Source organism: Rhinolophus sinicus, linkage group LG05 (genome assembly GCF_036562045.2).
Source record: "Rhinolophus sinicus isolate RSC01 linkage group LG05, ASM3656204v1, whole genome shotgun sequence".
Classification (NCBI taxonomy): domain Eukaryota; kingdom Metazoa; phylum Chordata; class Mammalia; order Chiroptera; family Rhinolophidae; genus Rhinolophus; species Rhinolophus sinicus.
In genome coordinates, this window is record NC_133755.1 from 10568279 (window position 1) to 10682500 (window position 114222).

A 114222-nucleotide genomic window follows, 5' to 3' on the forward strand; every position below is an offset into this window, starting at 1 on the left:
GGGAATTTCAACTTGCACTGTGTGAGGATGGATTACAAAATAGGTTCTTGGAATGCATATTACATATCCAACCTCTTAAACCAGACTAGTATAAATGGCCTCAAATTTTATTCAACCCCACTGTTGACCCCATAGAAAACATCTAGACCAGAGTCTTACTCCTTACCACCCCGTATAAGAAAAAAAGAAGTAAGAAATAATACAAACCGTAACTATTTAGCTTAGCCAAAGGGCCTGAAATAGAAAAAAACAGGTCCAACTTTAGTTCAACAGAACAAAATAGATAAATACTTACTAGAAATTACAAACTGAACTGATGGCTATGCATATCTACTTGCCTTTTACAAGTAGGTTTGAGAGAAATTCCTAGTATCCAAGTGAACAGTGAGAGTATCTAAACGAAAGACACTCAACTCTGTTGGAAAATTCTAGACCAAATAGTGTTCTCTCCAAGTAAGGATAAACAATATGGTACCTATGCATTGAAAATGCAAAGCCAGGAAAGAGAGCATTACTCTAGAAACTCATGAAAAAAATAATTTTCTAAAACTGATATTCTATAAAAAACAGAAGGAAATTTTAGAAGACAGCTATTTTGCATCTTCAGAGAAGATAAAAGAAGAAATGGCCTCTGTGGAACTAAACAGGGAGATAACAAAATGAAATGAACTCAGAAATGTTAAAGCTGAAAGAGAAAACATATAAATGTGTTACCAGAATTAAAATCTGCACTGGACATAAAAGAACAAAATTAACACTATAGAAAACCAAACCAGTGTTAAGGAAATCAAAATTTAGACCCTCTGCAGAATACAAAGGAAATGATCAAAGCTAAATTTGAAGGAAAAGTTTGCATACTAAATTTACTGGCACATGGACAAACTGATACAACTCTCCATGTCAAGTCCAAATTTCCAGGAGCAAATCGGCCTCACTAGGCTCTGGTGTCCAATCAAGCGACAAATATTAGCCAGGGATATATTTCTTTAAACTGATAGAGAGGTGAGGGAGCTGTTGGTTTGTGGGCTAGGCATACTCCTCCAAACGTATCTACTTCAGACACCATATATGACAACAAAAAATTAGATAGATAGATGGATGAATGGATGGACAGATGGACAGATAGATAGATAGATAGATAGATAGATAGATAGATAGATAGATAGATAGATAGATATAAGTATGTATATGCATATAGATAAATTAATCATCATCAGTTTAATTAAATATTACTTTCTAAAACAACTCAACCAACATGCATATATTTGAAAAATTTATTACTGTTTTATTTATTAACTATGGAACATATGCCATTTTAGCTGCACATATGGACCCTTGAAAATCATTATTTTATCCCACAAATACTTTTTTGAAGACAATATCCTAAGTGTTGCTTGAAAAATACTAAAATGAATAAAACAGTTACTACTTTCCAGGAATTTGTGAGCAAATAAATAATGAGAATAACAAGTGCACAATAAACTTCCAAACTTAAATGATTTCTAAATTTCCACCGTTCTTGTCCCTTCTTTCTATATCTCTCCCTTGCCAATCATGCCTAGTCTCATAGCCTCAGCTACTATCTGTATATGAATAACTACCAATTCTATAGTTCTAGTGCACCAAAGTTCCAGACCTACAAGTTCTTGATGTCTGCTGGACTCTTCCACCTGGATGCCCATAGCCTTTCAAATGCAAGAAATGTGTCCACAAGTTAAGCTCATCATCTTTCCCTCCTTTCCTCTAAACTTGAACTTCTGTTTCTAGTAAAACTAAGACTATTGTCCCAAAGAGCCAGTTCCAGATTATGTTTGACTTTACCTTCTTCTACATACACAATCAAATACCAAATTCTGTTCAATGGACTCTAACACTATCAAATTCATACTCTCCATTTCTACTGCTATCTTTCTGGTTCAAGTTCTTATTACTTCTGATGTGATTGTAAAAATTTCCTTCCAACTCTCTTTACTTCCATGTATGCCATTTTCAGTCCCTTAGTGGTTTAAAAAAAAAATGGTAGTGAAAACTTATCTTCAAATAAAATCACACATGGAAATTCTATTTATGTAAAACACACAAAGTTGAAGTTGTTCTCATTATGTGATCTTTTAATGGTTGTATTGTAATTGTTTCTTTCATTAAAATCCAAAATATACCAAATATGTCTGAAATAATAAAGCAAACTGCATCTCAATCATCAAGTATCAGTGGATTGTCTGAGAAATGCTACTATGGAAAATTAACCAATAAAAACATTTCAGTCTTCATTATATGTGAAGCAAGGTAAACAAAAGTGGATTCTTTGATGGCTGTAAGACTGGAGGCAAAATTTAAAAATAAGAAACGCTTTAGTAAGCATACAATTTTCAGTTTTAGTGTAGAAATTTCCATGACTAGATTCTAGTACTCTAATAATAACTAACCTCCTTCCTAGATTATAATTTACTAGTGCATGTTCTATCATGACAAGCAAGAACCTGAAACTAAGGAAGATGGAAACTAGTGGAGTGTTTTGTCAGTATCAGAGAGTAGTTACCAAAAAAATAGAATTAGGTTGCATCCAGCTCCACATTATAGCCACATGACTTCTAGAAAGCATTATAATTTGGCCTTTCTAAGCAGTTAATAATCTGATCTATAAAATAAGGATAATGATATCTGTTTGGGGTTCAAATAATACAAGGATTATGAAGTAATTTAATACCTATAAGTACAAAGTATTTTATTATAGTTCTATGCTTACCATATATGCTCGATGTCCAGAAACACAAAGAAGAACAATAGAATAAAAGACATTGAAAATCTATTAGTTTATGAGAGTCTTTTAAATATGTTGAATGTGGGTTATTTGTGTGATAGTAATTCCACTTGCATGATAGTAATTCACTAAGGTAGAAGACATGCACGAATGTTACAAAATTTCTTTATATCAGAGTTTCTGGCTCTAAATTCAATAAAAGCCCATACATTAGTCAAAACAGAACAAGAGTTTTGTTCTTACACCAATGTACTACATTCATTTTGCATTTTGAAATAAAAAGTAGACAACATAAAGCCTTCACTTAATAATTAGTAGACAGATTGCCATCACATAGTATCTTATGTTTAAATAGAGCTTCACAGTTTGTAAAGTAGTCCCATACATACTATCTTAGTTAACCTTTACACGGCAAACTGTCTGCTATATGCTAAAAAGAGAAAGATTCTTCTGCTAGGAGGTAATACTTCAGCTGAACTTGAACGATTGGTAGAAATTATCCAGGCAATGAAAACAAGTTTCCGAAGAAGAGAGAAGAAGCATATGCAAAAGTATAGACAAGTAAAAATACAACCCAACTGTATAGTGAAGCATAGAATACTAAAAAAAAATATGGCAGGAGACAGTGCTGGAAGGGTATTCAAGACTCAGAAAAGAAAGGGTTTTGTATGCTGTGCTAAGGAATTGTTATTTTTTAAAGTGAGAAGCTACTTAATGGTTTTATTCAAGGGAGTGATGTGATTTTATTTGTTTTTGTAATAGTTATGAGAATGGAAAAAGAACAAGTCCACAAGGGAGATGATGAAAAGCTGAACTAATACAGTGGCAGTGAGGGATAGATTTGAAAGACATTCAGAAAACAAAATTCGTAAGATTTCAGTAATGAGTTGATGGAGAATGAGAAAGATGTAGGAGCTGAAGGTGATATGTAAGGTTCTGATTTAGAGGACTGGTTTGACAGTGGGCACGTTCAAAGTGCTAGGGAGCACAGGCAGCTCAGTGGAGGCTGAGGGGCAGGGGAGATAATCATTTTGTTGAATCTGAAGTAGCTGTAAGAAATTCACATGACGCTTTCCTGTAGGCAGATATAAATAAAGTGGAGAGTAAGAGAAATGTCTGGATTAAGATCATCAATGGTCTTGAACATTCCCTCTTTAGGATGGTAAAATGAGCTTAAAGGAGAAATATAGTAAGAACAACAAAAAGATCCCTCTTCTGTGTCTTTTCTCCTTCAGGCACTAGATGAAAATGCAGGAATGCTGGAAAAGGTAGACTTTTATCTGAGCCTGTTTCCTCCCCACCCTTTCCCACCCTGCCCTAAAATAGATGCTCTGCGGTTAAGGCAGGGAAGTAGCAGTTTGCTACATGGTGGAAGATTCTGAACATACATGACTTAGGGTTTGAAGTTTTCTCAGGAGGAAAAGGGAGACCCTTGAAGAAAAATAAGATGATCACAGTATTCACCACATTTATCTTGCATAGATATATTAGGTGGATTAAAAGAAGTAGCAATTTACACAAGGAAAATCATAGTATTAATTGGAATGGGGTGAAGAAGAAGTTGAGGCTAAATGAACGAGGCATCTGGAAATATCACTAATATATATACATTGCGTCAATTTCCTCTGCATATGCAAATAGGATCGTATACTGCTTGGCATGAAGTAGGCTTGTGTCCACTGTTAAATACTACCATAGTTTACTTGAGATTTTTTTTTTTTTTAAAGTCCACCCTTTTAGAGACTGTGGTACAGGTACTAAACCTACATTCTGATAGAAATCAAAGATTATCAATAGTCACTCTTTCTTTTCTTGAACCTCCTTAGGATGGTACAATGAACTTTAAAGGAGAATTATGATAACACTTAAAATTGAGGAAGCCCACTGTCTCTTTCCTCTTTCAGGCAGTAGGTGAAAATATAAATCCAAATATGAATATCTTTTGGTAAAAGATGTGAGTTTTGTTTTTGTTGGTTGTCTCAGAGGGAGTGTAAAATTCATTATCTTTACTTTCTCTTAAATTTTATGCTAAGGTTCTCTCTGTTGAGTTTGAGAGTCTCATTAAAAATTCAAAGGAATTATATTAAGAAAAATAGAAATTGAAGGGAGAAACAAGTTAGTAAGATCTGCTTTAGACAAGACGGACTTTTGAAGACTCTTGGGGATTAGATGGTCTTTAAAGCATAGACGTTCCAGAATATGAATCCATAATTATATTTGCAATGGCTATTCACAACTGAAAAGGACTATAGCCAAGCATAGAGGACTACCTAAAAAGTCACTGAAGAAACGAAATCGGGGATTTCTGGTGAGGATGGCAGAGTAGGTAAATGCTGCGCTTACCTTCTCGCACAACATCAAAATTACAACTAACCTACAAAACAACCACCATTGAGAATCGCCTGAAGTCTAGCAGAACAAAAGCCCAACAACTATGGACATGCAGAAGAAGCCACCTTGAGATTGGTAGGAGGAGAGGAGGGGCAGAGACGCAGAGCAGGCTGGTCTCACACCTGCACGTGACCATTAAAAATTGGGAGGGATATCTTGGCTACACTCGTTCCCCCCCCCACCCCATGGGGGAGTGAGGGGACCCAGCACCACACCAAACTCCCCAGCCCAGGGTTCCAGAGCCAGGGAGAGAAGTCCCCAAAACTTCTGGCTGTGAAAACCAGCAGAGATTGTGGTTGAGTGAGACGGAGGGTGGCTGCAGTCCCAGGCATCCTCTTAAAGAGCCTCTGCATGAACTTACCTGCTGTCAGACTCACTGGCTCTGAACTCCAGTGCTGGGACAGCAGCTCCAAGGTGAAAGGCAGTAACTGAGTTATCTGGCTGCAGGGCAAGGGCGGGACGGGCAGCTTTCTCTCAGATGGAGGAGCGGGCGGAAGACATTATTTCTTTGTTGAGTCTTCCCCCTTCCCAGCATACACAAGCAGGCAGCCACCCAATCTCAGTCTCCATCAACCTGGCTAACACTGCTCATTGGCCCTGTTTTCCTAAGAGCCCGCCCCACCCAATATCCGGGCCCACCCAAGCTGCTTTCAGTGACTTTTCCATATAAATGGCTTGTCTTGGATCATGCTGCAGACTATCCTAAAATTTCTCAAAGGTTCACAAAACCCAAACAAGCAGCGTGTTCCATACCTCTGGCTGAGTAGCCCTAAGCCCAGCAGTAGTGGCAGCGAGCCTTCGTTCACAGTTTGGCCTCTCAAGCACCTGCAAGCACAGCACAGGTGGTGGCCATCTGTGGACTGCTTTGTGGCTCGTACCAGGTGGTCCCTGGTAGGGCCCAGGCTGTGGCTGAAATTGGCCTGCAGTGGGCCCCCTCCCAGGTGGCCAGGTCAGCTTCAAAATGAGCTGGAGCATCACCCAGCTGCCTCCAAAGATGACACACCCAAAGAGCAGACTGAGCTGGCACCAGAACCCTGCTACTCCATAGGGTCAGCCCCTCCATAACGGCTCCTTCACTATAGTAATGGCCAGTCCTCACAACCTCACAATGAGCCTCAGGGTCAATACTTCTCATTGATGTGCAAACAGCAACTAAAGTTCAACTATAACAGGAGGATACACCCACACAAGGGACACACCTGGAACACTGAGCTCTGGTGACCAGGGAGACTGCACCACTGAACCCCACAGCACATCTACTACATAAGGCCATTCTACCAAGACCAGGGAACATAGCAGCCCTGCCTAATACAAAGAAACAAACACTGGGAGGCATCCAAAATTGGGAGACAAAGAAACATGTCCCAAATAAAAGAATAAAACAAAGCTCCAGAAAAAGAACTATTTATCAAAAAAAACAAAACAAAACAAAACAAAAAAAAACCCAAAACACTACCTCGAGGGGACGTGTTCATCCATATGTTCATTGCAGCATTATTTATAATAGCGAAGACATGAGGTCAACCTGGGTGTCCCAGAATGGATAAATGGATAAAGAGGTAGAGCATATATACAATGGAATATTACTCAGCCATTAAAAACAATGAAATCTTGCCATCTGTGACAACATGGATGGAGGGTATTGTGCTGAGTGTAGTGAGACAGCAAAAGACCAATGTCACATAATTTCACTTGTAAGTGAATCTAAAAAACAAAATAAACAAATGAAACAAAAACAAATTCATACATACAGAGAACATTTTAATGGTTGTGAGATGGGAGGGGGGTTGTGGGTGGGTGAAGAAGGGGAAGAGATTAAGAAGTACAAATTGGTTGTTACACAGTGGTCATGGGGATGTAGGGTACAGCATAAGCAATATAGTTGTAATAACTATGTTTGATGTCAGAAGGGTACTAGATTTATCAGGGTGATAGATGGGAGGGGGGTTGGGAGCAGGGTGGAAAAGGTGAAGGGATTAAGAAACACAAACTGGAAGTTACAAAGTAGTCAATGGGATGTAAAGTATAGGAAATATAATTAATAATAAGGTAATAACTATGTATAGTGCCAGGTGGGTACTGGAGTAGTCAGGGGGATCACTTCTTAAATTATATAAATGTCTAACCACCATGCTGCACACCTGAAATTAACATAAAATAATATTGAATGTCAAGTGTAGTTGAAAAATTTAAAAGGGGAAATAAAGGTTCAAAGTTCCAGGTATAAAACAAATAATGGGGATGTAATGTACAGCACAGGGAATATAGTCAATAATATTGTGATAGCATGGTACGGTGTCAGTTGGTTGCTGGACTTATCATGGTGATCACTTCTTTAGGTATATAAATGTTGACTAACTATGGTGTACACGTGAAACTAATATATTGTATGTTAGCTATCTTTTAATAAAGATCTTTAAAATAAATAAAACAAAAAAGAAATAGGGTCATATATGGTCCAATTTTACTATCATTATTTTATGTTGTTACTAAGAATAGTGGTAAAAATTTCCAGCTTAAAATCACTGCTATGAATCTATAGGTTAGGCCCAAACGTAGATGAGAGAATGGAAGACTGCAGACAGACCACTTTCATTTGCTATAACCATTTCTGAGACTCCAAGAAGTTTCCAGGAAACTCAAAGCTTTGACGATAATTCATTCAGCAGGGACTCAAGAAACTTTTATGGTGGATTGTTCAAACTTTAAGGGAAATTGGTGACACAGCTAAGAGTGATTTTTCAAACCGAATTTAGATTCAATCATGGATTACAGAGGAAAATCAGGAGTGGACTGGAAGAAATGATCAACCCAGTCCACTGAAACTGTGAATCCCTCTTCTGTATAGCGAGACATGAAATGCTCCCTCTAATTGCATGGGAAACTCCTTCATGATCTTGCATCTTTCCACTTATTTTTGAAAAACACATAAAAGGAGTACATCATTATACAATGAAACACTTTATGTGTCAGAAAAACTACTGTAAGGTCTTATTCTAGGCATAACTTCCTATTTGACTTTAAGAAATTATTTTGTTGGTCTATCCATATATTTTAAAAATAGGATAAAAATCAGGATAAACATAATCACCTTACATAACACATCTCTGTAAGGATTAATACCCTTTTTAAAATAAGGGCGCTTTACTCATTCAGGAAAATTGCTGTCATTATTCTTTATGAATTTAAATGAGTATAAATCCATTTTTCCAATCCTGTCTCTTTTCATTTTAATGTTCACTTTCTAACACATATGTTTTTCTTCCAATTTCCTAAATGACACCATGCCTTAAGTTCCACCCTTCTTGGATCATATATTTTATACACAGCATGTCTACCTAATAACTAACATTACCATCCGCTCACAGGACCACAAGCTTAGACCTGTTATACTGCTGGCATTTTGCATTTCTCCAGTCATTCTGTTTTCAACTTGGCCATGCCACAATTAAAGTGGATGGAAATATTAAAAGAAGTTGAGTATGCCCCAAAAGCCGTTCTTGGTTTTATTTTGTTTTGTTTGTTTGAATTTGGGAAGGAGTGAGGTAGTAGAAGTAAGGATACTTCAGAAAAGAATATAATCAGCAACTGAGGAAAGAAAAAACCAGCTCCTCAGTTGTTTCTGGGCAAGTGAGGATTCCACCAGGCACTCCAGAAAAAAAACAAACAACTTCCTCCCTATAGCGCCTTCTTCCCTCCCTTCCCCACGCCTCCTCGACTTACCCCCTCCCCCCAAGAAATCTCCAGAGTGTAAAAGCTGACACTGCAGGGGGTCTGCAGTGTTGGGGACCTGGCCTCAAGTGACAGGACAACGGCTATGGCTGGTGGCAGTCTTCTCTCAACACGGTGCAGCCTTCTAGTCCCTTTACCGCAGGGCGCGTAGGAGCGCAGGGCAGCGCACCTCTGGTCTTCCGGGATCAACCGCGACAGATGCAAATACCTGACTAAAGAAAGAAAGACAGATCTCCCCTGTTTTCCAGTGTCCCCACCACATTCCTCTCTTCAAATTCATTCTACCCTCCTAAAGACGGGAATTACTTTATGTAATTTGAAAGATAACATTCCTTTGGTATGTTATCTATGACATTCCTGTGACTTCCGCGGCACATAAAACTCGACCGAAGGGCATATCAAAGAAAAAAATTTTTTAACAAAATATTAGTGCCTAAAAAGATAAGCCTACATAATAGCTGGAGAGTAAGAGTTAAGATTAAGATAGCACATTAAAGACGTCAAACAACTCTTCAGTGCAAATAACTAAAATCAAAACAAAAAAAAACCTGCGTGCCCAGTTAGACAAAGCTTCTTTACCAAGAAGCACATCCATCTAAATCAAATCTCCCTTACAACACATCATGGTTTAAAATGATCAGTGTCCATATTTTCCTAAACACGAGTTCAAAGGAAGTTATCTAAAATCGAACACTGCAGCGAAAGAAACCTTCAGGGCGCAATAAATAGATACAGCTCTCCAAGCAGAGAAATGGCATCATGACCCCTTAGGTTGATGCAGATTGCCGCGCGAAGACTGCTAACCAGCGAGAAACCCGAGAGCCCACCGCAAAATACTTTAATAGGGCAAATCGACAAAAGACGGGAAATTACTTTTAAAGCTTTGGAGGCTGTCTCCGTGGCCAACCAAAGCGACTTAAATCAGAACTGACTTTTGCCCCGACCCCATGCGGAGAAATAGAAAGAATTGGCGGGGCGAGCCCCGCTGCGCACTGCGCACTGCGGCCGGAAAGCGCAGGGCTGGCGTCCTGCACGCTCAAAACATGCTTGGCTGCGGCAGCGCGCCGGGGCCGCGCTCCCTGCCTGCTCCGCGCGACTCCGCACTCCGGGTTTCCGCGGCCACCAGCTCCGGACGGGAGAGCCCGGCCCGGAGGGGAACCTCGGCGAGCTGTGTCCCGGGAGTCCCGAGAGCGCTCTCCCCCTCCGCGCAACCTTCCCGGGGCTTCTGGCCCAAGGAAACGCGTTCCTGGGCTGGCCAGGTTGGCTTTGAGCGCGAAGCTGCGGATTAGGCGTCACCGCCCAAGGCCTTCACTTAGCTCGAGCTTTTGATTGCCACAGATTCATGCAGCCCAGTTTCCCCCGGTCTTTGCCTCAAGTTCTGGGAAGCTGGACACCCCCGCTTGCAACTAGGAGCAGCTCTCCCTTGGCAGCGGAGATTTGTCATTGTAGAGCCCTTCTGCCACGGGAGATGCTCTAGTCTTGATGTGCTCAGCACAAAAAGGTTAATCTGCAGTTTTCCTGGTGATGAGGTGTGTGAAGGGTCTTGGCAAATTGTAAAGCTCTCTTAAGGAGAACACTGATCTTCACTGCCCTCCCAGAACTTCCCTTTCTTGGAAATAATATTCCCACCTGAAAATACACCTCGGGGGGCGGGGGGGTTGTTCACTGTGGGACCTCCAAAGCATAGAACAGTGCCGGACAGTCAGTAGGTAGGTGCTCAATGAGTAATTGTTGAATGAATGAAAATACAAACATACGCACTTGAATAAACTGATCTGGTTGGGGACATTTGTGGATTCCCCTTGCTTTTTTGGTAGGGAAGAGACCAAACATTTACTGGGCACTACTCTTTGCCAAGTCTTCTAGGCTTTGGCAGGCCAGTGGGGAGGCTGGGAGGACTGGCAAATGTATGCCTCCTTCAAGGATACAAAAGGGGGTTTTATAAAATCTCTTAGTTCAAGCCCTAGACCCCAGATTCCAAGGATGGTTCATTCCCTCGCCCTCCACTGTCCTCTCCTCTATATCCCACTCAAAGCTTATTCAATCGGCATTTAGGTGCATACAGAACGCGCTTATTAACGTGTGTTGATGGTTGGCATGATCTGCCTAAGGTCGCACAGGGCAAGAATCCTAGGATCCAGCTCCTTTAAATACACATTTCTCCAATGCTTTTCTGGGCCAGGACCATCCTGGGCACTGAGGTACTACAGGCCGGCCCTCAGTACTCCCAACATAGATCCCCGGATGAAATGGCCCAAGCAAAGTGCCCCCCATCAGGGTTCCTTCACAGGGCTTCCGTAGACAGGCTCATAGCTTGCCAGGAATGCTTCCTTCTGAACAAGGGGTTTCTGCAGTTTTCTCCTTCACCTTACAGCCTGACAAAAGGTGGGCCAGGGACCCATTGGGCTGATTGAGGCGGGAAAAGCAGGCTCCACGTGTCCCTGGCCTCAGGCTTCACCACCAAACTCAGTAACCGTAGGGCTTGGTGAGCCCAAGTCGCCCTCCCTCGCGCCTGTCCAGGTGCGGCAGCTCAGGCAGCCAGAATCCCTTTTTCTATCTACTTTCCTTTCGAGTTTCAGCTAAAATCTGGAGACATGGAATCCACCCGCGGAAACTACAAGCTCCTTCAACTGAGCATGCGCCAATGCCGGGCTGCTTTTGGTCACTGGCTCCGGAGCTCTCCAGGCTGGGGCTGCAGAGCTGGAAGAGGCGGGGAAGACGAACCGGGAGGGGGTGCCTGGCGAGCAGCGGCTCGCGCGCCTGCGCATCCAGCTCCAGCGACCCCAGGTTTTCTATGGGATTCCCAATCTGCAGCAGAGACTTACCCAAGCGTGTTGCCGCCGCGGCTGGGCTTGGAAGGCGCGACCCAAGAGGAATTTAAGCAGCCTAGAGCTCCAGAGGGGGGGAAAAAAAAAAAAGCGCGAGAGGACCACGCACAGAGACGGCTTAACCGTTTGTCCGAATTTATATATATACATATATAAAGAACTGTTGAGTTTTATCATTTTCGTTAAGTGACCGTGCGCAGCGCTATAACTGTAAGTGGAAAATACAATCTTCGTTGCATTTCTGCATGTGTAGTGCAGCCAATTGTCTGGGAGATGCTTTAGCTATTGTCACATACTTTGCATAGATGCGTCTACACGCATGGTGACAATTGCTTTGGTTCATGTTGGGGATCCGAATGTGCGATTCATGAGGGGCCTTTTGGAATAATGGGGGAGGGGGAAGAAGGAGTGTTTATATGCGTGTAGGGGGTTGTCAGGCTAGATTTAAGAAAGGTGAAACAGAGGTGCTTTTTTAGTTTAAGTCTAGCAATGGGAGGATTTCCTTACAGAGATTTAAATACTAATTGACCGATTGTGAAGTTTTCCGGTTGCTGATAAAACTATTGAGCGGTTGCAGTCAAGTACCAACCTGTCATTCGTGGGGTTGGTGCACCATTTTTCTCACTGTGGAAGAGCAGTGAAGGTGTTTGCTAAGTAAAACTGAGTGGACGAGGTAATATGGAAATCAGGGTTGGTTTCCAAGCGGGATGTTAGTGTTTAGAACCGCCGAGCTAGGCGCAAAAAAGGGCACATTTCTCTCAGTGTTGAGAAATGAGTAGATCATTTTTCGTTTTTGATTTCTCGTCATGATGGTGAATGGGCAGATAAAAAGAAAGATATTCAACCGCACAGTCAGCCGTCTATATTGAAGAGTCTTGAGACCCAGAGCGGCTGAATAGGGCGTCAGACCCGAACTAGTTGCCTGCCTTTGCCTCCTGTATTCGCGTTCCGGAGTGCAGGGTTGGGAAGTGTGAACCCAGCCGTGTTACGCTCGGTAATGTTTTCTTCAGAGGAGAAAAGGTCGTGTTGTGTTTTGAGTTGAAATGGGTTGTTCCTTGCCCAGAAACAGAGGAAGGGTCTTGGCAAGGTCAACCTCCGTGGAACTCGGAGGTGCTGGTGAATGGGGGGAGGAGGCGACGGGAGGAAATGGTGATGCCCCTTGCCAGGGCTCAGCACTGCGCTGCACGGATCAGTGCCCTGTGAGATGCGAGAGTCGGAATCCATTTTTCTAGAGGTGCCCTCCTGTCCATATTTTGGGGACCAAAATGAAATGGCAATGCTGTGGGTGTAGAAAACACAAGTGTATACTATCTGTGTGTCACATCCCACTTTAAGGCAAGAGGAACCAGGGAGCTGGATTGCTACATATTAATTTTTTTTAAGAAATTTCAGGTTGAGACAAATACAAAAGGAAACTCTTGTGAAAACCCATTTTATCTCCACTACCATCTAAAGTGCCCACATGTGTGAGTGGTGGGGGATGGGTTCTGCACGGCTGAACACCTCACTCAGGAGTGCACGCACATTAAGGTTGGGTGTTTAACAACCCCAGGAAATGCTGCACTGAAGCAGGTTGGCAGAATGGCATGAGGCAGGCAGACAAGACAGAAGCATGGCCAGTGTGTGCTGGATTTCCATGGAAAAAGCAGAGAAAATGTCTGGGATGAAAGGAAATAAATTTCCCCCAAGTGGGGCAGATCATTAGAGGACTCTTTGGCCTCCTACTCAGTCCAACTATTTAGAACCCCTTCAAGGAATGTATAGTTTATTCCAATGGGTGAGATTTGAAATAGGAAATTGGAGAATATCCTCTCCTTGGAAACCCAAAGAACAAATCCTACTGCCTTGTCTGTTCCTCCCTTCCTTACTCCAGGGCAGAAGGACCATTCATTTGTCACAATTGAGCCACACTCACAGTCATCACTGAGAGTGGGAATCAGCTCCATGAATGGTGCAGGTGTTACATTGCATTGATAAATGGGGGGTGGAGGAAGAAGGGGGGATCTGGTATGAAGCTTATAGATGTTTGGTGTCAGAGACCCTGGTTCACAGGCTGGCAGTTATGAAGGGTCACATCAGGCAGAAACCTTTTGAAAGCATCTAGTCCAAACCCCTTGTTTTACAGATGAGGAATTGAGGCCCAGAGCCATGAGCTAGGGAGAAGCCAATGGACCACTAGTCTATGGAATATACAATTAAAAAGTAATGGACAGTGGAAATGTTCCCTTCTCTCTGCACTTTTAGCATCTTCAGTGACATTGCCAAAATCTTCAGATAAATAATTCTCTGCTCCCGGCACACCTTTCCAGAATCCCAAGGGTTCCTTTACATACCGTGGCACTTCTCTGCTTCTCCTTTCTTGTAAGGTCTCTTTCTCTTTTCCGTTGCCGCTCGCCTGTAATAGACCCACCTCATTAGATGCGTAGTCTGGCCTTTCCGGCCTTCTCTGCACTTTAGTCAATTTCTTCAGAATCCTTGGAGGTTTTTGAGAGAACTGGCTAAATCAGAATCGTCAGCTCCTGTTTGAGGACTGCCCAGGCCCACCCATCCCCTCCCTGCTTTATTCCCAGAATCCTTCAGAGAATCCAGCCTTCAGAGACACTGCAGGCACCAAACTCACTCTTCTACTGTCTTGTCTCCCCTTGAACTGCTGCAGCTACAGGGACTGGGACCTTGTGGACTAAGGAAGCTGCAGTATAAACACACCCGGGGCTCTGCCAGCTCATCTATGGCTCCTAGAAGGCAGAACTCAAATCCAAGATGCCTGAATCTGGCCTTCATGGAAATCCTCCCGATGAAGCCACCTGCAGAGAAGGGGAGGGGGGTGGGCAGGAGGTCTAAGGGAGGAGAGCTTGACTGGTTCAACCTGACCAGGCACTATAGAGGCCAGCAGTGCATCTTTTGAATCTTTAGAGCTTTTAAAGCGCTTGCACAGCTTTCTTCTCTGTCTTGCTGGACAGAGACTGCAACGCAGGCAGTAATACCTGCTTCATTGGCCCTTCTCTTTCCTCCTTTCTGTCTTCTCCCCCGCTTGCTTTCTCCATTTCTCCCTTTCTTCCATAAAAATTTCCTGAGTGCCTATACAGTAAAGCTCTAGGCTTTTTAAAGATAGATAATCCAGGCCCTCCTGTTTCTTCTTCAACAATGTGATCTCCCAGGCACTTGCAAAGATAACCCAAACCACCACAAATGTCCCCTTGAGGGAAATGCCAGGAATTCTTACCTGAAAAAGCTGAGGCGTTAGGGCAGGCTTGAGGAAGACTGAGTCTGAGTAAGTCTCTTTCTCATTTCAAAGAGTAGTTAATACTCTTGGAAGTTGTTAAGGAAGCTGAGGAAAGGAGGTGGTGAGTTTCTCAACACATTCACCAATTAACAATTTAACTGAACTCTTCTCCCGGTAAATCTTTACTGAATTGGGGTGAGCTCTGTCTTGGGTAAGAGTTTGTCCCTAACACATACTGGTATGATCAGATGTCACCTGGTCTTGCTATCCCATTCTGGAAACAAGTATGTCTACGCATTTGAACACTGAATAGCCTCTGCAGGCAGCAGAGACTTGTAGCTGCTAAGTGCTCTGCTTTGATTTGCAAGGCTGTGAATCTCATTGTGTATAGGATAATTTGATTAGAAACGCTGTCCTGGGCAAGCTCTAGGTTTTCTATTTGGGTTGTATATAGGTATGGATTCCAAACATTGCTGAAGAGCTCCCTGAGGAGTTTCATAGAATAGGATGACAGTATAACATCAACAACAATGCATGGTTTCCTAATTTACAAAACCAATATATTTTAATGTCATTCTAAAGATCATTTTCTTTGTATTGAGTGATTTCTATGCTCCTAAGATTAGTGATTATTTAGGACTATAGGAAGGTTCTTCTTATAGAAGAAATCACAGTCAGTTACTCTAAGGTTGAAATTGGTGATGTCCATTTCACAAATATTTAAAAGATATAGATATATTAATTTTCCTAAAGCATCAAATGATAGAGATAAATTAATACATGATTGATATTTCTACTATCCCAGTAGTTCATTCATATAACAATAAGAGTATATGAGTTGGATGTAATCCACGTAAATTACCTAATACATCCTTCCAATACATAAAAACATATATTATATTAAGGAACATTTTTATCTGAAAGACATATCTACAGTATGAAAGCACAGAGATTTTAATGACCTTTTTCAGATTTCCACAATATCTGTACAATGTCTTCTATAGTAGATACTCTATAATATTTGTCAATTAAATATTTGTCCTAACAAGAATCATTTGTATGCACCTTACTAATTATATCAAGATATAAATCATTTCTACTAAAAGCATGTGCATAATTAACACTATTTTAAACATCTTTATGTCACTGAAAAGAAAGACTAAAAATTATAATTTATTTTCAAGAAAGATATAAAAGCACAATATTAATACCTTTAAGAGTGCTTTTTTACTCCCCTCACATGAGAATTCTCCCTTTTATCTCTTACTAAGTAAAAATATAAATTATTTTGATCTATTTTCAAGAATTGATATTAATAATTCAAAGAGGGAAGGTAAGCCTCGACTATGGTAGGTAGCTATGGGTACCACTTGTTTAGATCATGGGTTTCGTGAGCTATGGAATTATTTTAACACGTTCCCACTGTGAAGGGACCACAACACTGCATTTCTCATTTACAGTTTGTTTCTAAAAATAACTTATGCTCTTTTAAATGAATCAAAATAGTCTGAGTTGCTCACAGCTTGATTCATTGAGACTTCAGGAATGGGGATCTTGGGGGTGCTTTAAACCACTTAATGAATGAAACAGAAATGGAATAGCAAATTACTGGAGAAGCCTCAAAGAGATTTGACACTTTAATAATAAGGTGCCTGTGAATACATGAAAGAGGTGTTCTATACCCTGAGCAGCTCACTTAAAGCATGCAAGTCAGATAATTCATCTTTTTTTTTTTAATTTATTGGGGTGACAATTGTTAGTAAAATTACATAGATTCAGGTGTACAATTCTGTATTACATCATCTATAAATCCCATTGTGTGTTCACCACCCAGAGTCAGTTCTCCTTCCATCACCATATATTTGATCCCCCTTACCCTCATCTCCAATCCCCTTACCCTCTGGTAAGATAATTCATCTTGATTCTTATGCTTTCTCTGGATTCTCCACTGCATTACTTCACTGCAGTTCTAACACAGATGGCTTGCTGTGTAACCACCAATTGTTAATATTTTTAAAAGACAATGCACTGCATTTCTAACCATATATTGGGTTATTTTCAGGTGAACATTCTATTTGCTTTTGTTCTAAATTGCAATTGAGACTTGGCGTACTCTCATTCACCAAGTGGCCTTCAAGCTCCATATACCTAATAAAATAATTGCTAAACTTGTTATAGAAAGTAGGTATCTCAATTAAAAAAAAATTCATTTTTATGAAGTATTGCTCATAAAGGCAAAGTTAACAAATCAGTTAAATTTGCTTATAATTGTTATAGATCTATAGAATGAATCCTATTTTTATTTAGTCTTGCTCATGTAGGGATTTTTCTGAAAATAGGAGTCTGTCACTTTAAATATACTTTTTTCTCATTTCTTTGCATCTTGTTTATTATCTCTTAGGCTCTGAATGACTATGAACTTTTGAGGAGCTGAATGTAAATAGATTTTTTTGCAAATCATTAACGTATAAAATGTGCTTTGGCACTTAGGTGAAGTTTTTCTAATTCAAACAACTAGATCCTAATATTTCTGTTGTTTCATATTTCAGAAGGTTATTGCACTTAAAGTTTTCTTAGAATAGTAGACTTTGGTACTACAGGAGTCTCTGGTATTTTATATTTTGCATTGATTTTATTAATTTGTGAATAATGTGTTTATTTCTGATTTCTTGAAACCCAACCTTAAATTATTAGTGAAATATCCCTTGGCGTCCCATTAAGTTGACATGATTATTAATATAATATTTTTAATGTATCAAATAGTGCTGTACAAGTCTGACTCAATTAACCACTTCTGTTTATTGGAATTTCTTGATATTTGATGCCATGAGTTAATGGAAAATTATCAATTTTGTTCATTGCAGAAGTTCAAGTGTTTTTGAAATTTATACATAACATGCTTGATGTTTGCTTTCTTCTCATATAGGAAATTTTTATGAAAAATAAAAGAGAAATTGTGAAATAAGTTTAAATTCAATACAAAATTATTATTTTTTCTATTAAATTGTTTATAAAGGTATTCTATCCTCAGCGTGAGATGAAAACCATCCATTTAATCTTTCCTCATTTTAGTTTGTGAATGGGAAAATTCCTCAACCCTCACTAATGTTTCAACTGGCTCAAAAGAAATGAGAGGAAATGTAAACAAGAGTTTTCAAGCTAGATATACTTACATAAAAATCCCCAGTTCCATAGTTTTTTAGATCTATGACCTAGAATGATTTGGTTAACCTCTCAGCCTCAGTTTCCATTTCAAATAGTAGTTCATAGGATACTTGAACAGAAAATAGAAGACTATATATGTAAAGAATATAATATAATGCCTCATTATTGAAAATGTGCAATAAATGATAGTTATTATCATTATCATCCTTTTCATGAGAAATCAATGGTTCATAAACCCCTTTAATCTCTGAATTGTAGTAATCCCATTCATAGTGGGACCTCTGAATAAGGAATTGAACTATTAAGAGCAGTGAACAGTGAACAGTGCTTAACCTACCTTAGAAAACAAGTGTCTACTGAGTAAATAGATACTTGTTTAGCCAAGCACTGTGTAGTCACTGTGGAATCAACATTAAATGAGATACAATCCCAGCCTTCAAGGACTATATGGCTAATGAAGAAGACAGATAAATGCAATCCAGTAAATCAGGTGAAATAAGATGGGATAGATGCACAGAGGAGAGAATTTCTGGAAGACATACCTACATTGAGACCTCAAACTTCCCATTTCTCTTATTCTTTTTTTAAATGTATTTCCTTTTCATTATATCTTTTCTTTACCATCATTGTCCTACCACATAAATTGAGCACAACAGGATATGGAACTAACAGGAGATTTTTAAGTGTGTTTCCTTATTGAACACATTTTAAGGTCATCTATTATTTTTCAATGTAGCTAAATCATGTGGCCCTTGACTCCCAATCAAGCCTCCCAATCAAGAAAAACTTTTTATGATCCCCACTGTTTAATGTAAATATGATACCATAATACTTCTATCCTTTAATACCTTCCAAAGAAAGGGATTGTTATATGATATACTCTCCCCTCACCTCCCTTATTATTCCAACTAAGTTCATGACTAATCCTTCAGTGTTTTTCTGTGGGAGGACTCTTATGTGATCTACCCTTTCATTCTTTTCTCCAGGACTTTTATGCTAAGGAAAATATACCTCCCAACTCCTCTTTTCTACTGCACTGAAAACTTGTTCCCAGCCCTCTACACACACTCACACACACACACACACACACACACACACACACACACACACACAGAGGCCAAAATGGCCTTACTGCCTTTAGCTTTACTGAGAGACTTCCCTTTTCCTGAGCCTTTCCTCCCTTCTCCCAGTCCCTATCCCATTTACTAGGGGATTTCAAGTGTGTTTCTTATCTGTGGTTAAAAAGGAGCATCATTTTCTCCCTTTGAAGTCTATTAAAATTGCACCTAAATCCTGAGGTTCTTTTGTATAATAGGAGTCTTGGATGATTCACAAAATCGGGTAGGACTTTTGGTTCTAATTAATTGTGGGGCTTATTTTCTTACCTGTGCAATGGGGATAATATATTTACCTATTTACCTTACGGACTGTTGACCTTTTATACCTATAAATATACCCCCTAAAAGAGCTTAGTGGGTAGTAAATACTTCTTCCCTCACTCCAGGCCTCCACCTTCCCTCCTACCCATCCACCTCAATCTGCATTTACCATTTCTTCTAGTCTCTAAATATTCTGCTCTTTCCAAGTCTATTTGCTCAAATTCTCTGGTGTAAATAATAGCTAACACACACACATCCCAGACAGCATGGTGAGTGTGCTCTTAGAAAAGGTGTACTCACTGAATCAACGCCCTAACTCCTACCTGTGTCCCTGCATTTCTTTGGAAGAGCGCTTCCATTTATTTAAGACGAGCCTCCTACTAAAGTTGCCAAAGCTTCTAATGACCAGCATTCAGTGAGTGAACAAGCCTCCCTCACGCCAGTGATTTATAGAGCTCTTCATAAACAATGTCCGATAACACCTGCCAGCCTGTAATTGTCTCTGACCTTTATCCTCTCTCCTTTGCCTTTTCTTCTGAGGCCCTGGGTGCCTGGGAAACATTCTGATGACGCCTTTATTTAACTTCTTTGTAGCAGGTCTAGCCTATCACTTACATATCTTTTGTCCATCATATAAATGTCAATCAAGTACCACCAAATAAATAGCAGAAAGGGAGCCCTTAGTGGTGCACACAATCCATGTTACGGAACATGTTCGAGTCCAGATTAGCCTATTAGAACCTGCATTTGTTGAGTGTCTGTAGAAGTGTACACTAATGCATATTGGCTAAGAGCAGCAAATGGATTTCAAAGCAGGGGTGAGGGAAAGTTGCACATACATACATACATACGTATGTACATGATATATACACAATAAATTCAATGTACTAGCATAGGTAGTTTTATATTTTTTTAAGCCAAATCTTTAAGAGCAAATAGCTTTATTAACAAATCAGTGCTTATGAGACGACATTAAAAAGAAGACCTATTGAAAGTTTCCTCATTCTAAATGAAGTGGCAGAGTTGAAAAGGGAGGTGGTTTAAATTTGGTGGTAAGGATATTTTAGACTTTGTCTCTTTAAAGAAATATTTCTAAATCACTCCAATAGTGATTTCCTCTCAAAGAGTTTTGTGGGAACATTTTTGAAGGAAATAATGCCTCCTATAGCCCATTCTTATATATTCCCCGTGCACATTTTCTATTAATAATAAGTCCGAGTGGTCCTGTTGTAAAGACCCCAGTATCGATTTAGCTTTGCTGAACCTTATGTTTCCAATGTTTGTTCAGGGAATTTATGTTAAAAAAATATATTTATTACTAACTCATTGTGGTTCTGAAGTACCCAGATGGAAAAGCTGCTTTAGAAAGACAAAAGCTGAACTTCATAATGCAAAGTACATAAAATGAGGAGTCATTACGGTATAGATGTGTTTTAGGCATCACAGCTGTGCTGTAGTCATTGTAAGTGTGACGTCCTGGAAAAGTTAGGTAACTTTTCTGAGTTTTAGTTTCCTTGAATGAAAATAAAGATGAGATTACCTACCTTCTCTAGTTAGCAGTTACTGTGACATTGAGATGACTTTGAACATATTCTGTAGATTATAGTGTCATGGGATGGTGAGAAATTTATCATTATCATTCAACTTTAGAATTTTAGTTTAACTTTGATAAAAAAATATAATTTAAGAGTCAAAGTACTGATGTTGCACAGTTTATTGCATCAAGGTTATATCTGCTAAAATAAGTTCCTATCCCCTAACCTCCATCACTTATCTCCTAGGATAGAATGACGAACTTATGATAGCTGTAACCAGGTCTTCACAATTACATTGAAAAAAAAAAAAATTTGAAGTAAAATAATTGTGGGAGGAAAACCTAAATGATTTAAGATTTGAGATACACCTGTATCTTCTATATTTTTCTCAGGATTTTGCATGTTGTAGAACATATCTCAATTTCCAGAGAGACTCCTATGGAATAAAAGGGCCACCATGGTCATGCCCATCCATGTGTTTCCTCTAGCAGGGATGCTTTGGAAATAAGATTTTTATGCTAATGAGGGTTACTGGGCCTTCCATTCCCGGAATCAACATGTGTATATAGATCTGAACAATGTAAGGGCAGTGAAACCCCTGAGAGAAGCAAAAGAGACCCACATGGGGATGTGTCCAGAGAGAATCCATTTGGACAAACTCTGCTTGCTCAGAGCTGGAACAACAGGGACAAGAGTTTCTCTTCAGGGACAGTGGAAATCATTCCTTGTGAGCTGCCCGCAGCTCTGATTATCAACATCTGATTCTTTCCTAGGAGCATCTAGCCAAGAGTTGTCTCTCAATGCTCTTATTATATCTGGACTCATATTAATTACTTATGTACGTGCCAGCTCTTCTATAAAACTGGAGGTTGTGATAATATTAACTTAAATGTTGTAAAGAAGTTAGAGTGTACAGGGCACTGGTGTGGATATTTACACACAGGACTGCCCTGAGTTCACATTACAGCTCTGCAAGGTAAGTGTCTGCAAGGTATGCTTCATTTTATGACTAAGTAACTGTATCTAGAAAGCAATTTGTCCAAGGTCACAGAACTACGCGATAAAGGTGTTATTTAAATCCAGGGCTCTCTCTACCAATCTACAGACTTTTGTGTTTGTTTGTTTTTTTAAACTTTTTAATGGGGAAAGCATACACATTTGAAGAGAATAATGTAATGAACTTCCATGTACCCATCACCCAGATTTAACTATTATTAAGGTCACTTTTCTGCCTTTTTATCCCCACTCTTCCCCCTCTAATGGGTTAGTTTGAACAAATTAAGGTATTATATCATTTCATTTGTAAATATTTAAATATATATCTATAAGGACTCTTTAAAACATGTCCACAATACTGTTACATACCCAAAAAAAATTTACTTAATATCATCAAATACCTAGTCAGTTTTCAAATCTCATAAGAATTGTTATAGTTTATCTGAATCAGGATCCAAATAAGGTCTCCACGTCCCAGTTGGCTAACAGACAGCCGCCTGTTTTATATAAGACATTTATGTAAGACATGCTTCTCGCTAGAGAGAAGTGTGGCATAGCTAAAGGAGACAGGGTTTCAAAGAGGAGCCTAGTTACTCTGAGAAAGTCATTTAACTTTTGTAAAATGGAAATTATATCCCTGAGATTAATTGGGAGGATTAATAACATAATGTTTACGAAAGTGCTTAGCACGGTCTCTGGCATGTATAGCTCTTCAATGAATTTCCTTTCCTAAGCAAAATTGAAAGGGATGAAAATGGAATAGTAGGCCAAGAAGCTTGAAGAAACTTCTTGGAGTGCTTTGGCTACTGATCCTTTGAGATCACTCCCGTTTTGTTTCTGGATGGAAATTTGACCACAATTGTGCCAAAGTGGCTAATGCCTAATGGCACTGAATCCTCCCCACTGTCATGTGTATAGTTCTGTATGGTGTCCCACATGAAAAGGAAGGGGATTTGCGACTTTAAAATGATCTCCGATTCAGAGAAATGATAATATTATACAATATTTTTAACTTCAGGTCAATTAAAAATAACAGGAAAAAGTTAAAATATGATATGTTAGCTGAGATTAATATAATGCTGTAGAGGTGATAAGTAAAAAAAAATAGAGGCAATTAATCTGATTCAGATTTGAGTATGCTTTTTGTTTATGTGAACTTGAATAAGTCATTTCATTCCTCAGGGTCTCAGTTTCTTAGTACAGAAAATAGAAATTCTGAATAAAATAATCTAAATCTAAAGATTAGACGTCAGCAACATGGGAAAATGGAAATAAAACTGGACTGTAAATCAGAACCAAATGTAAATTCTGACTCCATCACTTAATGGCTGTGTGGCCTTAGGCAAATAATTTAATCTCTCTGAGCCTCAGTCTTCTCATTTGTTAAACATAAATTATAACCTGTCTCACAAAAAGTGTTGTGAAAACGAGAAATAATATATAGTAAGGTCCTAGCAGGACCCTAGCATTTAATTGGCACTCCATTTTTAATAATGAAGTAGCATTTGCTGTTCTCAAAAAGCTTTTAATTTAAATCGAGAAATGACATGAATTCTTAATCAAGAAGTATGCAGCCGAGTATAGCTGACATGCCATCTCCTGCATTGGTTACATCTAAAACCATTTGTGAAAACAATGGGTACTTTATCTAGAACATAAATGTATGAATGCAGAACACTGCATTTATAAAGGCTCATAACACAACGACAGTAACATAATGTTCTCGTCTTGCTTGTTCCTGCTTATTTAGAAAATGTGAAACAAGCAGCTTCTTCTATGTTATGTGGGAATCACTTGCTAAAATGCCAGCCAGAGGTTGCTGCTGAAGAGTACTCGATTTTTGTAATAGGTCTCTAAGGTTATATACATCGGTGACTGGGAACCCGATGGGGGATGATATAATAGAAGAAAGGCTAAAAATCCATACAGTGTTCCAGTAGCTTCTCTGAGCTTAGATCTTGGTTCTCATGTAGAGAACCAAGAATCCCATCATTTCTCTGAATTTGGATCCAGCCTGGACACCACTGATTGTTTTCATGGTGACGGAGTGTCTCATTATAACAGTGAGAATATGCCTGTTTTGTGGTTGTCTAGGATTACATAGAAGGGCAGAATTTTTCTTTTTTCATTAAGTGAAGGAGACAGAGATTACTTTTTTTTTTTCTCTCAAAGGACTTTTTATCTAGTTTTACAAACTCAACAAAACTCTAAAAACTAGAATTAAAGAGAGCTGCGGTTGCAATTCCAGGTAATTCATGGACTAATACTCACTCCCTCCATTCCCCTACCCTTATACAATAATAGCTCTTAAACGAACTTAATTGAGAGCTGGGAATTTGCTCTTCTTAAGTACTGAGTTAATACCTTCTCCTAAGTAAAAATAATACTTACTCACTGTAGAAAATTTGGAAAGCAAGACATAGAAAAAAAGAATAAGATCCACTACAGTCTGCTATTTATAGGTCATATTTGTCTCCGTTGTAAATATTGTTTCTAATTGAGTCTACTCATTTAAAATTTGTGTCCTACTTTTTTCCCTTAAACATGACCCTTACAATGAAAACTCTTCACGAATGTCATTTTAAGACATTACACTCCATTATACGTATGGACAATGTTTACCTCACTATTCTCTTATTTTTATACATGTTAACTTTTTAAATATCCCTGAGGGGAACACCTTTGTGCCAACAGCTCACTACCAGGTTACGCGTGGCCTGGGCAATGTCCTCGGCACAGATTTCTGGGCATCTCTAGCAGAATGAGTAATTACTTTGAACCTAGGCTGGGACGGCTGCTTAGCTACAGAGGGTGGGATTCTAGAGAATAGTTGGCCTGAGGAATCATAACATTTAGTACTTTGCAGAAAATTTATCTAAACTACTTAGTGATTTTCAGGGCCGACTGTAGGAGCAGATGGCTGCATTCCTTTTGGAAGCTCTGAAAAGTCTCTTCTGATCAAAACCTATCTGCAATTGCCTGAAATTCCATCACTTCTGTCACTTTGTTTTGAAGCAGGAAATAAGAAAGTGAGCCAAATCTAGGCTGAGATCCCAGAACGCTGGTTTCTACAGTCTTCATGGCATTCTTTGCTTTTATTATCATTCTTGTTACACTACTACGACCACTACCATCGTCCTCCTCTTCACCACCACTTCTACGAGAATTCTTCCTGACCAGTGAATTCCCAGAAAGCGGACCCAGGAGTTATGAATCTCTGGGTCTCTTATAGGCCTCAAAAGTGGGCCAGGTGCTAAATGACTGTTAAAATGATGATATTCTGACCAAGCAGAACACCTACCTACTATCTTTGCCTTTTGAAACATGACATCCAGAGAACTGGCCAATACAAACACATCCATGGTTCTATGTGGTTCAAGGTCCATGAATCTGACACTCCTGGTCTAAAAGAAAACCTCCTGGGTCCTGACTTTTGCTTCCATTTTAATGTTAATTTCTCAAAGATTTCATGTGCCAGTGAAAACCCAGCATTTATGAACCTGTACATTTATATCAGTTATTATAAGAACCATATTTAGTAAATTGGACAGTCATATATGGGTACAGCCTAATAAAAAGAAGCGAATTCTAAAATAAGGCCAATTTATCCTTCTTAAGTCAATTAGAACATTAAAGTGACCGTCTGGCAGACATTGTGGTAGGAGGAAGAGCATGACTGTAGTGTCACGTAGCCCTGAATTCAGACCCCAGCATTACCACTCACTAGTTGCATGGCTGCTGTTTCCTTGCCTAAAAATGGAAACCATTAAGTCTGTCCTGCATAGTTCTTGTAAAGATTAAATAAGATTGTGGCTAAGGCATCCCTAGGACAGAGATGTGGATAGAGTGAATGTCCAATACCAGATAGTTATTATTATTGTTTACAGTGCTATGTGTGAATAACTAAGGCCTCTAGGTCCTTTCAGGATTCATTTAAATATAAGCAATGCTCTCAGACTGAACATCTATGTAATTCACCAGTGTATTCCCAAGTCCAGTGCATAGCATACCATAGATGCTCCATAAATGTGCATTGAATGAATCAAAGGACACCAAATGGTCCCAAATGCTTGTCTAAGAGACGGAATTTCTAGCCACAGGAGGAAGATATTTTAGGAGCAAAAAGACCTTACATCTGCCTGGGTTTACTCGTCTGAGTAATTTCCACTTTTGACAGATTCTTACACCTTTTGATGTTCAGGTGTTCCAAAACTCCCCACAGTTCATTAAACAAAGGGGAATAGAGGATGAGATGCTTTTTGAGGTCTGCAATGTTTGTAAACACTCATGGCACATCTCATCTCTCCTCTGTGCTGTGGACACTCTCAGGTGCTTCGCTTTACATACATATCTCATTCATATTCACAACAACTCAATGAGATAATATTATTTCTACTTTAGATGAAGGAATTGATACAGGGGTCAAGTAATTTGCCCAAAGTCAAGAAGTTTGTAAGTAATAGCTCTAAGATCCAGAACAGATCTCCACTCTTTCTCCTTATGTCACCTTGTTGCTTTCACAATATTCACTATGTTGCTTTCACATGAGGTATTATTTCGGTTTCATCCATTCATTCTCTCAACAAATACATATTAATAATGTGCCTAGTACTATATATATGTAGGGTGAACTGAAACAGGCATAATCCCTGCCCTCGTAGAGATCGGAGTCTAGTTAGAGAAATAGATATTAAACAAATAATCATAAAATAGCATAAAATTACAAATAAGATGAAGTGCCATGGAAGAAAACTACACGATGCAGCAAGAAAATGTTAACCTACTCATATTTTGAGCTGTTTGAAGTAACAGATTCCAGGGAAATCCACTGAGGTCTAGATTTCCAACCCAGCCTCCTGGGATTGCTGTTAAAATGTGTTTACAGTCCCCGGGCCTTGAGAATGAGATGGTGACTGCATTTGTCTTTGAGGAGAATGGGCCTTGCTCCCAGGGTTTAGCATCTCCCACTTTATCCGTCACTCCCAAGGGCTCATTAAGATGACAACAACAGAGCTTTTGATGTCAGTACATCTCCAAGAGAACCACAATCTGAGGCAGAGGTCACTGGGACAGTTTCCAGATAAAGAAATCTGTAAGCACCTGTGGGTCAGGTGTTCTGCTCAAACTCTTGGTCACTTTCATGTGATACAGACATGTGGGTCTTTAAACATGCCCAAGTGCCTCTGTAAGTTAAAAGTGGTTTTCATTTGTTCAACACATATATGTTAAGTACTTACTATGTACTCTGGGGTACAGACATTGTTCATGCCCCTTCAGAACTCACATCACAAGGGTGGAGACAGATAATTGATAGTCTGTTAAGAACAATCATTAGAGAAGCCCAGGGTGCTGCAGGAGTGCCTCTGGGGCACACAGCACCCAAACATCCATAGGGTGGGGATTGGAGATAGGATAACTTGGGGGATGCCAAGACTAGGAATTAGCTGGACAAGGGGCAAAGGGGAGCAGGCATGCTGTTATTGACAGAGAGAGCAGCGACCGAAGTATACGATAATGGCAAGAAAATGCTGACAACTGCATGTGTCTGGCATAAGGTTTTAAAGGATTAAAGAATCTTGATCGAATAAGATGAGAATAGTGCTACAGGAAGAAATGTGGATTTTGTAATCAGGCTCTGTCACAAAATAGTCTGAGCTTTGTGAATCATCTCATCTATGAAATTTAGATAATGGTACCTATGTGACTGTATTACTATGGGGATGAAGTTCTAAATATTGCCGCATAGGTATCATTTGACGCGTGGACTTTAGAGGTGGTAGCAATGGTGGTTTGAATGATGAGATCAGTAATATTACCATGGCTCATTTATATTGACATAGCCTCTAATCTGATTTAAGGCTGTTTGTTTCAGTTCTTCCCTGAATTTGGCAATGATTAAGACCTCTACTGACTGTTGTGTATCCTTACTGAGCTCAGGTACTTGGGTAACTTAAAGTTGACTTTTCTTTCAAACAATGTGGCAGAGACAACCTCTTTGCATTGATATATGAAACAAGCCCATCCATAAAGTAACTATCAATGGCTGTCAATATCAGGAAAGTTAGCTTGTGTTTAAAAGTTATAGAAAGTTAAGATTTTATAAATATTAAGTGCCTACTCAGTACCAGGGACCGGTCTAGATATAAACAGTGGTAAACAAAACAGGCCAGGTTCCTGCTGCCTTGGAGGTGACAGTCTAGTGAAAGATGACAGTCAATACATAGTCATATAAATTAATAAATACGTTAGCGAAGTTCAGATAGTCTTAGGCTACGAAGAATATAAAACAAAGTAATGGGATAATCACTAAGAGTGTGTTGGAGGGGAGGCCAGTTTTAATAATTTAAACAGAAAGAATGAAGAGGTAACATTTGAGCAGTAACTTGAAGGGTGTGAAGTCAGCCATGAAAGGTGTTGGGGGAAGAGTGTTCTAAGAAGAAAGAAAAATGAATACAAACGATCTACCATGAGAATAAACTCTATGTTAAAGAGAAAGCCACAAAGTATTGCTGCAGCATTGTAAATAAGGGAGATTGGTAGGAGGTAAAGTTGGAGAGGTAGGGTGACCATACACCCCATTTTATTCAGGATAGCCCTAAACAATGCCTGTGGTCCTGGTGTAAACAATAGCACCTTCTTTCACAAAGTGTGCTCTCTGGATAATAAATTGTGTGATCTCCCTATTGAGAGTTCAGTAGGGGCCAGATTATTTGGATGTGGATAGCAAGTGAACAAAAACTTTAGCAACTAGCTAGCAAATGAATACATTTTAGTTCCATTGGCCCTTCCTATTTTAATCTGAGTTGCAACCAAAAATATTTTATTTTGCATTAGTCTGATGCATGAGTAGGATACGTGACACTTGTAGGTAAGAGCTGGTTGCCCACAGAGAACACCCAGAGGGTTTTAGATTTAGATCTGAAAGAGGCCCCTAGTCTTATGTCCAAGATACTTGTGCCAAACCAAACAATACTAAGAAGAAGAGGAGGAAAAATAGGAGAGCTCCTATTCTCTGCCATGCAATATTCAGTATTCTTTTATATTATCTTATCTTTAATCCTCATAATTTATTTTAAGAGGAGGAAATGAAAGCTAAGAGAGGTTTAATAGCTTGATTGAGGTCATGCAGAGAGTGAGAATGATCCTGGGATTTGAATATGACAGTCTAACCCTTTCCATTAGGTTATCCTGTACATCTTAGGCTTTCAAGCTGTAGTCTATTATTCCTTGATCCCTGAACATGCTATGCTCGTTTGCACTCATTGTGTCTCTACCTTCTACCTGACAATCCCCATTCATCCATTGCAAAAGGTAGCTTCTCATGTGAAGCCTTCCTTAATTCCCACAGATGTGGCCAATTGTTTCCTCTGCCCTTCCACACAGCTTTACATATCTCTGGTACAAAGTTTAATTCATTCATCCACCCAGTCATTCATTTATTCAACTGTTAATTATTGGATATAAAACAGTGAACAGGACAGACATAGAACCCATTGTCATAGAGCTCGTGCCTGGAAAGGATTAATTAGCCAAAACATCAATGCCATTCAGAAATGGCTTTATTAAATCTCCTTTATCTCACTTGTTCATTCATTTTTCCATTCAACAAGTGCCTACTATGCTAACAGAAGCCTGATAAAATATTGAGACATTTTTGAAACGGGAAATTCAGTGTGAGCTTGAGTCTGAGAGCAGGAGGTAGGAGTAGGGAGGGATGAAATTGAAGAAAAAGGCGTGGCCAACATCATGGTGGCCCCTGTGGATCTTATGAAGGAATTTAGAGTTTTTCTTTAGGCAACAGGGAGGCATGAAATGGTCAGATAATTATTCTAGTAAAATCAGTATGGCAGTGATGTCAAGAATAAATCTGAAAAGTAGAGACTGCAAACAGGAAGATTAATTAGATAGTTGTAGTTGTTGCGAAAGAAAAACAGAGCGTCTGAAGTAAGGTAGAATCTATGGGATGGAGAGCAGAAGACGAATTCATGGTTAAACACGACAGAGTATCTGACTAGTTAGAACTAGGGAACAAGAAATAGAGAAGCATATGCTGACTGCTAAGTTTCTGACTTGGGCTTGCAAACACTGACTTCCTCGAATTATGGAGACAGAGATGAGGTCCTGCCCATTATATCCTCTGTTGCCTTATGCTTCTCTAGAGAATGGAGAAGGCCATTGCTTCTGTTCCCCACATGGTGTTTTGGTTGCTGGATTCTGGGTGAAAGCTGCCTTTGAAGAGAACATTGGACTTGCAATCAGGAAACAAGACTCTAGAACTATATCTTCTACACTCTTAGAAAAAGCTTGTGTCTTCTATAGGTCTCTGTTTCTCATCTAGAAAAGGAAAGCATTCATCTAAATTAGGATCTGTTTATTTACTCTCTCTGGACCTCAGCCTTCTCAACTTTATAATAGGGAAGATTAATTAGATTTTACAAAGATTATTTTTTCAAAAACGTATTTTAATATGTTAATATGGTAACCTTTTGGCGATCTATCACCATTTAACATTAATGTGTTATAATAGAATTTTGTGCATTGTAGGAATGTGCTTATCATTACATATTACAAATTGTAATTAAATTTTTTACATATTATCTGTTTCTCCTATTGGGTCATTGGTTTCCCCAGGAAATAAGCAGCTTCTCATTCACCTTTGTATCCTGATACATAGCATGGTTTCTCCACATAGTGTGCACTTTTTATTGATTTGTGTGCAAGAAGAGAGGAAAACAACTGACTTCATTTTTTGCAGTAAATAGTTGTAATTATAATGAATATTGTGTGTCTGTTTTTACCACTTAGCATACCATAAGTGATTTGCCATGTTGCAATATAATACTCACAATTTTATATTCCATTGAGTTAGCATGCCTTAATTGACTAACCATTTCCCTAATGGCGAATGGTTTCAGTTCTAGAGTTTTTACCATTATTAAATAAAATTTCATTAAATATATCCCTGTGCACAACTTTTTTCTCTTGGATTATTTCTTTAAGATAGCGTCCCCTGGAATCAAAAGTGTTACTATTTAATGCTTCTTGATTTCTAGTATTTTCTAGTGGGTTGTACCAACATACAATTTTACCATATTTGATTATTTGTAAGATTGAGCTTGGCCATTGATATTTCATCTTTTGTTCATAGTCTGTTCATGTCTGTTGCCCAGCTCTCTATTATATCCTCTTCCCATTTATTTTTAAACATCTTTTAAAAGACATTTATGTTGCATATTTTCCCCTATTTTGGTATTTCCTTTTTTTCTGGTGTTTTTAGACTCCCTAAACATTGAATTTGTATATTCACCAATCTTATCTTCTATAGTTTCTGTCATTGCTTTTATGTTTAGAAAGTCTAACTTAAACTTAATAAATAGGTTAAACATGTTCCTCTGGGTTTATTATTTGTGTTTACACTGGTATGAATTATCAATTTACACTGTGATCATTCCTCTCTTCTGATTCTAACGGTTTCTTTAATAACTGATATTTGCTTTATACATAAAGCTATGTGTATACATACACAATGGCTATGAACATTTTTCTAGCATATTTTTAGTTTCTAATTATTTTCTTTGACTTAATTTTTATATTAAGCTGTTTGTTTCAAATGTTAATGATTTTTACAAAGATGTTAATATAGTGTGGTTTTGACTTACTTTTTTCACCAAATTGCTATCAAGTGGTGATGATGGCATCACTTACAAAATTATATCTCCTTTCCCCCTTGTTCTGAAAATCTTCCTTGATCATATATTCAGTAATTATGTATAGCTGGATCTATTTCTAGACTCTCTGTTCTTTTATGCTGATCTATAAGTCTATTTTTGTGCCAGTAAATCCTTCACTTATTTGAGGAGAGCTCAAATTTCCTCTCTTGAGTCTTTGCTTCTCCAGCTTTAAAATTCTCAGTTCCTTTAACCCGCTGCTCTTATATTTAGCATCCTAGCCCGTCCACAACCCTCTGGGGTCCAGAAGCAAGCCATTGTAAGATAACCGACCAATCCTCAGAGTAAGTTGCCTGGCTTGGGTAAAGAAATGCATAGATCGGGGCAGCACCCAGGAAAGGAAGGAGAAAGAGTAACCCTTACATTGAAATAAACAGTGTTTGTCCTGGGAACTTTCTTCTTGTTTTTCATCTCCTTTAATAAGGCAGAGTAACTAACAGTAAGTTGAGAGCCTTCCAGGGTTCAAATCCTAACTCCACCATTTTCTTGCTATGTAACCTTGGGCAATTTTCTTACATTCTCTATACTTTATTTTCTTTGCTGTAAAATGAAGACATAGTGGTATGTACTTCATAAAATTGTTGTAAAGATGGAAAGCATAATCCATGAACACATAGTAAGTACTTGATAAGATAAGCCCTGATTTTACTACTGCTAAAATATCACTTGTATAGATTTATTATTTCATTTACTATTTTGAGGTAGTCATGAACACTCACAATTTAAAGTTGAATGAAAAGGGTACGGAAGCTTCGGTAACTTTCCAGAGTTCACAATCCAATAGAAGTGCTAGAGCTTGAGATGTCACCTCATCTGTCTAACTCCAAGGCCTGAGCTCTTTCCTGTAGGTGACACTACTGCACAGTGTGATGTGAGGTACTTATACGTGGACCTTTGGGTTCTGCAGTGGTTACATAGGTGAAGCTGCAAATTCTTAGGCAGAGGTAAATAGAAAGTTCAAATATATGATTGCCTTGAGATTTCCTTTGGGTTTCAATATGGGAAAGTGTTCTATGAATGGGAAGGAGAGAGATGGTTTTATCCTAATCGGCAGATTAGCTGATAAGGAAACACATCCCTCAAACTAAGTATTCCTCAACACACAGCTCAAGTGGAAGTGACACGGGCCCAGAAGCATTTGTCACCCCGCGGGGTGGCAGAAGAAGCAGCACTTCCTCTCCTTCAGCACCTGTTACCTGTGCTCTGAGAAGGCCCACAGCCTGGAGGGAGGTGGGCGGAGGATGCCACCTTCGCAGCCTGTGCACACAACTGCCAAGTCAAACAGAACCAGGAGGTCTAATTTTAGCCCTCTCAGCCTTGGCATTGTCCCTTTCAGCCAAGATATTTTTCATGGCCCACAATAAAGCGCTTTGTTCCAGCCTTGCTGGATACTATACAAAGGCCCAGCAAGGACGGGATGAGCATAAACCAGAGAGAGAAACACATCAAAGAGAGGAACCTCATGGGAGGGGCGGCTCTCGCCAGCAGCCTTTGGTAAATATGTCCTGTGCATCCACCTCCCCAAGCTCCCAGAAGGGGCACATGGTTGCCTCCTTCCTCCAGCTTCTTCTTTATGAATCTTCTGTTGGCTGGTGTCATCAACAGGTACCTTTGCTCCTTCATGCATGGGGTGTGCAGTTTACTCTCTCTCCTCATTCCTGCCTAACAACACCCACTTCTTTACATATATCTGGGTTTTGTTTTCTTTCCTGAGATGCCCTGGGAAGTGCACTAACTTAAGAGCTAGGAACAATTTTACAGTTTATAAACCACTTCCATGGTTTGTTCCCTACAAACCTGGTGAATTAGGTGAGGTGGACACCTCCATAGAACTTTGGGAGATGGGAAAACTGAAGCTCCAGGAGGAAGCTGGCTTTTGCTAAGGTCACACAGGATAACACTGCAGAGTTGGGCCTGAAACCCAGCTCTGGTGTTTTAGGGAAAGGTGTCATCCCATGAACCCGTCAAAGCACAGAAAACCCACGCAGGCCATTTGGGTGGGCCCTGGAAAATGTTTCCTGAGGGTCTCACCTGGCTTCATCGCCAACAGGTCCAGGTTCAGGACCCAGAATGGTGGACTATCCCTTCAGGTTAATCAGCATTTCCTGAAAAGAGATCAGGGAAGGTTGATTCACAGATGTATCCAGAGATACTACTGTTTCCAAGGGAGAAAATATAATTTCCACCTATCCTTCTAGGTTCTTGGCTAAGACCCTTCTGTAATAAAAGACAGATTAGCAGGAGAAAAACAAGCAGAAGTGAAATAACATGTATACCTCCTGTGTATGTGGGAGATACCCAGGAAAACTGAGTAACTCTTCAAAATGGCCCAAGCCACCACCCTCTCCAGCTAAAGACAAAGGAAGATGTCGGTTGGGAGGGAAGCCAGTTCTGGAAGGCTATGGGGCAAAAAACACAGCAATCAAGGGTAAGGTTGTTATGCCGATTTAAGTCAGATGCCTTCTCTATGAATAAAATTTCTAGAGATTTAGTCATCTCCCGCTTCCTGGTACAAAGATAGAGACAGCCTTACAAACAGAAATTTCCCTTATAAATGTCTCTTTCAGAAGGGTAACTTCCACTGTTTTCAGAGATTCTCCTGTGCCTGCTCTTTCTTAAAAATAATCAGCCTACAAGGATCCTTATGCCAAAGAGACATATTTTGGGGTGACAAGTTATGCTCCCGTTCACCTTCTTGGTTCTTTGCTTTGACCTTTAAGTAGGACCCTCTGTGGACCTCAGGCACCCATAAGTGATAATCTATGGGAGCATCATCTTTTTCTATGTTTCAATTTTCTACCTTTCAAATTTGAATGTCAGTCATTATAGTGAACATGGGATAGCTCTTTCCTATCTTATATCTCATTTAAACCGTGTGATAACACAAGAGATTGGCATTGTTACCATCAGTTTCACAGAAGGCAGAACTGAGCCTCAGAGAGGTTTTCCAACATGGTTATCCCGAGGGCCAGGGACTCTCATCCAGGGATCCACCCCCAGCACTGTGTCTCCCCATCATTGCTTCTCCAGAGTGCTGAGATGGGTGAGCCGGTGACAGACTTGTCCTTCATATGCCTGAGTTTCTCCTCCGTATTCATCACTTAATTCAGAACTAACCAGGATGAAACACAGCAGTAAAGGTCTTTGGCCTACAAGGGAACTCTAAAATATTGGTGGGAATTAATTGTTTGAAAGGGAGTGGTTTTAATTGAAAGCACCAAAGAGTTGTCTTTCCAGCATTCCTGAGATTGATGGTTTTGTAAACAAAAGACACTTTGTTTATTTGTTTGTTAAAATTATTTATATATCTATTTTTCTGATTATCAATGTTATATGTACTCACTATAAAAAGTTCAGGGAGATATTGAGGAGTGAAATATTACCATTATACATCCCACAGTTGTAACCACTGTTGAGATTTTGATGTAAATTACGTACTGCTCAAAGTTCCTGCACACACAAGCCTGAGCCTGAGCTTGTGTGTAGAGCAAAGCAAGCCTGTACTACACACACATTTTGTGACTTGTTTTTTTTATTTTACTTAGTGTATTACACTGTCTTCTCTTTTTTCTTTTGGACCTCAAAACTCAAAATAAGCACGCTTATGTAATCAATCATACTCCTTTGTTTATGGCACAGAACCATCATTGTCTACACAAAGCCCCTCTTGTGTTTTATTACATGTTTTTTTATCTTCTGTACTCACTTCTCCTCCCCTCCTCCATTCTATTGCTTTTAATACATGTCCTCGGGTAAGTGTTTATACTTGAAAATACATAGTTGTTTTGCATATTTATGTGTTTTAAATAAATGACATGAGTCTATTCCAGCCCATATCAATCAATATAGATCTACATTACCACTTTTGATGGTTTCATAATTTCCATTGTGTAGTTCTACCAAAATCTATTTAGGCAGTTTCCTATGGTGGACATTTAGATCGTTTTATAAAAAGCTTTTTATTTTTATTGTTTTACACAATGCTGAGGCGAACATTGTTGTATAAAAGTCTCTGCAGATTTGTGTGATTATTTCCTTGAGATAATTTTGAAGGACCACTTTGTAAAAAATTCTTTACACAGTGTTTCAGCTCCTAAAGTTATTTTGTTACTGATTCCTTGAATGCCCCCTCCTCCTCTTTCTCTGTTCCCCCCACCCTCTCTCCACTTTGCTGGTCTCTCCATAACGGCCCTTAGTACAGTCATATTGGATCTCTGTTTCATAGGTTCTCTCTTGTCGTTCATCTGATAAGCGCTAGCACTCTGTTGACAGGGATCACATTGTAATTAATTGATTTGACAACATTTTCTGGGCAGCTGTTCAGTGGTAGGCTCGGAGTTGGGTGCTGAGTCAAACCTGACAATCACTCTGCCCTTGAGGAAGCCTGGGTCTGGTGAGATGGCAAGCATGATTTAAGGTGACCACCATGGCAGGGGGTGTGGTGACAGCAGTGTGTACAAGAGTCAGGGTGCAAAAGAGGAAGCCAGACAATAAAATCGCCAAAGATGAGGTGCCTCAACTATGTCTGGAAATATGGATTGGAGTTTACTGGAAGATCAAAGTGGAACTAATGGGACTTTCCTTGAAGCAAAAGGAACAGCTAGTGCACAACCAGAGAGGTTGGAGGTGAGATAACAAGCTGGAGGGAACCTCAGGTAGGAGCATGGGGAGGGAGCAGACGTCAGAGGTTCTGGGTGGGGGCAGCCCCAGAGTGGGCCCCGCTGAGCAGTCTTGAATGCCATGCTGAGGATTGGATTCAGAGGGGGGGTAATGGAAGGCCACCGAAGGGGGTAAGCAAGGCAGCGACATGAGTAGATTTTATGCTTAGAATGATCATTTTGGCTATAGTGTGGAAGGTGGATTTAAGGAGGGCAAGACTTTAGATAGGAAAGCAAGTTAGGAGATTATTGTAATAATCAAAGTGAGAGATGGGGTGATGATGGCCTGATCTGAAGTAATGGCAACAGAGAGTAGGCGGAATTTGAGAGTGGCAGGAAGTACAGGCTTCAGACTGCTTCACTTGATGATTGATTAGATACAGGAATGTGAAGGCGAGGGCAGAGTCCTGGGTAACTCCAGGCTCGGAATGGATCCCTGGGCAGATGGCAGGGCTATTTACCCAGAGAGAAGCCCAGGAAGAGAATATGTTGGGTTTGATGTGGTTATAGGATACAAATGTAGAAATGTCAAGCAGAGAGACATATCTATTATGTAGTATTCCGGGAAGGCTTGCCCCGGAGATTAATGTGGGAGCCACATTTACCTTTGTAATAGATGATAAATATTGAGTAAAAGTTTGTTGAATAAGTTTAGTATCACACTTCCTTTAAATAGAATATTTTACTTTTATAAAGCTACCTTTACATGAAAATTTCAAAGTTTTCTGTACTTAAGACCCACCCACGTGTGTTCAGGTATTTTTTAGAATTACTGTACAGATAACAATTTAGGAACAGGGTGGGTACACATGGCTCTCAGAGGGGAAAGAGCCTAAGAGTCAGAAGATTTGAGTGACTCCGCCACTATCAGTAGACACATGGCTGTGTCCCTCACCCCTCAGGATACGCGAGCGCTCCCTCCTAGAGCAAGGAGAGGGCTGGCACTGCCAGTGCTCAGGGCTGCTCGTCGCCTGATGGCTCCGCGGTGCAGGTGACATAGAGGCCGCTGGTCTGCTCTTCTCTCTCACAGCCCCCTGCTGCTCTGAGCTAAGGGCCACGGCCCCTCCCCACTGGGACTTGGCAGCACGACTAGAACACAATCTGTTGGACAGAAGGCTGTGATTATTAATGAAAGCATTTCCTCTGTTACCTCCCTGAATTAAGTGAGGTCCTGACACTGCCAGGGATGGCCCGTTTCCTTTCATAGAAACTGATTCTCAGAAACACATAGAATAGTCACAGACAAGACACGCAGGGAAGTCAAAATAAGATGCAGAAAAGTGGGTGGCTGATTGAAACACTCCCAGATAAAAGGTTACCAGCTATTAATCAGCTCACACTTCTGTTCAGCGGGTGAGCGAGGAATCGGATGGAAGTTTCACTCAATAGTTGATGCTTAGTCAGAGCTGTGGGTCCTCAGATGACTTTCCTCTGTCAAGTCAGATACGGAAGCACTTTTACTTAAAGGGAGGACAGTACATAGAACCATAGTAAAATTCTCCATGTCTCACAATTTATGGACTTCTGTTTACACACACCAGGCCTGGCGTAGGTATCCAGGTTAGAGTGACTCCTAGATGTCTAGACCTGAACCTAGAAATGACCACCTCTCTGTCTTGTGGACCTGCCCAGTTTGCTGGGACACATGATGCAGAAAATCATAGCTATTGTTTGTTGAACATCTGCTACATGGAAGGCACTGTTGGAAAGAATTCAATGAGTTATCTCATTAATTCTCATAACAACCCAGTGAGTAAATGTCATCATTTCCATTTGACAAATGAGGAAACTGAAGCGCCAGTGGGCTCAGTAACTTATCCAAATCATACGCCTTGTATGTCGCAGGAGTACCATTTGATCTCAGGTCTGACTGCAGCACACTTTTTTCTCCATTAAACTAAGTACAAGTGAAAAATAAGACGTTGTGTCCTGACCGACACAATGCAACCCACAAGATGCGGTAAAAGGAAAACTGAGTCTGGGCAGAAACTTTTCCAAAGTCCTAGCCTAACCTAACTCGTGGGCTAGACCAAAGTGCAGTTTTGGTCTAAGTTGTACTTCCCAGGACTTGGGACCTGTTCTTTGTGCCTGGGACAGGAGAAGAAGAGGACAGTTGAGTCTGACCCCCAAGGCGGATCAGGCCACTTGACCCCTTGCAGATCAGAGTCCCTGAGCATCTGGCCACCTCGTTACCAGGTGGGTTTAGTTGGGAGCCCCCTAGCCAGATTGGAGGGCTATGTCCTCGGGTCAGGGCTGGCCCATCCAGCCCAGGCTGTGGGACCCCTTCAGGAAATCAGCCTCTGAGCTGTAGAGGGACAGCCTTGGGAGGGAGGCCACTCTTCACACCCTGGTCATGGGGACATGGATTGGCCCTCCAGTCCTGCAGCGCATAGTACCTTCGGTCTATCTCAGTGCCCAGACATCACAGGCCTGGGCATTGTAGCAGCTCCTGAGTCGCATTGCCAAGGCTCAGTAGTAGCCAGGGCTCTGCTAGGCTGTTACTAATATGCTGTGTTGCCTGGCATAAGTCCCATAACCTCCCCAGGAATCCTCTAGAAAACAAAGGAGTTGGATCAGAGCATCGATCCCTGGGGCCCACTTCTGTTTTTACCTTCGTGTATTTATTATACTTCTAGAATGAAACTCCTATCACTTGCTCTAATAGTGCCACTGCCACTGCCATCAAAATGCTTTTCCTCATTTATTACACATCAAATAAGTATTTCCTCATCTTGAGTCCCCAAAGGTATAACCTGTGCCCCCAAGTTTCATGCTTGTGGGCCAGCCTCTCAGCTATAATCTCATGAGGTTCAGGGTTTGAGGTAGTCACCCAAGAATGCCATGAGAAAGGATTTCTCCCCTTTTCTGAAACTGCTCTGGTCCCCAAAGACAGCATGAAACACCAGCCTGTGCTCAGCGCTTTCCCTGACTCCTGGGAAATGCTGCTGGAGGTTTTTGAGCACTGGACTCTGGAAGGATGAGGAGAGAGGAGCAGGAAGATCCAGAATGTCAGATATTTGCCTACATTAGAAGAGAAAACCCCACACAATGCGCTCGGCAACTTTGAGGCTTGGTTTTCAGGGTTATTTTAACAGTCTCTGGAAAACAAGCAACCTAACGTCATTTGTTTATAGGATCCAACAGTGGTGGTGATGGGGATTGTTTCAACATCCTGGCACAGAGATAAACATACCTCCTGGCTTATAGGATTTGAGTGTTTGGCCTGCAGACAGCATGCTGAGGGACTGATCAAGAGACCAGCCTTCTCATTGCAGCTCTGTTACCTGTTGCCCATGGGATCTTAGAGAACCTCAATCTCTCCAACCTAAAACCGAAGGGCTTAAAACAGAAGAGCCCAGAGGCAAATCTTTTCAGGCGTTGGTCTTCCCTAGTTGTGTGATTTCTAAATTCTTAATGCTAGTCCCCGATGCAGGAGCTTGAAAACCATAGTGGAGACGTCAGATGGAGCAGTGAGGAATCAGGGAGAATGTGGGTTATGTCTGTGCTGCTTTGGGTCTTTTCTCTTTGGGCCATCTGTTGTGATTTGTATTCGTGTTTTTATCAGTGCTTCCCAAATTGACTGAGGGTCATATTCTCCTGTGTTGCTTGTTAAAAGTACAGATTTCCCTCAAAGGATGAAGCTATGTTTCTGACAAGACAAGCAAGGGTGATTCTTGTACTCAGGCAAGTGTGGGATACACTGTTTAAGAGCTTTTGCCTAGGGACCAGTCACAGGTGACGCTGCCTGATCTGGCGAGAAGCTGTCCCTCAGGCCCTTGTGCTATGAGCTTTCATGTCACCACACCCCACATTCCAGGAGGTGAGACTGTCTCCTGCATGCCTTTCTGAGCCCTCCAGATTGGAACCCCGTCTGGTCTGTGTATCCCACAATGCCCAGCGCAAGGCCTTTCTCATAGACGGTGCCCATCAATCCATGTCTGCCAAGCTGAGCTGCCCAGAGTTAAGCAGGCCACGGGTCATTATTGATACAAAACCATGCTGTCAAAGACAAGGAGAAGAAAGTCATGAGCACTCGCCGAGAAGTGTCCTGGAGAAGACAGCACTGGGACCACGCCTGGCATAAGGAATAAGAGTTAGACAGGTGGGGAGGGAAGGAAAAGGCAGTCTGGGCAGGAGTCTAAGTATGAGCAAGGCCAGTCTTTTCAGTTATTTCCATGTTCAGGTGAAGCGCCCAGGACCTGAAGAGAGCACCTGATCTATGAAAGGCTGACCCAGGAAATCTGACATTAGAACCAGCTCAACTTTCATTCAAGACTCCTTCCACACCGGGCACTGTCATGTATTCCATAGCCTTTCACCTGAGCCCCTAAAGCCCTTCCTTCCTCAGCTCTGAGCCCTATTTCCAGGGCTGTTTCCCCACTGATGTGCTCATCCTGCCGTGAGTCTGCGCTGTGGCTGGACCTCTCCATCTCAGCGCCCCCACTCGTTACATGAATCTTGCCAAGATTCTGCCAGGCTGTTGGCCAGATTGCCCAGGAGAAGCTGGACCTGCTGTTCTGTGTGCCTCATTGCACGCAGCAGGCCATGCTGTGTCCCGGGAAGCTGGACTTAGATATCAGCATGGGTAAGGGACAATCTCAGAGCTACACACACACACACACACACACACACACACACACACACGCGTATTCTATTTGAATCCTTTTTAAGACCAGAAGGCTTTATGGAGGAAAAACGCTCTTGGGTGCTTCTCAGTTCCCCTGGTGGGCCTGCTTCCTCCTCCAGGAAGTCTCCCAGTTCTTTCCTAAGGGCACTCTTACACGCTCCGCCTCTTCTGCTCTGGAATCCTGCTATCAAGACAGGGTAGGAAGTGGATGAGAAGTGGGCAAAACTCAAAGCAGGAAGACCAGTTAGGAGGTGGTTGCAGAATCCAGGCGAGAATGACGGCTTGCATGAGAAACCAACAGGGTTCCCAGGAACTTCATTCATTCTGTACGAAGCTTTTCACTAGCTGGTTGAGCTAGGGTAAATTACTTAACCTCTCTGAGCTTCAAACTCCTCATCAGTAAAAAGGGGATGATAATTATCTCTTTCTTACAACATTGTGATATGGGTAAATGTTGGACAGAAACCTTTTGTAAACTGCAGTGTATAAGAATGTGGTCTTTTCTGGATATTTGCAATTAAGTGGTGCTGGGCTTGTAGCCAAGGGCCCATCCCGGGTGAGTTTCTCTTGCTCACCAGAACCCCTCCACCAGTCCATTTTGTGCCTAGCACTGAGTTTTTCTTTACTGCAGCTCAAGCAGTGAGAAATTATTTGGTTTGGGGCTGGGCTGGTTTTTCCTTATAGCCTGGAAATGTAGCTTTAAAATAATAACTCCAGTTTCTGTCCCCTCCCTTGTGAGGTAACAAACACTCAAGTACTGACGGGTTCTCAGGTCAAGAATCTATGTGTGCTGAGTCTTGTGAGACAAGCCAGTTGGAAGCATGTGACTCAACTTTTCCTATTTACAAAATTTATGTCGCAGATCAGTGAATGGTGGGATTGGAAGGGCCATAAACATCATCTGGTCCAACCCACTCATTTTTCAAAGGGGGAAACTGCGCAACAGGGAAGGAAAGGATCTGACCCAGGATCACAGAATCAGCCAGAAAGAGCTGGGTGAACGCCACCTCACATTACGTCATGGAATATTTTCATTGGGAACCTGATAAGCTTTACTGTCATTTTTACTCTTTCTGTCATCCTGGTCTCATAATGTAAGATACCACTTGGGCCATAGCACTGCAGCCCCAGAACGAAAGGATATAGGTGGGGAACGTGAACCCGTGGATGCTTTTCCACTCATTTATCAAACCTGACTAAGGACCACCTGTACGCCGAGTACTGAGGGTACTGAGATACAAGACATGGGTCCCACCTTCAAGGCATTCAAAATTTAATGATGAGGAAAGACAAGGAAACCACCTCCAGGAGAGCAGGCTCTTTTCTCTACAGTGCATCGCAACATTCCTGCCATCTGCTACCTGCACTTTATGTTTATACTTACGTTTACATTGACTCTCCTCACATACAGATTATGATGAGGCTGATTTTCCCAGAAAGAAACATATCCAATATCACAACGTGACGAAGATCAGTGACATGGTCCTTGAATACCTACTTCAGTCGCCCTCATTCATTTAGTCCCTCAAAAAATATTTGTTGAGCTCCTCATATGAGGTACCAAGGATGCAATGAGAAATAAGTGTTGGCACAGTGTTCGCTTTCAAGAAACAAACAGTCCAGTAGAGAAATAAATAATGATCATGGAAGCTTTTGCAAGGGAAGGGGGATGGATGAATGCCTTGGAGAAAGGATGCCTGGGTTGGCCTTGGAAAGTCCGCAGAGGTTTCACAGAAGAGGTGGCAGGTGAGATGAGGCCACTTAAAGAAGAAAGAGTCTGCTGAGCAGCCAAGGAGGGTGTCATTCTAAGAAAAGAGAACAGCGTGTACAAAGCATGGACCTGTGGAAGCATGTAAGCCCTGGGACCTGTAATGTGATTATTGTCTGGAATATGAAGTGAAAAGACAGAGTGACAGACAACGAAGATGAGTAGACAGGACCTGTGCCATAGTAGGGAGATGGGGCTACATCCTGTAGAGAGTGGAGAACTGTTCAGGGCTTTGGGGAGAGGATTAGATGGTGAGGCTTATATTGCAGAAATTCATTCAAGCAGCCATGCAAAGGAAGGTGGGTTGGAGTCACAGAGACCAGTAAGGAGGCTTATCATTAATCCAGGCAAGACCTCGAGGGCAGTGGCTGTGCCACTCAGAGCCAGTTCAGAACTTGATGTTCTACATGATTCATCCATGCCAGGCACACCTGAATGATGGTGCCAACCCTGAACTGTAACCAAGAAGCATGAAGTAGTGCATTTGAATCTCCAGAACTATGATTCATGGTCCTGACAACGTTTCCTGTGTGTGTAAGAGACCACCCTCTTCCCAGGCAGCTAGAACGGTATAAGTCATCATAAATGATCCACAAGGAATCCAAACTTCCTTGCCTAAAAGAGAAGCTGACAGGCTGACCTTCTAAAGGCCTTTGGGGGAGGCGGTTTTTAATGACCCTTAATCCATTTTCCCATCATTAATACAAACCCACTTCTGAGCTTGTGGCTTTGGTAAATCTAACAGTGTTTTCCAAACAAGGACTTGGCACAGTGACTGATTCTTCTCTCATCCTTTTTTTAAGTGCCAAGAGACACTGATTCAGCCTCTCAAAACTTCCTGCTTTTGCTCCTTCCGTTCCTTCTCCTAAAATAAGCATCCACCTGTCTCTCTGTGACTGAATAGGTGTCTTGCAAAGCCAGGTTCAAATTCTAGTTCTGCCGTGGATGATTTGTACGATCTACAGAGAGCTGCCATTATCTTTATTGCTGAGTTGTCACAGGGTCAGAGAGCAAGTTCGTGAAGGACCCAGCACTGTGTCTACCCCACAGCCAACATTCAGTACTCAGTAGCAGTTATTATTAGGTGAGATTCTAGTTCAATAAAGAAAATTTGTAATTCTCTACTGAAAAGAACAACGTGAAGTACTGAAAGTCTTGGGAACGTGTCTTTTGATTATCAGGATAATCATGAATTACAGTTTTCTTAGCTAGATTAATTAAACCTGACACCTGAGTACCCACTTGATTTCCATATCCAGCTGTGGAATTCCACAGTAACTTATAATTAAGAGATAGTGGCTAATAGGAGACTTGGAACTTGACATTAAGAGCAAAAATAAGTAGAGAAGCTCCATGATAAAGGGCATAGTTGCTAATCCTCAAAGAGAAGAACCTAGAACACACATGGCCATCTTAATGGTATCCCCCCACCATGCTGTGTGCTGTTGGGATGGTGCCGAGGAAGAAGTCTTTCCTGGTGGTAGTGGTTTGGTTTCATTTCAGTGGAAGTATTGTTCGATGTTAGGGCAGGTTACTGATAATGGGTGTGGAATCTGTCTTAGAAGAAGGTAAAAAACATAACAATGTGATGAGATTATCCTTTCTTGGCTATTGCAAGTGTAGACCTGTCTAGAGCCTGGATTAATGAATGTGTCTCAAGCACGCTCAAGCACTTGGGTAAATTCTTCAAAATGTACCTCGGTCTCCTGCAACAGGATTTTAACACGTTGTATACCGCGGGGTTTAAATCCCTCGTGAAGATTCTCGTGATCCGTATGCAACGTGTTAAAGTTCTTGTGACGTTTTGCTTTATCATGCAGTCCTTCCGATATTCAAGTTTACTTGGACTTTTTAAAATCAACCTATGGTTAATTTGTGTTGTTTTTGTTTTTTAAATTATAAAACCAAAACTTAAAAGGAAAAATATTTTTTAAATCATCCTTAGTTTTTCTGCCCTAATACACCAACTATTTTAATTTTGGACTATCTTGTTTATCTTTGTTTCCTTACCTATTTCTTAATTCGCCATCACAGTAAATCTGAAAGAGTTTTGTTACTAGATATGCCTTGTTAAGGAAGAAATTGAAGATAAAGTGGTTAATTAATATTGTCCTAAGTAACATACATAGTAAATGGCCAAATAAGGAGTAAAAATCAGGAATGACCCCAAACCATGTTTTTTGTTTTTTGTTTTTTTTTAACCTACACTCTACTGTGATAATGGCCATACAACCTGACACGTAATCAATAAGGTAACATTGTTTTATGTACCATTATTTTTACTTACTAGCAGCAATAATAAAAGAATGAAATTATGTCAGCTGAAACTCACCAACCAATCTTTCAAAAAATTCACCAAGAGTTGGTCAACACTGAAAACAATGTAGGAAGTCTCTGAAAATGAGAAGAGAAATAGAGAATTAATGTGACTAATCAGAAAGAGCTGTTTCCATTTTTTTTTTAAGCTGCGACTTTAAAATTAGAGCAACTGAGATTCTTTACAATTGCTGATCAGATTTTCCAAGCCACATTCGATCATTTAAGTATAAAGCCTTCTTACTGTTCTTGTCAATAATCCCACTTAATATCCCCACAAACTAAATGTGGAATTAGACACCTGGGCAGCAAATGCTAATGGACTCAACACATAGAAGGAGAATATAAACAGTTTCCATATACTTTACATGAGTAGCATAAAAAGGGATGGTTGCCTTCCCATATTGTAGTCAATGCCATGTGAACGATGACACGTGACAGAGGAGGAGCCCTACAGCCTTTTGAACTGTGAGAAGAGTTCATCTCTTTTCTAGAATACCATAGAAGGAAATAGACTTGGGGAGCCTTTGATCACACAGCCTGGAGGGAGTTCCCACCTTGGAAGTACTGGAACTCCAAGCTGGCTCATAATCCAGTTGGAAATAACCACAGCCATGGTGCTAATTGCATTAATTTGCTTTTCTTCAGGCACAATGGGGAAACAGAATAGCAAACTGGCCCCCGAAGTGATGGAGGACCTGGTGAAGAGCACAGAGTTTAACGAGCATGAGCTCAAGCAGTGGTACAAAGGATTCCTCAAGGACTGCCCAAGCGGGAGGCTGAATCTCGAGGAATTTCAGCAGCTGTACGTGAAGGTAAGTTGTTTTCCAACCTCTTTTTTTCTTCAGGCCAGAAAACATTGTCTTCATAAAATGTAGCGTCAGGTGGAATTATAACTCAAAGTAGCCAGTTTGTTTGACCCAAAAAGAAGAATGGACAAATATAAAAATGCAAAGGGGTGTGTTTTGTTCCAGAGATAAGTCAAGCATTTTCTGAACAAGAAGAGTCATTGTTCAATCAAAACACTCACTAGAGTTTAGAGAGTGAAAGAACATTAAAAATTTCGGATAATGCTGTTTGCTGATACTTATTGACAAGCCGCTAATTACACTATTGGTCAGCTTGTTAAAGGTATCTGGACCTCTCTTAGTTGAAGAGAAAATATTTGGGAGGGATTTAGAAAGGTCCTCCTATTTGCCAATAAGAAAGAAACCCAGAGCCCACCCCCCACTTTGCATTTAGAAGGGGGTGGGAGTTCCGGTGTACACCCAAGAGTCGATGTCTACAGCATGGGCTCTTAACCCAGCATCTGGAACTAGAAGCTAATCTTGCCCTGGGCATTAGAAGAAACTGTGCCACGGGAGGTACCATTTCTACTGCAGTGGGATGGTTTTATCTTGTCTGAGTTTATTCGCGGTGTTGGTTCTAGATTTGGCATGATCTAAGACCTTTCGTTTTGTGTCTATGTACTTCTATGTGAGCCTTGTGGGAGAAATGCATTGTTTTTCTTTTAACTTTCTCTGATGAAAATTCCAAATAGACAATACTGATTTTCTCACTTATGTGTAGCAAGTGTCCATTCGAGCAATATGAAACATCCACGTGTGTGTGTGTGTGTGTGTGTGTGTGTGTGTGTGTGTGTGTGTGGGATGGGGGTGGGGCAGTGATTGTGTAAAATAGCAAACATTGTCATTATCTCTTGCAGTTGAACATTTGACATAGCCCGTCCATGTACAAGAAGGGACATGTATAATAATAGTCATGCTCATAGCTGCTCCGTTCACAATAGCAAAGCTGGGAAACAACCCAAATGCCCATCAAAGGGAGAGTGGAAAATAAACTGTGTTATACAAGCATATCCACACAGCAGTCAAAGCAGTTGAACTGTAGCAACACTAAAAAACATTAAGTGCAAAAACTAAGTCTCAATATTCCAAATGAAATGCAAATAAGATAAAAATATATTTTATGACTATAAATGCAATAAAATCATATAAAAAGGAAAGCAAGTGAGTGGTGAACACAGGCTTCAGACTGATGATTATATCAAGTGGGGAAGCAGGAAGGGATAAGATGGGGGTACGGCCACTTGGTAACACACAGAGTGAGTCAAAGTCATACCTATGGTTTTGGGTGATGAGTTTGCAGGTGCTTATGTCATTATTAAAAGCTCACTAACCCGACATGGACCACTGGTGAGTGTCAGGGACCCAGAATTATCATTAATCCAGAGCTGAGCACCTGAGGGCACTAGGTATATACAAAACTCTCTCCTTAAATGTGTGTAGAAAGCTACACATATACTGGCCGGTGTGCAGGTTAGAAGATCACTGGGACGTTTCTAAGAAGAGCTGAGTAATTTGTTTTTAGCATGTGAAGATCTTTTATATAGAAGTGCTGAGAAATGCATTTATGATTCAACTGATATAAATTGCTTTTGCAGAGAAGTGTGATGGTATGCGTGTTCCTAGATTTTTATACAGACCTCTCTCCATAGTTTTCAGAGTCATTTCGTCTACTATTTTGTCACCCAGAAGTTAGCCTGAGCCTCAGAACTGTCTTTACTCTCAGCCCTAAGGAAACAACAGACAAATAAGATTTGTCAAAGCCCCTTCCCTATCACCGAAGGCTATGCAAGCTGTCATTCTATGTTTAAGGGAGCTCTGAGTGCTAAACAGTGTCCCTCACTATTTGTTTAAAATGAGAGGACTTTTGCCTTTGAAGAAATAGTTGAAAGGCAGGAAATGATGTATTTCATTTACATACTGGAAGTTCTCAGCACTGAAAACACACCCGCCTCCAGGTGTGGGGAGGGGGGAAGGATGGAAACATTAAACACAGCTCAATGTTTTGTGGTACAATGATGTATATGTACCATCATCATTGCCGACCCCCACTTCCCTCACTCCACCCCAGAATGGATCTTTTTGTTCCAGGAAGGGAATATATGACTTTCTTGGTGGAGTCTGGATTCTGGGTAGCCTCTTAACAGCCATGTTCAAGCTCTTGTATCAAATAGTCAGAAAGCAGGCAAAGTCTTACTCTCCTTCCAGAGTTGTCCAAGGACATAATACAAAGAAGAATCATAGGGAATATGCCACATGCACAGAAAAAAAAAGAGAGAGAGAGAAAAAGACACATCTGATACGCTGGAAGGGAGAAGCACAGAAAAAAATGTGGATTATATAATAAAGCCCCGGAGAGGGCCCGACAAGAAAACCTTCCTTTAATGCTGCTGAAAAGTGCAAATATTCAGCAAGACACAGCCCTGATTCTGGTGAATAGGCACTTTTCAGTGGGTCTATCTAGCTCAGTGTAGACCCTGAGCCACCCTGGAATCCAGCTTAATGAGCAATACTGCCTGAGGCCTCTGCCCTCCTGTGTGTGTGGTCAGCCTGGCATGTCTACTGCCGCCAACCTGACCTGTTTCAGACTCCAGGAGAGTCACCTCACTGCTGCAGAACCAATTCTGATGAGGGTGTTGGGAGGGGCAGGATAATGGAAGAGGCCCTTCTGCCGGGCCAGGAGCCACAAACCCTCAACTTTAGAAGCATCTGCATCCAAAATATAAAGGACTTCTTTCATTAAGTCTGTGTCTAAGAATGTTTAAAACTGAGGTTCAGAAAAATGAGGCAATTTGTCCAGTGTCACAAACAGACTGAAGGCAGGACGGACATTAAAAATGGGTATGCTGGCTCTCACCGCAGCACACAACCCTTCCCGGCAGCTGGATTCCCATGACAGCTTCTCATCAACGCCCTCCATCCCCTCCACCATCTATCTGCTGGACTGACCTTTGAAAAACACAGATCTGGGCATGGTCCTTCCTGGTTTGATACAGGGTTCATTCTTCAGTCCTATAGACCACTGTCACCTCATTTCCGTCACCATTAGACCAGTGGCTGGCACAGAGCTTGCCACAGAACAAGCATCAGCAAGTGTTTGTTGAGTGAATATCTTAAATGTTGGCTGTGATCTCCTCAGGAAGCCTGGTGGTGGAGGCATAGGGAAGTAACTAAAGGACAGTCCTGCCTGCTTTCAGGATCTCATGGGCTGATGGAGGAGACACAATCAACCACAATATAAGGCAGAACGACATGAATGCTTACGGGTGAGGCAAGAGTGGAAAGAAGAGGTTAATTTCAAAGTGGGATATTAAAATAAGAAGTTAATTAATGCCGGGATGGAGGGCTTTTCTCTTTGTTTTTTTAGAAGATAAAACATCTCTGAGTAGATAATTTTTACCTTTTTCAAAAAAGCTTGATACTTGTGATGGGCTGAGCTGTGCCTTCCTCCCCCCCAAATTTATGTGTTGACTTTTTAACCTCCAGTACCTCAGACTGTGAATGGATTTGGAGATAGAGGTAATTTTAAGTTAAAATGAGGTCATTAGACTGAGCCCTAATCCATCATGGCTGATGTCATCGGAAGAGGAGATTAGGACACAGACACACACAAAAGGGAAGTTCGTGTGCAGGCGCAGGTGGGAAACAGCCATCTACATGCCAAGGAGAGAGGCCTCAGGAGAAACCAACCTTATCAACACCTTGATCTTGGACTACTACCCTCCAGAAGCATGAGAAAATTTATTTTTGTTGTTTGAGTCTCCCAGTCGGTGGTACTCGGTGACGGCAGCCCTAGCAGACTAACACGGTACCCGTTTCTTCTCTGTCACAAACTTCTCATGTGCAAACCCAGAGCCCTCTGTATCTGATGCAAGGATGCTTTCTGTCAGGAATGCACTGGCACTCCGGCACACGCAGGGAAGTCTGTGCTCCGGGCACAGAAGCTATAGGAGATGTTTCCTCAGCCCCACCCCAGCACTGCTATGACAGTTTGGAAAGGGAGCTTTTGCATTTTGTCATGAAGAACCAAGTACCTGAGGTCTTCCCTCATGAGAATGTCCTGTTTCTGACAATCAGAGTGATGGCCAAGTCGAGAACACAAACTAAGATTGAGAGTTTGCGATTTGAACTATATTTTCACTGAACTGGCCACAGTTTCAAAAGAATACCGACCCCGGGGAAGAGCATGCAAGTGTGTGAGGAAGTGTCCCTGTCCCAGGTCCTTTTCCGTGGAAGGCGGATGCCAGTTTATTTTGATTTGTCCCTGTGACATCAAAGGCAAAGAAACCATGTGACAGAGCTGGCAGAGTCCTGTGAAGCCCCAAATGGATTCTGATATTTGTTTGGAGTTTGACTGTCAGGGTTGTTTTCATCAGGACCATTTGGGTGGGTTCAGGTTGAAGTGAAAAGGCAGTTCAAAGGCAGTTATAAAAGATCATGAGATTTAGAATCTGACAGATCTGAGATTCAATCCCAGCCGTGCTGCCTTTGCCAGATCTCTGCCTCTCTGGATCTGTTTCCTTATCTTTAATATGGAAATGATAGGCCCTAGCCTATCACCTCAATGATGGAGTCCCAAAGGAAAGAGCAAAGTGAAAATTATTTACAACCTAGAACACGATGCTTTTGCCACCATGATTGATAACCTACTCGTTTACTCTCAGAGAGCTAAGATGGAAAATAGGTTTTCTTTTGCCTGCCAATGCCAATGGCAGCATAAATGATCTACAGAAGAGGGTCTATTGAGGTTCAATTGGAAAACGTGCCTTAATCAATAGTCTACCATGTGATCCAGGAGGGGACAGCAACCAGGGCAGGACCCATCACGAGGCTATGCTGGCCTCATTCCCGTCGTAGATTCTTAGACACTGAGCTCGGCATCCTTGCCAGTCCCCTACGGCCATACAGGATGACGTGTGGCATTCAAGGCCCTCTTTATTCAGTTCCACCATCACTCAGTGTCCCTCACACACTTCCACCTGCTCAGTCCCTGCTACTTATGATTTTGCAAATGAAGAAAGAGATAAAGTCTCAGATGTAACAAAATGGCCAAAGGCTCTTCTTGTGCCAGTCCAGTTCTAAGCCTCTGCTTTTCCACCAAGCAAAAACCATCGCAGCAAAACTCCTCAGGAGTGGTCGGCAACTTGGACCTGTACCTGAGGCAGGAGGTGGTGGTGGATGGGGGCTAGAGAACAATCCTGATTCAACGGTTTGAATTTTAGTAAAATGTATTTGCATATAAGAGAAGAGTTCTGCCAAGTCATTCCATATCCTTCCAAGTGGTCATTTCCTGAAGAGCTTCTGTAATTTGGTCATTCAAAAGTGCATTTCCAGCTCATCCATAGAAGAGTGGGCTTATTCATTCATTCATTCATTCATTCATTCATTCAAGACTCATTTCCCCTGTGCTTTCGGTAAGACAGACATTACCCTGGGCATCACCCTCAACAAGCTCAAAGCCTGATGGAACTGGAATATCATCTTATTTTTCTATAATGCTTTTCATTTCTCAAAATCTGGGAGAGCCTTCCTTGATCTCCTCATTCAAGCCAGAAGAGTCTCTTCCTCCTCTTGGTTCCTAAGACTTTGGTCCCCCCCATCTCCTTTTTCAAGGACATTTACCGTACAATTCTGCAAGCTTTTCTCACCTGCTCATGAATTGGAGCCCTTCTCCATTCCCCAGAGCCTACACTATCGCTATCGGTGTTTTGCCCGAATATATACAAATGCGATGTGGTTTACTCAGAAGGCTGATGTACCTGGCTCTACTATACACTAGCCATGTGAACTTGGAAGAGTCTGATGCTTAAAGGTTTGTTAAATAAATCGACAAACCACTTGGCTCTCAGTTTCCTCATCTGTCAAATGGGGATAATACTGAGCCTTGCATACTTCATATGCTTTGTAAACAGTGAATCATCTTACCCAGGTAAGACTGATCAGTTGGTAGATTTAGGCACCTGGGCATGGCAGAACTTCCAGATACCAAACAGCCCCAGTCTCTTGGGCTACGGCATTGTCCAGGAAAGGGAATCCCCCCTTCTACCTTTCTGGAGTTCTTACAGCTAGGTTACTAATAAAATTGGCGCAAGGCAGAATAACAGGAGAAAATCTCAAATTTTATTATGTGCAGACGGGGAGAATTAAAAGAATAATTCTCTGAGAGGGAAGTGGAGCAGGCCATTTATCTCCCCTTCACAAAGAGGAACAATAAATTTGTGGAGAGTTTGACAAGACAGAGGAACACAGGTGTTGGGTTATGCTGTTAGTAAGGAATTTAAGTAGAACGGAGGCTTAGGGCAGTAAATGAGTAAAATCGACAAGGGTTTGTTTATATGAGCTTCTCAGCTCTGCATTCTCTCTCTCTGGCGATAAGGTTGTCTGGTCTATAGTCTGACTGCACTGCATCTTAGCCCTTTTATGGCAGAGAGGGCACCTTTCAAGTGGAGGTTTATGTCCTGCATTTACAGACACAGAGGAAGGTCCAACAGCTCTTTCTGCCCCTGCCACTTCTCAAGTGATTTTAATTCAAAATAGTTAATACGCTATTGTGGGATATCTGAGGGCGGCCTGCCCTGGCTCCCAACAGCATCAAGAGCTGGCTCCCCATTAGATATTATTTTAAAAGAAAATGTGACAGAGATGGCTATTGTGGCTTCTCAATATCAGATTCGAAACAATTTTGAAAATAAAAGTCTTGGCTCAAAAATGATTTTGGGAAGATCGGTTTCCAGGGATGCAGATTCTGCTTGTGCTTACAAGGTAATTAGGAGTAGGCCTTATTAAACATTTGTTGGGCAGGGCTATATACAAAAGCATTTTAATTCCTTTGAGAAAGAGACATTACGTAAGACACAAAATGTCGTCCAGATTGAGCTGGTGAGGATGCTGTGATTTTTAGTGAGAACCTGGGAATTCATTTCTGTTTGGAATGTTTGCCAACACCATCGAGGCTTCGCTTCAACTTGAATTAGTGTGGAGAACAAGAGCTGGGGTCTGAAATCTCCAGGAAGAGATGACAATAAAGTTACAATTCTAGGAAAATGAGGTCCCATGTGAGGTTCCAACGGCATTTTATTACAGGGAGATTATCTCAGGGAACAGCTAGCTACCCGTGTCTCTTGCATTAGAGAGAGAATTTATCCCAGAGGGTTGGAAGTGATAACCTTCTCCTGTCTCAAGGGGTGTGAAATTCTTTTGGATGGCTTCCACACCTTGGGATTTTGCTTTCCTGTGATAGGGCAGGTGTCAGTTAGAGAGATATCAATGGCCACTGTAGCCATGATATCCAAAGGAATGCTCTTAGATGATGCCTCAACTCCTCTGTTCTCAGAATAAGGTTGGAAATAGTCCTTTAGAAGTCTCTCACTCTACTCCCCACCTCCCCACACCCCATCCCACCCGCCGTTCACATAGGAGGAAACTGAAGCCCTTGGAAAGGGGAGGGGCAGTTCAAGAGGGAGCAGTTTCTTAATGGCTTCATTGAACGTCCCAAAGGCTGTGTCTCAACTCCAGCCTGATCATGGAGGTTTTAAGCCAGGAAGACCCACTCTCCCCTTAGCTATTATCTGCAGCTAGTTGTTAAAGGACAATCCATTTCTGATTGGAAAGGGAGCCAAAGAAGAAGAAACAGACCTTGTGTACTACAGGGTCGACTTGAAGGTACAGGATCATGTCTGGATCTCTCCTTGTACATCTGTTTCACGTTATTGGGTTTTTCTGCCCCTTTGAAAGGGTGAGAGGGACTTGGATCTGGTCTCATTGACCCACGTTGTTGTGAAGGATGCCCTCTCCCCTCCTGTGGCCCACCAAGCACCTGCCAGAAGAAAACTCTCCATCTTACTCTTTGCTCTCATGTCTCCCCTGGGAATGGTTCCTGGACTTTTGTTTGTCTCTGAGGGTGGTTAAGGAGCTTGAGGTCCCATCTGTGACTGCCCTGAAGTTGCTGGGAATCCTTGCTGTGCTATGTCGGCTTCTCCCCTCCCATATGAAATGCAGTCCTGGTGTAACTGGGGAGAGCTGGGGGAGGTAAGCCATAAAACAGCCCTAAATCCATCTATGAAATGTCCAGGGGCCTTATTAACTCTGTCTTAGGTGACTGGACTCCCTGTGTAGATAGTAATACCGAGAAGTTACGAGCAATTATCCACCTTCCACAAACACTACCGGGTAGTATCTATAAAAGTCTGCAGCCAAGAACTATGGGGAATGCAGTTTCAGTGAGACTGGCTCACTTGTTTTAAAGGGCTTGCAGCCTAGTAGAACAATCTATATTGCTAGCTAAGAGATACTAGAGAAAGCGATAGTTGCCCCAAGACTGGTGCCTATATTCTAGCCTAGTGAATTTCTACATAAATATCTTTGCTGAAGATTTCAAGATCCTTTGAAGTATAGGTAGGAGTCGCAGCTGCAAGGATGACATTCCTAAGAGAAGGGACACCCTAAGCAAGGGGACAGGGCAGGGAGACGGGGGATGGTGTGGGGAACAGCAGGCAGCTGTGTTGGCTGAAATGTCAGATGACCAAAGAGGTACCAGGGGAAAAGTGAGGTTGGAGATGGGAGTGGGGCCCGGTCACAGAGATAGATCATTAAGTAACGGCGAAGTCCTGAGGCCTGGAATGTTGATTGCAAGGCGGACAGATGGTTTCCTACTGGATGTGCGAGATGACCATGAAAATTCTGGCGACTTGGGCTTGTGGTCTTCTTAAAACAACATAATGACAGTACCAGGAATGGGAAGTTATTTTTCACTTCCTTGTAAATGTTCCCAATGACTCAGTGAGTGGAGCTGTAGTTGCTCCCAGGGTGCCTTCAAGCGAATGACAGTGTCAGAGTTGACTGAGGTATTCATCAAACATTTGTTGTCTGTGCCTTGTTGCTGCACTAAACTCTGGGAGGATCCGCAGGTAGGACACCCATGGACGTCCCATGCCATCTGTGTGTGTGTGTGTGTGTGTGTGTGTGTGTGTGTGTGGTGGAGGGGGCGGGGGGAGGGGAAAGCCGTCCAAGCAGACAAATGCAAGGACAACCCAAGAGTTATGAGGTTATGGGGCAGTCGGAGCTTTGGGAGCTTGGGGGAGGGGAAGAGAGACGGAGGGCCATTTTCGAGCTATATCTCCTGCTTTTCTCCGGAGACATAGAAATGAATTAAATATGGTACCAAGGTAGAGATGAGAGTGCACTCCATGTAAGTGCCCAGAAAGAAGTTCCATGTGGCTGAACAGAGGAAATGAGGGGATAAGAGACAGAAGGGCAGGAGTTGGAAAGGTAGGCAGGGCTTTAGTCTATTCCTCTGTAAAATGAGAGAGAAAGCTATTTGACCTCTCAGATTCCCTTCTAACGCCAAGATTCTAGAAACCAAGTGGAACTGTCACTAGATCTCTGCTAGACATGTGTGTCTCTGAACCACAGGTCACTGGCCTCATGGCAATTTTCCTATCCAACTACCCATGGGGGTGGGGACTGTGTCTTATTCATCTCTGTGTCCCCAGCTCCCAATAACAAAAATTAGTTGGTTGATAAAGCAAATTAATAACTAAATAAAGGACTCTGTCTTATAGCTTAACTGAAATTCAATTTGAAGAATAAATGAAAGGAATGAAACGTGTTATAGCGTGTTATCTAGAATAATAAATCGACAGAGATTCTTAATGAACCGTTTTGATATAGAATGTTTAAATAAGGAGGATGCAGCATAACAGGGTTACATACTAGTATCCCCATTCTCAGAGTCAAGTGGGGAGCTACGTTTCTTATGAGTGTGTGAGGCACTTGTTAGCAAAGAGAGTAGTCAATGAACTTCCTAAATACTATTTTCCCAAATAGGAAATGAAAGGATAAAATGTAAAAACTCAAGATGTTTAATATAAAAAAGCTATCTGAAGACTTGAAAATTAGACTGCTTATGTTAGAGTCGGTAATGAGATTGTTAAAGAAAAATGTGAAAACTGAAAGGATTTTCATTTAGAAGAAATGCGAGGTAGACCATAAAAGACAGAGATGAAAATAGATAGCCGTGTCTGCTTTCTAAGTAAATCTCACTGCATAGTCAAGGTAGGACTTATTTTTATCCATGTTCTTTTAAAAAATGTGACATGTCTACCAGGAGCACAATAAATGATGACAACGTGTTAAAGCTAATCCGTTGTGGCTTTGCAGCTCGGCCCCAGTCAGATCTCTTGCAGACTCAGAAGCTGGTGCCTGGAGACATCCTTCAAGATGACACAGCTGGGTTGCCAGGGTAACTCCCGGGATGAGGATCTAGCTGGCTTTGGGGGAAATTACATAAGACAAGACCAACTGGGAAGAGTCAGGGGATGTCTTAGAGTCAAGGGATGAAATGAGTTGGAGGAAATATTGTCTGTTCAGGATGAGGACATGGTGGGGACATGTGAAAGTGGGTAGCCTTAGACACCTAGGTCGGCCACCTAAGTAGACATATCTTAGTAGTCAGACTGATGGAGAAAGCTCTGGGCAGCTAAGAATTCCAGTTGATAAAGAATTAACACAATAGTATATATCAAGCAGAGATAATCATTTTCTTAAGAATCAGTCTGATCATCTCCTCTTAAGTCTTCAAATACATTGAAGATGCTCCGTTGTTTTAGGTTAGGGACATATGTTAACATGTTTTGTTGTTTAAATGGATGAATGACTCACTGCCTTGAAGGACCAAAACTCTATTGAATTCATAACCGTCAATGGAGGAAACGAAGACCTTCCAGAGTATGTGTGTATAGTCACACACACACACACACACACACACACACACACACACACACACACACATTTAATTCATTTATGTGGGTGCCTTAGTTAGGATAAAAGTCCAAATGAGTGCAACAGACTCATGAGGTTTCAACAAGACTGAAGAATATTTTTTTTCTCTCACGGGAAGTCCAAGCTGGCCTGGCAGCTCTGCTACGTAAGCCTAAAGGGACTTGGTCCCCTTCTCTCCTGGTGCTCCTTCTTGGTGTGTTGCTCTGATTCACGTGACCCCAAGTGGCTCCCCACAGCGTCACTTTCCAGCTAGTGGGAAGGAGAAGACAGAAGCAATGGGAGAATATACCCTTATCTTTACGGGCAAGACCCGGAAATTGCACACATTACCTCAGCCCACATGCAGAGCCTGGTTTCATGGCAACACCTAGCTGCAAGGGACACTGGGAAAGTAGGCTTATTTTTGGGTTGTCATATACCCAGAGTCCATGGAAGGAGAAAATACTAGATACTGGGGGATCACCAGCAGTTTGTGCCCAGAGGGTACTGTTAGCCTCTCTTCTCAAGGTCACGTACAGATGTGCAGCTATTTGAGCTTCCCTATAGATGGGGTCTGAGGTCATGACAAGCAGAAATGGACTCACTCTGTGTGTGATTCTGCTTTACCAAGACTGGGTGGTGCCAAGATATGCTGTTCTGCTGCCTGGGCCACACCAGACAACCTCCCCCAGGCTTCTCTCTGTCTCATGCACTAGAAGCTTCATCCAAATAGAGTTAAACTCTGACCATAAAGATCCCAATGATTGGTCACTTCATTTGTGTCAGGCAGTAGGGTTTATTTTTTTAAATACAGGAAGCTATTGTCCATAATGTGCTAACTTAAGACCCTCCTGTCACCTCTACCATCTTGCTGCACCTACTCTCCCACTCTTTAGCCCCACTGGGGTGCTTCTGCAGGGTGTGCTGCTGGACCATGATTCATGCTTCTGTTTCTCTCCTTGTGTCAGTTTGACAGCAGAGGCATTTACTTGCCCATATGACTTGAATATCTCATGAAGAGTGAGACTGTGGTGGCATTAGGCAAATACAACATCACATGAGGGACAAACACCTAACAATGAGTGACAGATGCTGAGACATAGGACCTATAAGCACACTCATAGTAGTGTTTACCAACACCGAGTGACTGTTTGGTCTTTGCATTCCATCCATCCATCCATCATCCATTCATCCACCATCCATCCATCCACCATCCATCCATCCATCCATCCATCCATCCATCCTATGCATCCATCATCCATCATCCATCCATCTACCCATCCACCCATCCACCCATCCACCCATCCATCCATCCATCCATCCATCCACCATCCATCCACCCATCCATCCATCCATCCATCCATCCATGCATCCATCATCCATCCATCTACCCATCCACCCATCCACCCATCCATCCATCCATCCATCCATCCATCCATCCATCCATCCATCATCCATCCATCATCCATCCATCCATCCATCCATCCATCCATCCATCCATCATCCATCCATTATCCATCCATCTATCCATCCATCATCCATCCATCTATCCATCCACCCATCCATCCATCTGTCTCTCCATCCATCATCCATCCATCCATCCACCCATTTATCCATCTATCTCTGTATACATTTATTTATTAATTAAATATCATTTAATGAATATACTCTTCAAGTTTCAAATTAAGATCTGAGGGTACTGAGATGAACCAGTGCCCATGATCCCTGTCCTCCAGGATCCCAGATAATGTGGGAAACCATGAAATAAACTGGCGATGATGATACAGTGAGGTAAATGTTGTGCTAGATGCCATAAGAAATTGGGTGGTGCTGGGAAGAGGCGCTAGGGGGGCTTTCCAGGAAAAATAATAACTGAGCCAGATCTTAACATAGGGAACCAGGTGGCAATGAAAAGAAGGAGTTCCCGAGAGCAGCAAATATTTGTGATCTCTCTCTCTCTCTCTCTCTCTCTCTCTCTCTCTCTCTCTCTATCTCTCTCTCTCTCTCTCCCCCAAGATTTATTTTTTTCTATTCTTAGTCCACAAAATCATCTTGCAAGGCAAGATCCTAGGTATTTCTCAGCCACACTAAAAATACATCCATAATCTAATGGAAACAAACACATTGGCAAAAATGTTCCCCTTCCTGCCCATTAGTCAGCCCTTTATCAGAACAGCCCTGTCGGGGACTGAGAACATGACGTTGGGTCCCAATGTGTCAGTGATATGGGACTGGAAGCATCCGGATGACAGGGCCTTGGCTTTCCATCTCCACTGTGTGTTTCCAAGGAATCTTCCTCTGAACTCGAGCCAGGCGAGGGCCACAGCTCGAGGCCCTGAACTCTGATTGCTTTGATCCAGTAGTACCAGGGTTGGCTCCTCTTCCCGGACAACATGAAAATCTTTGTTCCATAAAACAAACAGTTGTGACAGTTTTTTGGTCCTGATGGCAGTTTTCAGAAAGACAAAAGAAAGGAAACAGGGAAGGAGCTCATGTTTACTGAGTTCCTACTATGTGTCCAGTAGATGCAATGAGAGAAACAGAGGCGCTAGAATCCCTTGGAACCAATATTGAATAGTAACAGTAACTAAGGATAACAGCAAACACTTATGTAGCATTTACGATGTGCCAGGCACTATTTTGTGTGTATTCTATGTATTCATTCTTTTAATTAATACAATAGCCTTTTGCACTAGGTACACTACTATCTCCATTTTTCAGAGGAGGAAACTGAGCACAAAGAGAGAAAAGTAATGTATCTAAGTCCACACAACTAACAAACAGCTGAACGGTGTAGACTTTACCTTTGGAATTCCCAGTGTGTGACCTGGGACAAATTACATAAACTTTCTGAGCCTCAGTTTCTTCATCTAAATGATGGAGCTAGCAACACCTCACTCAGCCCTGGTGTGAGGGTTTCAATTGTGTGAGAGACCAAGCTCGTATAGACAGAAAATGCAGGGTGACAATGCCATATAACACATGCAGTAGTACACTCATGTTTGGCTGCTTTGGGAGGAGGCTTTATCCAGGAAGTAGGGCTTGACCTGGGCCAAAAAGTGGACTTCTTTTCATCTAGAAAGAGGTTTGAATGATTATTCTGAAGAGGACAGTGGTGGCTCCAAGTGTGAAATGAGCCAGCTCTGTCTCCAGCATCCTCACTTTCATTTTTCTGGGCCTCGTTCTCTAGAGCTTCAGAGTCCCCCCACCTCATGCCTACCGACTTCTCTCACCCAAACCTGCTCCCCCACATGTTTCTAATCAATTTACTTATACTAACATATCAATGACTAATTAGACTTAGTGCGTACACCATGCTAAGGGATTTATAGTTTATAAGGAAAGCCAAAGCAATAATGGTGAGATTTCAGGGCCTGTGGAGACCTTCTTTATGTGCTGAAATTCATATCACATCACCCGTGTGGGCAACGCAAGGCTTTGTTAGTGATCAGGGGTGGGAATTTCACAACCCATGTCCTTCACTCCAGGTGTGATGTGTGTGTGTGTGTGTGTGTGTGTGTGTGTGTGTGTGTGTGTTAGGGGTGAGGAAGGGATGGATGTTTTGAAAGTTTTGGCCTTCCTTTTCTTTGGCTGCTTTGGCAAAAGAATCTCTTTGCAGTGTGGTCCTTTCCTGGGGTGAAGCTCTCAATGCTGGAGAGGGAAGCAGAGTGGCCCCAAAAGGTGCTAGACAGCTGTGTGCTCCCTATGGCTAGTGTGGGGGACTGACCAGCAAGGATCTCTCCTCCCAAAGTGTCCCCCAGTATAAAGGCCCCCTATTCCCTCTATTGATACTCCATTAGTTCTTAATCAGAGAGCCCGGTGCAGAGGTGACAGTGAAGGTGGGACACTGAGTAATAGTTCCTGTGGTTGGGGAAAATCCAAGTAGATATTCAGCTCTGCCATACCTCACTGAATGGATCACCCCAAATATGCCACCAAAGAGATTAATCTACAGCCACTGCAAGGCCATCTCCAAGAGGCCAGGGAAACTAGAAGAATCTAAAAGAAAGGTAAAAGAGTGCTTCCTAACCTCAGGGGCATGCATTTTTCATTTCTGGTTGCATACCCCTGGATGCATCCAGAGGGGTCCTACCCATCCCTCTTCTGATTCAGTATAAAGGAGGGGAGATCAACTTCCATACTTTGAGAAAGCTCCAAGATGACTCTGAAGTGCATCCCAAGTTACTGCTGGGCTTTAATATGACACTGAATGGGGAAAAGCAACTGGGGGGATGGCAGTTGCTTTATTTCCCAGAAGGCGCTTGGCCCATTCTGCAGTTCATTCGTTTATTCATTCATTCGCTCAACAAGGAGTTCCCAACGCTCTTCCTGAAACCAGGCCCAGGCTCAGTCTTCCGTGCTGGGGACACAGAGATGAATGACACCCAACTCTGACTCAAGGTCCTCGCAGTGCCCACGCTCCACATCCCACCATTCCCTTTCCTTCCTGTTCTTCCCTAGGCCACCCCCCTTCTTATCCTCACCCCCAAATCCACCACCCTCACTGCTCCCGTCTTCCTCTCTCTTCTCTCACTTTCGGGAGCTCAGACTGCATGCACATCCTTCCCCCGTAGTCCGTCACAGCCCACGAATGGCCAGGAAGGAAAAGAAAGATCACGGCTGTCTGTGTGAATGTAGCAGCTGCAGGGGTGACCTTTTGAATCTCCAATGGGGGGTTATTTCGTGAGTGTACAGAAAATATTAACTGAGGTAGGAAATAGGAATTGTAGAAAACAATTTCAAAAGTCAGTTGAAAAGTACAGTGAAATTCTTGGAAAACATGTGATGAATTATACATGTGTCTACATTCCTGAGATCATTATGGCCAAATTCCGATGATGGCCACAGGACGGTAAACAGAAGCAGCCTGGGCAGCGAGGGAGCTCTGGGCTCCTGGGCACTAACAGGCAAGGTTCTCATTTTAGCCCCCACTCACCCATGAGACCTCAGACCAGACACTTTCCTTCTCTGGGCCTGCTCCCTCATCACGGACTAGATAACAGAACCTCTAAGGGCTCTTCTTGGGGCTGTCACCCCGAAGTTTCCTTAATGTTGATCACTGCTCACCTCACTTTCCATCCTGTTGCCTAGAAACAAAGGCTACATCTCTCTCCACCAGTCATTCATTCATTCATTCATTCATTCATTCATTCATTCATTCTACAGAAACCTAAGTAGCACCTGGCATTTAAATGGCTCTTTGTAAGGTGATCAAGAACTAGAAACCAATCAAATGAGATCCTGCCCCAACAGAGCTCCCAGTCCATGGGGTGAGGCATAAACAGTTAACTCTTGATGGCAAAATGTGCTCAGTTCCCTTCAAAAGGGAAGTCATGAGGTTAGGAAAGTGGGGTGAGAGCTGGTTCACCTGACAGGGAAGAGCTGTCAGAAGAGAGTCCTGGAAGAGGTCAGATTAGAGTTGAGCTCTGAAGTGGGTGAGGTTCCCCAGGGCTGTTGAGGGGAGGGGAAACATTGCACTGGGAGGTCCTTGTATAGGGGCAGAGCCCCTGGGGCACAGCTGAGGGCTTGAGAAGACTCGGTGGCTTCTCTCACCACCTTTGCTTTTGTAGGAGCACAGGAGGGGGTGTTAACCACTCTTCCTGTTGTCAGACTTCCCAGTAGGGGGACACATTGGCTTAACAACGTTCAGCAAATTACATATTCACAATGAATCCTGTTGGCACGGCTTCCCAGCCCTGAGCACCAGAGTGCCTCTGACAGCATAATTACCCCGCACTATGAGTTGTGCCAGTTGTCATTTTCCCAAGACCTTTGCTTAACAGTCTGCAGGGAAGCCAGCCTGATGGGTTCCACACGGCACTTCTTTGGGCTTCCCATCCTGTCCCCCTTTTCTTCCACACCTGTGCCAGTCTGTCCCTGCCTCACTTACTCAACTTTGCCCAGCAGCAAAGCGGGCATTTATGCCTCAGGGTCAGGCCCAGAACATTCTGCCATCTTAGCAAGACCCATCAGGAAGAGATTCTCTGGGCACTCACTTTGCATTGTCTCCCCATCAAGGCAATTCCAATATTTGCATTTGGCAGCATGAAGCTTGGGCGCAGTTCTGATGGGCCACCCCATGGAAAAATGCAAACCCGCTTGTTGGGAAACCAGAGGAACCAGGGGATTTGGGGTCAGGCAGAATCAGGTTCCAATTTCAAGTTCACCTCTGGTTCTTCAACTGTAAAAAGAATAATCTCACGGAGCAGTTGAGATTAAACGAAAACACCTAACGTAGTGCCTGTACATAGGAAGTTACCAACCCATCCCACTGTCCCCTCATTCTTTTCAGAGGCAGAGGAGGTTTTATCGGTTTTGTTTATGCCTTGTTTATGGATTGCCGAAGCATGTCAGCTTCATCTTCCTTAAGCACAGATGCCACAATATCCTACCTCTCCCCAAGACCCGCCTGGGTCCATGCTATCTTATTAAATGAAAAAAGCCAATTGCAAAACACTGTAGAGCACGATCCTGTTTTTGCAAAATATGCACACCATTCTCCCCACACCCTTCCTTTCTCATAGTGTTTACCTTCAAGAAAGTAAGATGGGGCCCTTCCCTCTTTACTATATATACTTCTTTATTGCCTGGAAGTTTTCATAACACACATGTATTACTTTTCATTTTAAACTAATCTTAAACAACAACAACAAAAGCCCTCCCATGGGTCCCTTTGCCTAGAGGAAGACATACAAATTCCATTTCCTTCTGTTGAGCCTGTCTCAGAAACTTGGCTACACACAATGAATCCTGTTGGCACGTCTTCCCAGCCCTGAGCACCGAAATCCAACAAACAGTGGCTTAAACAGACAGGAGTTTATTTTTCACACGTAAATAGAAGTTTGGAGATAGACATTTGTTTAGCATGGAATCATAACTTTGGAACATTTCTGGTATTTTTTTGGCCTTTTCCGCATGGATCTAAGCTGATTGCTGCAGTTCCGGGCATCACATCATCATTCTGTCCCTTTTTTCAGGAAATAAAAGCATTTCCAAGAAGTGCCTCCTACCCACCGATCTTCAGCAGACTTATTCTTCTGTCTCTTTTGCCTAAACTATGTGGTGTGTGTGTGTGTGTGTGTGAGAGAGAGAGAGAGAGAGAGAGAGAGAGAGAGAGAGAGAGAGACATCTATTTAAAAAGCAAGCAATGGGATTGTCTAGATTAGTTTTAGCCCAGTCATCACCTATTGCCTTAGGCTGGAAACATTGATGCCTTGAAGAAAAGCCAAGTTAACAACAAACTGGGGAAGGGACAGTAGGTGGTTGACTTAGACCATCTGCCAAGGGACTTTCTTAGTGCACTAGTCTGTGCACTAACACAGGCAGAGTGCAGTCAGCAAACATGCTTCAACCCCGCACCTCCAGCCCTGGACTCAAGCTGTTCTCTTGGCCTGTGATACGCTTACTGGGAGGTCACGGTGCAGGGAACAAGGTGCTCACATACTGTGAACATCATCACAGAGAGGAGCCCAGCAGGTCACATACTGCCTCTGGCCTCCAGTGGCCCTGCAGCCAGCTCTTTGACTCCTGTCGAGCTCTCATATTTCATTGATGAACTCCAATTTCTTTACGGCGAAGTATTACGACATGGCGTAGAGCAGCCTTGCCCCATCCTCCCTGCTAGCTCCCTGAGCCCTCTCGGCAGCACTGTGGCAAGTCCCACAAAGACGGGGAAGGAAGGCCTGGACTTCTCCAAACATCCTGTTGCTGGCTGGTGGTGCAGTGGAGGGTGGTGTGAGCTGATGGTGCAAAGTGAATTTGCTTTCTAAACAGGCCAGCTTGGCCACATGAGCCCCGCGTAGACCCTGGATTGCGTTACTGTGCGGATGTCTTAGCTTTCCTGCTGGACTAGAGCTCCCGGAGGTCAAGAGCTAGTTAAGCATCTTTAGAAAAGTTAACTGGTTAATTAGATTGGTTTGAGGAGTCCCTCCTGCCTTGTGTTATCTGGGCCCCAGAGTCTGTCTTGGCCCGTGGCAGGGCTGAAGAGCTTTGACATGGTCCCTGAGGAATAATACAGGAAGCAGGGCCCTCAGAGCTCAGCAGCAGGTCCCCCGATGGACAGGCCACAGTGGGGTGCATTCATTGCTCATTCCCCTGTCTCATTCCCTGTAGACTGCGACCCTCCTCTCAGGAAGGTGGGCCCCGTGAATAAAACAGGGAGCAGCTTTCTTTGCCACTCAACTACCACTTGGGGTTTTTTCCTCCAGTGGGGAAGGCTGGTTTTCAGGAACACAGAGAAATGGCCACCATCCTGACCATTCTTTAGCTCTTGTTCCTCTGTCCAAGTGTATCATCTCCCCATGAACTTCATGTCTCAGTGGTTAGAAGCAGTCTTAGGGGTCACAATAGCCAAACCCCTGAGCACCAAAGTAGAAACTGGGGCTCAGGAGAGAAAGGACTCTAACAAGGAGATCTTAAATCCATTCTGCTGCCCAGCGTAGCTTGGAGCCTCTCATCCCAGTTCTCAAACCAGTTTCCTGGCTTCTAGAATCCACGCAGTTAATTCAGAAAGAGGGGAAATAGCAGAAGTGCCCCGGCCTGAAGGTATGCAGACCATACCATAGTGTGGAGCTGCCAAGCGCTGCGTGGTGACTGGATTGCACAATGGCAGGGCTGTGCTGAGGAGGCAGTGAGCAGAAGCCAAGGGATGCCGTTTCCATGGCAACTGCCTCTCATCCTGGGCTTGCCAGGTTGGGTATTCTGGAGTTGAGCAGGGCTGGAATAGGGCCCCCATCATGTGGCATTATTTTCAGTTTTGAAATGCCTTTCTCTACATACACACATGTGGGCACACACATATCCCTGCGACTTGTTCCTCTCCCTTTGTCCAGAGAAGAACTGTGGTTCCCAGTGGCACATTTCAGGCATGGCAGCACCTGCTCAGACTGTGTAATGAACCCAACAAAGGGACGTGGGGGAGGGGCAGGTGAGGGAGGTGTGAGAGGGACCAGCTCTTGTCGCGGCACCTGGAGATCAGAGGAGTTGGTGGTTAATTCTGTTGTCTGTTTGCATGGCCGTGGTCACCCAGTGTGTCAGCTTCCGTGCTGCTGCTATAACAAGTTACTGCAGAGTGGCTTCAAACAGCACCAACTTGTAACTGTACAGTTCTGGAAGTCAGAAGTCTGACTGGGCTAAAATCGGGGTTATCGGCAGGGTGTTCCTTCTGGAGGCTCCAGGGGGCATTCCAGCCCCATGCCTTTTGCACCTCCCATGGGCTGTCTATATTCCTTGGCCCATGGCCCTTCCTCCATCTTCAAATCCAACAGTGTAGCATCTTCACATCTCTGTCTGCTGTGGCTTACAGGGTAGCGTATCCTTTTCTGACTCTCTCAAGAGCTCTTATGATTAGATTGGGTCCATCTAAATAATCCAGAAGTAATTATTTCATCTCAAGGTCCTTAACTCAATCACATCTGCGAAGTCCCCTTGCCATGCAAAGTAACATATTCACAGGTTTCGGGAATTAGAATGTAGACACCCTTGGGGGAGCATTATTCTGCCTTCTACATACTCAATAACCCATTATTGTAAGAATGATTATATTTACCACGTAATATTAACTACTATGTGATAAACAAGCTGCTAAATGTTTATACACATAGCTCATTTAATCCTCACTAAAGTTCTACAGGATGGTATAATTATTCTAATTGACACATGAGGAAATTGGACATGAGAAACTCGGTGAATTGGCCCAGTGAGTTTAGGTGAGGGAGGAGAGGAAGGAATGGTGCCAGGTATTCGTGAATGCTTTCCATTGTGTCATCCCTAAATTCTCCCAGCTCCTGCCTGCAGTCATTCTCTGGTGACTAAATGAGTTAGGGTGGGACTGGATGGGAGAACCTGATGCTCAGGGGTGAAGGAGAAGAACTAGCACGGAGCCCCCACTATGTGACTGCCCTGGCCAGCTGCTCTCCCTGGTTGTCCCACTGACCCCTCACGAGACCCTGGAACATTGCCATCACACTATTTTGACAGAGTCAACTAATGATGCCATAAGGAGTTAAGCCATTTGCTCAAAATAGCACAGCTAATAAGTAATTGAACTGGAATTGGATCCAAGTCCCTCTGAATCCAAGATCAGTGTTCTTTCCTATTCTTTCGTGGTCTCTGTCCACATGGCCGTGATATGGGTGGACACAGGCAGAGGATAACCAGCCATCTTCCGGGAATGCTACTTTTACTTGAAGATTGAAGGGTGGTTAACTGTAGGTATTATAAACAGGGTTCAATTTTTTTTCCAGCTTTAATGAGGTATACTTGATACACAAAAACCTGCGTATATTTAATGAACACAATTTGATGAGTTTGAGTAGATACACACATGCATGTTGCAAGCACATCGCTGGTATTCTAGTATAACTGTAACTTTATACCCAATGAGAAACAACTCCCTGTTGGCCTCTCCAACACCCCTAGCAACTATCATTCTACTTTCTGCTACAATAAGTTTGACTATTTTAGATACCTCATCTAAGTGGAATCCTTTAGTATTTGTTCCTCTGTGACTGACTTTCAGGTCCATCCATGTTGTAACGTAGGGGAATAATGTTCCATTTTATGTATGTACCACATTTTCTTTATCCGTTAGTTTGTTGATGGACATTTGGTTTGTATGTTTCAATTTTTAAAAGAAGATATTTTAGGGAATATAATGCAAATTTTATGTAAACGTGAAACTTCAAATGTAGCAGCTCCGGAGTCTGCTGAGGACCCAGGTATTCTTTATTCTTAAGGCTCCACTGGTGGAAATGTCTGGGCACTGGACTTTGATGCCCTCAGTCACATAGATTTTCTCATATCCGCCTTTTTAGAAAAGGCCTGTTTTTAGGCAGGGAAGTAGAGTCAGCAGGTCACAATATTAGAACACACTGTCCTTTCTCTTACCCTATGCTCTTTTTACAGCCTCCCTGTCATGCAGGGTGACATGCGGGATCTCTGGTCCCGCTCCCCACATAAGAACACAGGATATGGTGAGGCCAAAAAGGAACACCCACGGAGCCATAGATAGGGGAGTCACACCGCCATACTCTCGCTGGCGGCTGGGTTGGAGACACAGGAAGCAGAAGCCGCACTATCCTCAACCTGCCGTCCGCTTCTCTCTGCCAACCAACCCGACTTGCTAGCTGCAATCTGCGTGCTAACTGCAATCCGCTCTTGCTAGCTCAGCCACCATCTTCTTGCTAGCCCCCCATTTTCTGCTAGCGTAGCCATGGCAGTTATATTAGTGGCCACAGCTGATGGCCATCCAATCACAGTTGATGGCCATTTACTACCTGAGTCAGCACCTTTCTACGTGAGGGCGAGAGCCTCGAAACTGCACTCCTGGCTCTGTCCCCACACTCCACCCCTATAGGGTCTCGCCTCACAATCTGCGCGACAAGCGTCTTCCACGAGGGGCCCTGTGCACGGAACCTGGAGGTGAATGCAATATCTGGGACACAGCCAGGCTCTCTGGGCACAGCCATGGTTTCTCAGGGCACCACCAGTACTTCTGGGCAGAGCCAGACTTCCTGGGCTTCTTAGGGTACCACCAGTCGCCCTGGACACAGCCAGGGCCTCTCAGGGCACCGCCACTCTCTCTAGGCACAGCCAGATTTCCTGGGCTCAGCCAGGGCTCTCAGGGCACTGCCACTCTCTCTGGGCACAGCCAGACTTCCTGGGCTCAGCCAGGGCTCTCAGGGCACTGCCACTCTCTATGGGCACAGCCAGACCTCCTGGGCTCAGCCAGGGCTCTCAGGGCACTGCCACTCTCTCTAGGCACAGCCAGACTTCCTGGACACAGCCAGGGCTCTCAGGGCACCGCCACTCTCTCTAGGCACAGCCAGATTTCCTGGGCTCAGCCAGGGCTCTCAGGGCACTGCCACTCTCTCTAGGCACAGCCAGACTTCCTGGGCTCAGCCAGGGTTCTCAGGGCGCTGCCACTCTCTCTGGGCCTCTCAGGGTACTGTGCTGGAACAACAGCTGTTCACAGCCAAGGTGCTTACATATTCTCGATGGCGGCCGGTCAAGACACAGGAAGCAAACATCCACAGGTTCCACTGCATGGTGGTACGTTCCCAAGCAAACAGTCAAGCGGTCCGTCAAATCAGGGATGGAAGGCAATTCCCCATAGTCCATAGTCATTCGCCAGGGCTGTCCTGGGGGTGAGGGATGACCTTGACTGCATCCTCCACGGAGGACTCAGCAAGCATTTTCTCCTGGGACTACAAGTCCCGCATCCGGCCTCAGCAAGCACTTCCCAGCCCACATGGCCGCAATGACTTTCACTTTCTCCAGCCTATGCTGGTTGGGGAACTGTCCACATTTTCCCACCCCTCCATGGGGTCCAGCTCTCCAGTAGCTGCTCCTCCTGGTTTTCCTGAGACTGAGTGTTCATATGCACAAACTGCTCCACCGCCCTTCGGAGAGCTTTGGCCGGCACCGTACCCTGCTCGCTGCGCCATGTGTCATGCGGGGTGTCATGTGGGGTCTCGGTCCTGCTCCCCACGTAAGAACGCAGGACATGGTGAGGCCAAAAAGGAACACCCACAGAGCCATAGGTAGGGGAGTCATAGTCTCACTGGCGGCTGGGTTGGAGACACAGGAAGCAGGAGTCACAGGATCCGCGACCTGCCGTCCACTTCTCTGCCAAACAACCAACCCCTTGCTAACTGCAATCCACGCTTGTCAGCCACCATCGTCTTGCTAGCCCCCCGTTTGCTGCTAGTGTAGCCACAGCAGTTATATTAGTGGCCAATTGCTCACTGGTTACAGCTGACAGCCAACTAGCCACAGCTGATGGCCATCCAATCACAGTTGATGGCCATTTACTACCTGAGCCAACACCTTTCTACATGAGGCTGAGAACCTGGAAACTGCACTCCTGGCTCTGTCCCCACACTCCCCTCACCTGAAAAATGAGGGTAACTCATTTATTCATTGACTAAAGATTTATTGGGCACCTACTATGACGAGAAACTGTCCTACATACCAGAGATTCGAAGGTGAGAGTGTCAATCTTAAAAAAAAAAAAAAAAAAAAAATAGATGCAGCCCCTACTCTCAAGATCCCCGGGGTAGTACAGGGCTATTCTGAGTGATTACAATAGTGTGGTTAGTGCCATCGAGTCCGGTTTAGGGTGTTAACAGGCATGGAGGTAGGATAGGACATTCAACCTTCTTTTGAGTTCATGCTTCCTACATGAGCTGAGTCCTAGAGGATGTGTAGGAAAATGCCAAGGGGTAGGGAAGTGTCAGAGTGGCAGCTCTCCATGTATCCATGTCAGAGGACAAGCTAACCTTTCTTTCCATGGGGAAAACGTGGGGGTGAGAAACTACCTGTCATACATTGGGAGGTACACTGGCAAGTACAAAAGTTCATTTTGCTAGAGATAAAGTATCGATTAGGCAGGCAGGGCACCGCTGTAGGAATGAGATAAACTCTGGAGAGGTCAACAGGGCCCCTTTTCAAGTAGTTTGTTCTGGCAGCAGTATGGACAATGGATTGGCAAAATGAGAGTCAAGCTTGAGGCAGCAAGGCCAGTGGTACTTGCCAGGTGATCCAGGAGGGAGACGGGAGTGGCCCCGCCTCCTCCCTCCACGAAGATCAGCTGAGCCCCCAGTGGATTGCCTCCCATGGAAGGCTTTCAGGATGGAGGAATGGCTCTCGCTCTGGCCTCGGGTTCCTCGCCCACAAACCAAGCCTCTAATTAAAACCCAGGGGCCACCACAGAATACAGTCATCTCTGCTCCCCTGGAAAAATGGGCGGGTAGGTGAGCAATATGCTAGTCATAATATTATCTTTAGAGAAAAACATTTTCATACCCACTGTTGTCTTTGATCTAGTGACGTTACAAATAGATTCCAAGCCTCAGAAATCAAAGAAGGTGTATAGTAAAAAAAAAAAAAAAAAAAAAAAAAGGCAAAGATCACACAATCTTTACTTGCTTGTGTGAAAAAAAAAAAAAAAAAAGAAAGAAAGAAAACACAGACTAACCCCTGATAAATTCATAAAAAAAGGTAGAGTGAAACATCTGTATTTAAACTCACTGGGGAAGGCTCATTTGAATGCTACATTATTTCTAAGGAATGCAATTATAATTCTCTCACATATAAGCATAATAAAGCCATAAGAGAATATTTGTGTAATCAAATGCTAACAAGTAGAATAAGGCAAGTTAATATGAAAATTACAATCGCCTTGTGTTACAGTGGTGAATCATGAGCAGCTTGGTCATTTTTACATACAAGAATGAACCTAATGAAGGACAGAGATCTTAAAACAATATCCAGCATCTCACAGGGAATCTCACTTCACAGCCAACCCAGTAAAAATCAGCAGTTTCTGCAGAAGCTACTGATTTTTACATTGGATTTTTCAGGACAGCTGGGAAGACTGGGGAAAGTCACAATGCGAGAAGGTGACCCAAACAGGTGAAGTTTGCCTCCTGTCTTCATTCATTCTCCCCAATTCTTCTGGGTCCTTTCTTGCCTTCTCCTTCCCCCCATCCATCACAGAAATCAAACCCAGACGCGTCCCATAGTAGTCAGTCTTCCAGTTCCTCTTTTAATCTGGCACCAATCTTCCCTCTAGACACAGATAGAAAACTCTTTAATGAATCCTACTAATCTATGTTTAAAGCATATTAAAGCAATCATTGACCACAGTCAAGTATGATTCCCCCCCCAGAAGTTTAGGATAGTTTAGCATTAGGAAAACTATAAATACTTTATAATTATACCAGTATTTTTTAAAAACATATAATCATTTGGCTAGATGCATTTAAAAATGACAGCACCCCCTAAAACAGGGAAAAAAAACTTGAGTATCTAATAATGGAGGGAAATTCTTTTCATTTGAGGATGGTTTATCTTAAACCTACATTGGTGTAGGTTTAACAATAAACGTCTATTAAAATCAAGCCTGAAGAAGGGACATGCTTGATCATTGACCATTGTACTTAATTTTGTTGCAGAAATTCTCCTCTATCCAGCAAGATAGGAAATCGGCACTAGCATCAGAAATTAAGAGATATATTTACCATTATTTTGGGACCACATACCCTCCCAAAGTTCCATGAGAATCAACAGAAAAAAATAGATTAATAATGATTAATTTTAAATGGCTAAATATAAGTTAAGTATATACAGTCATTTTTCCTAGGTATGATCCATAGTTAATCAGAAAACATTAGAAAAAGATAACACTTATAACAGCAGTAAAATAAAATATGTAGAAGCAACCTTTAGAAAAAAAGTGTGGGACTTGTACGCAGAACACTTTGAAGGACATAAAAAAAGACTTAAGTAAATGGGGAGAAATACAATATTCCTGGATAACCAAATCACCTACGGGTGTTATAAAGATATCAATTATTCTGTAATTAATTTTTGGTGTAATACTATTGTCAATTTTAGATTCTTCTGAGGTCCACTTGAAAGACTAAATATTGAGAGCAGCTGACTTTTTGATAAATGGGATACTTGTTCTGTCAGCTATGAAAACGTGTTTTATAACTTCGGTAATGAAAACGCACAGGACTGGTGCCACAACATAAAACTGGCACAAACCATGAGGTCCGAAACAACCTTCCCATATCTAAGATATAGTATGTGATCAGATGCCATCGTAGACTAGTGACTGCTGGACATCTGGTTGGTTGGTTGGGGAGGAGAGAATGGAAAATAAATTCAGATCCTCTCCTTCGAGCTGACACAAAATTCCAGATAAATTAAAGAGTTCATTTTTTAGAAATCAAATAATAAAGAAACTCTCAGGAAAGAGAAGTGGCTGTTAGTTGATTGTCTGCTTGGTGCTGGTGGGTGGTGGGATGCCGGACTCGTTCTTGAACTGGCACCTTTTAGTAAATTCCACCAGCGTATGGCTGACTCCAGCTGCCAGCAGCTCTCCAAAGTTAAAGTGAGGGGTGCTCCTAGCACCTCTGATTTCCAGTTGTGGGCATTGGCCATAATTCCAGGACACCAGGAAAAACCTGTCACTGGCTGGAAGCTTCACTGGGATTCTCAAAAGAGACACTGGAAAGATTCATGAATTTATTCACACGATGAAGAATGAGGGCGCTTGTAGGCCAGCCCCTTTCCCATTAGGTCTGCGTGTTGCCAAGGCCTGCTGGTCCGACTGCGACCGAGACTCAGGATGGGGTCAGCCCTGAGCAGGACATCTAGCAGCTGCAAAGCGCTATTTTGTCCAAGGGCTACTACTATTCCTGGCCTGTCCCAAGAGCTCATTTCATTTCGTCAATACTGTACCCAAACAGCTTCATGGTCAGAATGCAAACCCAGGCCTGTGCGACTCCACACTTGGTCCCCTTCCACTCCTCCCCTGCTTGTGGCTGCCTCAGTGTCCCTTAGGAGATCACAGAAGGACACGTCATGCACTCAGATATCCTTACATGCATACAAGCCTGTAATTGCTCCTAGGGCTGACTCAGTTATTCCTTCTTTCCATGAGGCACCTCCCTGTGCCCTGCTCTGTGCTTTGAGGGGTCAGAGACACACAACAGATGGCCTTTTCCCCTGGGGAGTATAGCTGAACCTATCAGGGCACACACACACACATAGTTGTAAAGTAAGACACGATAGGAGATGTCCCCTAAGAGAAAGATACCTAAAAGGTAAAAAACACACAAATCCAGGACAGAGGTTCTAGCATGAGTGAAAAAAAGGCATAACAGAGTGTGAGCTGTAGAGGACAGCAGCTGCGTCTTCTCTAGCTCTGCATTGACCTGGGGCCAGTACCATGTCTGACACATACTGGATATCGAACGCTTGTTAAGTTAACCTAGCACTGGAGGCATATGGAGAATTTGAATAAAAACAAATAATCCAGTGTGTCTCGTGTCTCACAGAGACCAGAGGGAGCGTGTGCTAAGAGATCAATACCCCATTTTGAAAGCCCAGAGTCTACACTGTTTCCTCTGGACAAGACGGGATAAGAAAGTTGTTACAGAGAAAAGTGACATTGTGAAATGTGTGCTTTAGAAACACCACCATCGGTGCCCTGGATGGTGATGAAAGGCAGGAGGTGTGGGGAAGTGGTTGTTCCAGGGAGAAAAGAGATTTGTGAAGACTGCAGGAATCTGAGTGTCTGGATGAGGAGTCCACTTTGTTGGAATACTTTTAAAGAATTGAAAAAAAACCCAAAACTCCAAGTCCCGCAGCACCTCCAGCAGGATATCCAGCACTAGGGTGACAGGGGGTCTTGCTTCCTTTATCCAAGGTCCTTGAGCTTAGAAGGGTCAGCCAGGGAGGGCACTGGGTCCTGGCAGCTGGACCTTGACCTGAACAGGGAACTGCCTCTTGCCAAGTCTGCAGCTCGCCAGTGCATTTGTGGAGCGGGGGCTCAGGAGCCTGCTCTTTCTGCCACCTGCATTTAGACACTGGAGGATCTCTCTCTCTCTCTCTCTCTCTCTCTCCCCCCCCCCCCATATCCCCATTCTCTCCCCTGCCCCACCTGTTTTGATCCTGCCTCCCCCACAGTCACAGAGTCTCAACTCTTTGTTGTCTGAACTTCCAAACTCCTGGCTTCCGCGGGACAAAGAGAATATCTGCCTTCAATGCAGGGCTCAGTCAGGCAAAGCTTCGGAACCCCATCCTATGTCCTGTCTGTGCCTTTACCTCGGGGATCTGTCCCCCTGACCTCTTTCTGGGCTCCCAGACTGCAGCTCCTGACCTGTCTCCCCTCAGTCTCCACTCACGCCCAGTCTGGGTTTTCAGGCTGTTCTTAAGTCCCTGGTGCTCAGGGTGGTTTAAGGAAAGGCTTGGAGGCAAACAGGTCTAGGAGCCAATCGCAGAGCACTAACTACCCTGCCTGGGGCAGGTCAGCGAACTCCCAACTCCTTCCTTGTCTCAGAGACCACACCAGGACTCCAGGGTTGGTGAAGAGACACAAAAGAAACTTCCATAAAGCACCCTCTCTAGGAGGTGTGCCCACATTAACCACCTGTCACTTCACTCAGGAAAGGACTTGCTGGCCATCCCTACTGAGACCTAGGCTGTGGCAATTTCTCCAGAGAAAGACACATTTACTTCTGGGGCAGGATTTTCCTAAATCCTTTCTTTGTGTCAGCCCCTCTGAGTCCAGCAGACGTGGCTTACCTGGCAGTGGGTTACAACGACCACTGGGAGTTCCAAGCCAGAGTTCTTCTTGGGCTATTGTGAGAGCTCAGAGCCTCCATCCAGAGCTTCAAGGCTCTGAGCTCTGTGAGAAAGGGAGATGGCTGTTCCCACTCTGGAAGCCTGATCAGGTGGGCAGACAGAAATAAGCAAATGGACGCTCCTAGTTCTTGGATAGGATGACTCAGTATTACAGAGATGCCGCTCTGCCTAAATGAATGGAGCAGCTCAAAGCAATCTCTGTCAAGATCTCACTGGGTTTAGTTGGTTTGCAACTTGACTTAATTATTTTGAAGGTCCTTTGGGAGAATGTATTTTCAATAATAATCAAAAGAAGAAGATGGGATGCTTGCCACATATTCAAATATATTATAAGCTTGCAGTAATTAAGGCACTGTGGTATTGACAGAGGAATAGACTGACTGAGAGCCAAAGAAAGAGAATAACAAGTTTAAACATAGGTCCCCAGTACACAGCGTAAATGTGGCGTTCAAACCAGTACGGAAAAAAATGGATCTTCACTAATCGTGTATCAGTTGTCTAGCCATTATATTCTCAGAACACATGTGAATATTCAAAGGTCAGTGAGAGAGAGAGAGAGAGAGAGAGAGAATAGGGGAATAGTTTGAATCTCAGTTTGGGGAAGGCCTTTCAACAGTATGATACCAGAACCAGAAGCCATTTGGAAAAATACTGATGGGCTTTACCTAAAAGTTCAAAGCTCTGTACAGAAAAAAAAAAAGAACAGAAAAGAAAAACACAATTACAATCAAGCTGACTTATGATTTTCCCAAAAGAAACACAAAAGATAATTCAACCTCACTAGGAGTCAGAGAAATGCAAAACTGCTTGGATAATATTGTGATGTCATCTTTCTTGTATCAAAGGAGGGCAAGTACTCACACCCAATGTTGTCAACGATGCAGGGCAAATGAGCGCTGATGAACTATTGGTGTCATTTGGCGATATGCTTCAACATTACAATGTGTATACTCTTCACCGGCAATCTATCTTGGGAGCTAACCAAAATAATTATGGGAATAAACAAATAATTTCACTAAGGTGTTGATAACAGTGAAGTTTTAAATAATTGAGAGTTAAGATTTGATTACATAAAGTATGAAACATACCAGCTATAAAAAAGAGGGTCATACATTTAAAGCTGGTGGCAAGAAAAGGTGACCTATCACTAAATGACCTATCACTAAATGAATAAATCTAGTTAGAAATTGCAAATATACGTGCCTGTGTGTGTGTGTGTGTGTGTGTGTGTGTACATGTGTGTGCGGGATGAAATGTGGGCACATACAAAAATCAATGACTAGAATGAAGGAAAGGCTTTTTGTGGGTATGCAGCACTGCTGTCCCCCCAATTCAGGAAACACAGTCAATGTTCAATAAATACTTGTCAAATCAATGAATGAACAATGTTACTATTAATAATGGCTCTCTCTAGGTAGTAGATTTTGGGATAATTATTCCTTAATTGTTATGTTTTAAATTTTTTTCTTTATAAATGGGTTTTGTCTTTATAGTCAGAAAAAAAATTGCTATTTTCACTCAATGAAAAGTGATTTTTACAAAATGTCAACGCTGAATTTCCTTCAGTTATACATCAAAGTGATCGCTCTTTGGAGAAGAATTGTGAAAGAATGTAGAAATCAACGTGTAAAAAAAAATCTCTTGATTAATTTAATATAAAATAAGAAAAGAACTGTCTATGACAGATGGAGTTGATGAAGGGCTGTTGGTTGAGTACCCACTGTACTCTCGGAGATAGGGCTACATAAATGAGTCGGGCATAAGCCTTCTTTCAAGGACCTCATAGCAGAGTTGGAGGCAGGCATATAAACTGTTCAATACGGTGATGAGAGGGAAGTGTCCTGAACACTTCCATGCAGGCAGGGCTGTGTCATCACTCAGAGGAGAAGCTTAGGTGTGGGAGAGTGTGGGCTCCGGTGTTGAAAAGAAAGAGCAGTCTAGGAAGACAGCTCAGAGGAGGTGACAAAGGCCTAATGGGAAGTAGCAAGGCGTGAGAGAGAAAAGTGTGGGCAAAGCCTGAAAAGCGCTTTGGAAGGATTTGCAGTAGATCAGTGCAGGCATGGGAGAGCCGCGCCACGGGCTGGGAAATGAAGCTGGAAAGATTTGCAGAACCCAGGTCCAGAAGGGGCTTGTGTGACTGGGCTAAGCAGGGTGGCTTTAATCCTGGGTTTGGGGGGCATGGTGGGGAGGCCATCAAAGAGCTTTCAGTAGACAAGTGAAGAATTAGACCTGCACATGTGTCAGCTCCTTCTGTCAGCAGTGTGGGGACAAGCCTCTTAGAAGGACCCGGCACTTGGTGTAACGCTCTGCTGTTGCCATCTTGAAATTCTTGATAATTTTTTAACAAGGGCCCACATTTTCATTTTGTACTGGGTCCCACAGATTATGTAAAGGGTCCTGGCAAGACGAGACGCCAGCTTTGTATTGCAGGTGACCGGGAGGGAGGGCAGTCGGCTTCTGTGTCTTCTCTCCCAGCCTTTGCAGTTGGGGCTTCTCAACACATGCTCTGGTGGAAGAGCCACAGATACAATGGTGGTGTGTGGCGTTGCCCAGGCTGGTGGTGTGTGGCATTGCCCTGGCCAGGGAAGGCGCCTGCAATGCATACGTGAGAAAAATGGGTCCCAGGCAAAGACTTACTAGGTCCCCCTTTGTCTCTCTCACACCCTCACTTCCCCTCTGCATGGAAATTGTGATCAACCGAGCAAGAATGAGGTTCTCGGGTAGGAGGTGGGAGAGGAGGAAGACAAGTGCTTTTGTGTGTTTGTTTTGGTTTATCTGGGAGCACAAATACCAAAGAAGAGAAAACGGTTACCTCCCTGTTTTGACTCACGTTGCATCATTTCACTCCCTCTGTGCTTCCATCTGTTCCGCAGTCCTGGGGTCTGCAGCAGGGTGAAGCGAGCTCTGGCTGGCAGCCGGGCCTGAGAGGGCGGGAGGGAGGCTCAGCCCCAGGTCCTACACACACACACACACACACACACACATGTGCACGCAGCTCTGGGCACACGAGGGTTTGTTTATGTCACCATGAGGGTTTTCCTCCACACCTCTCCCCGTGCACCAGCTACTTAGCAACAGGCTGTGGGGCCGAGCTGGGAATTAAGTGCCTCTCTGGCTGCTGCAACCGCAGGTGCCCCCCGGGAGGAGAAGAGGGTCCACAGGCGGGACTCGAGCTGAAGAGCCTGGTGTGCCGCCTCCAGAAGACCCTCCAGGGACTATAGTCAGGGCTCTGGTGCCGCGCCAGGAACCTCAGAGGCCTGCTGGGAGTGACGCTCCGGAAAATAGACAGAAAGCTGTGGGCCGCGAGGGCGCTGCCAGGATGGCTGGAAACAGGTGGCAGGCAAAATGTGAAAAATCGCAAATGTCTGCTGATCGGATTTCCCATGGCAGGATCTGGGTTCAGGTCATCCTTATGGCTGCCCTGAAAGCTTCTACCCAGGTTTGCCGTCCGCGTCTTTGGAGTTTAAGGTCCAAAATCCCTTCCCCTGGGAGTCTTGCCTCTGGTATAACAGTGAGGGCTCGGCGGGTAGATTTCCCAGGTTCACATCTCAGCTCGGCCATTTACTGTGTGACCTTGAGAAACTTACTTTACCTTTCTGTGCCTCAGTTTCCACATCTATGAGCCTGACCCGATAGGACTGTTATAAGAATTAAGTAAAAACAGGTAGAAAGACTTAAAACAACGTCTAGAGCATGGATGTGATTCAATGTGTGGCCAATTACACTTCTCTGGGACAGAGGTACCTTGTTAGAGATGGTACGAATTGTAATGTAGGCTCCAAAACGGACATCCATGGTCGTGAGGGCAAGAGAAAGTGATAAAAGCTGCTTTTTAAATTTTTTATTTTAGCATCTTCTATGTACTTGGCACTGTACAAAATGCTTATTGCATTAACCACTCGTGGGCTGGTCTTTTCACACCCAGTGGAAACTGAGGCACAGAAACAAAGTGCCCTGCTCAAGGTCACATGGCCATTTCAGAAGTGGAGCTGGGGTCTGACGCAGTCACTGCAGCTCCAGAGAGTCAAGCTGTGTCCCCTGTTGCTACTCAGAGAAGGAAATAAATAAATAAATACTGCTTTCTCGACAGGGCCCGAAGGGGGGGCGGGGGGCGTAATCAGGATTTGCTGGAGAGAACTCCCCAGAGCGACATTTCTGAAATAGAAGTATTGCGTAAAGCCAGTGTGAGCGGTGTGGTCCCTGGTATGTGGAACCTGGGGAAACACAGGCCAGGGTTTGGGGGAAATGGAAGGTGTTACCCAGACATGAGGGCATTGGATACCTGGATTTGGAATGGAAACATGGATCCATGCAGCTGTTCCAACCTCCACACACAAGCAGAAGGCCCAGACTGTCTGGGCCTGAGAGGTTACGGCCTTTTCTCAGAGACTCACGGCTTTCCTGCTTAACACACAAACCCCTGCTTCCCTAGCCCACACTGGATGCTTGCACTGTGACATGTACATGTTCCTGAAGTCCACTGATAGCAATAACCAGTATTTCTAGAAGTGGGGTAATTAAAACACATTCTTTTGCATTGGACACACTGTCCAGAGCTGCAAGGTCCAATAGCCACGGGCCACAAGCACTTGGAGTGTCGCTGGTGGGAAATGAGATGTGCCAGTGGCATGGTATACACATCGATTTCAAAGACTTAGTCCAAAAAAAAAGGTAACATATTTCATTAATAACTGTAATATTCATTACAAGTGACATGATCGAATGTGATATGGCTTGAATACAGGGGGTTACATTAAATACATAGTGAAAATAAATTTCACTTGATTTTTTTACCTTTTTAAAATACTGTTATTAGAAAATTTCCAATGACTGTCACCCATATTTGTGGCTCACACTGTCTTGTATTGCCCAGGCTCTCACATCTCCATATTTATCTCTCTCCAGGGCTGACAGACAAGGTGGCTTGCGGCATTGCAGTAGATTCTAACTGAGATGCAGTCAGGCTGCACATTCTTCTCATTGTCACTATGATTCTGTAAAACAAGTTGGGTATAGGGCGAAATGGGAATGGATCAGGAATAGACCACTTCATTCTAGAAGGAGCTGGAGAGATGCAATAAATAACCAGTTTCAGCGTCAGTGGCAAAATCTGCTGTTCTGCCCACTGCAGTTGAAATAATTGAAGAGAATAACAGATGAAGAGTCTCTTTCCAGTTTTCCCCACAGCAACCAGCCTTCCACCAAGCACCTTCAAAGAGCCTCACCTCTTCTCTAGTTTCAAAAATGAGTTCCTTTTTAAATTGATAAAACAATCTTCTTTCTAATCCAGGAGATTGGCTTTAAATGGAAACTCACGACAATTTCCAGAAGGTAATTTACTATAGTTGACCTCCTGCTTTGTAGTCAGTGCTAACAGTGGGCTGATTTATGTTGGTGGCTCAAGATTTATCAGCAAGAGAAGTACTGGAGGAAACCCTCTGTCCCAAATCAAAATGTCATTGATCCAATTTGTAATGCGAATTGGGTATTGGACAGAAGTAGAGAGAGAATTCATTTGATTTTAAAGTCAGAATAACCAATGAGTATCCTTCAGGGTCTGTGTCACTTCCAATAGGGGTAGAGATAGCGGTATTACATAAAGATAAAGATGCCGTGTTTCCCCGAAAATAAGATCCAGATGGACCATCAGCTCCAATGCGTCTTTCGGAGCAAAAATTAATATAAGACCCAGTATTATGTTGTATATATTATATTATATTATATATTTTATATTTATTATATTATATTGCATTGCATTGCATTATACTATATTATATTATACCCGGTCTTATAGTAAAACAAGACCGAGTCTTATGTTAAGTTTTGCTCCAAAAGACGCATTAGAGCTGATTGTCTGGCTAGGTCTTATTTTCTGGGAAACATGGTAGATACAGAGATGTAGTCACCCTTCCTTCAAAATTTATCCTGTAATTAGGACATACCAGCACAGAGGACAGTAGATGCTTTGGTTAATGACAAATCCCAAATCAGGAAAGTACCATCCATTTGCCACATTCATTGTTTTTAAATAATTAATTAATTAATTGGATTTTACTTCCAGAATCAGAAAAATAAAACATAACTAAAGGGAATTTTGACGCTTACCTGATTCATCCCCTCATTTTATATGCAGAGAAATGGATGTCCGACGAGGCAAAATGGCTTGACTTTAGTCCCACCCAGACACACCCTGTCATTCAACCCAGCATCCTCTCCTCTGCAACAAGTTGCTTCCTTTATCCATCCTAAGCATTTATAAAGCACCTTCAGTATACCAGATCCTAATCCAAGAGTGGTGAGGAGACAATAAAGAGCACAGCATAGTACTTCCCTTACAGTAGAGGCGGCTTGGGCGTTTCTCATGGAGAACTCTAACGTGAGTGTTCACATCCCACCTCGGCCCCTCAGTAGCCTTGGTGGGCTTCTGCTTTCTTTCAAAGACACCACACTCCTGCAGCCCTGCGGGGAAAGGACCAAATCTCAGAGCTGAAAGTTAGTGAGGAGTCTGGATTCCTATTGCTTGTATGGAGTTTTCCATAAAAATATACCAGAACTTCTCTGGGAGCTCATGACCTTCTCGGGGCAATGGAGCAGGGGTCAATATGCACACAGAGGGACCTGGTTTAGGACATAAATGAAAATTGCTCCCCCACTTCCAACAGGCAAAAGCCCCTTCTCTAGAAATTTAGTTCAGAGCTCGCTTTCTTCTCAAATAGATGTGGTTATATAAGAACCATGAGGTAATAGTGGTTGCCTTGTAATAAAGACGAGTCCTGAGGAAACCACGGCTGTAAAAAATAGATACTGTTACCCAGAGGACAAGTGAAGGGGCAGCTCTGAGAAGTGCCCTCAGGATCTGGGTGATCCATCCTGGGGGAGTTGGGTGGGTGTGTCTCTAGGCTCCTCCCAGCGAGCCCACATGTGGAAGGCAGCTCCCTTTTTCAGCTGCATCTACCTCCGATTGGTTAACTGCGTGAAGCAGGGGCCAGGTCCTATACTTGACCCTGATTCTCCGTTACCTCTCCTCACCCTCCCTCCTGCCCACACAGAACTCAGCATAGAGCCTGGCACCAGCTAGACTTCTGTGAGTATCTGTTGAATGAACACTTGGCAGGAAACAGTTTTTGGACTCACCGCTTCTAATTAAGGGGAGATGCCTCGCTCCTCTTCCCAGTCACGTGACCAAGTGCACATACTGCTCTGGGGGTGATTCATAGCCTCATGAATCACCAGCTAAAGCAGTGATGGAAATGACAAGTTTTCAGGCCAAATGGTGAGCCTTCTTTAGCATAGTGAGTTAAGATAACCGTCAGAACACATTTCAGCTCGTTTGGGGGTCATTGAGTGGGTGTGCCAGTTTCCTCGGGCTTGAAAAAGACCTGCAGTGCTGAGTCACCTGTTGATAGACAGGTGATCACTGAGCACTGTCTGTGAGCCTGGCCCTGCACTAGGCAGCAGGGACGACAGTGGGGGACAAAACCATGCCATACCCTGCCTCCCTTTAGCTGAGAGTCCACTGGGGAGAAAGGAGCGCTGTGTGGGGAGGGAGAAGCACAAAATGGGCTGAGGAGAAGCCCTCTGGAGCCTCCTGTGGAGGTGGAGTGCAGCTCAGCGTCAAAGGCTGCCCAGACTCGCCAGGTACAGGAGAGAGGCAGCATTCCACAGACAGAGCTGCGTTCCAAGCCAGCCCGCCCACCCCGCTAGGGGTACCACTGTATGCCGGGTCTTTAATCCAGAATAATGGCCCTCAAGTGCTAACCTTGTTGAAGAACGAGCTGACGTAGCCTGTGATCCTTCCAAGGTCCTTGCCCCTGATAGGCACCCCCAAAACGGTAATGACTGCCTGCACAGCAGGGCCCGAGGACATGGGCACTCAGCTAGGTCATCCACAGGAGGCTAGTGCCCTGATGAATTCCAGCAGAGGTGAGGACAGATGACCGCGGAGGCACAGAGCCATATTTCAGGGGTGCAAAAAAGAAGACTCCACCACTGGGAAGGGGATTGTGTCTGTGGGTTCATAAGCCAGGCAGTATAGGCTTCTGACATTTGAGAACAAAGGAAACAGAATTGTCCTGAGCAAAGATCTTTTAAGAGGTACTATTCTGTGGGGGATTGGATGGCAGCCCTCTCCAAGACGGAGCAGCGGGGTCATCCAAAAACGCTCTTCTGTTCTTTGATCCCATCATGAGCTCTATTTCTGGCAGACTGATGGGCAGAAATCTATTCTGAGGTCTGAGGGCTGCCCAGCATCAGCCAGCCGCGGGGCCATGGGCAGAGCCCTGGAGAGACCATCCTCTTCAGTGCCTTGCTGCCACCCACTTCTGACACAGCACATCAGCCATCACAGTGGGCCAAGGCCAGACTTGTGCAAACCTCCCTCCATCCAAAGGTCAGGCCAGGCTCTTTTAGGGGACCTCCATCCTCCATCAAAGTGAGGCAGGCACCAGTGACACTGGGAGAGGGAGAGCTTCTAAAGAGAAATGTTGCGATATTTTCTTTGAACTTAGTATAGTTTCTGGAAGGATAAGATATGCAGGCAGCGAAGTGGTGCAGAGGAAAGATTGCATGAGGGGATGGAGTGCAGTGTTTTGAGGTCATTTCTGAAGGCAGCCACCAAACAGCCTTCTGCGCCTTCCTGAATGGAGCCTGGGGGGGCCGGGGAGGGGATAGGACACATAGTCGGCACCCCTTAGAGGCAACAAACCTTTTAATACAACTGGATGAATTACTGAAAAGAAAAAAAATACAGGATTTGGCCCACTATCTGTAGGGGAGTGTCTTCTGTGGGAGCTGGTTATTTCATTGAAAGTCTCCTATTGTTTGCCTGGGGAGAGACAAAGACTTCAAGCATTTTCTTGTTTTTTTGTGTGTTTTTTTTCCTGCATGTTGGTTGGTTTGAAACAAGGGCGTGGAGCACAGTCCAGAGAAGTCTAGACTTGTGTAAGCCCAGAACGTTTCCGACTCCGAGACCATTCCTAAGTTATGAATTATCGGCAGCCTGCATGTTAGGGTGGGAGGGGACCACACACTAAATTTTTTTTTAAAGTGTTATACTCATATTATCTCCATGACTCTTGTTTGCAGCTCTACACACTTGCGATTTATCATAGTGTAATTTTATACTTATTCATGTAGTTGGTTAGTATCGACTAACCCCACTATCCTTAATGCTCTTTGTATTTTTCTATTTTATTCAGCACCTAACAGTGCTTGACACACAGTTGCTGCTCAATATATGTTTGCTGCATTAATGACTCATAAAAATGTCCCTGGGCGGCGTTTTAATTTCCTTGTAGTACACACAGGATGCCAGAAGGTGGCGATAAATACCCACGCTGAGGATTTCAAGCGTTAGAGCTATGGAAGCTGAGAATTACATAATGCAACAAATTCGTTTGCTTCATCAAATGTGGGTTTAGGTTTATTTCCTCAGCTAATATTGGATTAAGAGAAACAGCAAGATGTAGCAGAAATGATCAGACCTATCCACATTCACCTCCTGCCTCTGCCACGGATACACAGGAACCTCCCCAAACGCCTCGACCTTTGAAGCTTGTTTCCTCGTCCACAACACGGAGTTCACAGCAGTAGGTTGTGTTCCAAGGACTAAATGAAACAACGCACATTACAAGTTGTAGAACCGAGCCAACTCCAGTGCGGTGTGATAATCGTGAGTTTTCCAACAAATGGGGCACATTAAACTCTCTTTCCCTAACTTTCTACCTTCTTGCATTTTGTATGTTCTTATTCTCTCAGCAGGCCAGGAACAGTTCTCACTGCTTCTCTGCATGGCATTGCCACAGACTGACACTGTCATGCCGGGTGTCATGCGGGGTCTCTTGTCCCGCTCCCCACATAAGAATGCAGGACATGGTGAGGCCAAACAGGAACACCCATGGAGCCATAGATAGGGGAGTCATACCACTGTAGCCTCGCTGGCGGCTGAGCCGGAGACACAGGAAGCAGGAGCCACACTGTCTGCAGCCTGCCGTCCACTTCTCTCTGCCAACCAACCTCACTTTCTAGCTGCAATCCGCCACTTTCTAGCTAGCAATCCGCTCTTGCTAGCTCAGCCACCATCTTCTTGCTAGCCCCCATTTGCTGCTAGCGTAGCTGCGGCAGTTATATTAGTGGCCAATGGCTCACTGGTTATAGCTGACGGCCAACTAGCCACAGCTGATGGCCATCCAATCACAGTTGATGGCCATTTACTACCTGAGCTAGCACCTTTCTACGTGAGGCCGAGAGCCTGGAAACTGCACTCCTGGCTCTGTCCCCACAGACACAGTGGGAAGAGAATTAAGAGTTTGCTGGACCTTTCTGAGTCCAGGTTGCCGGGTCTATGAAGTGGAGCTCAGGTAGCCTCTTGAAACAGGTATGGTGAGCGCCGTGACATAGCATAGACCACACCAGTCAATACAGAAGCCACGAGCCACAGGTTGTTATTGAAACTGATGTGTAAGCTAAATAATGTTAAAACATTCAGTTCTTCTGTCACACCTGTACCATCTCAAGGGTTGCATCCTCTTCTGTCCTCAATGCTCTGTTGCTTGTTTTTATTTTTATTCCCAGCACCTAACACAATGGTTGACATAGATGGCTAGTGGCTATCATTTTGAACAGGGTGGGTTGTAGAATATTTCCATCATCACAAGATGTCCTATTGGACAGAGCTGGCTAGAATATGATAAATGTTCAACAAGTGGTGGTTGTTTTCGGCAGCAGCCTTTGATCACCTGGTCACCCTCAAGTTGGCACCTCAGCTGCTCCTTTCATGTGGTCATTCAGCAGGATTATAGTTAGCACCTACTGTGTGCAGATCCCATGCTATGTGTTGTAGATACAATGGTGAGCAAATAGGCTTTGCTCTCTGGGAATTTAACTTCAGTAATAGGTATTGAATAACTAATCCTCTAAATAAATAGGAATGGCAGATGGTGCTAAACCTCTGTCCTAGAAACCTGCTTCTCTGTCACCAAGGAAAAGCTTACAAGAAACCAAACCATCCCCTTGGGTTGTCTGAGGATTCCAGGAGACACCGAATGTGGTGTGATCTATTGCAACTGTGCAGTACAGTTATTAGGAAGGAGAGAGTCAGAAAGAAATGCATTCTCTCCTTCATTCACCAAGTAATTGGTGTGCACATGCTACTCAGCAACTGGGCAGGGAACCAAATACCAAAGCTGCCAAGGCTCTGCCCTCACAGAGTTTACATTTCCTATGGCGGAAGAAAGACAACAAATAAGTAATTACAGTATGTCTTATGGTGGCCAGCTTTTGAGGAAAATAAAGCAGTGAAGTGGGAAAGGGAATTCTGGGAGTGGGAGAGTTGACATTTTAATGAGTAATATTTTAATACTTTTCAATACCATTCAGTTGTGGTGAAAACCCTTCTCTTCCCTCATGGAACATGAAAGCATTTGGTTCATGCAGGATTCACATTTCACAGATGAAAGTGAGCTGCTCAGAGAAGTGACACAAGGACAAATACAAAGACCTGTGAGACCACGGAGCCTCCCCAGCAATTTATGGAGCTTCTCCTTGGGGGGCCCCAAGTCAAGAGCTGGGGTCAGCGGGGTGCAGAGATGAGCAAACTGTCACACAGGCCAGGAGCGACAGAGACAAGAATAGAGCTTATTATAGTCTAAGACAGAGGGTTTGGAAAGATTCATCTAGAACAGTGAAGCACAAACCCAGCAGAGGGAGCGATCCAGCCCCATCATGAAGGGTTCATGAAGGTGGAGCATTTGAACCGGACATAAAGAAAAGGTGGGATTTCTTCATTGGCCAAGATGAGATGGGGAGAGACGGGAGGCATATGAAATATGAAAGCAAGGGGCATGTTTGGTGACACCTAGTGTCACGCAGGGGATACTGCGGGGTCTCTGCTCCCGCTCCCTGCATAAGAACACAGGTGTGGTGAGGCCAAAAAGGAACACCCACGGAGCCATAAGTAGGGGAGTCATACTACTATATTCTCTCTGGCGGCATCCACCTCTCTGCAATCCGCTCTTGCTAGCTCAGCCACCATCTTCTTGCTAGCCCCCATTTTGCTGCTAGCGTAGCCACAGCAGTTATATTAGTGGCCAATGGCTCACTGGTTACAGCTGATGGCCAACTAGCCACAGCTAATGGCCATCCAATCACAGTTGATGGCCATTTACTACCTGGGCCAGCAGCTTTCTATGTGAGGCCGAGAGCCTGGAAACTGCTTTCTGGGGCTTTGTCCCCACACCTAGGAACACAGTCGAGATACAGGGGCATAAAGCCATGAGGAACGTGTGTGCAGGTTGGGGTGATCAAAAAGGGCCACATCCTGCAGGGTTACAAGTTTAGAATTCAACCTATGCCACCGGGAGCCTCCGGAGGGCTGAACCTGAGGGCAAGTGAAGGAGTTTGTGAAGAGAAATGACACAATCTGAGCGACACGCAGGAAGCCATGCTGTGGGCGATGGGTGCTGGACCTGGAGTTGAGCAGAGGCAAGAGGGACTTAGGAGACTGGGGCCACAAACCATGCGAGACGGGGCTCTGGCCGAGGCGGCGGGGAGAGAGGGGATAAGCTACAGGAGACGCTCCAAGTGGAAAGTCGAGGAGGGTGGTGGGATGTGGAGAGGAGCAGAGGCAGTCTTGGCCCGCTAGGCCTTACTGAGGGGGGTCCCTGAAGGACACGACAGAGGACACAGTTGGTGGAGAAACCCTGACCCACTCTCGATGTCAGCGATGCCAGGAAATCCACGATGAACTTGATTTAAAATTTTTAAAAAGCTAAGTGTGTATGTTACATATGTAGGCATAAAAAAGAGACTGGAAATTTGTTGAAGACTAGCTACATTAGATCATCTAATAGTTTCCAAACTTTTTCGTAACTGAAATTAAGTTCTTTCAAACAAGTTGCTGTGGACTGGATGTTACTGTCCTGCCAAAATTCTTACATTGAAACCTAATGCCCAAGGTGAGGGTATTTGGAATTGGGGCCTTTTCAAGGTGCTTAGGTCATAAGGGTGGAGCCCTCAGAATGGGAGTAGTGCCTTATAAAAGAGACCTTTCCCAGAGTTCCCTTGCCGCGCCCACCTCATGAGGACAAAGTGAGAAGTCACCATGTGTAACCTAGAAGAGGACCCTTCCTGGAACCTGACTATGGGAGACCCTGATCTTGGACTTCAGCCTCCGGAACTTTGAGAAATAAACTGTTGTTGATAAGCTATCCAGTTTGTGATGGTTTGTATTAGAAGCCTGAGCTAGTAAGTCATAAGTGAAATATATACAGAATTATATGTATGTGTATATACATATATACATACACACACATATATACATATATATATACATTTTCAATCTCAAAGTTCTTTTTTATCTATTATAGTAAAAGATTTGTAGATTATTAATGCCACCAAAAATGATTTCCACATCAACATTTTAATACAGGTGTTGAAGCAAAATACATTGAATTTAAAAAAAGAAACACAGTTCAAGCCAGAATATGCAAAAAATACTTGTACTTCTCAGGCACTATTTTCCTCCAAGAGAAGTAAACACGAGTTCAGGCCCCCAATTTCTTCCTAGAGACTGAAGAGTGTGGCTTCATTTTTCTATGATGATCCAGCCAGAGCTGAATCATTTTATCAAAAGAAGGAGCATTGCCCTGACTGGAGAAACTCAAGAGCACTCAGAACATGATAGGATGAATTTTCTAAAGGTAACAGCCCCTCCAAAAATTTGAGGGCACTTGGGCACAGTCCTTCCCACATGAGCATGTTGGCTATAAAAGTCAGCAAACAGACGTTCTGCAAAGCACACGTAACTTTTATAGCTCAGAATTTACAATCGATTTTTTTCTCAAGCATTTCCAGACCTCAATTAATTTTTAATATACAGATCTAAGGTGCCCGGCTATTTTTAGATAAAGCTGTCAGATAATCCCTTACGTGAAAAGTATGCTGTGAGAAATAAGATAGGCAAAGCATTCCAGTGTCAGAAACCTTCACGGATGGAGAAAAATGATGGCCAGTGGTCTCCTGTCCGTGCAGATGGAAAGGCTGGCGGAAGAACAGACCTCAGACTTGAGATGGGCGAAGGGGCTCACCGTGCTCTGATCTTAGGCTATTTCACAGGTGCCAGCTTACCTGCTGAGCACGTCAGCACACAGCGCCCGCCTCAGAGATGAAGACCTCTCGTGCACAAGGCATATAGCACACTGTGATACAATAAGAAGTACATATTTGGTCTTGGTCCCAGGTTCCTGACGCAAAAGCTTCTGAGATTCTTGGACTCACTGGAGTGATAACAGTGTCTTGTGTATGTTAATGAGATGACTGGTGACTGGAGGCCCATGGATAGCTTGCGGATGGGGGCTGGTCACCAGACACACCAAAGCGTGATTCAAGAGTAGGAACTTCCAGCCCCACCCCAACTTCAGGGGCTGGAGATTGAGTTCCAACACCAGTGGCCACTGATTTAATCAGCCATGCCTGTGTGATGAAACCTCCACAAAAACCCTTAAACTACAGGGTTCAGGAGCTTCCAGATTGGTGACCACACTGAGGTAGGAGAAAGGTGTCACGCCCAGACAGCACGTGGAAGGTCCATGCACCCTCCCCTCACACCTTGCTCTGTGCCTCCCCCCGTTGGGGTGTCGCTGAGTTGTGACAAACTGGTAATAGTAAATTAAGTGCCTTGTTGAATTCTGGGAGTCATTCTAGCAAATTTTAAAATGAGGGGTTTGAGGGAACCCCCAACTTTATAGCAGGTCTGTCACAGGTACTGGTGGCAACTTGGGACTTGTGGCTGGCGTCCAAAGTGGAGCCGTCTTGTGAGACCGAGCCCTCAGTCTGTGGGGTCTGCGCTAACTCTGGACAGTTAGTATCAGAATTGAATTGGTTGTTGTGGGAAAAAAACAAAAAAACGCATGTTTGGTGTCAGAACTGCTGTGACCTGCTGCTCGGTCCGCAGGCGAGCCTGTCGCATGCCCTCCACGGCGGCCTGGGGGACCGTCCACGGTGCCGTCAGCAGGAGTGTGCTGTGGCCTTTCGGTCTGTCTGTCCTGGCTAAGACCCCGGCCTTGACCCGGGCCTGTGAGTCTTTCCCTCCGACGCCCGCTGTGTGTGTTCTGCTTTGCAGTTCTTCCCGTACGGAGACGCCTCCAAGTTTGCCCAGCACGCCTTCCGCACCTTTGACAAGAACGGGGACGGCACCATCGACTTCCGGGAGTTCATCTGCGCCCTGTCCATCACCTCCAGGGGCAGCTTCGAGCAGAAGCTGAACTGGGCCTTCAACATGTACGACCTGGACGGCGACGGCAAGATCACGCGCGTGGAGATGCTGGAGATCATCGAGGTCAGTGCTGGGCTGCCCGGGGCCTCCTGGGCGTGGTCAGGACCTGGGCGTGGGCGTGGAAGCCGGACCCCGGGTCTACGCCCCACATCCTTGGGCACAGGCCTATGGCGGCTCCCTTTCCTCCCGGCCAGGAGCTCTGCTAGTGGCGCACCGCGCCTTGAATCCTCCCGTCCCTGCTCCCTGCTCCAGCGCTGGGCTGGGGAAAGCCACAGATCCAAGCTCCCGGGCCCTGACTGTCCACTGACAGCCTTCTAACCGGACACTCACACACTGAGCTCTTCCACAAACATACACCTCGCGGGCGCAAAGGACAGGATCAGGACTCAGGTTCTCCAGCCCCTGCCTTAGCGCTGCTCTGCCGGAGGTCGCTCTCTTCCTCCAACCAGCTTTCGCCCTGTGGGCATAAGATGCTGCATGGCTCCTCTAATTAGCATTTTAAAACACTTTATTGGGTTATAATTATAGACCATAAATCCACCTATTTTAACTGTACAATTAAATGATTGGTAGTAAATTTAGCAAAATATGCAACTATCACCATAATTCAATTGTAGAACATTTTCATTCCCCTGGGGAAGATCCCTCTTGTCCACCTGTTTGTACCCACCCTTGGACTCCGGGAACAACTGGTCTACCTTGTCTCCATGGGTTTCTCTTTTTGTATCGATGTGTCATGTCAGTGGAATCAAACAGTATAAGTACATGGCCTTTTTTGCCTGGCATCCTTTTTTATCTCTGTTGCAGGATTTATTTCATTCCTTTTTATTGCTCAATAGTATTCAATTGTATAGATATGTCATATTTTGTTAATCTGTTTACCAGTTGATGAGTATTTGTGTTGTTTCCACTTTTTGGCTATTACTAACCATGTTGCCATGAGTCTTTACGTCTGCAAGTCTTTATGTAGATGGGCATTTATTCTTTTAAGGCACTTTCCTAAGGAAAAAAATTGTTTCTACCTAGGAAATTTCCACACTGAGAAGTAATTGTGTACAATTAATGGAACAATTGGAATCTTCTTACTCTACTCTTTAACTTAAGGACAGAGTCCTTGATCCACAGCTCTCCCTCCGTACACTAACTTCTTTCGGGGCTAAATTTTCTGGCCCACCTTGCTTGACTGTCTTAACAGACTGTAAGTTCCTTATCAATTGGGACCGCATTTCATCTTTTCCTAAATCCTCCCAGTATTGTTGACTAGACTGTCATCCATACCTCAAACTCAATGTGTTTAAAACTGAACCCGTCATTGTCCTCTCTGGCCCTGTTTCTAATCCATGCTTCTTGATCTCACCACGGAGATGGCTAATTTCTGCTAATTTTCTCCAGCCAGAAACCTGGGAATCATCCAAAATTCTTCTCTATGCAATTGATCACAAGACTCACACATAGCTGATTGCTGTCGCTCTTATGTAAACCATTCCAGGAGTCCTTTGAAGTAAATTCTTTGTCATATCATAGGAGAACTTCATGGTCTGCTTCTTATCTCCCTAAGGCTATCTACAAAATGGTGGGTACTGTGATCATGATGAAAATGAATGAGGATGGCCTCACGCCTGAGCAGCGAGTAGACAAGATTTTCAGCAAGATGGATAAGAACAAAGACGACCAGATTACACTGGACGAATTCAAAGAAGCTGCCAAGAGCGACCCTTCCATTGTATTACTTCTGCAGTGCGACATTCAGAAATGAGCTAAGGTCAACAGGACGGACTGCACAGAAATCTCAATGTTCCATTCAGTCTGCAGCTCTCTCTCTCTCTCTCTCTCTCTCTCTCTCTCACATACACACATATTGCTTGGACTTCCTATAAATGGACTTGCTTCTTGTGTTTGAAACACTTGTGTGCATGAGAATGTCATTTGCTAATGAATTTTAAAAAGCATATATTATAAAACAAACCAACAACCTGCCACAATGTGATATGTGTAATATCATTTCATAAAGACACTCTCCTTCTCCAAAGCCTGTCCAGAAATGTGCTACAAAGAGTTATACGGTTTCTTGTTCATGTTTTGCTAATGCTCTTGTCTCCTTGATTCCATGATGTTAGTAGCACTGAGACCCCCCCACCCCCCATGGTAATGTAACTTAATTATAAGCTGTGTCACCATTCTCCTGTAAAATAGTACTGGACACACACACACACAGGGGTCCTTGGCTCCTCTGTGTGGCCCCCACACAAGAGCTTGTATTACCAGTGAATAGAAATGTACTACACTTGCATGCCTTTTAGGTTTGCCTTACTTCTTACCTCATTTGCATCCTATCAGTCTGGAACGAGGTGTTTTGGAATTAATGCAGTATAAAACTTAAAATTCCTGCTAAATGACTCATTAAGTTTATCTATCTATATAGACATATACACAAAGATATTATTTATTGAAAGTAAAAACAAAAAGATGGAAATGTATTGATTTCTGCTTGAATTTTCAAAGGCTTACAAAGAGGTGGCACTATGATATCCCAAATAAATTTATAACATTTGAGTTTTCCCCTCAATCCTTATTTCATAATTTTAAATTTGAAACAGACAGTCATCATTATCAAGGGTCAGCTAACAACTTACTAAACCTACCCTTACACACACACAACTTTGGAATTCAAAGAATCAATGACCACGAAAGGGAAAAAAGCAACTTTCTGACTCTTCATCCTGGCCCTCAAAACAGGGGCAACTCACACGGCATGTCAAGTTTATATGAAACATAAAAACGTTTCTTTCTCAAAAAAATGCTCATTATATGAACATAACTTTTATCTCAGTGTGACTGTGGGGTGGTGACTGTTAGTTGTACCCAGCTCTGAGGAGGTCATGTTCAGCAGGCTGAGACGTCTCCCCCAAAAGCCTGGAGGAAGGAACACGTCTGTGTTTCCAAATCAAAAGGATGCTAGTTGTTATTTTTAATGATGGAACCAAACTCTGACCCTTCCAACCTTGAGGAGGAAAGGCAGAAGAGAGTCCATCAAGAATTCTGAAGGCAGGTTTTGCATTTTCAGAACATGCCTCAGAAGCTGTTTCTTCCTGCATTGTCTGCCGTCTAGAACTTTTGTGATGATGACACGTGTGTATCTGCACCAACTACATGTGGCCGTTGGGCACTTCAAGGATGGCTGGCGTGATTGAGGAACTAATTTTCTCATTTCACTTTAATTACATTTAATTTGCCACATGTAGCTCGTATAGTATCAGACAGTAAGGTGCGATAGCATTCATTTTTAATGGGCGCTTCCCCTCCGCCCCCATACTTTTCCTTTGTCTGTCTTACGATCATTAAATAAGACCAGAGACCAGGGCCTAATGATCCCATTCATCCATTCAACAAGAAACCACAGCACAAACACTCAGGATACCGACGGGTTCTGAAACACTGACGCAACCAAGCTCCTGCCCCCAGAGAACAGATCCAAGTGCTAATAATTCAATGTCTCAGTTCCCTTAACCCCTGTGTTAGGTGAGTCCAAAGTGGGGGGCAGGGAGAGATGGGGGGTTCAGTACCTCCAGATACTCTCGCCAGACTAAGAGAGGAAGGGGTGGATGAGGTGCTGGGGAGGCTTATGACAGCACTCGGTTGGAGTCACTCTGGGCAATGAATTCAGAGCAAATCGTCAATGACCACCTACTATGCACCCGACACCATTCTTAATTCTTATCGGGGGGGAAGACAGACAGGAACCACACACACACACACACTCCAATTGTATGATCAATGAAGAAATGCACAGCAAGCTAAGAGGGATGGAAAGCGATGGGAGGCAGAAGTGACGACATGTGATAGGGTGGGTAGGTGACATTTGAAGTAAGATCTGAAGTGAGTCACGTGGATATTCGGAACACTTACGTAAAACAAAGCTACCAGCAGACTGATGGGTTCTTTTTATAAACAAAATGGAGAAATTTGGCCAGCAAGGGGACATCTTGTTACTGGCTTGTTCCAGCCCTCAGGGCTCTGGTAGTGTAGATGGTGCAGCACCACACAGCAGCCCAGCAGTCCTGGCGCAGAGTAAGAAGACTGCCCTCGGGCCCGGCATCCCCCTCCTGGGTACACTGCCCCAGGACGCTCTCACAGAGGGCCAAGAGGGGACATGTCCCAGGGTGTTTGGGACAGCTGTGTTGTGGTGTGGGAATTAGAGTTCTAGGGTTCATGACTAGAAGAATTGTAAGTGAAACAGGAATGCATCCTGTGGCTTTCTACACGTCAGCTGGAAGCAATAGACTGATGTACACACAGCAACATGGACGTCACTAATTTTTGTTTTTTAATGCTGAATGGGGATAAAAAAGAAACAATAGAATCTATTGCACAGTGTAATATATATAAATGAATAATACATTCTCCCAAAAGAACACCAAAGTCATGTAAAATAAAGGGGACTATCACATGATAATGGTTACTAAGGGGTAATGGGAATGGTTCCGTTACTTTTGCTTCACAAGAACTCATCTCCCAAACTCAGTGGCTTAAAACAAAAATCATCATTTTGTTATTTCCCAAGGCCTCTGTGGGTCAGGAACTTGAGACGGGTTCATGGGGGGATTCTGGCTTGAGGGCCTGTGGGGACAGAGCCAGGAGTGGTTTCCAGGCTCTCGACCTCACGTGGAAAGGTGCTGGCTCAGGTAGTAAATGGCCATCAACTGTGATTGGATGGCCATCTGCTGTGGCTAGTTGGCTGTCTGTCAGCTGTAACCAGTGAGCCATTGGCCACTAATATAACTGCCGTGGCTACGCTAGCAGAAAATGGAGGCTAGCAAGAAGATGATGGCTGAGCTAGCATGAGCGGATTGCAGTTAGCACGTGAGGTTGGTTGGCAGAGAAGCGGACGGCGGGTTGCAGATAGTATGGCTCCTGCTTCCTGTGTCTCCAACAAAGCCGCCAGCGAGAATATAGTGATATGACTCCCCCATTTATGGCTCCGTGGGTGTCCTTTTTGGCCTCACCATATCCTGTGTTCCTATGTGGGGAGCGGCACCAGAGACCCCGCATGACACCCTGCATGACAGACACAATGTCTCCTTAGGGCCTTTCTTGTAAGCAAGAGTTTCTCAAATATTTTGAGCACACAATTTGGATTTCGCCCAGCATTTTGCAGGTGAAATAGAGATCTCTACAGTCCTGTTGTTTTTCATTCTTACACTTACCAGTGTAGTTACCCATCCAGTACCAGTACGCACTCCACCTCCACACCCTCATCTCTATGAATGACACCACCATTCATCGGGGTTTTTAGGGCCCAGGCCAGCTACCCTTGATTCTGCTTTAAAACTCCACAGCATTCTCATCCACAAGTGCCACTGCCTCCAGGTTTCAAATTTGCATGTTTGTATATCCACTATTTTAGTCTAAGTCACCATGACCTCTTACCTGGACCACTGTAAGAGCCTCCAGATTGCTTGCTCTTTCCACATTAGGCACTCTCCACTCCTGATCTAGTCACACAGCAGCCAGAGCGAGTCCTTGAAAATGCTTCCTGAATCAGGTCTGAGAATGTGCTTAGGATCTCAGCTGACCTCGCTTCTTTCTGCCTCTGCACCTCATCCCCTGCCATCCCCTTTGCTCACGAAGCTCCATCCATACCCGCCTCACGATCCCTGAACAAGAAGCTCCCTCACCCTATGGCCTTCGCACACATTTCCTCTGCCGGAAACTACTGCCCTGCATCTCCCACTCGGTTCAGGCCTCTGCTTAAATTACCTTCTGCAAAGTCTTCCCTTAACGCTCCAGCCCCATCCAAAATACCACTCAACTCTCAACTCCTCCCTCTCTTTATTCATAGCAATTACCGTGATCTGAAACCATATGCAGTACTGTTTCCCTAACTAGACTGTAAGCTCCATGAGGGCAGATGTAGCATGACTCACAGTAGTATTCCCAGGACTTTAAGTACCTGCTAGCACATGGCAGGAACTTAATCATTCATAATGAATTAATCTCTACATTCTTAAACTGGAGAAAAATTAGGCAGCAACAGTCCTGCTGAGCTTGCGGATTAGTGAGTATGCTCAGGCCACCTTAGTCTGCATGCATTCTATCCAGATGCCCTAACCATAGGTTACGTGTCAGTATTATATATAATTAAGAAAAAAAATTCATTTGCTGACTCAAAGAAACATCTAATTTATATCCACATTATTACTTTAAAAAAAAATCTGTTCCTATTAAGCATTTTGATGTATCTTCAAGTCCATGGTCCTTTAGTTGAAGTCATGGAATTTCAGTAACTGTTTAACCTTTTAGAATTGTAAGTTTCAAACCAATTCTCCTGAAAAACCTGACTTGGTCAAAGTATAGGCATCTATGTAACATATAAACAAGTCATATATCTAACCAGAAAATTATTGACTCAGGACATAATAAATTATTCTAATTTGTACCACAATCTAACTTGTACTCAAACTTTTAATCAGACACTCTGGATCACTGGGTTTTCATCATACGAGGTCGGATAATTAAGTTTGTGAACTCAGCGTAGAAAAAGTGCCACATACCTCATTGCTGAATATCACTACGGTCACCTTCGAAGTACTCCCCTTGGGAAGCTATGCACTGATGCTAGTGCCTAGTCCACCCTTCAAAGCAATTTTGGAACTCTTTCTGGAATGGCCATCAGAGCTGTCACCGTATTACCCTTGATGTCCCGAATGTCATCAAAATGTCTTCTCAGTATTTCCTTTATCTTCGGGTAAAGAAAGAAGTCATTGGGGGCCAGATCAGGTGAGTAGGGAGGGTGTTCCAATACAGTTATTTGTTTACTGGCTAAAAACTCCCTCACAGACAGTGCCGTGTGAGTTGGTGCACTGTCGTGATGCAAGAACCATGTATTGTTGGCGTAAAGTTCAGGTCGTTTTAGTCTTTTTCACACAGCCGTTTCAGCACTTCCAAATAGTAAACTTGGTTAACTGTTTGTCCAGTTGGTATAAATTCTTAATGAATAATCCCTCTGATACCAAAAAAGGTTAGCAGCATCGTTGCAACAAGTTCGAGAACTTAATTGTCACCTTGTAGTCGGCAATGTTTCTCTTCCAGCTCATGAGTCATGGCCAATAGTTTCTGACTCAGAATTGAAGCATTTGGGTCTGCATATATAAACAGCCTAAGCATTTTCAAGACATGCAAAAACAAATACAAGACAAAAAACACCGAAACACTAAAGAATGGGAGGCAGGGAGAGATGAAACTTGAAAAATACCTAAGCCAGCAATGCCAGAATCTTTGGTGTTGATTATCTGTTTGAATAACTGTATTATTTACACCTTGGTTTACAAAATCTCGTCACATTTGTCACTTTAAGAATGATTTCCATCATGTCCATCCCAAAGATTGGAGAAGGCAGGGTTTAGCGGCTCAAGAAGCATCTCTTCCTCGTTTCCTGGGACTTCCTTACTCAGTTCAGTCACAGCTGCTCTGAACTAGGGGTTGAGGAATCACTTGTGTGATGTATTTAAATCACTCAACACATATCAACTCAAAGGTTTATTTTTAGAAGTGCCACATACTTTAAATGAACAATTTCCTTTGCTTCTTTTATTCTAATTGATGTTAATATTAATTAGAACATTCACTGAGGATATTTTCACTTAGGATGGTTGAAATAAAAACTTTGTGAGGCCAAAGCAATGAATAATCTTCAACTCGGTAAGAGATGCTTGGGTACCTGATTCCCACTCTGCATTAAGAATCATAACATTCAAAAATTCAGACACTGAAATTATGCCAAATGCATTATTCTACTTCACATTTTATTTGAAAAGCACATGTACGTTAAAATAATTTTGATGGACATTAGTTATAAGTGTAACTAAAAAAAAAAAATCAGACTTTGTATGGTTGCTGGGGGATATTTAAAACATTTCTTCCTGTAAATTCTTACATTAGAAAAACACAAGTTTTTGGACTTCTCAGTTGCCAGCTGATCTCATTAAGACTAAGTTAAAACTCCCGGCCTCCACCAAAATAAAAAAAAACAAAATCCAGTTTTTCACAGTAACTATTGAAGAGGTGAGGCTTTTAAAATACTGATTTTCCCCCTAAAACACCTCCTTTTCAATTTCCTAAGTATTGACTGCTACCGATATAGGGAATGCTTCTTATTGGATATCCATGTCTTTTAAAACAGTTTTAACACTGATCCTGGTACCAAACAGAGAATAAAGGCAGGAGTCCTATTCATGCTTTCTTTAAAACAAAAAGCTCATAAATACCATTTCTTCCATACACTATAGTTTACCATTCTAAGAGGCACTTTTTTTTTAAGAACTCTGTAATCAGGATGTGTGTTCTAATGGACGCCAGCTCACCATCAGCAGGCTGGCCCCGGCCCCAGGCTCCTTCCTTCTCCAGCGGGAGGGACCCCCCCCCCCCCCGCCCCAATGTTCCCCGTCCTTCTCCTCAGCCTGGTCTGCAGTGTCTTCCGGCCTGTGTCCTCTGTCAGCAGAGCTGGAGCATGTGTGCCCGTGGATTGAAAACTGAGGGATTTAAACCAGGCAAGCACGCTGCAGGTCAAGGTGCAGAACTGTGTCATAACCCAATCCTGACATGGGTTAGATACTTAGCTGAGTGGACGACAGTGAAAGGACTGAGAGAAAGGCGCTGTGTCTGAAATGGCGGTGCTTTAGTGTTTCCTAAATGTGTTCCGTAAGTGTCTTACAGACGGCATGTTAAATTTGATGAAATACAGTAATTAAAAGTACAGCCCAGATCTATGGTCGTATCTCTAGGGTTAAAAATCACCTGTGTGCAGGGATTCTGACCAAAGTTTTTACAGTCCTGTGTGCCTCATAATTAATAAGCAAAAACCAGACAACAACCCACTGTGACTTGGTCCCCGTCCACACACTCTGTGCACCCACCCCCTGCAATGAGAATGTAAAATTCTGGAAAAGCAAAACTAAATAGAATCAGGTAATTAAACTTTTATTTTAATTCTTACAAAATACTATAGAAATGAACCCAAATGAAACAGATATGTACATGTATATATGTACAAAATTTTACTTCTGAAAAAGAATCTATAAAAGTAGATGGTTAAAAATAAAACACAGCAACAAACTTAAAAAGATTTAAAACCAGTACTATGACACTGATTTTCTCAAAGTAAAGTAATAGTAATTTTAAATTGCCAGTTGTAGTTGGTTTGGCTTATTTACATATTTTATTGTGGTCAGCTATATAAAGTAATCTCTTATTTGAGAATATCTTTAGTTTCATTTTATTCCATCAAACAGCCCTGAATTTTTTTCCTTTTACAAATCTTTCAACATGAGGATATGGCATATTAAGTTACAAATCAACTTTGATTTTCTTCTTCCTCTTGAGTCACAGGTCGAAAAGGCAATGTCATTTGTCCTCTTTCAGGATCAGACAATCGAAGAATTCTAATCAGTTTACTTGATGGAAGTGAGCTAGAGGAAGTAAAATTAATTACTGAAATTACCAGGAATTTTTTTCACATTTACAAAAAAATTCTGTCACTATATCATGAAACTATGAATCTAAATGGCTGTTTTCTGTTAATAAGGGGTATGTTGAATATCTGAAGTTCCAGGAGAAATAAGGAAATTTGTTTTCATTTTTAAAAATTAAAATGCCATGGGTTTTCAGTTTGGAGGAAAAAGAAAATGAAGGCAATTTATATATCAACTATTTATAACTGTTCTTGTATAGCCAGAAAGGAGTTAACCTGAATATTTCCAATCACAAATTTAAATCCCTATATGATCAAAATGACCACTTTAGAGAAGGAATATTGACTTTATAAGTGACATAGGGCCTAACACCTTAAATAGAGATCTTTAGAAAGACTGGTACTTATAACCAACCAGGAAAAGAGAAATAGAATTACTAAAATTATTTTACATTAGTTGGTCATGATAAACACAGACAAGAAGATTGAAAATAGAATAGAAAATAATCATTCAAATCAACCTTGCTTCTGTTAAGAAGGGACAGGACACAAACAAAATTTTAAATATGTAAAAAAAAAAAAAAAATTATCTTAGGTCTCCGGAACCAGTACAGGGGCTAATTTTTTCATTTCTTTGGTCATTTATGCATTTGCACTTTAAAAATTAAGAGCATAGGGCCGGCCTGGTGACTCAGGCGGTTAGAGCGCCATGCTCCTAACTCCGAAGGCTGCCGGTTCGATTCCCACAGTGGGCTCTCTCTCAACCACAAGGTTGCCAGTTCAACTCCTCCAGTCCTGCAAGGGATGGTGGGCAGCGCCCCCTGCAACTATGATTGAACACGGCACCTTGAGCTGAACTGCTGCTGAGCTCCCGGATGGCTCAGTTGGTTGGGGCGTGTCCTCTCAACCACATGGTCGCCGGTTCGACTCCCTCAAGGGATGGTGGGATGGTGGGCTGTGCCCTCTGCAACTAGAAAATGGCAACTGGACCTGGAGCTGAGCTGCACCCTCCACAACTAAGACTAAAAGGACAACAACTTGCCTTGGAAAAAAGGCCTGAAGGTACACACTGTTCCCCAATAAAGTCCTGGTCCCCTTCCCCAATAAAATCTTAAAAAAAAAAAAAATTAAGAGTATAAAAGATTTGTTTTTCCTCTTTGATATACTTGATATATATATATATATATATATACACACACATACATAATATGTACAATATATAATAAATATAATACATATACACACACATATATAATATATATTATACACACACACACGAGTTTTTAAAAGTTACCTCATGCTTTGAGGAGTCAGCAAGATAAACTGTCTGAAACGCTGGGAATCTGCCATCTTCAGGATCATGTCCATTGCAATTCTCCGGTTAACCATATCCTGAAGAACAGAGGCAGAAGGTAGGGTTGCTGTGGTGTGAGTCACAATCCTGTACAAACGCTGTGACTATTACAAAGCCCTGGATTTTTATCCAGGGATCATCCATTACCTTATCTCCGATGCCAGGCACAGGGAAAGATAATACCCAAAACTATTAGGAGAAAATAACTGAATACATACATCTTCCAGGTCATTTTTATAGTCAAAGTATTTATAAGCATAACTCCCTCCCACAAACACACTTAGCAATTTAAAGGAGAAAATATTCAAAAGACACAATGTTATAGGATGAATCCCATTTGTAAAGTAATAGTCACTCAGAAGAGTATCACAAGTGAATAGCTGTAAATTTACTCTCTCAAATTTTCCCTCAATGATTAAGGTGTTTTAAAAATTCTGTCCCTACCCCCTTCACCTTCTAAATTTTGTACAATGGAAACCAATTTGAATTTACAGACCAATTTCTCAATTGAATCTTTAAAATAAGTTAAATAGCACATCAGTATATAGAAAAATAATGTTTAGTTATAACAGGTTTTGAAACTAAATTAATTAAACTGTGTGCTTACATTTTCTGAGTTAAGTAACAAAAAATCTCAGATATGATGAGTTTGAGAGACAGGTCACTTACTGGATGATGTCTGACAGGTAGCTGGCCATATGGCTCTACAGGGTAAGAGACATGTCGCGAGAGATACTTAGATCTGGGAGGTATGCAAATGTAGGTAGCAGTGTGGGGAACTGTGTGTATTGTGTGTGTAGGGATGGGCAAGCCATGGTATCCAGAAAAATCAACAATAGTATCAAAAATAAACAATAAGTAAGACCTTAAACATTTAAGGGCAACAAAATTAGAGGAGGCAGAACCAGGTAAGAGGAGAGTAGAAAGCAGCAAGAAGATACATTTTAAAAGATGGAGGATAGATTTGTGGTGCCAAATACTTCCAGAGTTAAAGTAAGATGAAAAGTTCATTTGTGATTTTTGCTAAACCAGTTTTGCTGCAGTGCAGTCTAACAGATTACAGTGGATTCAGGAAAGAGTGAGGCATGGAGAAGTAAAGGGAAGGATGAGTTAATCCAGAAGGACTTGTCAATGCCTGCACCATGCAAGACTTCGCTGGAAGTCCCACTACAACCCGATGAGGTAGGCAAGACTAATAACAGCTTATTTTAGAGACGAAAAACTGAGATCAGAAAAGGACAAATACTTTGCCCAAAGTCATTCAGGTAGCTGGTGGCAGAGACAGGTGTCAGTCTTAGGTTTTTTAACTTTGAAGTCAAACGTTCCTACCTCCTTGTGTTACTATCTACTGCGCTTTGAAAAGTGACAGTGAAGGAAGGGAGAAGGAACAGCGGCTAGTGTTAATGAAAGCAAGGGGGGTGAACTGCTTAGAATTTTTGGTTAAAACAGAAGATGGACATAAACTGGGGAAGAGGCCAAAGGACAGTCCATCTGGTGGCGGGTGAGGAAATCCCTGATGGGACGGAAGGGGACGAAATCCAGGACAGGGTCTCCGCAGGTGTATTAGGGTAGCAAGCACGAGAACTGGAATTCTTTAATTCTTCCTTACCACTTAGCACGGAGGGAAGTGTCCGGGCAGAACCTTCTCTATTATGGGTAAAGCTAAAGAATTGTTTCCTTTCAAAATATACATCCACTTCCCACCCCAAAAATTAGAGAATTTAAAATTTAACACTACCATGTAGACATCAAACTCGTCCAGGCATCTGAAAGGAGATTCAGCAATGGACCACAGAGAGAGAATGAAGCAAACCGTGGAAAAGGAACGTTCACCTCCAGATAAGGCTCTCATGTCATTGAAAGCAGCTCTGTTTCCTTCTCCAGGCTGAACCTTGAATGAGTTAAAAAAAAAAAAAAAAAGGTATAGAGAAAGTCATTAAATTCTTTACAGAAACGGTTGGCTAACGTTATGACATCTATTCCATTTGAAATCCTTTACAGTAAAACAGTGAGCTATACGAGTATAACGGTGTTTTTTGTTTTACTGCAAGAGAATCATATTTAAAACATTTTCTCACCATAACTGGATCTAACATACTAAAATTCCAAAGGCTTAATAACAACAATGCAATGTTAGGCAAATGTTAGTGATGAAAATAAGTAACTTAAACTCATCTTTCTGAAGTTGTTAGTTTCCCCCCGGCGCTAGCTTTACTGAGATAAAATTGACGTGTAACACTGGAAGTTTAAGGTACAGGATGTGATGATTTGATATGTATGTATACATGGTAAAATAATCACAGTAAGGTTAGTTAACACATCCATCAATTCAGTTCCTTTTTGTGTGTGGGTTGTGAGAAATTTTAAGATCTACTCTCTGAGCAACTTTCAAGTATACAACACAATATTGTTAGCTATAGTCACCATGCTGTACGGGAATAAAACCAGACACACAGACCAATGGAACAGCATTGAGAGCCCAGAAATAAACCCATGTACATGTGGTGAACTACTACTTGACAAAGGAGCCAAGAATATACAGTGGGGAAAGGACAGTCTCTTCAATAAATGGTGCTGGGAAAACTGGATATTCTCGTGCAAAAGAATGAAACTGGACCTCTATCTTCACCACTCACAAAAACCAACTCGAAACCTATTAAAGATTCAAAAACAGAAGACATGAAACAAAACTTCTACAAGGAAACATAGGAAAGAGTATATTCATCTCACATAATGTATACCCTCTGACCACCTCTTCACCCACTTCCCTTGGTCCCTATGCCTGGTAACCACCATTCTGCTTCCATGAATTCGGCTTTTTTAGATCCTACATATAAGTGAGATTATACAGTATTTGTCTTTCTGACTAATTTCACTTAGCAGAATGCCCTCAAGGATCATTCATTCTTGCCGCAAACGGCAGGATTTCCTACTCCATTGTGTGCGCATGTGTGTATATGACACATCTTCTTTATCCAATCATCTGTCAACAGACATTTAGGTTGTCTTGGGTATTGTGAATAATGCTGCAATGAACACTAGGGTGCACATATCTCTGCAAGATAGTGATTTCACTTCCTTTGAATATATACCCAGAAGTGGAATTGCTGGATCATACAGTAATTTTATTTTTAATTTGTTTGAGAATTTCACACTTTTTCCATAGTGGCTGCACCAATTTACATTCCCACCAACAGGCATGAGGATTCCCATTTCTCCACGTCCTCAGCAACACTTGCTAGTTCTTGTCTTATTGATAATAGGCATTCTGACAGGTGTGAGGTGCTATCTCACTGTGGTTCTGATTTGCATTTCCCTGATGATTAGAGATGTTGAGCATTTTTCATGTACCTGTTGGACATTTGTATGTTTCCTTTGGAAAACGTCTATTCTGGTCACTTGCCAATTTTTAAATTGGATTGTTTTTGGTTATTGTATTGTATGAGCTCCTTATATATGGATATTAACCCCTTATCAGACATATGGTTTGCAAATATTTTTTCCCATTCCATAAGTTGCCTTCATTGTTTCTTTTGCTGTGCAGAAGCGTTTTAGTTTGATGTAGTTTCACTTGTTTATTTTTGCTTTAGTTGCTTGTGTTTTGGTGTCAAATCCAAAAAAAATCACTTCCAAGGACAGTATCAAGGAGCTTCTACCCTACGTTTTCTTTTAGGACAAGATTTCAAACTATGTTACAAAGCTATAATATTCAATAAGTGTGATGTCTCAGCTTTGTTCTTTTTTCTTAACATTGCTTTGGCTATTGGGGTCTTTTATGGTGCCATATGAATTTTAGTACTGTTTTTTTCTATGTGAACAGTGCTATTGGTCTCTAGGCAGAAATTGTGCAGAATCTATCAACAGCCTTGGGTAGTCAGGACATTTGAACAATGTTAATTCTTCTGATCCATGAACACCAGATAGCTTTCCGTTTACTTGTGGCTTCTTCACTTTCTTTCATCAGTGTGTTAGAGTTGTCCGTGTACAGATCTTTCAACTCCTTGGTTAAACTTAGTCAAAGTATTTTATTGTTTTTGATGGTACTGTAAAGGGGATTGTTTTGTATATTTGTAAGTGCCTGCATAATCTTTTGTACTTGTATTACAGTGACATCTAGTGGTTAAACTGCTTTAGAAGCAGTTACTGAATGTCAAAAAGACACAAAACTTAAATAGGCTCACACAGCCAAAGAATACATCAGCAATGAGCTGAAGTTCATAAAATCTCTTAGAAAAATTCCCCTTTAATAAATAAGGATTCAAGGGAACACTAAAACAGCAACTAATGAAATAAATAGCCAACTTTCACACCATTTCCTGAGAAGACGGTTAAAGGAACATTAGAAGGAATTCTAGTTCATTCTGACAGAATTCCACATACACATATATGCAATACAAAGTGGAAAAAGAAAGAGCAACGACCTGTTTTAGATCATGACGTTTTATCATGTGTTTTAGCAGACACATCGCTTCACATATTTTCCAAACCACTATGAAAAATTATATAGCTCTCAATGAACTTTCATTTGTTTTTAAAAATTTTCTAAGTGTTATAAAAAATTCTGAATTTAAACATACTCTGAAATTTTATATTTATCATCTGTAAGTCTGAATCATCTATGGAAATCCAAATGAAAAAACAACATTAACATAAGCAGTAAAAAACCAAACCAACCAAACAAAAAAACCCCATATAAAAGTAAGAATTAAGTAATAGGATGCAATCTTTCGCTGTAAAACTGCATTTTTGTATCAGTAGAATGAACAAAGCCCTAAATGAATTATGGAGATCTAAATTTTATCCCAGATCTATTACTAACTTATCATGGGACTTCAGTCTCAGTTTCCTTTTTTGAAAAATGAAGACCAAATAACTAGATTCTTAAAGCAGTAATATTCTTTTTGAATTATAGGGATGATAAAGTCAGAAAATCTAGTAGCTTCAGTTGTCTTGCCCAGTTAGCTCTGGGGATAAATTACCCAAACGCTCCTAATACTTTCTTCTTTTTTTTTTTCATTTTTATTAGAGTATAAATTATACACAGTAAGAAACACAAAGCTTAAGTGGTCAGCTCAAATTTTCAGACACTCACACGCACACCCTGGGTAACCACCGTTCAGATGGAAACAGCACATCTGCAGCATCTCAGTGGATTTTCTGTGTGCTCTCCCAGTCACTACCAACCCCCAAAAGGTAACCACTATTTTGACTTTACTCACACAGCTGAATTTTACCGGGTTTTTGAAGAGTGGAATTGCTTTAATAGACAACACCAGACAGGTTTCTAAATTAGTTCTCCCAAATTAATCAGACTCCCACCAGCAGCTCTCAGTCCACACCTGCACCCACACAAGACATTACCAGCCTGTTCATTTCAGTCACACATAGCAACGTGATAGTAACTTATGGTACCAATTTGTATTTCTCTGATGACTAACAACACTAAACACTTTTTCATGTGCTTATTTGCCATTTGCATATTTTAATTTCTGAAGTTCCTCTTTAAGCCTCTTAGTCATTTTTAAACATGTTGTCATTCTTTTTCTTTATTGCTATTATTCTTCAAAAATTTTAGATATGAGTCCTGTGTTAAATATACATATTGCAAATTCTTACTTATTCTAAGTATTAAAATGGAAGCATAAGCTTTATGGCAACTAAGAGTAGTAAGCGATCATCTGAAACATTTGCTCCATTTAGCGTGAGCAGTTGCTCTTGACCTCCTGACTGTATCAGCTCTAATGTTGTATCCCACATCCCCTCTTTCAATGCAGGTAACTATGAAAGAATACATAAACACAGACTCTACAAAGTTGGCTGCGGTGCCTTTCTTTGTCCAAAAGAGGCCAGGTCTAGGAACACCTTCAGAAATTAGTACAAACAGTTATAGGGGGCAGAACATTCTCTGAAAAATCTGTTCTTGGCTTCCTACAGTGGGAAACCAGAGAATACGGACCTTCTTTAATGCCCCAAATAATTTAAAAAAGAAATCAGTGGAGTGGAAATAGAAGGTAAACACTTGTCACTGAAATAAAATTCCTAATTTTCCTCGTAAGAAAATAATGTGGTTGTCTGGGGGAAATATTGAAAAATGCTAAAAATAAAAAACTACAACAGCAGCTTTAACCAATAAGGTCAACTTAATTTTCAACATTTTGGCAAAGCATCAGCTAATTTTCCTAATAATTAACATGCTTCTAAAGAACTGACATACTTACTGATATAGTAAGAGTTTCATTTTTGTGGTCAAAATTCATTTTCCCACAATAGGCCCGCTGAGATAATAAGTTGTCAAAGTACAATTTGCATCGTAAAGTCAAACACCTTGAAATAAAGAAATTAGGTACATTAAAAATAACACAAAGATACAGAAGCATATATTCAGCATGATCTTTAAACCAGCAAGACCAGACAGGCATATGCCAAAATGTTAACACTGGTTGCCAATTTAACAGTGGAATTTTAGGTGATGTTTTCCATCATTTTTAAATTTCATTTGTGTCTCTACATTTTTTACCACAAACATCTATAAAATGAACAAAGATGTCACCGTACATTTAATATATCCCATTGTATTAGAGTCAGTCCTTATGGATGTATCAATTCATCAGTTATTTTTTATAAGGCATCACCCTAATAAGATCAAAAGACATCGATCTTGTCCTTGAGAGGATTAAACCAGCAGCGCTAAGATAGTGGGTAAGAGACCTATCCATTTGCCTGTCTCCTGTCTACTTTATAGTAGCAAAAAGGCTGAGGCAACAACCTCTTCATCATTTTCTATCTATTACGCTTTACGCACTGCCTTGCACCATGCAATGCCACCGTGCCTTCTCTGTGTATTATCAGAGGGTATTCTACTGTAAGGCAGACCTCTCCCTTCTTCGTTATTTATTTACTTATCTACCTTTCTATTTGTCAGGATGGAATCACAGATTCTTATTTTACTCACTGCATTATCATTTATTACTTATTTATTTTGGTCCTCAAATTGCCCCAGGTTCAGCCAATGGGAGCCCCTTCGCTCCGCCGCCTATGTTCTTGTGTTGTGACTCTACATTTCCTTGAGCACTTCCTTACTTTCTGGCATAACAAGGTCGTCTGCACCTTCCCTGCCTAGCGCTGGAATCAGCCATTTCTCCAAGGAGCCTTGATTCCTCTTGGGTGGAGAATGGTATTTAGAATATAAGATCTGAAAGATAATAGACTGGCTATTTTTCTTAAAATTTTTGCTCCTTAATGAGTCAAAGGCTTATTTCCTAAACGGCATTAAATCTCCACACTAGAAAATAATGACAGCCTGAGCTTTCTTTTGTGCCAGAGCAACTAATGTCGGCTGGCTTTCAGAATTTTCTGTTAATTTTTTCTTTCAATACTGATGTGTCTTCTTCAGTTGCTTCCATGTACGAGATGTCTAAAAGAGAGACTTTCCTCATAAAATAGAAAGATGGCGACAGACAACTTTTTAAATGTGATCATTCTCATTCTACCTCCTAAGACTGGGTGAACAATATAAACCATATCAGTGATGAAGGAACATAGAGAGGTAATAAACTACGGGAGCAACATTTTTACAGAAAATATTTTAAATATAAATTTTCTGGATAACCATAAAAAACAAATCCTATTGCTTCTGGAAAAGATGTAGTAATATGCATTGCAGTAACCCTTCTGTCTGCAACAACTAAAACACTGGCCAAAGTACATGAAACCAGAGTTTTCAGACTCTGAGCATCAGGCAGCACAGGCAGTTCCAGTCAAACTCATCTACACAAGATGGGAAAGGAAGGAACGGAGCCCTCTGGATGCCCCGATTACTACTTCCTACTCACGGAAAGCGGAAAGGGGCGTGGAAACCTCAGTGGAGCCTGAGGCCGCCTGTCTGAGCAGACAGAGCAGGGAGTCTGGGGAGCCCAAGGAGCCTCCAGTTCACAAAGCAGAGTCTAGAGAAGAGAGCGCAGCACAGAGAGAAGCCTGGAGGACCTAGAGAGGGCACCCCAAGTCTAGAATGAGTCCTCTCCTCATCAGTGAATGGGTGTGAAGCTATTACCCGTGGCTGGGGAGAGAAACGCCTGGAAGCAGCAGAAGCCGTCCCCGAAGGTCACCCACAGCCGAGAACAGTTCAGATTCCCACTCGCAAGAGAGAGAAACCTTATAACACAAGGTAGTGTTACTAGAGTACACAGAAGAGCAGGTAGGAAAAACAGAGTCCTCGACTAAAGGCTTCTCTGGCCCCGCCTAACAAAACTTAAAAAGCAGCCTCAAAAGGATAAAAACAAACCCTATTTAAGTTCTAGTGACATGTTTATAAAAGTGAAACACACATTTCAAAAACTAACCTGGAGTTTAGTTACGTAATATGGTCAAACACGCAAAGCCTGTTTCTCTTTCTGGCTTTATCTGAATTTCCTCGTATGCCCTAGAGCTAGATATTTTTTTTCCCTCTAGTCTTGAGATGACAGAGTTTTGGCTATAAAGACAGATACGGGTAGAAAGTACATTATGAGGGAATTGCCTCTGGGGAAAGTATGTTAAGTGCAGAGACGAGGGAGGCCTTGGATCAAGCATATCAAGGGCCATCCCTCCCTATAAACTGCCCTCTAGTTTATTTCTGTTGTTGTGATTTTCATTGGGGTCAATTTACCCCTGTGCACCTGTACATTTTTGGGTATGATAATAACATCGTTTCCCTAATCCTGTAGTCATTCATGTAACCAGTATGTATCAAGTGTCAACTGTATTTCAGGCACTGTAGTAGGTACTAGAGATACAGCACTAAACGCAATAGATTCTGCATCAATGGAGCTACACCATTCCCGCTGACCATGGTAAATCAACTCCAACAGTGCTTCAACAGGTCCACCAAAACCTTGCATCCCTTAAGAACATGCAATGTCCAGGAGGGAAAAAGGCTGACTCAGAACCAATGAGCTCCCATTCAAAGCACCTTTGTATGTAGATAATGACCAGCCATCTATGAATTACCTAGTAAAGGATTTCTAATGGAGTAAAAAAGTGGACAAGCTCACTGTAAACGTCCTTTCACATCCAGAATTCTCTGATTTAATTAGAGGACTGCAAATACTTGCTGACAAAAGTAAGCACGGGCAGCTTCTTCTCTAACTGAATCCTGTAAAGTTCTTTTAATTTAATTTTAATATTTAATAAAGAAGGGATAAGTGAAAACAAAGCCAAAACAAAAATGTATAATATGTGGTAATATTTTTTAATGCACTTACCTTCTAAATTGTTGGTATGTTTTGTATCTGTTGGTCATTATTTCTTCCAGTAATTTAATAAACCTTTTTAAAGTCTTTACTTTATTATCCAGATCAAGATAGGTTTCTTTTGCCTCTTGGTACTGCCTATTTAATGAACAAAATATTAAGTAAATAAATGTCATTCAAAGAAGCATAAAGAAAAGTAACATCTCAAGTATATTTAAAGGGGAAGAACAGGGAGTCCACGGAGTGCTGAGGGGGCCCAGCAATAGGGACTTCATAAATGTCCGCACAAAACACACTCAGAATGAGCGGGTGCTGCCCTGACTGGGAAGAGCTGTTACCTTAGCAGGGGATGGGGGAGGGGTGGGAACAAAGTCCGATCCTGGAGAAGGCAGAGAAAGTCCAGGAGGAGGGTGCCCAGTGGGGCCCAGAGGTGGCAGATCTTAGAGAATGCCAGCAAGTACGCACCTTCTAAAAGCGAAGGGTTCACACTGGAAAGCAAGGAACGTTTCCCTCAGGCACAGATGCCACTGCAGGACAGAGGAATAGGACTCCCCGCCCCAAACCCCAGTGAACAAAACAATGTCAAGGAGGCAGAGACGACATGGCTCCTCAGAAGTGCTATTACAGAGGGCAACAACTGTTGTTGTAGAAAGAGAGAGAAAGTTCCTGATGAAGTATGAAAGGCAACCCTAGCCAAGGCTCCCACAGCTACCCGTCCCATCCTCCTTCAAATGCCCAGTCCAAGAAGATCCAACTAATTAAAATATGAGTAACGAAACAGGCACAGGCATAGCATCCAAAGATATTTATGGGAAAAAATAAAAGAGTTGGGAAAGAAAGAGCAGCAACACTCCCTCTGTAGACAAAGAAAACTTCTTAGAACAATGATGTGAGAACAAAGCAGATAAAAACTGTAATGAATACCATGAATTAAAGCAAAACAAAATACGACACAAGTGCTACCAGGAAGGAATACCTCAAAGCAGAAATAAAAAACTAAAAGAATAGATAGGTAAAACAACAGAAGGTGATAACCAGACAAGAAGAGAAGGTGAAGTGAGAATGTGCAGAACTCAAGGTGGGGGGCAGGTTAACAACAACAACAATAAAAAGATAAGACAAAATGAGATGTTGCACAGGTGCAAACACACAACACAGAAAACATACTGACAGACATAAAGAACAGAAATGAGAAAAGCAAACAAACTGGGGAAGAAAAAAAACAAATACAATGATTAGCCAAAAATAATTAGAGAAGAAAAAGGATATCCAATATATGTATAAATGAAGACCTTGAAAGAAAACTAAAAAACAGAACAAAAAATATGTAAAAGTGAAAATATAAGAAAGCTTTTAAGAAATAAGGCTTAAATCTACATACTGAAAAAGCAGTGTATACCAAGGAAAGGATTACAGAATCTGACATTTTGGACAAGTTATAGGACTTAATAGATGAGTACTATTATAAACAGATACTCAAGAGACAAAGAATTTTGTATTAGGCTAAACTATTCTTCAAATTCAAAGTCAGAGACAAACAGTTTTGAACACACAAAAATATTATTCATACAGCCATTCTTAAGGAAACAAGTAGAGGAGAAATAACTTTTCAAATGGCTGCATGGCCATCTGGAAAAAGATAAATACATTCCTCACACCAAAAATATTCACAGAAAAATGAGGAAGTACATAAACAGTTCATAGAAAAATAGTCCTTCAGACAAGAAAGAATGTTCAACCACACTTAAGTGAAATGCAAATTAAAATTACACTGAGGTGTATGCTTTTTTAGGGGAAAGCTATCCATCAGCAAAAAGCATATGAGATGATCACAGATTGTTTAGGCTTTGGGGAAACAAACACTATAACATATTGTTGATTGTGTGCCATTACTTATAAAAGCAAAAGATTAGATTAAAACTAAACTATCCATCAACAGGAGATGCGTAAATATTGTGGAATTATAAAAAATAAGAAACTGTCTATGTACTGATATGAAAAGACTTCCAAAATATATCATTAAATAAAAGAAAGCAATCTGTAGAAGTTTATACAGTGTGCTACCTTTTGTATCTGCAAGGATGAAAATAATATACTCACATTACTTTGCATTTGCATACAGAAACACTGAAAGCATACTTAATAAATTAATTTAATAAGATAAAAGGAAAGAAAAAATGGAGATGAGAATAAAGAGGAAACAAAATTTTTCATTTTACGCCTTTTTACATTATATTTTTAAAACACTTTGTTTACTTTAAAGAGAAACTACTCTTACTATTTTTGTTTTCCAATGTTTTCTGAAAATACAATTGAGATCACTCCTATTCTCAGCATTTTTTATAGAAAAGTTCTTCATAAAGTGTAACACCTGCAATTCTCTAGTATAATTTAATCATTATTTTACAGTTGAATACAGTTCTAATTTTTCAGTGTTATAAATAATACTGCAATAAACATATCCAAATACAAATTATTTTTCTCATTTGGATTATGTTGCAAGAAAATTTCTTAGGCAAACTAAAATTTTTTCAAGGTGTTTTTGACATAAATTGCCTTAATATATTTCAGAAACACTAATAATATCTAACATACTTTGTATCCTATATATTCTATTTATAATGGATTATCTCAGTCTTCACAACCTCATAAGGGAAGTACTATATTAAAACCCATTTTACAGATGAGAAAATGAAGGTTCAGAGATTAATTTGCTGAAGTCATATAAAGAGGTGGTAGAATAGCAATTCAAACTGATACTTTTGCTTTAGAACCTGTGCTCTAACCATACTGGAGCTTCCATTTTCACCAGTAACATAAAAATACCCATTTCACTGAGATCTCACTGACATGAAGTATTCCTTCCATCTGGATGTATTGCAAATGACTTCTAATTGTATTGATTTGCATTTCCTTGATTACTTGTGAAGCTGAACATTTTCATGTCTATATGAATCTTATAGGTATAAAAATGACATTTATGTTAAAATGTCATATTGTAATAAGTTTTATAATAATTCAGAAGACAAAAAGTTAATTATTAATCATACGTATTTGAAAGACTAGTTTAGCTATAACTATATGCCATAGCAAAACTTTATCCAAATGTAAGGTTTACATGTAAACGTTTTTTGTCTTGATAACATACTAAAGTAGAAAAGCTACCAACCACTTACCTCATTATTTCCTCTCGATCTCCATGACTAGCACGTTCTGCCTGTATCTTTTGTCTTAATCTATTAATTTCTTTGTCTAGCATTGATGCAGATTTCTGCACTTCTATCCTCTCTGGGCAGATTTGTCTTGCTTGTGACATTTTCTCCTAAGATACAAATGTTTAATATCTTTAAAACTCTTCTTTGATGTAGCAATTCATTGTACTATTAGTGCCAAAAAATGCAAAGTAAAATTCTAAACTTATGTTCACAAAATATATTTTAATTACACTTACTATCAGTGTTATTTCTCTGAGCTTTATATTATGAATACAGTCCAGAGCCATTATAAATCTTCAAGAGAAAATTACGTTACTGTATACAACTTTAATAATTTGTAAAACCTCCCTAACTTCCTGTGAAACAAATTTCAAGCAGCAGTTATGAAAAGTTTGGCACCCAGGGCGCTGAGGTCAGACATAGGTTTCTGTGTTTTAGGATGAAGTCTGAACCCCAAATAGTATTAAAAACATAAATAATAAGACCCTCGTGTTTGTAAAATATTTAAAAAATACTCAAAGCACTCTTATACATAGTACTTATTTTACATTCAGAATATTCCATATAATAAGTCTTGAACAAGTAAGGCAATGGATTACAGAGTTGAAATCGTTTCCTAAGATACATAAAAGCAAAGTTGAAATCCATCTACTCTAGTTAGATCAAAGTTGCCTTCTCCTTATTTTCCTTCAAAAAAAGGGCTGCTGCTCACAGCTGTCAAGAGGGTGTCTGGTAAGTAGGAGCTGAATTCCAGCCCAGCCCACCCCCAAACTACTTAGAGGCACGGATGACTTTTTCTGACCTAAAGCTGCTATCCACT

At 42.4% G+C, this 114222-nt stretch overlaps 2 protein-coding genes across 2 annotated transcripts in view; one reads left to right on the forward strand and one right to left on the reverse strand.

Annotated features, from left to right (window-relative positions):
• Positions 1 to 11543: 11543 nt before the first annotated feature.
• Positions 11544 to 92693, forward strand: VSNL1 (visinin like 1). Its single transcript, XM_019752569.2, has 4 exons — positions 11544 to 11922; positions 45756 to 45922; positions 89988 to 90203; positions 91699 to 92693. Exons 2-4 carry the CDS (start codon positions 45761 to 45763, stop codon positions 91894 to 91896), a joined length of 576 nt encoding a protein of 191 aa, XP_019608128.1. The 5' UTR covers positions 11544 to 11922; positions 45756 to 45760; the 3' UTR covers positions 91897 to 92693.
• A 6407-nt stretch (positions 92694 to 99100) lies between these two features.
• Positions 99101 to 114222, reverse strand: part of SMC6 (structural maintenance of chromosomes 6) — a 65590-nt gene continuing 50468 nt past the window's right edge. Inside the window, exons 22-27 of the mRNA XM_019752691.2 lie at positions 113364 to 113509; positions 110200 to 110325; positions 107179 to 107284; positions 102699 to 102851; positions 100901 to 100998; positions 99101 to 99604 (exon numbers count right to left, since the gene is read on the reverse strand). Coding sequence (XP_019608250.1) covers positions 99490 to 99604; positions 100901 to 100998; positions 102699 to 102851; positions 107179 to 107284; positions 110200 to 110325; positions 113364 to 113509 — 744 coding nt within the window. The 3' untranslated portion in view covers positions 99101 to 99489. The remainder of the gene's footprint in view (positions 99605 to 100900; positions 100999 to 102698; positions 102852 to 107178; positions 107285 to 110199; positions 110326 to 113363; positions 113510 to 114222) is intronic.

Bases quoted from the DNA above. Each gene is read 5' to 3' on its own strand.
- VSNL1 (XM_019752569.2), top strand. From the start codon at position 45,761: ATGGGGAAACAGAATAGCAAACTGGCCCCCGAAGTGATGGAGGACCTG. The intron at 45,923-89,987 runs GTAAGTTGTTTT...TCTGCTTTGCAG, and splicing joins TTCAGCAGCTGTACGTGAAG to TTCTTCCCGTACGGAGACGC. The intron at 90,204-91,698 runs GTCAGTGCTGGG...TATCTCCCTAAG, and splicing joins AGATGCTGGAGATCATCGAG to GCTATCTACAAAATGGTGGG.